Source organism: Ricinus communis, chromosome 5, assembly GCF_019578655.1.
Source record: "Ricinus communis isolate WT05 ecotype wild-type chromosome 5, ASM1957865v1, whole genome shotgun sequence".
Taxonomy (NCBI): Eukaryota; Viridiplantae; Streptophyta; class Magnoliopsida; order Malpighiales; family Euphorbiaceae; genus Ricinus; species Ricinus communis.
The window spans coordinates 18,772,028-18,916,206 of NC_063260.1; the positions used below are offsets into that span (position 1 = coordinate 18,772,028).

General features: G+C 31.9%; 9 protein-coding genes, 2 long non-coding RNA genes and 1 pseudogene across 21 annotated transcripts in view; 5 read left to right on the forward strand and 7 right to left on the reverse strand.

Moving 5' to 3' along the window:
* Positions 1-47,142: 47,142 nt before the first annotated feature.
* LOC8263609 (transcription factor BEE 1) lies at positions 47,143-49,714 on the reverse strand. Of its 2 annotated transcripts, none has more exons than XM_025159913.2 (6): positions 49,227-49,714; positions 48,993-49,112; positions 48,804-48,869; positions 48,629-48,697; positions 48,434-48,511; positions 47,143-47,725 (listed from the first exon to the last, which is right to left on the reverse strand). In XM_025159913.2, exons 1-6 carry the CDS (start codon positions 49,656-49,658, stop codon positions 47,621-47,623), a joined length of 870 nt encoding a protein of 289 aa, XP_025015681.1. In that variant the 5' UTR covers positions 49,659-49,714; the 3' UTR covers positions 47,143-47,620. The 2 variants fall into 2 exon arrangements, with proteins under 2 accessions (XP_025015681.1, XP_002533944.2); XM_002533898.4 differs by having other exon boundaries at positions 47,144-47,716.
* Positions 49,715-53,858: 4,144 nt separating this feature from the next.
* Positions 53,859-67,200, forward strand: LOC8263602. Of its 7 annotated transcripts, none has more exons than XR_001536302.2 (8): positions 53,859-54,347; positions 55,351-55,395; positions 55,556-55,685; positions 56,088-56,157; positions 56,239-56,287; positions 56,612-56,709; positions 66,097-66,183; positions 66,806-66,853. XR_001536302.2 is itself a non-coding variant. In XM_015728232.2 (8 exons), exons 1-8 carry the CDS (start codon positions 53,997-53,999, stop codon positions 66,950-66,952), a joined length of 1,029 nt encoding a protein of 342 aa, XP_015583718.1. In that variant the 5' UTR covers positions 53,860-53,996; the 3' UTR covers positions 66,953-67,200. The 7 variants fall into 7 exon arrangements, 6 of the variants coding, with proteins under 6 accessions (XP_025015682.1, XP_015583720.1, XP_048230983.1 ...); XM_015728232.2 differs by having other exon boundaries at positions 53,860-54,347; positions 66,045-66,183; positions 66,806-67,200; XM_025159914.2 differs by lacking the exon at positions 66,097-66,183 and having other exon boundaries at positions 66,806-67,200.
* A 5,248-nt stretch (positions 67,201-72,448) lies between these two features.
* On the forward strand, positions 72,449-77,448 carry LOC125370138. Its single transcript, XR_007216025.1, has 3 exons — positions 72,449-72,859; positions 73,483-73,547; positions 77,166-77,448. It is a non-coding gene; the product is annotated as an uncharacterized LOC125370138 (long non-coding RNA).
* A 438-nt stretch (positions 77,449-77,886) lies between these two features.
* LOC8263600 (ascus wall endo-1,3(4)-beta-glucanase) lies at positions 77,887-80,685 on the reverse strand. Its single transcript, XM_025159912.2, is given in 2 exon segments — positions 77,887-80,240; positions 80,243-80,685. Coding segments are annotated over 2 exon segments (2,253 nt in total). The 5' UTR covers positions 80,321-80,685; the 3' UTR covers positions 77,887-78,065.
* A 300-nt stretch (positions 80,686-80,985) lies between these two features.
* On the forward strand, positions 80,986-83,965 carry LOC8263603. Its single transcript, XM_002533902.4, has 6 exons — positions 80,986-81,422; positions 82,083-82,205; positions 82,392-82,577; positions 82,661-82,742; positions 83,279-83,343; positions 83,459-83,965. The coding sequence occupies exons 1-6, from the start codon at positions 81,132-81,134 to the stop codon at positions 83,762-83,764; spliced, it is 1,053 nt and encodes a 350-aa protein (XP_002533948.2). The 5' UTR covers positions 80,986-81,131; the 3' UTR covers positions 83,765-83,965.
* Positions 83,966-84,723: 758 nt separating this feature from the next.
* Positions 84,724-87,424, reverse strand: LOC8263606 (probable endo-1,3(4)-beta-glucanase ARB_01444). Its single transcript, XM_015728235.3, is given in 6 exon segments — positions 84,724-85,080; positions 85,083-85,228; positions 85,231-85,559; positions 85,561-85,669; positions 85,672-86,703; positions 86,706-87,424. Coding segments are annotated over 6 exon segments (2,034 nt in total). The 5' UTR covers positions 86,767-87,424.
* A 186-nt stretch (positions 87,425-87,610) lies between these two features.
* Positions 87,611-89,187, reverse strand: LOC8263607 (protein trichome birefringence-like 19). The gene is made up of 2 exons (XM_002533906.4): positions 88,609-89,187; positions 87,611-88,535 (listed from the first exon to the last, which is right to left on the reverse strand). The coding sequence occupies exons 1-2, from the start codon at positions 89,158-89,160 to the stop codon at positions 87,726-87,728; spliced, it is 1,362 nt and encodes a 453-aa protein (XP_002533952.3). The 5' UTR covers positions 89,161-89,187; the 3' UTR covers positions 87,611-87,725.
* Positions 89,188-90,953: 1,766 nt separating this feature from the next.
* Positions 90,954-92,903, reverse strand: LOC8263608 (protein trichome birefringence-like 19). The gene is made up of 2 exons (XM_002533907.4): positions 92,116-92,903; positions 90,954-91,843 (listed from the first exon to the last, which is right to left on the reverse strand). Exons 1-2 carry the CDS (start codon positions 92,566-92,568, stop codon positions 91,070-91,072), a joined length of 1,227 nt encoding a protein of 408 aa, XP_002533953.1. The 5' UTR covers positions 92,569-92,903; the 3' UTR covers positions 90,954-91,069.
* A 3,805-nt stretch (positions 92,904-96,708) lies between these two features.
* On the reverse strand, positions 96,709-97,758 carry LOC125370158. The gene is made up of 2 exons (XR_007216056.1): positions 97,278-97,758; positions 96,709-96,973 (listed from the first exon to the last, which is right to left on the reverse strand). It is a non-coding gene; the product is annotated as an uncharacterized LOC125370158 (long non-coding RNA).
* Positions 97,759-114,512: 16,754 nt separating this feature from the next.
* On the reverse strand, positions 114,513-117,546 carry LOC112537952 (annotated as a pseudogene).
* Positions 117,547-130,751: 13,205 nt separating this feature from the next.
* The window catches only part of LOC8276143 (proline-rich receptor-like protein kinase PERK8), a 13,960-nt gene continuing 532 nt past the window's right edge, over positions 130,752-144,179 (forward strand). The window contains exons 1-8 of one of the 4 annotated variants that reach the window (XM_015728029.3): positions 130,801-131,317; positions 131,583-132,949; positions 133,665-134,141; positions 134,717-134,803; positions 135,297-135,367; positions 142,141-142,223; positions 142,517-142,664; positions 143,949-144,110. In XM_015728029.3, coding sequence (XP_015583515.1) covers positions 131,875-132,949; positions 133,665-134,141; positions 134,717-134,803; positions 135,297-135,367; positions 142,141-142,223; positions 142,517-142,664; positions 143,949-144,110 — 2,103 coding nt within the window. In that variant the 5' untranslated portion in view covers positions 130,801-131,317; positions 131,583-131,874. Of the gene's footprint in view, positions 132,950-133,664; positions 134,142-134,716; positions 134,804-135,296; positions 135,368-136,305; positions 136,478-142,140; positions 142,224-142,516; positions 142,665-143,948; positions 144,111-144,179 lie in introns of those variants that run through there. The other 3 variants (XM_015728030.3, XM_002533592.4, XM_048374001.1) reach the window with 3 other exon arrangements.
* LOC125370096 lies at positions 138,364-139,137 on the forward strand. Its single transcript, XM_048374002.1, has 2 exons — positions 138,364-138,808; positions 139,045-139,137. The coding sequence occupies exons 1-2, from the start codon at positions 138,364-138,366 to the stop codon at positions 139,077-139,079; spliced, it is 480 nt and encodes a 159-aa protein (XP_048229959.1). The 3' UTR covers positions 139,080-139,137.

Sequence of the window (144,179 nt, forward strand, 5' to 3'; positions counted from 1 at the left end):
AGTTTTCCTTAGGTTCTGATCTTGATCAACCATACCTTGCAATCTGATTTAAGCGGTTCTTGGGTTTTGAAACTCAATTTGTTCTTGGGTTTCTAAGATAGTAATTCACGGGTTCATAATCATTAGGGTTCGTGGTTCTAATCCATTGGAGGTTCTTAACATTTGGTATCAGAGCATTGGCTCTTAAATCAGGTTATTTATCCCTTTTCTTTAAGTTATTGTTTGTTTTCCTTGAGTTCTTGATATTGTTCTTGAAGTATTCTTGGTATTCTTGAGATCTACATTTTTAGTTCTTGATTCTTGTAGTTTTTGATTCTGATTCAAAAAAAAAAACGAAACAAGAAAAGAAAAATATCAGATCCGAATTAGCAAAAAAAAAAAAGGAATAGGTCTGATTGGTTTGATTGTCTTTGTTAGTGGAAAAAAAACGTATTTGGTGTTGAAATCATTGTTCTTGGGGTGATTACATAGATATTAGGGTTGTTAAAAGGTTTTGGTGGCTGTTTGGGAAGATTCAAAGGGACATTAAATTCCAATTACCTGAGCCCTATACATACCATCTTATTTGAATTAATTCAGCTCTAAATTCGTTTTTGTCCTTCATTTATTCTCCTCTCTGTGTGTCTTTTGAGTTTGGGCAGATTTGACACATTTAAAGCATAAAGAAAACCTTCTTTGTGATTTTTACTTCCTAAATCTGTTCCTTACATGTCTTATACATCAAATTGAAGTTTTAATTCGTTCTTGAGCTTGTTTCCAATGCTGTTAGAGATTTCCATTCGGGTTGAAACTTGATTTCTTGGTTCTTGAACTTAATTTCTTGTTTCTTTCACCTTATTTTCGTTCCTTTTACATGCCCATTAATTCTTTTTGAGTTCTTCATTGTTCTTGATTCATTAAACACTTGTTCTTGTTACTGTTCCTTCTTTTTTTTTTTCTTGACTTTGCGTTTTGCCTCAACTAAGCTTTTTAGATCATAATTGTTGGTGCATTGCAAGCATAGTGAAATAACTTGATGTGTGGTTATTGATTCACATAAGAATCCTTGAAAACAAGCTGAGTGGTGTGAGTTTTCAGCCTTGTGTGATCATTCTTGATTGTGCGAAACACGAGTGACCATCCCCATTAATTGAGAGTAAACACGTGAGGGAGTGTTGGTGAGGTCCTTAATTTCGTTCGATTTATTTTTTTTTTTTTATTATTGCATACTAGCTTTTATTGCAGCATGTCAAGTGGTTCTAGTGGAGGTAATAATGTGCCAACTACCGGCAATACCCGCGGCACAAATGCATGAAAATGAGAGAGTGCAAGGTGATCAACTTGATTCGAGGACGAATCATCATAAAGAAGGAGGGAATGATATGGACATGGCCAAGCTTAAAGATGGACTTGATGGAGAGGACAACAAGAAAACCAAAGATAAAGCTAAGGATCCATTGAGCATGCTACAAGGCCCAATTACAAGGTCAAGGTCCAAGAAGCTACAAGAAGCCTTAATTGGCTATATGCAAGATCGGGCTAGTCAAGGAAGCCCAATTGGTCATGCTAGGATAGGCCCAAGTAAAGACACATCTGAATGGGCTTTATTTAATGTTTTGCAAGTCCAAATACATGAAGACTAATGTGGGCTAATATTTGGGCTGAAATCTCTTCTTTAAGTTCAGAACAATGTTATTGCCTATTTTTCTTATGTGGCAGCTAGGATTAATAGTTTTACTAGGGTTTATTATGTTAGGTGGCTATAAAAACGCCCCTTAAGTTGTGTTTTGGGAATTCGAATTTTGATAAAGTTATAGTAGTTGTTTCCTTTGCATATTTGCTTGAATTCTTGTTGAATGCATAAACTACTTATCAAGGAATTAATCTATCCTTGTGGCGTGTTAAGGGTTAGGGTTTAAAGAACTTAGTTTTCTGATGTGGAAAAGGAATAGGATCGTTTTTGGAATGAGTTTGAGTACTTTGAATGGTAGGGAGCAAATAAAAGAACACGACACTAAGTAAAGCACTCTCAAACTTCTACTCTCAAACACTAAGTAGTAAGAGCAAAAGGGCGTGTAAACACAAAGTAAAACACTTAGAATAATTTCACAAAGAAATCAGATTTGTTTTCAACTCTCAATGCCTATAACACTTGGCCATGAGTTCTATTTATACTCAACCACTAGAAGAGTTACATGACATAGATAAACTCTTCAACTTCCTCCTAAAAACTGACCAGCTACAAGGATTCACATTCCCTTGTAACATCCCTAATTAAACAGCAAATAAAAGTGCTAAATAAAGAAAATCTTTGTAACAGCTATTAAAGGCTGATTACAAAGGTTTTATTACACATTTAAAACTGAAATTCTAACAGCAAATTAAACAAAGAATAACTCCAAAAACGTCCACCTTTATGAACAGCAAAAACTGAACATAATGAGCAGCAAATAGAGTAAGGAATAACTCCAAAAACGTCCACCTTTATGAACAACAAAAACTGAACATAATGAGCAGCAAATATTCCCCTTCTCAAGCTTTTATTCAACCATCCAATTAAGGCAAGTGATAAAGGTTTGTTTTGATGAGAATCCCATGAAATGTTCTGATCTTTGCTTAGCATTTTCATGCACTAGCAAGGCATGGACCGTAGCATCATTATCTTGCACTTGAGCTGTGTGATGGACCTCTTGTTGGACTGATTCCATATCATTCTCCCCCTCTTCGAAAAAGTTTGTCCTCAAACTTTCATTATCAAGGTATGGAGTTAAATCCCCCACATTGAAAGTTGCACTTACACCACCATACTCACTTGGAAGTTCAAGTTTGTAAGCACTTTCTCCAATCTTTTCTAACACACGAAATGGACCATCTGACCTAGGCATGAGTTTGTTTTTCCTAAGATTAGGAAAACGTTCCTTCCTCAAATGTAACCACACTAGATCACCCTTAGCAAAGGTAGGCTGTTTTCTTCTCTTGTTAGCTCTTGCCTTGTAAACTGCATTCATTGCTTCAATTTTCTCCTTAACTTGAGTACATGTTTTCTGAAATGCTTCCCATCTTTTATTTGAATCAACATGGACTAAGTCCTTTCTTGGCAATGGAACAAGTTCAACAGGAAGAAGAGGATTTACCCCATAGACCACCTCAAAAGGAGCACGACTTGTAGTTGAAGAAGGTGATCTATTATAGGCAAATTCAGCATGTGCCAACTTGATATCCCAATCTTTCTGCGTTTTACTCACAAGTCCACGCAACAAAGATCCAAGTGTTCTATTAGTCACTTCCGTTTGGCCATCAGTTTGAGGATGATGAGAAGTACTAAAAAGAAGCTTAGTACCTACCAACTTCCATAAAATTCTCCAAAAGTGACTTAGGAATTTAGAATCCCTATCTGAAACAATTGATCTTGGAACACCATGCAAACGAATGATCTCACGAAAATACAAGTCAGCAATTTTGGATGCATCATCCGTCTTATGGCACGCAATAAAGTGAGCCATCTTTGAAAATCGATCAACCACCACCATGATGCTATCCTTTCCCCTTTGAGTCTTTGGAAGCCCCACAATAAAGTCCATACTTACACTTTCCCAAGGGGCATCAGGGACGGGTAAGGGATGGTAGAGACCTTTATGGAAGGTACTCTTGGACTTTTGACAAGTAGAACATATAGGAGGAAGGGAGATGTCAAGATAAACTTACAAACCACAATTTTGATGATCTCAAATATACTTTTGTCAGCTCTCGGCGTCTTTTATCATGTGTGGCCAATAAAAGTGTTCATTGAGTATGTCCATGGTCTTATGAACACCAAAGTGACCAGCAATTCCACCTCCATGGACTTCCCTAATCAAAAGCTCACGAACACCACACTTAGGGATACAAAGTTTGTTCCCTTTAAATAAGAAACCATCTTGAACTATGAACTCCTGAGTAGGCTTTTGAAATATAGTAGCAAAGTGTTCATCATTCTCATATAAACCTTTTAAATGTTCAAAGCCTAGAACTTGAGTATGGACAGTAGCAAGTAGGTAACGTCTCCTTGAGAGAGCATCCGCAACAACATTGTTCCTTCCCTCCTTATACTTCGAATGGAAAGTGAAAGATTGCAGGAACTCTACCCACTTGGCATGTCGGTGATTCAGCTTTTGTTGGCCATGTATGTACTTCAAGGCCTCATGATCCGAATGAAAAACAAAAGGTTTTGGCCTTAGATAGTGAGACCAATGTTCTAAAGCTCTAACAATCGCATAGAACTCACGATCATAGTTGGAATAATTCAGCTTGGCTCCACTTAGTTTCTCACTAAAGTAGCAAACTGGACGCTTCTCTTGAATAAGGACAGCTCCAATACCCACGCCGCTTGCATCACATTCCACTTCAAAAAGCTTGTCAAAATCTGGAAGAGCAAGGATGGGTGCATTGCATAATTTTGTTTTGACTTCTTCAAAGGATTTTTGGGCCGCTTCACTCCATTTGAATTCTCCTTTCTTCATTAACTCCGTCATCGGGGCTGTAGTTGTTGAGAAGTTCTTGATGAAGATTCTATAGAAAGAAGCAAGGCCATGAAAGCTCCTAACTTCATGAACATCCCTTGGAACTAACCATGTGGAAATGGCCTTCACTTTCTCTGGATCAACCTGTATCCCTTCACTAGAAACAATGTATCCTAGGAAAGAAATACTATTACACATGAAAGTACATTTTTCCATTTTTCCATACAACTTGTGAGTTCTCAATTTTTCAAATAAATCTCTCAAATGCAACATATGCTCACTTTCAGATTTGCTATATACTAAAATATCATCTAAGTATACAACAATGAACTTATTGAGAAAAGGTCGAAGTACCTCATTCATAAGTCTCATGAACGAACTAGGGGCATTGCAAAGTCCAAATGGCATGACAAGCCACTCATACAACCCTTGTTTCGTTTTGAAAGCTGTCTTCCATTCATCACCTTCTCGAATTCTCATTTGATGGTAGCCACTCCTCAAATCAATCTTGCTGAAAATTCTGGCACCACTCAATTCATCAAACATATCTTGGAGCCTAGGCATAGGAAATCTATATTTGATAGTTATGTTATTGATTGCACGACTATCAATACACATTCTCCATGTTCCTTCTTTCTTAGGCACTAAAAGAGCCGGAACAGCACATGGACTAAGGCTCTCACGCACATAACCTTTCTCCATTAGTTCTTCCACTTGCCTTTGCAACTCTTTAGCTTGCTCGGGATTGCACCGATAGGCTGCTTTGTTAGGCAATGGGGCTCCCGGGATTAAGTCAATTGCATGCTCAATCCCACGAAAAGGTGGCAGTCCTTTCGGTAAATCACTAGGAAATACATCAGAAAATTCTTCAAGCAAATGACTCAAAAACAAAGAGTTAGTGGCATAGGAGACAACATTAGAAATGGGTTTAACAAGAAGTACAAACCCTCCTCCCTCCATTGCACACTCTTTTTCGAACTCTTTCCTCGAAATCAGAAAATTAGGTCTCCTTTCCACCATAGGTTCAACCTTAGGAGGCAAAGGCAACAATCTAATCTTTTTTCCACCCGTGGTAGTAACCGTATATATATTAGAAACACCATCATGTACAGCATTTCTATCAAATTGCCATGGTCTACCAAGCAAAATATGACATGCACTCATAGGCAATACATCACACCAACGTTCATCATGATAATTGCCAATTGTAAATGAAACTAAAGCTTGTTTCTTGACCTTCAAACCAGTTTCATTATTCAACCAATTCAATTTGTAAGGCTTAGCATGATTTCGAAGAGGAAGCTTAAGCTTACTGACAAGTTCTGTGGATGCCACATCCGTGCATGATCCTCCATCAACAATCACATCACATGTCTTATCAAGAACCTTGCACCTTGTATGGAAAAGGTTCTCTCGTTGCTGCATGTCTTTGAGAGGTTCGGAATGTAAGACTCTCCTAACAACTCCACAAAGAGGGTTGTCATTCTCCTCCGCATCATACTCCTCAACATCTTCATTGTTACTTTCAGATTCATAGCTGTAAGAATCCTCCTCACTCGGGTGAATTGTGAGAATATTCCTTTTTGGGCATTCACTAGCAATATGCCCACGTTCTTGGCGCTTGTAACAAGTCCTTTTGAATCCTTCTTGCTTAAAACTAGATTTTCCACTTTGAAACTTTGAAGGATTAGTAGAAGAAAGTTGTTTAGAAGAGCTAGAAGAAGACTCACTCTTCCTAAAAGGTATGTATGGTTTATATGGAGTCTTGACGCCACTTGTGTTCGCCTTAGGCTTCTCCTGTTTCACTTGTGCTTCCACCTTCCTAGCTACTGTCACAACTTCATCAAAAGTAGAAAAGCTCATAAGATCTACCTTGTGAGAGATGGGTTTGGACAGCCCTTTAGTGAAACGAGCAATCTTGAGCCTCTCAAATTCACGAACATACTCATCAACACTGAGATCGCCTTGAGTTAGTCGAGTTAGCTTGACATATTGATCTTGCTCATACTCACGTGGTACCCAACGCCTCTCCATTTTCTTCTTGAGTTTCTCCCATGACTCGATCTTTTCTTTCTCTTCTCTTCGTCTCTTGGCTTTTAGATTGTCATACCAAAGCCCAGCAAGCTTTGTTAATCTAAGGACAGCCATCTTACACCTCCTCCTATCATCAAAGTCTTTATAATCAAAGACACTTTCCATTCTTCGAACCCAATCTAAGAAGTTTTCCGGATCACTTGAGCCATCAAATTCAGGAAGTTCCAATTTGAAACTCCTATCTTCTTCTTGAAAATTTCGATAGGTAGGATTCCCACCGGAGCTTGCTGTGTTCTCCAAGTCTCCAACACGTTCTCCCATCTTTAAGGATAGTTCCGCGAATGGCATCCATCCTAGCTTCATGTTTCCTCAAGTCTCCTTGTAGCTCACGAAGTTGCTTCATGATAGCAGCCAACATTTCAGAATTAGACTGATTTGTTTCCATTACAATAGCGTGCAATTTTAATCAACCAAAAAAAATATCAAACGGACTTCAAAAATTTTGTAACTTTACAATCACAAAACTCTCAAAGAGAAAAACAATTTAAACTCAAGAAACACTCAAAAATCTTCAGGAACAAGGGAGATACGAATCAAAACCTTCAGACCTGTTTTCAGCAACGTAATCTGTTTTTTTTTTTGTACGAAACTCACACTCTCCAAAGCCTAAGCTCTGATACCAATTGATGTGGAAAAGGAATAGGATCGTTTTTGGAATGAGTTTGAGTACTTTGAATGGTAGGGAGCAAATAAAAGAACACGACACTAAGTAAAGCACTCTCAAACTTCTACTCTCAAACACTAAGTAGTAAGAGCAAAGGGCGTGTAAACACAAAGTAAAACACTTAGAATAATTTCACAAAGAAATCAGATTTGTTTTCAACTCTCAATGCCTATAACACTTGGCCATGAGTTCTATTTATACTCAACCACTAGAAGAGTTACATGACATAGATAAACTCTTCAACTTCCTCCTAAAAACTGACCAGCTACAAGGATTCACATTCCCTTGTAACATCCCTAATTAAACAGCAAATAAAAGTGCTAAATAAAGAAAATCTTTGTAACAGCTATTAAAGGCTGATTACAAAGGTTTTATTACACATTTAAAACTGAAATTCTAACAGCAAATTAAACAAAGAATAACTCCAAAAACGTCCACCTTTATGAACAGCAAAAACTGAACATAATGAGCAGCAAATAGAGTAAGGAATAACTCCAAAAACGTCCACCTTTATGAACAACAAAAACTGAACATAATGAGCAGCAAATATTCCCCTTCTCAAGCTTTTATTCAACCATCCAATTAAGGCAAGTGATAAAGGTTTGTTTTGATGAGAATCCCATGAAATGTTCTGATCTTTGCTTAGCATTTTCATGCACTAGCAAGGCATGGACCGTAGCATCATTATCTTGCACTTGAGCTGTGTGATGGACCTCTTGTTGGACTGATTCCATATCATTTTCCTTAGGTTCTGATCTTGATCAACCATACCTTGCAATCTGATTTAAGCGGTTCTTGGGTTTTGAAACTCAATTTGTTCTTGGGTTTCTAAGATAGTAATTCACGGGTTCATAATCATTAGGGTTCGTGGTTCTAATCCTTGGAGGTTCTTAACATTCTATCAAGCCTTGCTGAAGAAGTTCTTGGCCATGAGTTCTATTTATACTCAACCACTAGAAGAGTTACATGACATAGATAAACTCTTCAACTTCCTCCTAAAAACTGACCAGCTACAAGGATTCACATTCCCTTGTAACATCCCTAATTAAACAGCAAATAAAAGTGGTTGAGTATAATCCAGGATGACGCCGAGAGCTGTTCATGCTATAATCCTCATGCTGTAAACTCAAGGAGAATATCCTTACTCAAGGCAAGAGAGTTTCTTTAAGCTAAGACCAAAGAGGCACCTCACCATGGGGGTCTTCCTGCTTCTTTGAAACTCGGATAGCCGAGTTGGTCGAGTTAGCCCTTTTGGATTATAACAGAAACAGATCGTAGCAACAGCTAATTCATTGCCATAGGATAGGGAAGAAGAACAGAGAGAAATTAGAAAGCCATGAAAGATAAGAGAAATATAAGTGTTTATTCCTTGCACAACCTGAATTACAAGAGAGACGATCCTTCCTTTATATAGGAGGAAGGGAGATGTCAAGATAAACTTACAAACCACAATTTCTTGCCACCTGGCAAGAGTACTATGCTTAATGCATGCGTAAAAAGGAATATATTCCTTTTCATAAAGACGAAAACATGTGACATAAGAAGCCAAAAAACATGTGACATAAAAAGCCAAAATATCTACTTTAAGTACAATAATATAGAGCATCTTCTTAGTGGAGCATCTTGCTTTTTGTGAGTGCTTATCCGCTCTTCACCAAATACGCTTATTGGTGGGTCCATGTTCTGAGTAGTCTTCATCAGAGTCATCTAACTCACTTATGCCATAATTATGACGAATGCGTCGTGATGGGCCAGGTGTGTCAGATGAATGGCATCGAGGAGATTTTCGAGATATCTCTTGAGACAATAATTGAGAATCTGATGGAGGAGGTTCTTCTGGTTGCGACCATGGTTCTAGGAAAGCTGGGTTTAACTCCATTGATGATGTGGCTTCATTTGGATGACTGGATGAAGTTGAAAGTGTTGAAGAAGTAGGAGAAATCAGTCGTCTTTGATCTGAGGGTCTCCTATGCATGCTGATTACTGGAAATGCCTCATTAGTTGAGTGATTGAGTTCATTCCCCTTATGAAGTAGAGCATGTTTGATAGTGAAAGGCATTTCTTCAAAGCGGCCATGGAAGCTTTTCCAGGGAGTGATGGTTGTTGAGACAGTGTCTTCTTTATTGTGTTGTTGGTGAAGAAAGAGGATGGTGTGGTAGGTTAAAGCCTTTGCGTGATCTGTCATATTGAGGAGGCCTGCTTGATGAACTAATCTTCTGAGACGATGTTGCCATGCATAATGATTTTCAAATAATGTGAAAAACTGCCAGCAGTGGGATGTGACTTATTTTCTTCCCTATGCAAAAACCATAAGGTCTGTAGTAGTGGAAGCTCTATGGGAAGATGATATAGACATGTAAGATACCAAAGGTACCAGAATTGCTCAGATGTTGAGGGAAATGTCTCTGTTATGGTAGGAAAAAGTCTCCATGGAAATGAAGCAGAGAAGTCTTCTGGATGAGGAACCACATCTTTATAAAAGGCTAAGATGCGTCTGTAAACCCAAAGTTCGAATTCAGGAATAGACAGGTTGGCTGGTTGATCTGGGTGTGTGGTTCGATGGCTAAACTGAGCCATAAAGATAAAGAAAGAAGGACTAGGGGGATTTGTGAAGGGCTTGGAGAGGCGAGATAAGAAATCAGGAATGAGGTTCTTGTTGCCCTGGATGTGTTGAACTTCAAAATCATATAGAGAGAACCATTCTTTCAGGCGGAGAAGCTGTTTATCAGGAATTTGGCGACCTTTGAACTCCAGAATACGAGGAAAATTGGAGTTGTCCATTCTGACAATGAAATGTCTTGAAGCAAGGAAGAACTCACATTTTTGAATTGCATACTTAACCGCCAGAATTTCTTTTATGTTGGAATGATAGTGAAGCTCACTGTCTTTCCTTCTTGTTTTGTTCTTGCAGAAGGAGAGCACCCCAAGCAAGGTCACTAGCATCAGTTTGCAGAATCAACTGTGCATCATCAGCAGGGATAGAGAGTGGCGGAGTCTTTTGGGCCAATTGTTTTAGTAGTTTAACTGCTTCAGTATGGGCTTGGGCCCATGGGCTAGCATCCTTCTTCAGTTGAGCAGTTAGAACCTTTGTATGGGCTGCGGCCTTTGGAATAAAGTCTCGAATGTAGTTGATTATGCCCAGAAATTGTTGAACTTGCTTTTTTGATAAATTCTCGTCAGGAAAATGCCTCAGTTCTTGGGCCAAATGAGGGCCTGCTTCATATTGCCCATTTTTTAATTTCAGGCCAAGAAAATCCATTTCAGATTGCCCAATGTATGATTTCTTTTCTGAGAGCATTATACCATAGGAATGAACCAAGCTGTGAAAACGCTGAAGAAGTTCTTCATGTTCCTTGACAGATTTAGAAAAGAGGAGAATATCATCTATGTAGATGATACAAGTATCCAGAAGTGGCTCAAAGATCCGGATCATTGCCCTTTGAAAAATAGAAGGAGCCGTTTTAAGGCCAAAGGGCATGACGGTCCACTGATATTGTGCGTCTGGAATGCAGAATGCAGTCTTGTATCTGTCATTAGGGTGAATGCCTAACTGCCAGAACCCTGACTTTAAGTCAAACTTTGAGAAGAGAGTCGCTCCTTGAAGACGAACTAGTAGGGAAGAGATTTTCGGAATTGGAAACTTATCATCTGACAGAAAATGATTTAAAGGCTTATAGTCAATCACAAGCCTTTTCTTTCCCCTTAACTTTTCTGTTCGTTTTTCCACATAGAATGCTTGACATGCCCAAGGAGACTGGGTTGGTTCAATTAAACCTTGTTGAAGCAGTTCTTGACATTCTTGTCTTGCCAAAGCTAAGTCAGAAGGAGACATTCCAGGATGACTGGCTTTGGTTGGATTTATGTCTTCATTTAGCTTGAAAGGAAGGGTAATGAAGAAATTTGGATTTCTGTACAGAGGAGAGGGATGATGGAAACTCAAGTGGGAGTCAGAGCAGCATGGCACAAATAATTCTTTTAAATGTGCAAAATCAGATGGGACCTGATGCAATAAAGATAAGAATTACAAATGATCCTTTAAGCTTTCAAGGAGGTCCAATGACAAGATCCAAGTCCAAAAGTATGCGAGAAGTTTTGTTGGGCTTAATTAAAGACATTTGGAATGTTCAAACACAACAAGGCTCAGTCCAAGATTTAGGATTGCAAAAAGGATCCAAAATCATCAATTTAGTGCAATAAGTTTGGGCTGAACTCATAGGTCCAATAAGATTCATTTGAAGCCTTTTTTTTTTATTTTCATTTTATTAGGTTTTTTCTTAAGTTATGGTGTGATTAGTTGTCTTTTAGAGTTACAAAATAGATGCACATAATTAGTCATAATTTGGAGTTACAAAATGGATGCACATAATTAGTTGTCATTTGGGAGTTACAAAAATGAGTGACATCAATGTAAAAACAGCCACTTTTAATAAGTTTTAAGGGGAATTAAAGGGAGAAACGTGGGGAAGCTCAAAAAGACATCCATTTAGGTTTCTTTGTCTTGTTTTGGCTATAAATATCAAAGCCAAATCCATTTGTAAACATAGAATTTTGAATGATAATCTTTGTTTGCTCTTTGTGAGTGTTTTTGCTTAAGTTCTTGCATGAACTTTGAACTTATCAAACTAATTTTAGTTTGTGGCGTTCTCTAACCAAAATCTTGTGTTTGATTCATAACTTATCAAATCATACTTGGTTTGTGGCGTTTGGAGTTGAATTCAAGTGCTAGTTTCATTGTTGGAACTAGTTTTTCTAACTTCACTTGAGGAGATCCTTGGGTTTTGGAATCATCTTGATTGGAGGGTGTTTTCTTGCATTCCATATGTATCGTAACTCATTAGTTATTGGGGTGTATGGTTGCTAAGATGATGATTTCCTATCATTTGGTATCAGAGCTTGCTTCAAGTTGAGGTTTGCTTATCTTTGTGTTTTGTGTGTTATTAAAGTTTCTCATCTTCTTTATTTTTTTTGTGCCAAATTCTTCTTGTTTCAATATTTTCCTTCTAAGTACTCATTCTTTTCAAAGTTTACACCTTTGTGCGCATAAAGTAAAACTTCGTTGTCCCTTGCTAAAAGAAAATTGTGTTGTTCATAATTTCTTTTCACTTGTGTTATTATCATTAAAAAAAAAAAGAATCACCAGATCAAAAAAAAAAAAAAAAGAGAAAGTTTGGGCGGCATAGAAATCCTATTCTATTATTTTATTTTATTGCTTTCTTGTGTCTAGCTACTTTAAATTTGGCCTGACCTAACAAAATCTAGACCAACCTTTTTTTTTTCTTCTTTTCACTCCATTGAATTGCCATAATCTGATTTGGTTTGTTTAGGTGATTAGTTCATCTAAGAACCTAAAGCAAAAGCAAGAGAGGTAAAAGGCAATAGTGGTGAGACTAGCATCGAGAAAAGCCAAAACTTTGGAGTGAAACACGAGCGAGTGTTTTTGTGAGGCTATACTAACTTGTTTTTCAGGTTTTTCACGCAATGTCAAAAGAACAAGTTTCAAGTAGTGTTGGAGCATCCATTGAGCAAACTTTGCAAGCAATGCAAAAAGAGTTTGAAAGAATGTATAGGCGAATGGATGATGTTGTTGAAAGTGTGAGAAGGCAAGGTGAAACTATTACAAGAATTCAAAACGAGCCTAGAAGAGAAAGGCAACTAGCCTTTGAACAAGAGGATTATGATGCCGAAGATGATTTGGAGGATGACCAAGCAACCACTTTTGGTGGAGATGACCATCCTAGGAGACACAATAGGAGATCAAGGCAAGATGGTGTAGATCGCAACCTAGGCAGCATCAAAATGAAAATTCCTTCCTTTCAAGGAAAGAATGATCCTGATGTCTACTTGGAATGGGAGCAAAGGTGGAGATGATCTTCGAATGCCATAACTATTCGGAGGAGAAAAGGTAAAACTTGCTGCCGTTGAGTTTTGTGATTACGCTAGTGTTTGGTGGCATCAATTGTGTAGGAAAGGAGACGAAATGGAGAAAGACCCGTAGGGTCATGGATGGAGATGAAACGCATCATGAGGAAGAGGTTCATTCCTAACTATTACTATAGAGATTTGCATCAACGATTGCAAACTCTAAGGCAAGGAACCATGAGTGTGGAGGAGTACCACAAAGAAATGGAAATGGCAATGATTAAAGCAAATATGGAGGAGGATAGAGAGGCCACCATGGCAAGATTCTTGAATGGTCTAAACAAGAATATTGCTGATCTTGTGGAGTTGCAACATTACGTGGAGCTTGAGGACATGGTGAATGTGGCCATGAAAATTGAAAGGCAACTCAAGCGAAAGGTGCAAGTAAGTTTGATTCTAAACTTAATTCGAGTTCTAGTTCTTCTAATTGGAAATCGAATTGGTGTAAAAGGATGATAAATTTGCTAAGCCTAAAGTGGATGAGAATAAGAATAAAAATGAAATAGGCAGCAAAAACAAAGTTGAGAATCAGGCTAATCAATCTAGAAGCTTGAAGTGTTTTAAGTGTCTTGGACATGGTCATTATGCACGTGATTGCCCTAATAAGAGGACCATGATTGTTAGAGATGGAATTGTTGAATCTGAAAGTGAAAATGAAAATGATGATGAGAATGATGACATGCCAACTTTAGAGGATGTTAGTGATGTTGAGTATGCTAAAGGGGATGTGTTAGTAGTACAACGCACACTTAGTTTGCAATGTAAACACGATGAACATCGAGAGCAGCGTGAGAATTTGTTTCATACTCATTGTTTAGTTGCTAATAAGTTGTGTAACATGATTGTTGATAGTGGAAGTTGTACTAATGTTGCTAGTACTTTGCTTGTGGAGAAATTGAAATTACCAACTACCAAACACCCAAGGCCTTACAAGTTGCAATGGTTGAATGATAGTGGTGTTGTGAAGGTAAATAAGCAAGTGCTAATTTCTTTTTCCATTGGGAGATATAAGGATGAGGTGCTTTGTGATGTGGTTCCCATGTATGCCGGACATGTTTTATTGGGAAGACCTTGGCAATATGATAGGCGTGTGATTTATGATGGGTTCAAGAATCGATATTCCTTGATTATTGATGGACAAAAGTTCAATCTTGGACCATTACCTCCCAAGGCCATTTTTGATGATCAAGTGAGAATTAAACAACAATATGAAGAGCTTGAATCTTCATATGGGGAATATCAGGGGAGGGAGCAAGAAATAGTGAAAAAAGAAAAAGGTGAGGTAAGTGGTAAAAGTGAGTGTAATGGGAAACACAAGGTGAGAGAAAACAAGGGAGATGAGAGTGAAAGAAAGATGAATGTGTATGCAAAGCCAAGTGATGTGAGGAGAACACTAACCTTGAGGCAGCCCTTACTTGTACTCATGTACAAGGAAGTTTTGATGATTTCTAATGATCTTAATAAGGATTTGCCTTGTGTTGTTCTTGAGCTTTTGCAGGAATATGAAGAGCTTTTTCCCGAAGATGTGCCTAAAGGATTACCACCAATTCGAGGAATTGAACATCAAATTGATTTCATTCCGGGTGCAAGCATACCTAATAGGCCAGCATATAGATGCAACCCCGAGGAGACAAAAGAAATCCAAAGGCAAGTGAGTGAGCTTATGGATAAGGGGTACGTAAGAGAAAGCATGAGTCCTTGTGCGGTTCCTGTAATTTTAGTGCCTAAGAAAGATGGTTCATGGAGGATGTGTGTTGATTGTCGTGCCGTCAACAAAATAACGGTAAAGTATCGCCATCCTATACCTAGGCTAGATGACATGTTGGATGAATTGCACGGTGCTTGTGTGTTTTCTAAAGTGGATTTAAAATCTGGATATCATCAAATAAGAATGCGTGAGGGTGATGAATGGAAAACCGCTTTCAAAACAAAACATGGATTATATGAGTGGTTAGTCATGCCGTTTGGTTTAACTAATGCTCCAAGTACTTTTATGCGATTGATGAATCATGTTTTGGCGCTTTCATTGGAAAGTTTGTAGTGGTTTATTTTGATGATATTCTTGTGTATAGCAAATCTTTAGATGAGCATGTAATACACTTAAAGCTGGTTTTTGATGTGTTAAGGCAAGAGACATTATATGCTAATCTTAAGAAATGCACTTTTGCACTAATGAAATTACTTTTCTTGGATATATTGTTAATGACAAGGGAATTCATGTTGATCAAGAAAAAGTAAAAGTAATTAGAGAGTGGACAAAACCTACTAGTGTGCATGATGTTAGGAGTTTTCATGGTCTTGCTAGCTTTTATAGGAGATTCATTAAGGATTTCTCTACAATTACTGCACCTTTAACTGAATGCATTAAAAAGAATGTGGGTTTCAAGTGGGGAAAAGAACAAGATGATGCTTTTAACTTGCTAAAAGAAAAACTTAGTTCAGCACCTTTACTTGCTTTGCCTGACTTTGCTAAAACCTTTGAGGTTGAGTGTGATGCAAGTGGAATAGGTATTGGTGGAGTCTTGATGCAAGAAGGAAGACCAATTGCGTTCTTTAGTGAGAAGCTAAGTGGAGCAAGTCTAAACTACCCAACTTATGACAAAGAGTTTTATGCTTTGGTCAGAGTTTTAGAGACATGGCAGCACTATCTTTGGTATAAGGAATTCATTATACACACCGACCATGAATCTTTGAAATATCTCAAAGGACAAGGGAAGCTAAGCCGTAGGCATGCTAAATGGGTGGAATTTATTGAATCCTTTCCATACATCATCAAGTACAAACAAGGTAAAGAGAATGTTGTTGCCGATGCTCTATCTAGAAGGTATGCTCTAATTTCTACACTTGATGCAAAATTATTGGGTTTTGAGTTCATTAAGGAATTATATAATTCAGACCATGATTTTGCTAATGTATATGGGGCATGTGAGAGAGGGGGTTTGACAAGTTCTATAGACATGATGGTTTTCTTTTAAAGAAAATAAGTTATGCGTGCCTCAATCTTCTTTAAGAGAGTTGCTTGTGAGGGAGGCACATGGTGGGGGTTTGATGGGGCACTTTGGTGTGAGAAAAACTTTAGATGTTTTAGAAAATCATTTCTTTTGGCCACAAATGAAAAGAGATGTTCAAAAAATATGTGAGAGATGCATCACTTGTAAACAAGCTAAATCTAAAGTGATGCCTCATGGGTTGTATACTCCACTTCCCATACCTAATGAACCTTGGGTAGACATTTCTATGGACTTTGTTCTAGGATTACCTAGGTCAAGGGGAGGGAAAGATTCTATTTTTGTTGTTGTTGACAGGTTTAGCAAAATGGCACATTTCATTCCATGCCACAAGACAGATGATGCAACTCATATTGCGGGGTTGTTCTTCAAAGAAATTGTAAGATTGCATGGGGTTCCAAGGACAATTGTCAGTGATAGAGATGTCAAGTTCCTTAGCCACTTTTGGAAGACACTTTGGAGCAAGATGGGAACAAAGCTTCTATTCTCAACAACTTGTCATCCACAAACGGATGGACAAACGGAGGTGGTTAATAGGACTCTCTCACAACTATTGAGGGCAATAATTCAAAGAAATTTGAAGAATTGGGAAGAATGTTTGCCACATGTTGAGTTTGCATACAATAGGAGTATTCATGGTACAACAAATTGTTCACCTTTTGAGATTGTATATGGGTTCAATCCATTAACTCCAATGGATTTATTGCCATTACCCATTGATAAGGCTAATTTTGAAGGCAAGCAAAAAGCTGAATTTGTTAAAAGCTTACATGAGAATGTGCGTACTCAAATAGAAAAAAGAAATCAACAATATCAAAAGCAACACAACAAGGGGAGAAAGAAAGTTGTATTTGAACCGGGTGACTGGGTTTGGATACATTTGAGAAAGGAAAGATTTCCAAGCCAAAGGAAGTCTAAATTAATGCCAAGAGGGGATGGGCCATTCCAAGTTCTTGAAAGAATTAATGACAATGCCTATAAGATAGATTTGCCAAGTGAGTATGGCAATGTGAGTGCTTCTTTTAATGTTGCTGATCTTTCTTTATTTGATGTAGGTGATGAAGTAGACAATGAGGCTGATTCGAGGACGAATCCTTACGAGGAGAGAGGGAATGATGCAATAAAGATAAGAATTACAAATGATCCTTTAAGCTTTCAAGGAGGTCCAATGACAAGATCCAAGTCCAAAAGTATGCGAGAAGTTTTGTTGGGCTTAATTAAAGACATTTGGAATGTTCAAACACAACAAGGCTCAGTCCAAGATTTAGGATTGCAAAAAGGATCCAAAATCATCAATTTAGTGCAATAAGTTTGGGCTGAACTCATAGGTCCAATAAGATTCATTTGAAGCCTTTTTTTTTTATTTTCATTTTATTAGGTTTTTTCTTAAGTTATGGTGTGATTAGTTGTCTTTTAGAGTTACAAAATAGATGCACATAATTAGTCATAATTTGGAGTTACAAAATGGATGCACATAATTAGTTGTCATTTGGGAGTTACAAAATGAGTGACATCAATGTAAAAACAACCACTTTTAATAAGTTTTAAGGGGAATTAAAGGGAGAAACGTGGGAAGCTCAAAAAGACATCCATTTAGGTTTCTTTGTCTTGTTTTGGCTATAAATATCAAAGCCAAATCCATTTGTAAACATAGAATTTTGAATGATAATCTTTGTTTGCTCTTTGTGAGTGTTTTTGCTTAAGTTCTTGCATGAACTTTGAACTTATCAAACTAATTTTAGTTTGTGGCGTTCTCTAACCAAAATCTTGTGTTTGATTCATAACTTATCAAATCATACTTGGTTTGTGGCGTTTGGAGTTGAATTCAAGTGCTAGTTTCATTGTTGGAACTAGTTTTTTCTAACTTCACTTGAGGAGATCCTTGGGTTTTGGAATCATCTTGATTGGAGGGTGTTTTCTTGCATTCCATATGTATCGTAACTCATTAGTTATTGGGGTGTATGGTTGCTAAGATGATGATTTCCTATCAGGACCTCTGTTATGGAGAATTGATTGGGACTTTGAGTATAAGGTTGAAACTGACGCTTATACTTAAGTCCTGTTGGCAAAATTTGAAGTTTCTCCGCAGCATGATAGGTGTCGAATCCGACAAGAAGATCTCTACCAAATAAGTAAGATCCAATGACATAGATCCATACGATGCAGTCTGGGAAGAACTGTATTTTGATACTCAGATAAATGGGAGAACCATTCTCGTAAAGTGCCAGTAAATCTTGATGTGAATTCAGTTAGGACTGCTTGGAGATTAGACTGAGGATTTATCATCTGGAGATCAAGCCAAGCATTGAATTCTAAGATTTTATTCCTCCATTGAGATGGTGGCACTGTATCTAGAGAAAACCAAGGACCAGAGGCTGGTTTTGGAGGGAGAGAAGTTTCTGGAGCGAGGGATTCTCGATCTTCCGTCTCTTCTGCAAAGTCTGGCTCTTCTGTAAGGTCTGGTTCTTGTTGTGTGTTCATTAACACATGAGAACCTAGTACCTGGGATTCAGCTGTGGAAACAGAGGATCTAGTTTCTTGGTCAGAAGAATAAGAACTAGATCGTTGAAGTTCGAACTGAGACAGATCTGAATCTGAAACATACGACTCTGATGAGGCAGTTGAGGTAGGAGTTGTATGCTGTATGGCAAACTGTGGCTTTGCAGGTCCTTTGTCTTTTGTAGGTTGTGAGAAAGAAGATGAAGTTTTAGAAGATACCCTTTTTGCTGGCTTGGATGCTCTGGGCACCAGATCTGAAACTGTGGCATATTGTTTTAAGGGTATAACCGAAGACATAAAAGGATGGGGTGTAGAAATAGGAAAATTAAGTGGAGAGGAGACAGGATGTTTGGTAGGATAAAGGTCTCTCTCTATTTCTCTGAGCTGCTCCTTAAGCCTTAAGATTTCTCTATCCTTTTGCAAGAATAGAGGTGATGTAGGCTGAGATGCTAGTATCTGATGCATTTCTTGCTCAAGTTTAGACAGCCTGGATGAAAGCTTTGTATGAACTTGTTTTTTCATAGACTTGTGAAAGTCTATTATCAATCTTCTTCAGATACTGATTCTGAGCAACAGCGTTATTGGTTTGCCAATTTAAGACTTCTTCTGCAGCTGAGAGAGGAGCTAAAGTACCTGCAGTTGTACCGTATCTTTGCAATAAAAGGACGTGCAGGTATCTTTGATTGCTCATTTTCCTTTCTTTCCAAAGATGGAAAATCTTCGGAATTCATCATGAAGCAAGGAACCGCGGCTACCTCTGGAATTTTTACTGGTTCAAAGGAGCAAGAACAAACGACTGGTGGAGGAGGACAGGTCAAGAGTCCTTCTTCCTTCAAGATCTGGAAGCATCTTTGTAAATAATCATCTTCAGTCATGGGTTTGTTCTTTTCCGGAGGGAGTCCGATCCAAGGACTAGCTTTCTTGGGTTGAGAAGGAGCATGGAAGGGATCAGGCTGGTCATCATCCTTATCATGCTGACGGGGTCCAGTACAAGCATGTTTCCTTCTCCAAGTTTTGTTTCTTTTGGGTCTGGTTTCAAGATCATCAAGATCTTCTTGACAAGCACATCCGGGATCACACTTTGAAGGATCACAATCCCAGATAAAGTGTCCATTGATCTTAGAGACATAGACTTCCCACCCATCTGATCTGAAACTATGAATGGGAATCTTTTTCTCGTAAGTCCTCCTCACTGGTTGGATCATGGAAATAGAATGAGGAGTTGAAGAGGATGTCGCTCTGGAGGACAAATAGGAGACTTTAACAGTCTTGTCAAGTTGCTTGATAAAAATAGGATCCTGTTTTTGTACAGGCTGAGAACTTTGGTGCAGCTTTTCATAGTTTGTAATCCACACAGAAGGGATTAACTTTTCCAACTCTTCACGGGGTAGTTGTCCGGGAGTCCGAACTATTGTAGGAGTGAGACCACTATCAGCAAAGATGAAAACTGCATCATAGAGAGGCCGGAGTCCGTAGGTTAATGGCATGGTCTTGTAACTGTAGACTAGCTGGTGATGAAGAGTAGGCCGAGATTGTGTCAAGAACTTGATCTGCTACCGTGATTTGTACCTGTACTTTCGGGGCTTGACCGAGATGAGGATCTTCTAGAGACATATTAAAATTAGGAAAAACGTAAGTACTACGCTTCCTGCATTAAGAGTAGTGACAATAGAGCCAATCACAGCATGTTCATAGTTTAGATAACGAGTATCTAACAAAGAAAGTCTGGCAGTGACTGGAAGTCCTTGTCTTCCATGATAGGAAAGTACAAGTCTGATGGCACCAAAATGGAGATGGGTATATTTTGTTGCTTCCATTGTTGAATGAAGTGAGATGGAATTTCTAAAGTCACGCATCGCCTGGTTACAGAAGAAAGAACACACTGAGAAAGAGAAGATGACTGTACATATTCATTGACATCTCCCTTCCTCCTATATAAAGAAAGGATCGTCTCTCTTGTAATTCAAGTTGTGTAAGAAATATAAGTGTTTATTCCTTACACAACTTGAATTACAAGAGAGACGATCCTTCCTTTATATAGGAGGAAGGGAGATGTCAAGATAAACTTACAAACCACAATTTCTTGCCACCTGGCAAGAGTACTATGCTTAATGCATGCGTAAAAAGGAATATATTCCTTTTCATAAAGACGAAAACATGTGACATAAGAAGCCAAAAAACATGTGACATAAAAAGCCAAAATATCTACTTTAAGTACAATAATATAGAGCATCTTCTTAGTGGAGCATCTTGCTTATTGTGAGTGCTTATCCGCTCTTCACCAAATACGCTTATTGGTGGGTCCATGTTCTGAGTAGTCTTCATCAGAGTCATCTGACTCACTTATGCCATAATTATGACGAATGCGCCGTGATGGGCCAGTGTGTCGGGATGAATGGCATCGAGGAGATTTTCGAGATATCTCTTGAGACAATAATTGAGAATCTGATGGAGGAGGTTCTTCTGGTTGCGACCATGGTTCTAAGAAAGCTGGGTTTAACTCCATTGATGATGTGGCTTCATTTGGATGACTGGATGAAGTTGAAGGTGTTGAAGAAGTAGGAGAAATCAGTCGTCTTTGATCTGAGGGTCTCCTATGCATGCTGATTACTGGAAATGCCTCATTAGTTGAGTGATTGAGTTCATTCCCCTTATGAATTAGAGCATGTTTGATAGTGAAAGGCATTTCTTCAAAGCGGCCATGGAAGGTTTTCCAGGGAGTGATGGTTGTTGAGACAGTGTCTTCTTTATTGTGTTGTTGGTGAAGAAAGAGGATGGTGTGGTAGGTTAAAGCCTTTGCGTGATCTGTCATATTGAGGAGGCCTGCTTGATGAACTAATCTTCTGAGACGATGTTGCCATGCATAATGATTTTCAAATAACGGAAAAAGCGCAGGCAGGATGTGACTTATTTTCTTCCCTATGCAAAAACCATAAGGTCTGTAGTAGTGGAAGCTCTATGGGAAGATGATATAGACATGTAAGATACCAAAGGTACCAGAATTGCTCAGATGTTGAGGGAAATGTCTCTGTTAGGGTAGGAAAAAGTCTCCATGGAAATGAAGCAGAGAAGTCTTCCGGATGAGGAACCACATCTTTATAAAAGGCTAAGATGCGTCAGCAAACCCAAAGTTCGAATTCAGGAATAGACAGGTTGGCTGGTTGATCCGGGTGTGTGGTTCGATGGCTAAACTGAGCCATAAAGATAAAGAAAGAAGGACTAGGGGGATTTGTGAAGGACTTGGAGAGGCGAGATAAGAAATCAGGAATGAGGTTCTTGTTGCCTGGATGTGTTGAACTTCAAAATCATATAGAGAGAACCATTCTTTCAAAGTGGAGAAGCTGTTTATCAGGAATTTGGCGACCTTTGAACTCCAGAATACGAGGAAAATTGGAGTTGTCCATTCCGACAATGAAATGTCTTGAAGCAAGGAAGAACTCACATTTTGAATTGCATACTTAACCGCCAGAATTTCTTTTATGTTGGAATGATAGTGAAGCTCACTGTCTTTAAACTGTCCTGATACATACTTGCATAATGATTCCTTCTTGTTTTGTTCTTGCAGAAGGAGAGCACCCCAAGCAAGGTCACTAGCATCAGTTTGCAGAATCAATCGCATGCATCATCGGCAGGGATAGAGAGTGGCGGAGTCTTTTGGGCCAATTGTTTTAGTAGTTTAACGCTTCAAGATGGGCTTGGGCCCATGGGCTAGCATCCTTCTTCAATTGAGCAGTTAGAACCTTTGTATGGGCTGCGGCCTTTGGAATAAAGTCTCGAATGTAGTTGATTATGCCCAGAAATTGTTGAACTTGCTTTTTTGATAAATTCTCGTCAGGAAAATGCCTCAGTTCTTGGGCCAAATGAGGGCCTGCTTCATATTGCCCATTCTTTAATTTCAGGCCAAGAAAATCCATTTTAGATTGCCCAATGTATGATTTCCTTTCTGAGAGCATTATACCATAGGAATGAACCAAGCTGTGAAAACGCTGAAGAAGCTCTTCATGTTCCTTGACAGGATTTAGAAAGAGGAGAATATCATCTATGTAGATGATACAAGTATCCGAAGTGGCTCAAAATCCGGATCATTGCCCTTTGAAAATAGAAGGAGCCATTTTAAGGCCAAAGGGCATGACGGTCCACTGATATTGTGCGTCCTGGAATGCGGAAAGCAGTCTTGTATCCGCTCATTAGGGTGAATGCCTAACGCGAACCCTGACTTTAAGTCAAACTTTGAGAAGAGAGTCGCTCCTTGAAGACGAACTAGTAGGGAAGAGATTTTCGGAATTGGAAACTTATCATCTGAAAGAAAATGATTTAAAGGCTTATAGTCAATCACAAGCCTTTTCTTTCCCCTTAACTTTTCTGTTCGTTTTTCCACATAGAATGCTTGACATGCCCAAGGAGACTGGGTTGGTTCAATTAAACCTTGTTGAAGCAGTTCTTGACATTCTTGTCTTGCCAAAGCTAAGTCAGAAGGAGACATTCCAGGATGACTGGCTTTGGTTGGATTAATGTCTTCATTTAGCTTGAAAGGAAGGGTAATGAAGAAATTTGGATTTCTGTCACAGGAGGAGAGGGATGATGGAAACTCAAGTGGGAGTCAGAGCAGCATGGCACAAATAATTCTTTTAAATGTGCAAAATCAGATGGGACCTCTGTTATGGAGAATTGATTGGGACTTTGAGTATAAGGTTGAAACTGACGCTTATACTTAAGTCCTGTTGGCAAAATTTGAAGTTTCTCCAAGAAGCATGATAGGTGTCGAATCCGACAAGAAGATCTCTACCAAATAAGTAAGATCCAATGACATAGATCCATACGATTCGGGAAGAACTGTTTTCCAACTTTATTTTTGAGACCATCGTAGTTTGGAATCTTTCGTCACCGTGAAATGATAAATTTTCTTTCTCCAAGCTGAAGGCGGAGAATCTGGATTCAACATGGTACAATGAGAACCAGTGTCCAATAGTGCAGTAACAGGAACAGGCCTGTCATATTTGCCAGGAAGGATGTGAATAGAAACCAGGGGTGTAGGATGAACTGGTTGTGCTGTGGTGATTTCTGGAGATTCTGGAGAAGATGGACTTCCTATGTTTTCTGGAAAACTAGGAATAGATAGTGTTGAGGAAGAAGAGTTGGAGCATCGTGTAGGTATTATGTAGGGATGTGGTTCATCAGGAATGCAGTAGGCTATATCTGCAAGGATGGTTTCTGGTGATGGTAAAGGAGATAGCCAATGAAAGTTTTTAGGAGTCTGAGTCTGTGGACTGTCTGGAGGTTCAATTTTGACTTGAAGTGTAGGTCCTATGGTTAAGATTGAAGTTTCTTCATCAGAAGAGTCTTCATCTGTACTGGAATTTGAGCAAGGAAAGGCAAAGAGTGTTTGGGAAGAAGCCATTTCTTCTTCTGAAAAAAGTGATTCAAGATCATGGTCCGATAGATCTTCTGGACATGAATCTTTTAATTGATGAAGAAGGGCAACAGTTTGTTTCGGCTTGTTAGGACATTTCTTTGCATAGTGTCCTCTTTGGCTACAGATGTAGCACCGATCTGATTTACGCTTGTTTGTTGACTTCTTTCTAAACCAGCGTATCTTTCTTCCCTTTTTCTGCTTGTAATGAAATGATTCCTTGGAATAAGAAGAAAAATGTCTTTTCTTTTTTGATCTGCAGTCACAGTGTTTCTCTTTGCATTTGATTTGAAGATAGTCCCTGTTGCATAAGTTCTTTAGCAACGCTTCTCCTTTTGCAATTTTTTTGAATAGTTTCTGCTGTTCACACATCTTGTCCAGAGTGGCTAGAGTGAATTGCCAGATTTCCCCGAGAGAAATATGAGTGATATCTCGTGAGTCTCATCGCCATCATGCGTTGAATTTCAGGCTGCATTTCTTCAGCAGAGCTCGACAAAAGTATATTTGAGATCATCACTGTTGGGCCCAGCGAGTTCATAATAGAGTTTGGACATATGAACATAGTGGGTTTCTAGATCTTTTCTCTTCATGGAACAGCATTTACGATCAAAATATTCTTGTTTCCGTTGTCCTGAAGATTAAATTGTAATCACCCAAAATTGTTGGTGAATATGCTTGGTAGCTTGAGCAACAGAACCAAGTTGAACAAATTGTATCCTTTGATACTCGGGATAAATGGGAGAACCATTCTCGTAAAGTGCCGGTGAAATCTTGATGTGAATTCGGTTAGGACTGCTTGGAGATTAGGTGAGGATTTATCATCCCGGAGATCAAGCCAAGCATTGAATTCTAAGATTTTATTCCTCCATTGAGATGGTGGCATCGTATCTAGAGAAAACCAAGGACCAGAGGCTGGTTTTGGAGGGAGAGAAGTTTCGGAGTGAGGGATTCTCGATCTTCCGTCTCTTCCGCAAAGTCCGGCTCTTCCGTAAGGTCCGGTTCTTGTTGTGTGTTCATTAACACATGAGAACCTAGTACCTGGGATTCAGCTATGGAAACAGAGGATCTAGTTTCTTGGTCGGGAAGAATAAGAACTAGATCGTTGAAGTTCAATCGAGACAGATCTGAATCAAACATACGACTCGATGAGGCAGTTGAGGTAGGAGTTGTATCTTTGTATGGCAAACTGTGGCTTTGCAGTCCTTTGTCTTTTGTAGGTTGTGAGAAAGAAGATGAAGTTTTAGAAGATACCCTTTTGCTGGCTTGGATGCTCCGGGCACCAGATCTGAAACTGTGGCATATTGTTTAAAGGGTATAACCGAAGACATAAAACGATGGGGTGTAGAAATAGGAAAATTAAGTGGAGAGGAGACAGGATGTTTGGTAGGATAAAGGTCTCTCTCTATTTCTCTGAGCTGCTCCTTAAGCCTTAAGATTTCTCTATCCTTTGCAAGAATAGAGGTGATGTAGGGCTGAGATGCTAGTATCTGTTGCATTTCTTGCTCAAGTTTAGACGACTGGATGAAAGCTTTGTATGTAGTTGCAAGGCTTCTTGTCTGAAAGAAGTAACATGAGCTTCAATAGAACTTGTTTTTTCATAGACTTGTGAAAGTCTATTATCAATCTTCTTTAGATACTGATTCTGAGCAACAGCGTTATTGGTTTGCCAATTTAAGACTTCTTCAGAGAGGAGCTAAAGTACCTGCAGTTGTCTGTATCTTTTGCAATAAAAGGACGTGCAGGTATCTTTGATTGCTCATTTTCCTTTCTTTCCAAAGATGGAAAATCTTCGGAATTCATCATGAAGCAAGGAACCGCGGCTACCTCTGGAACTTTTACTGGTTCAAAGGAGCAAGAACAAATGACTGGTGGAGGAGGACAGTCAAGAGTCCTTCTTCCTTCAAGATCTGGAAGCATCTTTGTAAATAATCATCTTCGATCATGGGTTTGTTCTTTTCCGGGAGGGAGTCCGATCCAAGGACTAGCTTTCTTGGGTTGAGAAGGAGCATGGAAGGGATCAGTCGGTCATCATCCTTATCATGTCGACGCGGTCCAAGACAAGCATGTTTCCTTCTCCAAGTTTTGTTTCTTTTGGGTCTGGTTTCAAGATCATCAAGATCTTCTTGACAAGCACATCCGGGATCACACTTTGAAGGATCACAATCCCGGATAAAGTGTCCATTGATCTTAGAGACATAGACTTCCCACCCATCCCGATCCGGGAAACTATGAATGGGAATCTTTTTCTCGTAAGTCCTCCTCACTGGTTGGATCATGGAAATAGAATGAGGAGTTGAAGAGGATGTCATTGTGGAGGACAAATAGGAGACTTTACTTGAGTCTTGTCAAGTTGCTTGATAAAAATAGGATCCTGTTTTTGCAGTCACGAGAACTTTGGTGCAGTTTTCATCTTTGCTGATAGTGGTCTCACTCCTACAATAGTTCAGACTCCCAGACAACTGCCATCGAGCTTTACTCTCTGGGCGCCGGCTTATTTGAAAATTTAAGTGACCAGACAAGAGGTAAGGTCCCTGATCGAGCTTGCTCTTTGGGCGCCAGTCTTATTGGATAAGAGAACCAAAAGGCTAAGGCTGAGAGTTAAGTGACCAGACTGGAGGTAAGGTCTCTGATCGAGCTTTGCTCTTTGAGCACCAGTCCTGTTGGAATGAGAGAGTTGAGATATAAGTGACCAGGCTGGAGGTAAGGTCCCTGATCGAGCTTCGCTCTCTGGGCGCCAGTCCTGTTGGAATGAGAGAGTTGAGATATAAGTGACCAGGCTGGAGGTAAGGTCCCTGATCGAGCTTTGCTCTCTGGGCGCCAGTCCTGTTGGAATGAGAGAGTTGAGATATTAGAGTTGAGCTTGGTCGAGACGTGAGTTTTGAAATTGATCGAGATGTTGAGTTGGGATTAGGGTTCTACTGAAGTACTCCGTCCTGTTGCATGTGGAATAATTTTTGTTTAAGCATGGCATGACACATATGTTTTAACATGACACGTATGGTTCGCGTGATTTATTAATTATTTTAAAATTAAATGAATATGATATTGAGATATTTGAAACTGTTTTAGATATATGATTTTAGCTCACTCTAGACCCATACTCATTTATTTTTCAGATTCGTGACTGTTAGTCTTCCCGCGACTCTTACTCAGTAACCCGACTTCTTCATCATTGGGTGGTGTTTGATTTGGTATGTCAAATTGTAAAAATCTTAGATTCTCTGCAGTAGTAATAGTAGGGATATCAGTGGTAATTTTCTGTAGTTTCGGGTCTCGCCTAATTCTTCGGACAAACCGATTTAATTGTGTAAAATTTAATGTTACTGTAAATTGTGGTATTAATGATAGTAAAATTTGAGTTGAGGTTGGTTTGAGTTAGTGAGTGTCAGGCTTACTACGGGAATCGGTGGCCTTACAGCTACCCATTTCCTAGTGTCGGTCACAGGCCCACAGGTGGGGTCGTGACAAATGTGCTTAATGGAAGAAAAATATACCTAAGCTTTAAAAATACACTCCGTAAGAACTAAATCAAGGAAATAAAGTTATTGAAATACTTATTTTCTATCCTAAAAACAGAAAAACCTATAAGTCCTTTTGTCTTTTTATAATTTAATGGATGAAAGAAGGTTTTATTCGTATTTGGAGTAGAAGTCAAGGTGTCTAGGTCCGAGTGTCTCTAAAAGTCAGCTTTTTAGGAAAGAATATGATGAATATATAGAGTTACTAAAAATGGGTGGCTTATATCATTTTTTTTTAATATTTTTATATGCTAAGATCTTTGCCACATCAAGCAATGAGGAGGCACTCAACCTACTCTAAGGCCACGCAGGCTTAAGTAAACTCGCACGAGGTTAGGCTTAAACCTAGTGTGATTTCAGCCTGCTAGATAGGGCAGACTTTGGTCCTTAACTCCAGACTTTGTTACTGGCACTCCGTAGGGTATTTCTTAGACTATCATGTATATTTTTCCTTAAAGCACTCACCAGCTAAATTTTCTCATTATTGGGCTTATAAAAATTCCAATTAAAAAATCAGTGTTGATAGTTTGCCACAGCTTTAGAAGATGAACTTTTGACAGAATTATTTTTAGAATAAAATTCTTGATTTTATAAAGAAAACAATTTTAGAAAAGTGAGTTTGATCAAAGCATAAGAGAATTCTTGAGTAAGATGTTATACCTTAATTTGAGCATTTGTGATGTATTGCATCTTTCATAACAGTGTAATCTCGATGTCTTTTAGATAAGATCTTTTCTATATCTTGTGCGTGGAGAACCTTCCATTACTTGTGGATACTAAAGGGTTATGTCTTTTGAGTCAATGAGATCTCGACATCTTTTACATAGGATTTTTCCTACCTCTTTTATATTGTGTCTGTATTGTCTATTTTGCATTGATAAACTCTAATGTCTTTTAGATGATTCTTCCTACGTCTTTTTCGTAATGTCTAAAAAATCTAATGATCCCATAGATCACGTCTTATGCGTCTCTAGTGTTGAGATGTCTTGTTGCATGAATGTTTTCATGTCTTATGAGTAATTTAGCATTTGATCCAGAATTGATTCTCAGTTATCTTGCGTCTTTTATGTAGGATTTTTTCTACATCTTTTATATTGTGCATTTTTGTTATTGATACATCTTATTGAATAAATGTTTTCATGTCTTGTTTTGCATAGAAGTCCTTCTCCGTCTTTGGCATTATACATTTTTGTTCTTAAGACGTCTTGTTATATGAGTTTTTTCATGTCTTATTTTGTGTAGGATTCTTTCTGTGTTTTTGGTGTTGTGCATCTGTGTTGCTGAGACGTCTTATGAAAATTTTCTATGTCTTGCCCTTTTGCTTTGGGAGGATGAGATAAAATTTGGGTGAATTAAAGTGGAAAATTGATCAAGTCTGACAACGAGAAATAGTCGAGTTGTGTGTTATTCTTGAGAAAAGCAAATTGTGTTTCTTGGGCTAAGAGTTAGCATTCATAACTGTTTTATCAAATGAAACTAAAAGAATTTGGCCCAAATTGCAACGAGAGAGCTGAGATGGACCTTGTTCCACTTGTGCTGAGGCTTGACCTTGAGTCATGGCGATTATTGAGCATTTATGAGTTTCGTTTCTTCTATACCCTGCATTGATATATTATTCATGTATGTATGATATTATTCTAAATATGCATGATATATTTATAATGTGTTTGATAGAGAGGCGCCATCATGTAGAGGCTGAGGAGTCTTGGAGAGAACACATGGCGTGTTGCTCTTTTGATCCTAATGATTTTCCTTTTGGTGATTATGATGCTGCTCCATCAGATGCTTAATGAGCTAGCCTATTTTCTTCAACGCAACCCAATGTGTTTGGATGTTATTATTTTGGTGGTAAGATTTATGATTTTCAGTGATGTATGTCCGATGAGTTGCAGTTGGACCATTCTTTTCGCGCTTGAGCTAGCCTATTTTCTTCAACTCAGCCCCACTTTAAAAAATTGTTTCGATGCTTTCAATTGATCTTGATGATCTTGAAACCAGACCCAAAAAAAACAAGTTCTATTGAAGCTCATGATGTATGTCTGATGAGGTGCAGTTGGACCCTTCTTTTCACACTTAGTCTGCAGTCTACTAGTATTGCTTGGTTGCTTAGTTTATTTTTATTTTTTTATGAGGATCAAGGTTTTGTTTCCCCATATGCCTAGGCCTTCCACTATTGTTCCTTTAACTCTTGCTGAGACTCTAACTGGTCTTGAAAGGTTGTAAATGCCTTAACAAGAACTTGATTGTCCACTGCGTGTAAATTATGTCCTCCTCTTTTTCAAATGATTGAAACGAAATAAAATTAAAGTGTAAAATTTAGTAACTATTTAAATCGTTATCCCCAAATTACTACCAAACTAAATTAAACTTATTTGAATAGATTTAATTCAAATCAGTTTGGTTTAAATTTTGATTTGGGCATTACTAATTTAGGTTAGATCGTTAACATTTTTATATTATTTAAAAAAATTATTTCATTAGTCTACTCTTATATTTACATGCATGACAATATAATTACTTATCTTTCTTCAAAACTTATTATATTAAATTAATCTTCTTTAAAAACTAAATTTCATAATAAATTAAAAATATTTTATTAGTGTTTTCAGTTTGGTTTGGATTTAATTGAATTTCTCTTTTTACTCAAACAAACTGAATCCATAATATTTTAGTCCTTGAGATTTTAAACCAATCGGAGGTACTAAAATAATTAAACTGGACCCATCAATTTAGCTCGATTTCATTTTCAATTCAGTTTTGCTTGCCTTTACTTGAAAGTATCTAATACATGCACATTATTTATGAATATTAAAGCTAGAGGCATTCAACTTATGAGCCATAAGCCAAGGGTGCATAACTACGTGATGCATTGCCAAAATGTAGGAGAAACGAACGTGGGACAGAAAGACAAAGAGACATACAGACAATACAATGTGGATCCATGTGTATAGATTTGCACACGCATATAAGCATAAATATCTCTTGATTAGTCCCTTCAAACTTACCTTTTCTTTTTAATACTGATATAATTTCTTTCATTAATATTTTGATTTTTTGAACGATTTAAAGCCAATCGAATTGTCTATTTTTACACGTCAAAGAAAATTAAAATTATGTATAAAAATAAAGATGTTGGAATTACATTAAAAATATAATAAAAATAAAGAATATGATATCAGGGTTTCTAACACAACGTGCAAAGATTTGATACTTAATCAAAAAAAGAAAAAATTAGGAAATTTCTTTTCTAATTTAAGCGTATTGTCCCACATATAAATCAAACCGATAAATAAAGAATATATATTCATCAGTATTAGATAATTAAATGTGTGCCAATTAAAATATAAAACACTCGTATATATATATATTATTCTCTTATTTATTACGATGTATATTCCTGATAGAGATAATAGTTAACCATACGATTATCCATCATATCGAGCTCAAAGAGTTGCTTAATGCTAAAACTCACAAGCACTTCACCATATACGTGATCCCGTGCATGGGCTGTCAATCGACATAGAAATTTGTTATTCATCAAGTATCAACATTCCATGTGACACATACAAGGTTTGGTGGATTCCAGTAAGCGATAGTGAAAGTCCTGCTATTCTTGTTTCCCAAAGTTTCTTTTGCACCAGTATAGAGGACTGAATCAACTGTGAAACTTGATAAGGAAAAGCTAGCCTGCTTCAGCAGCGTTAATCCAAGAGACCAAGCGCAAGATAACTACGTAAGGCAACATCCCAAATTAGGTGAAAACTGTTGTTGCATATGATGTTTTTGCTTTCAGACCACAAACTCTAGGAGGAGCAGGAGAAGACAAAGAGATAACACAATTACTCAAGTGAAAGAAGCACATATATCATATGTTCCTACAATTCTGGCTTTGCTTCTCAATTATTGTTGAGCTTTGTAATAAAATGATACAAAAAATTTTATTTGTAATTAAATAGTTATTTAATTTTAATTTTAATAATATTAATAAATTTTTCCGATATATTTAGAAGATAAATTACATGAATTATCACTAATTTTACACTTTGTAACAAAAGACAGCATCCATGTAATTTTTAAAATCTAAATTTTTATATCTTTTTATTATAAAAGATAAAATTTGATAAGCGCTATACAATTTATTTTTATACATACTAAAATAATTTTTTGGTATTATTAAAATTAAAATCTAGTAGGTATTTAGTTATAAATTAAAAAATTGATATTCTTTTATTATAAAATATATAATTTGATAACCATCAATTTCTTTGTTCCATTTATTTACGCAACCAATTACGTAATTTTTTTGTTTCATAGATCCGTCGCTAAATTGTGAGCCCTTAACTCGCAGCTTATCCTCTTCTCAGGTATCATATTATTTTTGGGATAAGTACATAAAAGTACCTTGTAGTTTTATCATTTTACTACTTTCAGTGTGTATTTTTTTTTTAAAACAAAAAGAGGCATGTGGTTACAAATCATGAAAAAAAAAAGGTATTTCACCATTAAAATGTCAATTTGCAATAATTTAGCCATTTTTACTCCGATCAGTTATCATTATCATATTTCTTGTGTTTGATAATATGGATTTAAAGCTTAATAACTTAAAATGTCATTCTTTTTACTATTAAATCAATATCATCAGATTAATTACTTATGAGATCGCGATTTAACGGTTAAATATTGAAATTATGACTTATTAAGTTCCAAATTCGCATTATCAAATACAGACAACATGATAATGATGGTCGATCGGCGTAAAAATTATTAAATCCTTACAAATCGAGATTTTTTAACGGTGATATTTTTTTTTTTTTGTCACGATTTATAACTACATGTCTCTTTTTATTTGAAAAAAAATTATATATTAAAAATTGTAAAATGATAAAATTACATGGTACTTTTATATACTTATCCCTTATTTCTTTTTAGTGATGGCGAATCCGTAGATTAGTTCGTTACCCCAGAATGCAAGATTTCTGCAATTTGTGTTATATATAGCAAACTAAGTTCGTCCATAGGACGAAATATTATATAATAAGTTATATAAACTGATTAATGTATTCTTTGTAAAAAAAAAAAAAAAAAGAAAGAAAAAGAAACCATCTCCAATTAATAATTCTTTTTATTAAAATATATTTCAAAATAAAATGAATGTCAGGTCGTCATAAATTGTACATGTTAACAGCACTGCTGACAAAGGTACTAAAATTTCAAGAGAAAAATTGCAACCTCATTCTGTCACACAAGAACATTTCTTCTTCTTTCCTTTTCAATTTAATGTGTTATTGTAATTAAAGATAATTTCCAATTAAGAGAATAAAAAGAATAGTAGAATAAAGAATTAAAAAATGGGAAGGTCACAAAATATACAAAATGGCCGTTATTTACTATATTTTGGTACATATGAACTATTATTAATTTTATAAAAAAATTAAATTTAAAATAATATAAGAGATAAAATATCAGTCTTAAAATAACACTAATAAAAATAAAATATCAATCTTAAAATAATTAAATATTTAATAATGAGATTATTAAACTATACAACTAACTAATTTCCATAATACATAAAAGATATTCACATCAATATATGAATTTATAAATAAAAAATTGAAATTTTAATATAGCTAAGCAAAAATAACAAGAAATTAACTTAAATAGTATGTGATCATAAAACTTCTTAAGAATTCAAATAATTTTTTGGACTATTCTTTTTTAGAGTTTTTAAAAATAAAGTTACAAGTTATTGTAATATTATATCAAAAGCTATATTTCTTACATTCTCCTCCATCACTTACTCTTTAAATTTTATTTGAATATGGAGATAAAAATAAAATTAAAAATGAAGATAGGGATGAAAAATATTGAATATATAATGACAGAATGGTAATCTGTATTAGAATTGTTGTGGTGATAAATAATGACTTTTCAATTATCAAAAAGTGATAAGACATATAATCAGCCCAAGAAAGATAATGAGATACAAAATTAGCACAATATGAAAATTAAGGATTGTTAATAACATGTATAATTAATAAAAGAGATGAATATAGTTATATTAATATTAATTAACAATTAATATGATCTTAAAGATGACAAAAAAATAAGAATTACTCTTTCATAAAAATTAAAATAAAAACTCACTATAATCTAAAAAAATGCCTTAAAAATTATTTAAAAAAATTCAAGTGAGGAGAGAGAAAACAGAGGATAAGACCTTGCTTCCATATATATATATATATATATATTGCATTCGCCTCCGTCACTTACTTTTTAATTTTATTTGAGGATTGAGATAAAGATGAAATTGGAAATGAAGATGGAAATGGAAAATACATAATATATAAATGATAAAATAGGGATTTATATTAGAATGATTGTGGTGATAAATAATTATTTTTCAATTATCAAAAGAGTGATTATGAGACACAAAATTAGTACAAGAAAGGTTATGAGATACAAAATTAACATAATATGAAAATTAAGGATTGTCAATAACATATATTAATAGAGGAGATGCACATAGTTATATTAATATTAATTAGTAATTAATATGGTTTTAAAGATGAAAGAAAAAATAAAAATTATTCTTTCATAAAAATAAAAACTAAAAATTCAATACAAGAAATACTTAAAAATCATTAAGAAATTCAAATGAGGAGAGAAAAAGCAAGAGATAAGATTTTACTTTCATATATACATAAGTATAAAAAAAATTAAGAATATTGAGAATGAAACAAAATGATTGCCTTTTTTGCAAAAGAAAATTAGGACCTGTATTCTACCTCCATGCAACATTGCTTTATTTAGAATAATAAAAGATTGCAATATTATCACATAGCAATAACTGAAAGATAGAAGATCAAAATTTAATATAAAAAATATAATTTTTTTGAACTAACCTTTACAACTGCTTATTATACCAGTAACTGGATTTATTTAAGTTGGATTTATTTAAATTGTTTATCGAATAACTTTATTTTCAAAGTGCGAATAGATAGTTCTTTACTAATAACTTTTAAAAAAAAAACAATCAAGACAGAATGAGAAAAGTAGTATAAAATATGTAAAGATTTAAAAAGAAAGAATAATTACATGAAAATTTTTCAAAAGAAAAAAACCTCATTTAGAAAAAAATTATTTGCTGTAGACAAGATATTATTTTCTTACCAAAAATCATGACACATTATGGTATTAACAAAAAGTCATAGTATCATAATAAATTAATGATTTTAAGTGAATCTTAAGAAAGAGCTAAAATCTATACTAACTAGCAATTTATTTATGGTAATGCACAATTTTTAATATATTATTTAAATTTATATAATCACTAATTTTTTAATTATATTTAGCTATCATTTTATTTTAATAAATACTTAATTATTTTATTTTATTAGTATTTAATATTAGAATGCATTTAATATTATCATTTTATTTGATTATATGACAGCCTGGCCTAGAAAAGCGGTCCGACGAGGGCGGGAAGTGGACGTCAGGGCAAAGATTGATAAAATCAAGGCTGATCCTTCATCACCAAGCAAGCTACGAATGGATCCATTGAAGTATGAGGGTCCAATCACACGAGCTAGAAGCAAGAGATTCAAGGCTGCCTTGTGTTCTTTCATAGTCCACGTGATAGACAAGATGCACTCAAGAAGCAAGGTTAGTGAGTTGGACTTAGAAGATCAAGATTCAACTTTGATTAACTGTATTTCATTCATGGATTAAAGCCCAACGTGAAGATATGAAGATCAGATCTTATTTATGTTGAATTCAAGCCCAAACGTAAAGCCCAAGTCCAAGGTTGAATATTCAAAGTCAAAATCCAAATCAAAATAGGAGTCTTCTTTTAACAAGTCCAAGTCAAAATAGGAGTTTGCTACTCTTTTACTTCAAGTTTTGTTTATTTAAGAGTCTTGGCCGCATATCCTAGTCATTATAGGATTAGGATTATTTAAACTCTATAAATAGAGCTATGTAATTCTGCAAAAAGCATATATCTTTGATTGAATAGAAAATCTTGTTTTTGCTTAAAGAGTTTCTTTAAGTGTTGTTGAGATTAAAGTTTATTGTTTAGGCTTTGATTTCACTTCTACCTTAATTTAATTCTATTAACTTGTTAGTTTCTAGGATTAATTAAGTTCATCTTATTATAGCTATTGATCTTATTTCTTTATAAATAAAGATGATAGTTCCGCAAACAACTTTTGGCAAACCGTATAAGTATTGATCTTGGCGTGTAATTTTCTCTTCCATAGAAGGTTTACATCAAAGATAAGATGCCTGGACAATGAGCGGCTTCTGGCAGGCTTCTAGGATGACAACAATCTAAGGTGCGATAGAACATGAATGAATGGAATTGCACATCGAAATGGGGCGGGGAATGGTTGATAACATATATGTAAAGAGTTGAAATTAATCATATGAGGCGCCTTTTGGTTGTTTGGCTGTGGAGTTGTAGGAACTCCGAAGTTAAACGTGCTTAGTTCAAAGAAATTCCAGGATTGGGGACCTCTTGGAAAGTTCTCGAACCCACCAAAGGGACAAAACCGTGAGGCCAGTGGAGGCCAAAGCGGACAATATCTAATGTGATCTGGTTCCGGGACGTTATATATTGTACCACTCAATCTCTACTCTTTGGCACTTATAGAGGCTAAAATAATCAAATACCTAACAATCAAAGTTATAACGACTCAATAACCAACGAATCAAATTTAGAACATACAAGAACACAAACTAGGTAAACGAAACTAGACTTAATGACCAAGATTAACTCTAAACACAATAAAACACACAAGAATAAGATGAATTAATGACGAACTAATTTTGATAAATAAATTAAACGAAAAGGACAGATTTGATTTACGTAGAATAAAGAAGGTATTTAACACTTAAGAAGCAAAAGGAACAAATGAATTGGACAACTAGACTTAATGACCAAGATTAACTCTAAACACAATAAAACACACAAGAATAAGATGAATTAATGACAAACTAATTTTGATAAATAAATTAAACAAAAAGGACAGATTTGATTTACGTAGAATAAAGAATGTATTTAACACTTAAGAAGCAAAAGGAATGAATGAATTGGACTCTAAGAATAGCAAAGAAGACGAATTGAATAAAAGAAAATACTCTAGACAAGAAAACGAATCACAAAGAAGAAGAAACTAATGGATTGATATTTTTTTTTCTTGTAACTAAATAAGAACAAAAAACATAGAGCTTAATTTGATTGAAACGTCTCGAAGACTTTGATCAAGCAAACTAAAGGAAACGAAATAACAAAATAAAGATATCACAGACCAATTTATCTAGAACGTCTCGAAGACTTTAACCAAACAAATTGACGAAGAGAATAAGATGAAAATAAATCTAAAAACAAAAGAGTATGTGAGTAGAAGAACAACGAAGATAACAAATAGGATACGCAACCAAACCTTGTAAGCTAGTTCTAATACCAAATGTTGTAAACCTTCCATGGAAGAAAAGATTACACGCTAAGATCAATACTTATAAAGTTTGCCAAAAGTTATTTGCGAAACTATCACCCTTATTTATAAAGAAATAAGATCAATAGCTATAATGAGATGAATTTAATTAATCCTAAAAACTAACAAGTTAATAGAATTAAATTAAGGTAGAAGTGAAATCAAAACCTAAACAATAAGCTTTAATCTCAAGAACACTCAAAGAAACTCTTTAAGCAAAAATAAGGTTTCCTATTCAATTAAAGATATATATTTGCCGAATTACATAGCTCTATTTATAGAGTTTAAAACAAAATAATCCTAATCCTAGAATGACTAGGATATGCGGCCAAGATTCCTAAATCAACAAGGAAACAAATAACTCCTTAAAGAGAGGGAATAAGATATGGTCAAGATTCCTAAATAAACAAGGAAACAAATAACTCCTAAATAGATGTCATCAGGACTCCTTGCTAGATTAGGATCTTTAGTGGAATTAGAATTCTTTGTTGAAGTAGGATTCCTTGTGCTACATGGATTCTCATCATCAGGACTCCTTGCTGGATTAAGATCTTTAGTGGAATTAGGATTCTTTGTTGAAGTAGGATTCCTTGTGCTACATGGATTCTCATCATCAGGACTCCTTGCTGGATTAAGATCTTTAGTGGAATTAGGATTCTTTGTTGAAGTAGGATTCCTTGTGCTACATGATTCTCATCATTAAATATTTAATGTTATAATAAATTTTTATATAACCACATCAAAGCCATTTTTTTTATTGAAACTCTACGTAACGTGGCTTTATAAAATATTGTCAAATGAAATTTTATGGGAAAACTTGGCCTACTTAATATATACTTGTACTAATGCACAATTACTGATAAGTTTATAATATAAATTTTTAATTTGAAATATCTTGTTTCAATAAAAATAATATTATATTATAAAAATAATCTCATTTTATTATTATTATATTTTAATAGCACTTAATATTATCATTTTACTTATATAATTTTAAAATTTAATGCGTACAAAAAAATAATTAGAAAATTAATAATAGGTATATAATAAATTAGTATCATTATATAATCACTAATTCGTTATTATATTTAACTACTATTTTATTTTAATAAACATTTAGTAATATCATTTAATTTACTTGTGCTAATGCACAATTATTAATAATCTTATACTTTAGATTTTTAGTTTAAATATTTTATTATAATTATAAATATATTATATTATAAAAAAATAATTGTATGTAGCTATATTTTACTTTAATAAATATTTAATATTATCATTTTGTTTTAATAAGTTTAAATTTAATAGAAATATAATATATATATATATAGTAAATTAGAGGCGTTGTATAATCGCTACTATTTAATTATATTTAGTATCATTTTATTGTAATAAGAACTTAAGTATATCATTTTATTTGATTAGTATTTAATATTGTAGTGCATTTAATATTACCATTTTATTTTATTAGTATTTAATATTAATAAATTATTATATAACCACATTGAAGCCACATTTATTTTTTATTGAAACTCTATATGATGTAACTTTATAAAATATTGTCAAGTAGAGTCTCATGGAAAACTTGGTCTTCTTTATAAATATATATATATATATATATATATATATATATATATATATATATATATTGTAGACTCTTTATATCAAGTGGCATATATATACTAAATAAGACATCTACAACAATGAAGGTAATACAATACTCTTTTAAATATAAATAAATATACTATTTAAGAATTAAAAATATATATTTAAAAATTATATAACTTGTTATGTAAAACATAGAAAGTAATGTTGCTTATGAGAATCAATGGTAAAAAATCAACTTGATTTGATTTTAATAGCTTCAATTTTTATAATAAATAAGAAGTTGTACTTTAAATGTAATTTAGTAATTTAATAAACTGATTAATGCTTGTAATGCTTTTTATATTCTAAAACAACTAAAATTCTTATAATTTAAAGAATTAATGTTAAAATTCATATAAGTTACCAAATAAGAAAAAAGAAAGTTGATGCAAAATATTACTTTCATATATATATAATTTTTATTTTGACATGTATTTATTTTTAACATGAAACTCAAATTTATATGTAATTTTATTAAATTACTAATTAAACAATAATAATGATATTAAAAAATAGTATTTTAATTATATTTTAAATATTATATTAACTAATAATTATCTTTCTATTAAACAATAGCTCTAATCCAATAAAGTAATATTTTTAATTATATTTTTAATATTTTATTAATTAATATCTTAATTTTCTAATTATACAATAATTTACAACCCTAAATATAGTAATATCAATTATATTCATATTAATTTATATAATATTAGAAATCAATTAATAATTATTCTTAAAATGATGTTTATATTATAGCATTAATAAAATATTAAAAATATAAAAATATATTTAATTTATTATTATTTTTTCAAATATTATAATTAATTAAAAATGCAAAAACTTCCATTAAAATTTATTTATAAATTTGATTGCAATTATTATTTATAAAATAATTACAATAACTGAGCAACACAGGAATAAATTATTAATATATATTAAAATTGAAATAAAAATAATGAGTTAACATAGTTTACCACGTATGATTACTAAAAATTGACATTTTTCACTTCTTAAAAATACTAATTTATAAAAAGTAATATTTTATTTTTTAATTTATGATTGTAATAATAACTTTTTATATTTTAATTTTTAGATGCAGTATTTTTATTATAATTATAATTTATTTATTTTCATGTAGCATTTCTTGTCATATTAGAAAATCTTACTTTAAATTTAATTATTCATATTTTTTTATTATTATTTTATTTACTAATTTAAATTTATTAATAAATTTTATATTCTTTTTTTTTTTCTATAGTTTAACTATTTTTTCCATTTTTACTCAGTTTAATCTAAAATATATCCATCTATAGCTTTTATTTTTTTCAGTAATTTATTATTTTTATTTATTAATTGTATTTAAGAGTATAAAAATTTTATAATTTTATATACTTTTATAATTTCTACCTACATTTATTCTTAGGTCCCAGTTATATGATGAGGACGCTAAGGATAAATTAACCTAGTTAGGGTGTTCTAGTGGGTTCACTGGTTCATAATTTTTACCTACAAACAACCTTAAACGAAAATATTAAAATAATTATTTTAATAACAAAAACTGGAGCCATCTTAATTTTTTATATTATTTATATTCATTTCGATATTTAAATTAAAAATTTATAAGTTAGGTAAATAAAACTGAACTGGTCAAAATGGACCGAAACTAGCCCGAAACCAGGAGAACCGATATCGATTTTTTTAGTTGGAACCAAAACTATCGGTTTTCAGTTCCAACTCGTAAGAAAATAATTTATTTTAATTAATTTTTATTTTTTAAAAATTAATTAGAACTGTCTGGAACCGAGACTGTGAATCAAAATCGGACAACTTTATTGCCATAATGTCTACGTTTATATATACTAGAATAGTGATTATATTTAAATTTGATTTATACACTAAAATCAATAAAAAATATTTAACATATATACTTTAATAATTATATAGTTTATATTAGAAATTAATATAATTTTTAAATAAGAATTTATTAATAAAATTATTATATAAGATATATTAAATTTATAAGATATGAATATAATATAATTCATAATTATAATTTATTAACAATATATTTAGTCAAGTCCAGCGCAAAAAGTAGACATTAAACTAGTTAAGTATGTTTAAAGGCAGAATAGAATGAAATAAAATAATTAGTTTTTGTAGGTACGAGGAAAAGAAAAGGAAGGCAAAAGATTACATGGATTAACACTCTATTTGGCAAAAAGAAAAGGGATAAAATAAGGTAATATTTTATAAAATAAATGAAAATAAAGGTAAAAGTTATAATTTTACTTCATTTAAAAAAAATGGATAGTAATTGAAAGTTTTAGAAGATAGTATGAAATTTTTTAATTATAACTTTATCTATCTACAAATTCAGTGGGTTTAAATTTGAAAAATCTTATTTTGGGAGTTTTAAAAACTTATTAAATTCTAAATTTTACTTTTTAATAATTTCATCTAATTATTTTAAAATTTTAAGATAAATACCTATATTTTTTATTTATCTTTAAAATATTTTAACTATTTCTTTATCGAATATTATATGAATTTTATTTTAAGTACTTTCTCATTGATTTTTTTCTTACTATATTGTAGATGAAAATTTATATAAAATAACAATAACTTTTGTTTATGCTAATAGAAAGGTTTAATCTACTAGAGTTTTAATATTTAATTTTTTATTGTGGTTCAACCATAATAACAATTTAAAAATAAGATGATATAAAAAAATTCCTAACCTAATAGAATTTTTAATATCTTAAAATACTGTAATTATTATTGAAATTAAATTATCTTACATATACGACACATTAATCATTTATCCGTATGTTGCACGACCATTATTGTTATTTTAATTATAAAACTAAATTGATAAATACAATTTAATAAAATTTTAATATGTAATATTAATTTATAAATTTATAAATTTTAAAAAATAATAGCAAACTAACTATTTTTAAATATCTTTAATTTTTTAAAGTTTTAAAATTCTATTAGTGTAATAATATAAAATTTATTTTAGAAATATTTATTAATTAATTTTAGTATTATATAACTTAATACTATAATTGTTATTTCTATTTTTAAGATTAAAATTTTATTATGTAATTAAGAAATTAATTTATTATTAAATATAATATTAGAAATATAATTTAAGATGCTATTTTCTAGAATTAGAATTATTATCTAACTAAAAAATTAATTTATTAGTTAGTATATTATTAAAACATAATTAATATGCTATTTTTATGATAGAATTAGTACCATTATCTGATTAGAAAACTATTTATTAGTTAATATAATATTAAAATATAATTAATATGCTATTTTTTAGGATAGAATTAATATCATTATCTGATTTGAAAATTATTTATTAGTTAATATAATATTAAAATATAATTTTTAGGATTAGAGTTAGTATTTAATTAGAAATATAACTTATTAATCGATAAATTAATAGAAAAAACTATAAAATTACACATAAAATTAAATTCTATATGTCAAAAATAATATACATGTCAAAATAAAAATTTTACATGTTAAAAATTAAATACACATATCAAAAGAAATTTAAATCTCAGAAATTAATATACATATGAATATAGACTGTAAAATTGCCAAACATCAATAACAAAGGAAACACATATCAAGATGTCGATTAAACACTTCTTTCGGGCTATAGAAGTTTCAAAAATCTCATAAATATAACGTTGACAGATACATTCTCAATTAAATATAATATTATTAATTATTATAAAATTTATATGAAAAACCAACAAAGAAATAAATATATTTTCTAAATATTATATATGCAGGACGACTATTATATAATACAATGACTTTTAGAAAAAAATTCAACAACTTAGATAATTATTTTTTATCTTTTCCTTTTATTCTACTCAAATTATATATCATAATTTGAATCAATTTTAAGTAATAAATGTTTATTGTAATACTATTTTATATAATTTAATTTTTTTAAATTTTTTTTAGAGACATAATTTCCCATCTTGATATTATATTTTAATATAAATATAAATAAATTAAACTAATATATAATGAATAAGTTACTATTATCATACGATGAGCTTCTTTTCGTTTTCCTTTTTTAGTTTCCAGAATTTTAGATAATATAGCGTACTCAATTTATATATTACAATTAAAATCTTTTAATTTTATATATTCACATTGTATCCTAAAAACTAATATATTTAAATAATTTGATCTTTTATAGTTATTGTAAAATTACCTTTAAATGATAGTAATAGTTTATTTTCTAATGAATCAATAATTTTTTTATCATAGAAAATAGTATATTAATTAAAATTTTTAATTTTAATTTCAAAGTTAATTAATTACTAAAATACCCTATCTTATAAGAATAACTTAACATTGGCTTCTGTAAGTATATATCTATTGTAAACTACAGAGAGTAAGATAGATATAGGGGTCGGAACATTAGCCTCCAATTGCAATGCCTAGCAGTATATGATTATGAGAGAGGAATGAGCATAACAAAAATTGTTTGAAATGACTCAATAAATTCTTGGTGGCAATTAAATTAAAAAGTTAGTTAGTGATTTATCCGTCCGTTATTATTATTTTAATTATAAAATTAAGTTGATAGATACAATTTAATAAAATATTTAATATTTAATATTAACTTATAATATTTTAAAAGAAAATAGCAAACTAACTATTTTTAAATATTTTTAATTTTTATAAATTTAAAATTTTATTAGTATGATAATATAAAATTATTTTAAATATATTTATTAATTAATTTTAGTATCATGTAACTTAATATTATAATTGATGTTACAATTTTTAAGATGAAAATTTTATTATATAATTAAAAATTAATTATTATTAAATATAATATTAGACATATAATTTAAGATGTTATTTTTTAAAATTAGAATTATTGTCTAATAAAAATTAATTTATTAGTTAATGTAATATTAAATATTATTAATATTTTTATTTTTTTAAATATAATTGATATTATTATCTGATTAGAAAATTTTTATTAGTTAACATAATATTAAAATATAATTAATATACTATTTTTCAGGATAGAATTAGTATTATTATCTAATCTGAAAACTATTTATTAGTTAATATAATATTAAAATATAATAATTATTTTATTTCTTAAGATGAAAGTCAGTATTTAATTAGAAATAAAATTTATTAATTAATAAATTAATAGAAAAATTTATAAAATTATACATAAATTTGAATTCTATGTATAAAAAATAATACATATGTCAAAATAAAAATTTTACATATAAAAAATTAAATATACGTGTTAAGAAAATTTTAAATTTTAAAAATTAATAAATAGAGTTGAAAAATTAATATAAACTTTGCTTTTAGCTTGACTAAAAAAATAGCAGTGTAGCATTGAGTTGATGTGTTTGATAATGGTAATGTCTCCAAAAATCAAAGAGTCCATAAGCTAACTGTCATAATATGTATACAACTTCCCTTAAATCAAATCATCTCAGTTCCCCTCAAAGCTAAATCAGACATGTGTGCATCTAAATGCAATAATTTTCTTTTTCATATCTAAATATAATAAATTTTTTATTGATTCACTAAATTTTTATGCTAGTAAGCTGAATTGACTTGCTACATGATATTTTTTTCACTGTAAAATTTTAAGAATTATTATTAAAAAGCGTTTTAAAAATAAATTGAAAGCATAGATATTTATTTTAAAATTTTAAAATAATTAGATAAAATTATTAAAAAGTATAAAGTTTAGAATTTAAAGAGTTTTTAAAACTCCTAAAATAAGATTTTTTAAATTTAAACACACTGAATCTGTAAATAGATAAGGTTTTAATTTAAAATTTTTATATAAATGTAATAAAATTTTCATTGATTTGCTAACTTTTATATTCGTAAACAGAATTGACTTGCCATATGACTTTTCTCACTGTAAATTTTTAATAATTGTTATCAAAAAATTTACATAATATACATATAAACAACTAGTTTTAAGATTAACATAATAAAATGAGAGACATGTTGGTTATTTCACACTCTCCACAAAAAACAACACACTAAACTCTCAAGAGAGGACATTAACAACTACCCAACTTATACAAATTTAGAGAGATCCCACCTGAAATAGAGTATTTTATAATGGGAATGGTGTTAGCAAAAGCCATTAATTGTCTGTTTCATAGTGCATGAACCAACAAAAACCCTAGTGAAAAAGATTGTCAAAGAGGGGGTCAAAGCAATAGAGATGAATAGTGTAGTAATAGATATTAGAGATTCTTAACGGTTCCTAAAAGTCCTTTTCATTTGAGAAATCTGAGAACCCATATTGTCCATCCTCTTGTGAGCATGATATGGCCCATTATCAAGCTGTCTTCTAACTTATATCTTTGGATGCATTGCATCTGTAATTTTTTTTTTCTTTTTCTCTTTTTTTTTTTCCATAAAAAAATAAATTTCCCTTAAAATTATTCTACTACATTTATTCATTACAATCATTCAGCTATATGAATTGGCAACATCCATGAGATTCTGTTCATGTATATGTTTGTAGGACCTGTGTTTTTGGATGATCCTTTGTTTTCTGTCCATTTTTATCCTTGTTGTTGGATGTCACTAATTTAATCCTCTGTTGTATGGTCCTATTTTGAAGTCTGCATGTCCCTCTATTCCACATTTCAATTTGACAGAAACTCATCAGTAATCTCCCCACAGAGAAAAAAAAGGAAAAAAAAAAAAAGAAAAAGGAAAAAGGAAAAACAACGATTAAATCATGAGATTATCAGCGGGACCGACCGATGTTTTCAGGGTTTTATTTGTAACCTTAAATCTCGATGCTTGAGGCTATGAAAAATTCACACAATTTCAAGGTTTTTGAGCCTTTGACGTGAAGCAATTGATCAAAATTGTGATGCTCTCTCTATTCCATCGATTGACTTTCTATAGCAATTGTTGACATCAATGTGGCCATATGGAAATATATGGCTTCCACTAGGGTTTTGATCATATAAGTATTTTATTTTGATGGGTGTGATTGAAACTTATCACCTAAAAAGGAATAACAGACACCAGAAAGCAATTAAAAGAAAGTGGCACTGCTTGTTAAGTCTATTCCTTTTGGACTGGTGTTCTAAAATCTATGCAGGCACAGTTGGTCCAGCTGTTCACTAGACATTTATGTTCTCTATATTTCAATTCTAATTTTTTTTTTTTTTTTTTGCCGTAGCATTCTTAATGTCAACATTGATGGCCAACATTTTACAGGCATAATTGTTTTAAGGAAAGGATCATTGAGGAGATACCGATTTGTTTTCTTACGGTCCAATTCACTCCAAAACCAATTTCTTAGTATAATTCATCCGTACATTTTCTATTAATAATTGATTAGCCTCAATCTGATCTCAAATGATTTCAGATCGGGAGGAAATTTTACTAGCATGAAGCCCACAAAATGCGAATTCATTCATCTTTATATTTCAATCATTTAAAAATTACCAGAACCGATTAAAATAATTTAGAAAGAATAATTATTTTTGAAATCTTTTCTTTTAAGATCCCGGCTACGAACAAAGCTAAAAGATAATACTCCTAACCTTAAAAAGACCTGAGTCCCGACAAATCGTTTGGGAACAGAGCTGACTATTATCATCACTCAAGTAGGAAGAAATGACTTGCTGATAGGATTATAGAGCTAATCAGCTATTAGAAGGGTAAATTGATTTTAGGTGGAAAATAATTTAAGAGCCAGAGCCTTAAGCCCAAAACAGGCACATGCATCTAAAAGGTTTCAATCCTAGAATGGGACTAGCTAGGCAGAAATTTCATCTGTTAGCTTGTATAAGTTGTCTTATTTTGGTTTCTACCAAACTGTGCTGCTGAGTTTTCTCTTCAATATATACATACACACTTATTGATGATACTATTTAAGGATAATACTATAAAAGAAAATGGCCTATTGTTTATTCATTCACATTTTACTCAGCAAGTACAAGTGCCCCCCTTCCCCCTCAGTCTTCATTAGTTACAGATTCTGTCACTAGTTTAAAACTCTCTGCTGTTTCTCTCTGGCTTCTATACTAAAAGGCCAAAAAAAAAAAAGTAAAAAAGGAATCACATGTGCCGGTGTCTGCAGAAATTAATCACCCATAAATAATATGTCTAATTATCAAATAAATTCTCAATTTCATATTTTTTAATAATTTTTTATTTAATTATTTTAAAATTTTAAATTTAATACTGATATTTTTAATTTGTTTTCAAATACATTTGATGATAATTTTTAAAGTTTTATAATACAAAAAGGCTATACCTTTAAAGAAATAATATAATAAATTAAAAGGTTGAAGATTTATTTTAAAATCTTAAAACAATTACATAAAATTTTAAAAATTTAATTAATAATTAGAATTAAATTATAAATGGGGTCACAAATTCATCCAATTTTATACCCTGAAAATATATGAAAGCATACATGAGTAGTCAAGAGCTATCCAAGCCCAATTCTCTGCTTTACTTTTCTTCTTCATTTTCTTTTTCAAGTGGTAGCCCTTGCCGACAGGTCAGCATCAAATCACATGTACAAGACACTGGAAGCCACAAAGTACTCCAGTCAAATTGGAATAAGCTACAAGGTTTTCTTTCTTTCTTTTTTTGTTTTCCAAAAAATTATAGCTCTTAAAATTGGACAAATAAACAGAAATATTTATATGTATAATTTTTTCCTTTCTTGTACTTTGTTTCTGAACCTTTTTGTGAAGTAATCGAAATATCATTAGGCAAAGAAGAAAAACAAAAAAAGAAAGAAAGAAAGTAAAGAGATGGGAAGCATAATCATGTGCTTTTGTAGGAACAAAAGAGTAATGGCCAAAAATGGAGTCAAATGGACCATGTGGATTGGTAGCAGCAGCCTAGGTCTCCATATCGTTCTCTCAACCATTTTTGTGTCTCCTGTGTCCCGGCTGAACTCGTTACCTGCAAAATCTATTAATTTAACACTTGCCAATCAATAATTTATGTTTTCTTTAGTAGAAAATTGAAGTAAAAAGTTGAAGATCGAATATCAGACAATCCATTAAGATATCTCAACTAGATTGACATATCTGTGACGTTTATATTATTTATGTGGAATTCAAATAAAAAGAAAAGAGATGATGTGTATCTGGTTGTTTCTACTCATTCACTCAGAAATATATAATTGGTTCTTTAATTGTAATATATGGTTATAGGATTGGGACTTTATTTAACAAAGGTATTTATACATAAATGCATTAGTTAGAGCTGAGATACAATGCATTTATACATGAAATGGCATGTCCATCACATATTGAACTTATCTTTGTGTTTTGGTTGCGAAAGGGTTGCTTGTTATAAGTGCTGTGTTTTTCTTTTCTTATATATATTAATTTTTATATTATTTGATTTGATTTCTTTTTATTTTTTTATGCTAATGATATGATATGTTCAAAAAAAGAAAAGAAAAAAGAAATCTGTTGACCATATCTTGTAATAGCTTAGGCAAACAAAATAAGGCAGCCTAGTAAGGACTCAAGATTTTACAAGTGTTTTTTTTTTTTTTTTAATATTATTATTTATGTTCTTTTTTCTTTTCTTTTCTTTTTTCCAATTTCTTTCTTTTCTTTTTGAAGGGAGAATAAAAAAAATAGTTTGAGAAATATATTGGAAAAGCACCTGAGCCTTTTTAGAAGATTCTGTTTCCAAGTTCAGGTCATAAGAACAACTGGCTGCAGCAAGCTCCATGGACAGGAACTGTGATTTCAAAAATTAACTTCAGTTATTCCAAATCATGTTAGTGGGTAAACCTCTAATAAAAAAGCAAATATTTCTATCAAAATGTCATGTAGCAGATTAATTCTCAGACTTTACCTCAACCTGATTCTGCAATGAATGAACATAATTGATTATCTCCTCTAGCATAACTGCCATTCCCATCGACTGCAAATTCATAAACCCCTATCAACATTTGTTTAAATTTTTCCATAAACAAAATATCAGTACAAAACATGCAGATTTTGTCTGTAAAACTTATGTTTCTCTCTACCTTGTGGCATCCTGGAACAAGGTCTTGCAAGCATCTCAACTTGTTATTAATTTTCTCTCTTCTGACCTGTTGAACCATTAAAAGCATTAGTTACAGTAAAATTGGTCTCTCCATTACTATAACCATGTCACTACAACACAAAGCTAATAAACTAATTAGTCCAAAACCAATAGATAATGCAACACTTACCCTTTCTGCTATACTATGACTATCAGTAGCTTGGCCTCTCTTTGCTCTAACATGAATAACTTCTTCTGCCTTTTCCACTTCTTTCTCTTTGTTCTTCCCTTTCTTATCTCTGCCTAAGTTCTGTGCACATAACAAGATCAAGAATTAATCACATAAAAGTTAAAATAAAGATTGGAAGTTCAAATCAGAAATTTCAAGAAAAAAAAAATTCAAGAAACAGACAGATTCACTTACATTCTTTTGCTTTGTATTAGTAGTAGTAGAGGTTGTAGGAGAAACATTCTTGGAACTGCTAGTTGATTGTGCCTCTACTTTTCTCTTCTTGCTGTCACGGAAGATAACATATTGACTCGAGTCGACAGTATGAACAATTGGTGGTGCTGCTGATGAATTCAACATGTCAGGATGGAAAGTACTGCTTGAAAGATTATTGATAGTGCTATTATTCTGACCATAGTTTGAAACTGGAAATTCAGGTTGTTGTTGGTGGGCCAAGAATGAGTCTACAGAGAAGTCAGCAACACCAAAAGTATCTAGGCTTGAGCTTGGATTTAGTTCTGGAAGATGCTGAGGCTGCTTCAACATATGCATGTTCATATTCATTCCCATTTCTGTAAAAGATCGAGAAGGTCTAAGCCTCTGCAAATATTCTGTAAACTCAGCCATGAAAATATATTTGAAGGTAGACTGCTTCTTGGAGACCCTTAGTGTTGGTTTACAAGAAAAGAGAAATTAAGAATAGAATTTATAAGGTAACAAAAAATGTTATTATTAAAACAATTTAATAATTTTATTAATTAACAAACTAATAATAACTTGGGTATTTTGGCTTACATTAATGTCATTTAATTTTTTTTACAGTTAAGGAAAAAACAAAGGAAAAAAATTGAAAGCATGAGATTTCCAGGTGGGAATTTCATTTTCTGAAGCTGAATTTCTTTGGTAGGTCCATGTAAAGGATATACATATATCCAGTAGTGTGGGACCCTTGTAATTTTAGAGCAAATAAAGTATATAATATACATCTTTTTTACTTTGCTAAAAACAAAGAAAGGAGGAGATAGTAAAGCTAAGGACTGTAAAGTGGAAGATAAGATAAAAGAAATTCCAAGTTCAAGTCATCTGTTTTTTTCTCTTTTTCGTTTTTTTGGCTGCTCATTACAAACGATAAAAAGTTTCAAGAGAAGTTCGATAGCAGATTAGTAGCAGAATCTTTTTTTTCACAAAAGGAACAAAACTTCTTCACATGATTTGCCCATAATTTGGCACCAAAATTCCTACATAATTGACTTGTTTTAGTGACCCTTAATCCGTTATTCGCCCAAGTACGATGCATCTCTTGCTAGAGTTAATCATACCAGAAAGGGGTCCTAAGTCCTAGCTCCTAAAAAAATGATTTATAATTAGTAAGTGGAAATTGTTATGATCCCTCAAGAGATTCTTGTTGTGCTTGGTGCATACAAGCATGCCAATGCATTTTATTTTACAGAAAGCTAGCAATAGTTCAGTAAACTGCAGAAAGAGATGGGCATTTATAATTTTATATAACAACTGTGAGTTACATATATGGATGAAAAGAGGTCACGTATCAGCAATAGAAAGATTTGTGCCAAAGAAACGGACAGGCTGATAACAACAAGCGCTAAGGAGACATCCAGATAATACACAGAATTTTGAAGTAGAAGTATCTAGCAACACTTCTTTTCTACAGTGGAAACACTGTATGTACTGCAGAACTGAACCAATAATTCTGTTAAATGGTGCTATTGTCGTAGGAAGTGAAAGAAAGCCAAAAAAAAGTTGTGTCTGAACCACTCTGCAGAATCCGAACCACATAAAACAGAAGATATACTTCTCAGTTATTCGGCTGGCATTTTTTCGTGCTTGGAATTAAGTTCTCATCAAAAGAAACACACCCTTTTACATGCTGTTGCGGTAATTTCAAACTGTTCTTTCCATTCTTCTAAAGCATTTTGGAATTTTTATGACAAACTCCTGGAAAATAGTGATTACAATAATATGGAGTTGTTACATTGTTTTCGCACTCATAAAAGGCCCTGAGAACCTTACCTCAATAATAAAATGCTGAAATGTTGATAAAAAATGGAGCAGACCTAATTTGAGTTGGTGACAGTAATGGTTCCCGAGTTTCTATAGAATTTTGAGGCCAGGCCAGCACCTTCTCACTTATATAATCACTCTTTTGCGCCTAGGTTGGGAGTTTGGAAGACCCCACAGGATGGGCAGAGAGACATTGTACCTGACCTTAGAAAGAATTCAAGAAAAATCAAACCCTTCATTTTAAGAAATAGCACAATCCATTTTGTCCAGCTTGAGAATCCTACTGGCCACTACTAGACTGAAATGTCACTGTTCTCAACTCTTATGTTTCCTTTTCCTATTGTCGACAGAATTAAAAACTTAAAGAGCTGAACTGGGTGAAAGTCCTGTCCATCTCTTATGTACTAAATATGGATGTTACCCATATATATGCTTTCCTTTTCTTTCTTTCTATTATTTTGATGCAACTGGTGTCTTATCGGAAAAGAACATATTTAAATAGTCCTCTGGGGCTCCGGTGGCAACTACATCAATACGCTATTGCTTCAAGAGAAGCTCCCTTTAAAGTTCACTATGAGTCTTTGGATACCTATTATGAGATTTATGAACACTATCTAATAGTAAGAAATATTAGAAAAAAATATAAATTTTTTGTATATATGTTTGAAGTTGAACTACTGTTGGTCATGTTTCTCTTTATCGAGGAGTTGAAGACGCTATATAAGGACTCGGTTCAGCTAGGACCCTAGTTCCTGAATTTCATTTCTATGCAAATTAAGATCAAGAAAAGGAAGTTGCCATCTGCTAAATACGGATGTTATCTGTAAAAGTGCTGTTTAGCATTGAATGATGTATGCTCCTCTTAGTGGATTCTTTTACAACGAGGCTTGCCATAGTTCTTTTTGCTTCAGAACAAAACCGGCATTACTAAACTAAGCCTTGGAAAATTCTATCCTGATTAAGAGTGGTTGAAAGTCTGAGCAATGCTGCAGATATGGTTCTTAGCAGCCAGCAGTTTACTGATAGGTTAGAGTACCAGAATAAACCAGGATCCTGCTCCCCAAAAAATTGATTTCTGATCCAGAAAGACAAGATGGACTCCCATATAATCATGTCACCAGACAGAAGAATCAACAGTATATGGTATCAGAAATTCATTTAAGCACTATCACTTTTAAAGCTAAGTATATACTAGAATTACTGAATTATTAGCGAAAGTGCTGTTTGAACGTCTGCTAACTTGTAACTACGAGTTAGGTTTGATTCTCAATTTTTATCAGTATAATTTAAGCATCTTCAACTACCACTATTGACGATCGGTGACCAAATCTTGGTAACCGGCCATTAAATTTCGATCAGGATATTGATGACTGATTTTCAACGATCACAGCCGAATCCAGAAACCGGTGATATTTTAAAAATTAATTATAATATTATTTTTACATAATTTATTTTAATATTTTATTTCTTTATCAACTATTATAAATAAATTAAATTTTAAAATAAAAACTATAATTTTTATATTATAATTAAGTATAGTAAGAGCATTTTTTATTTAATAAAAAATATATTTCTTTGTAAAAATTAGAAATTCCTTTTTAGTCAATGCTCTCTTTATTTTTATTTTTATTTTACTTTATCCAATAAATTTTAATTTTTTAATTTTTTTTACTAAAAACGAAAAAAATATTTTTTAAAGAAAAAATATTTAGAAATACTGAATATCAATTAATAAAATATATAAGAACTATAATCTTTTAATTATAATAAAAATAAAGAATAAATTTGACTTTTCAAATATAAAGAACTAAATTTAATTTTTATTTTATATTTAAAAAATAAAAGATTCGTTGGGATTTTATTTTATTAAATAGTTTTTTATAATAAAAAATTTAATTTATATAAAAATTATTTAAAAATATTCTAACAGGACGATGAATGTATTATATTTTTTTTTAATTTTTTTAATTATATTATTTAATTAATTAGATAATGTTCCATTTCTTTATACCGAATATAGCCGCAGAAATTATGATTTTTATGCGGAGACAATTCCTTCCCATGCAAATAACGGAACAAGCATTAGCTATTACAAACGACAAATCATTTGCTAGTGCTATTATAACCTAAAAGTGCCTTCAATCTCTTTCAATTTATAAGGCTTCAAACTTGAAATGTATGATGATTAATTAAAGTAAACAAACAATTAAATAAAAATATGATAGAAAAAGGCATAAGAAAGTTCTTCAATTATTTGGAGAAAGCCAATCAAATATCTACTCCTTGCGTCTCTAAAAGATAATCCATTTTTCATTTATATGTAGATTAAAAGAAATATAAATTTAATCAATTAATATCATTTATTAATTTTATTTTACTTTTAAAAAAAATCTAAAAATTGGTTTTGCAAAAGTACGTAATGTTGGACTTTGAATTTGACGGAGGTGACAATGGCGATAGATTCTAGGTTCGATAGGTGGCGATGGAGGCTAAGCGATGGTGCGATGACGGTGACGGAGAAGCAATGGTAAGTCATGATGATGGTATATATTATTAGGTGTAAACTTTTTTATTAAAAGTAATACTTGGGAATTTAATTTACTTTTATTTATACTTGTAATTAGGAAAAGTATATCCATACTTCCTCATGTATTGGATTCAAATTTAATTGCCCACATTTGACGAAGAAGTTAACGGTGATAGCAATTTGGGTTCAATTGAACTTTTTTGGAAAGATTTAGGGTGTAATTGAGATGAAAAGAATATAGATGTTTAATTAGCTTTACCCAGATATTTGAAGAGGCTTTTACACTTTTGCCTGATTACGACATTTCTAAGCTTTCACTGTTTCTATGTAAAAAGCTTTTAGAGAAGTAAAAAGTTGGAAAAAATCAAGGTAATTATCTGAGTGAGACTGGGTAAGGTAGCTGATTTTGACACTTGATGGCAATGGCAGCTTCTTCTCTTCTTTCCCTCTTCAAGCCAAACCTCTCAGCCTCTAAAAGGACCATTAAGCCCCTTGCTGTTCTCAACAACTCCCCGAAAATGCGGGTTCCTTACGAGTTAAAACATGGGCAAACCCGTCTTTTCCACCAGCTGCCTTCTGGACTGAACATGGAGGTGATTGAGCAGAAGTGTAATAAAGATCCAGATAAGAGAAGCAGTGAAAGTGAAAACCCACCTCTTGTTTTTGTTCATGGAAGCTATCATGCAGCTTGGTGCTGGGCTGAGCATTGGTTGCCTTTCTTTTCAAGCTTTGGCTATGATTGCTATGCTCTTAGCTTGTTGGGTCAGGTCAGGTCATTTCTCTTTGTATGTACTAGGTTTCATTTGCACATTGCATTGCACTTGATGTTAATTTGCTCCAGTTTTTATAATTTAATTGATACTATTAATTAGTAAGTTGGTCTAGTTCAATCTTTCAACAGAAATTTTCTTGTTCTCAATTTATTGGTAAAATCTCATTTCTTGTTGTTTTCAGTGTATGAAAGAACAAAGTAAATCAGGCTGTATAGACTTCGAGATAAGTTTCTGCTGAGTATAAACCTGAACCTTATAAACGATTAGGATCGAGAAGTAAATTATTATTCTTTTCGCACTTGTTTAATAGGTAAAAAAAGGGTCAACTTTCTTCTGAAGGCTTTGGAAATGTGCTATCCTAATTATTGATTATGCGTCTGTAGTCATTAATATCTAGTTTTATCTATCAGCTAGTGCACATTAAGGCTTTCTTCTTTACTCATGTAAAATGAAATTATGGATACAAGGTATAGCTTGTTTTTTCCCCAGTTGTTAGAAGATCAATTTTTTTTTTTTAATAGTTTTCTACTGAAAAATGCATAATCAATTTGATATAAAATCACTAATCTTTAACCATTATTTTTAATTTCATCTACTGCTTAGAAGAAAGTTTTTGCTAGGTTTGGAAGAGAGGCAATCCTTCCAAATAAGGTTGCAATAACTTCCAACCAAACAAAGGAAGTGTCTTCATTTCCCTACTTCACTTTAATTTAGAACAATAAGTTTGTTTTGGCATACTTCAATTGTGCCCATTTTCCTTAATAAAGTCTTGTTCTTTTGTCAAAATAGAAATAAATTTTACATTTATTCTTTTGCCATTTTTTTTTTACTTTTTCTTCTTTTCCTTGGAGACATGAATTCATACCATTTGTTGCTTTAAAAACATTGCATGTCATCATTGACATTTCAAGATTATGTTGTGGAACCAAGATGGAGTAGAGTACTAAATTATTTAAGTTGCCAATGTCACTGATATAATGTACTTGCTTTTTTACAGGGTGAGAGTGATGGTCCTACTGGTTCTGTTGCTGGGACTCTACAGGTATTCTTAGCTCTCCACTAGATGATAAACCCTTTTGAGGCTCATTTTAGTAGTTCTTTCCTACTTCAACTATATCTCTTAAGCATTTCTCTCCTTTTACTTAGATATAAAAATGCTCAAATTAGTCTTATATCCTGTTCACTTTCAAATTCTGCAGTAGACACATGCAGGTGATATTGCTGACTTCATCCAAAAAAACCTCGAGTTACCACCAGTGTTGCTTGGACATTCATTTGGAGGCCTGATTATTCAATATTACATTGCAAATATTAGAAATGAAAAATTTATAGGTAATCTCCGCCCTCCTATTTTGAGGTAACTGTCATATACTAGTTATCTTCACTACAAATCTTATATCCTTCACATCAAAAGGATGGATCTATTATTAGCTTAAATGTATGGAAATGCTTCTATAATTTGTTTTCAGTTGAGAACCAACATAATGTTAGTCATGTTTCATTTTTTCATTTCTTTGGAAAAAGACAAACCTGGAGGTGTCAGCTGTGAGATGCAAATCTCTTTCTTATAGATATAGACCAATTTTTGGACCCCCAGCTACAAAGCTTTAGCTTTTAGGTTGAATTATTCTGTAATACTTATCAATGTAATCTTGGATTGATTTTGTTTTATTTGAAAATGTACTTCTTCAACTTGATTGACTTTGTGATTATTCTCATTCAACTCAATTCTAGAAATGAAGAAGTTGTACCCTGATCTTACCGGAGCTGTCCTGGTCTGTTCTGTACCTCCTTCAGGCAATAGGTAACTCCAAGAATAGCTATGGATATATTGTTCCTTGGGATTGAAACTAGCCATAGGTGAAATTTTGTTTTCTCTATGCAGTGGGTTAGTGTGGCGCTATCTCTTTTCCAAGCCTATTGCTGCTTTTAAGGTATGCGCATTAGGTTCTGAGTGAAAAACTCAAAAACTGGCTTTGTGAATTTTTGAGTCTCTTCAGAATGGATTTTATGTTTCAAAAGAAACTTCTTGATGCCTTTCTCTCATCTGTAGTAAGTTGCAGAATTTGCAAGCTTTGTGTGCTATTGGGGTAATTTTTGTCATTTTGAAATTGATATCCTTAACTATCTTCCTTCACTTCATTTCTAATGTTCTCCTCTTCATCTTGTTTGAAGTGTTAAGCTTGAAGAAAAAGCCTTCCTTTCCTTGCTTTGGATTTACTTATGCCTGAAGGATGATTCATTTGAAATATGAGCAGGTCACACTCAGCTTGGCAGCCAAGGCTTTTCAAACTGATCTTTCTCTTTGTAAGGAAACCTTTTTCACATCAGCAATGGAGGACCATCTGGTGATGCGGTTAGTTTAATGTGCGCTTTAACTATGGTCACAGGCATTCGAATTCCTTCTTTTGTTTCAGATAAGAAATGAAAATGGAAAAAAATATTAATGCGGCTAAGATTGTTCATGGGCTAATAATGTGCTCTTTCATAAGAAAATTGAGCGATACAGCGTCGCAAGTTGGCATTCATTACAAAACCCAAACTCATGCTATCAGATCTAAAATGAAGCTCAACATATAAATTTGAAATTAAAATTCATAGTTTGGACTTTAGACATGACTTAGTTAGATCATGGCACTTTCTAGAATCACTTTAATCTTGATCTGGTATGTACTCATATATAAAGAAGTTGAAGAAGGTGAATTCTGAAGTTATAATTTTATAACGAATCTCTATTTTGCTTTCACTGAATTACTGTTTCGAAAAGTTGCAGCTTTTTAGCTAATGATGCATGTATATTGAAACTGCTGATGAACACATGCTGATATCAGATATGCAATGATAGTACACCATTAGCTAGTTGCTTGTAGCTTAGTTATTAGTATCTTATAGGTGATATTTTCACTTTTTATAACACCAACCAATCTTTTCTTCTCTGTTTCATCACATCATGTCATAGAACTAGCTATGTAGTGTGGCAAACTAGAAAATCATCCATATTGTTCTTTAGTACACAAACAGGATAAATCATGATTGAACTTAGGGCTTGTCTGGTTCGGCTGATCAATGCAGCTGGTAGCTGATGGCTGATGGCTGATAAATTATACCTTTAGTAAAATTTTATTAGTTATTGTTGTTAGTATGTGATCTAAGTCAAATACACCTCACAACAGAAAACTTGTAAAGGTATTTAGACTAGATTGAAAAGGATGGAGAACTTCGTTCATCAATCTCATAAAAGAGCTTGGGGCGTTGCAAAGCCCGAATGGCATCACTAACCACTCGTATAACCCTTGTTTTGTTTTGAAGGTCGTCTTCCACTCATCTTCTTCCCTAATTCTCATTTGGTGGTATCCACTCCTTAAATCTATTTTGGAAAAGATAAGGCACCACTCAACTCATCTAGCATGTCTTGCAATCTAGGCATAGGGAATCTATATTTGATTGTGATATTGTTTATGGAATGGCTATCAACACACATTCTCCAAGTACCATCTTTTTTTGGTACTAAGAGAGCGAGAACGGCAAATGGACTCATGCTCTCTCTCACATAGCCCCTTTGAATTAATTCATCGATTTGCCTTTGAAGTTCCTTACTTTCTTCCGGATTGCATCTATGGGCTGCCTTGTTGGGTAAGGATGCCCTCGGAATCAAATCGATGGCATGCTCAATGCCTCTAACTGGTGGAAGGCCTTTTGGTAAGTCATTCGGAAAAACATTTTTGTACTCTTCTAATAACTCATTAAGGGATGATGAGTTATCATAATAAGTACCCTTTTCTTCTTTGGCCCTTACAACCAAAGCATACCCACCCCCATTTTCTTCCATTAAATTTTCAAATTCATTACAAGTTACAAGGAAGTTGCTTTTCTTTTTTTTCTTTCTTAGCAACTTTGGGAGGTAAAGGCAACAATCTAACTTTTCTGCCTTCTTTGGTAGTTACAACATATACATTTGATTTACCTTTGTGCTCCGTATCATGGTCAAACTGCCAAGGTCTCCCAAGAAGTAAGTGACATGCATCCATTGGAAGAATATCACACCATCTTTCATCTTCAGACCCACCTATGGAGTAGGCAACCAAGGCTTGCTTCTTGACTCGAACCCCAGTTTCATCATTCAACCAATTCAGCTTATAAGGCTCATTATGATCCCTGGTTTGAAGCTTCAACTTACTCACAGCTTCGGATGAGATCACATCTGTTTGGGCACCACCTGATGTGGAAAAGGAATAGGATCGTTTTTGGAATGAGTTTGAGTACTTTGAATGGTAGGGAACAAATAAAAGAACAAGACACTAAGTAGTAAGAGCAAAAGGGCGTGTAAACACAAAGTAAAACACTTAGAATAATTTCACAAAAAAATCAGATTTGTTTTCAACTCTCAATGCCTATAATACTTGGCCATGAGTTCTATTTAAACTCAACCACTAGAAGAGTTACATGTCATAGATAAATTCTTCAACTTCCTCCTAAAAACTCATCAGCCACAAGGATTAACATTCCCTTATAACATCCCTAATTAAACAGCAAATAAAAGTGCTAAATAAAGAAAATCTTTGTAACAGCTATTAAAGGCTGATTACAAAGGTTTTATTACACACTTAAAACTGAAATTCCAACAATAAATTAAACAAGGACTAACTCCAAAAACGTCCACCTTTATGAATAGCAAAAACTGAACATAATGAGCAGCAAATATTCCCCTTTTCAAGCCTTTATTCAACCATCCAATTAAGGCAAGTGATAAAGGTTTGTTTTGATGAGAATCCCATGAAATATTCTGATCTTTGCTTAGCATTTTCATGCACTATCAAGGCATGGACCGTAGATACCTTTCATTATCAAGGTATGGAGTTAAATCCTCCACATTGAAAGTTGCACTTACACCACCATACTCATTTGGAAGTTCAAGTTTGTAAGCACTTTCTCCAATCTTTTCTAACACACGAAATAGACCATCTGACCTAGACATGAGTTTGTTTTTCCTAAGATTAGGAAAACGTTCCTTCCTCAAATGTAACCACACTAGATCACCCTTAGCAAAGGTAGGCTGTTTTCTTCTCTTGTTAGCTCTTGCCTTGTAAACTGCATTCGTTGCTTCAATTTTCTCCTTAACTTGAGTACATGTTTTCTGAAATGCTTCCCATCTTTTCTTTGAATCAACATGGACTAAGTCCTTTCTTGGCAATGGAACAAGTTCAACAGGAAGAAGAGGATTAACCTCATAGACCACCTCAAAAGGAGCACGACTTGTAGTTGAAGAAGGTGATCTATTATAGGCAAATTCAGCATGTGCCAACTTGATATCCTAATCTTTTTATGTTTTACTCACTAGTCCACGCAACAAAGATCCAAGTGTTCTATTAGTCACTTCTGTTTGGCCATCAGTTTGAGGATGATGAGAAGTACTAAAAAGAAGTTTAGTACCTACCAACTTCCATAAAATTCTCCAAAAGTCACTTAGGAATTTAGAATCCCTATCTGAAACAATTGATCTTGGAACACCATGCAAATGAATGATCTCACGAAAATACAAGTCAGCAATTTTGGATGCATCATCTGTCTTATGGCACGCAACAAAGTGAGCCATCTTTGAAAATCGATCAACCACCACCATGATGCTACCCTTTCCCCTTTGAGTCTTTGGAAGCCCCACAATAAGTCCATACTTACACTTTCCTAAGGGGCATCAAGGACGGGTAAGGGATGGTAGAGACCTTTATGGAAGGTACTCTTGGACTTTTGACAAGTAGAATATCTCTCCACCACATGAGTCACGTCTTTTATCATGTGTGGCCAATAAAAGTGTTCATTGAGTATGTCCATGGTCTTGTGAACACCAAAGTGACCAGCAATTCCACCTCTATGAACTCCTGAGTAGGCTTTTGAAATACAATAGCAAAGTGTTCATCATTCTCATATAAACCTTTTAAATGTTCAAAGCTTAGAACTTGAGTATGGACAGTAGCAAGTAGGTAACGTCTCATTGAGAGAGCATCCGCAACAACATTGTTCCTTCCCTCCTTATACTTCGAATGGAAAGTGAAAGATTGTAGGAACTCTACCCACTTGGCATGTCGATGATTCAGCTTTTGTTGGCCATGTATGTACTTCAAGGCCTCATGATCCGAATGAAGAACAAAAGGTTTTGGCCTTAGATAGTGAGACCAATGTTCTAAAGCTCTAACAATCGCATAGAACTCACGACCATAGTTAGAATAATTCAGCTTGGATCCACTTTGTTTCTCACTAAAGTAGCAAACTGGACGCTTCTCTTGAATAAGGACAGCTTCAATACCCACACCGCTTGCATCATATTCCACTTCAAAAAGCTTGTCAAAATCTGGAAGAGCAAGGATGGGTGCATTGCATAATTTTGTTTTGACTTCTTCAAAGGATTTTTGGGCCGCTTCACTCCATTTGAACTCTCCTTTCTTCATTAACTCCGTCATCGGGGCTGTAATTGTTGGGAAGTTCTTGATGAAGATTCTATAGAAAGAAGCAAGACCATAAAAGCTCCTAACTTCATGAACATCCCTTTGAACTAATCATGTGGAAATGGCCTTCATTTTCTCCGGATCAACCTGTATCCCTTCATTAGAAACAATGTATCCTAGGAAAGAAATACTATTACACATGAAAGTACATTTTTCCATTTTTCCATACAACTTGTGAGTTCTCAATTTTTCAAATAAATCTCTCAAATGCAACATATGCTCACTTTTAGATTTGCTATATACTAAAATATCATCTAAGTATACAACAATGAACTTATTGAGAAAATGTTGAAGTACCTCATTCATAAGTCTCATGAACGAACTAGGGGCATTGCAAAGTCCAAATGGCATGACAAGCCACTCATACAACCCTTGTTTTGTTTTGAAAGCTGTCTTCCATTCATCACCTTCTCAAATTCTCATTTGATGGTAGCCACTCTTCAAATCAATCTTGCTGAAAATTTTGGCACCACTCAATTCATCAAACATATCTTGGAGCCTAGGCATAGGAAATCGATATTTGATAGTTATGTTATTGATTGCACGACTATCAATACACATTCTCCATGTTCCTTCTTTCTTAGGCACTAAGAGAGCCGGAACAGCACATGGACTAAGGCTCTCACGCACATAACCTTTCTCCATTAGTTCTTCCACTTGCCTTTGCAACTCTTTAGCTTGCTCGGGATTGCACCTATAGGCTGCTTTGTTAGGCAATGGGGCTCCCGGGATTAAGTCAATTGCATGCTCAATCACTAGGAAATACATCAGAAAATTCTTCAAGCAAATGACTCAAAGACAAAGAGTTAGTGGCATAGGAAACAACATTAGAAATGGGTTTAACAAGAAGTACAAACCCTCCTCCCTCCATTGCACACTTTTTTCCGAACTATTTCCTCGAAATCAGAAAATTAGGCCTCCTTTCCACCATAGGTTCAACCTTAGGAGGCAAAGGTAACAATCTAATCTTTTTTCCACCCGTGGTAGTAACCGTATATATATTAGAAACACCATCATGTACAGCATTTCTATCAAATTGCCATGGTCTACCAAGCAAAATATGACATGCACTCATAGGCAAGACATCACACCAACGTTCATCATGATAATTGCCAATTGCAAATGAAACTAAAGCTTGTTTCTTGACCTTCAAACCAGTTTCATTATTCAACCAATTCAATTTGTAAGGCTTAGCATGATTTCGAAGAGGAAGCTTAAGCTTTCTTACAAGTTCTATGGATGCCACATCCGTGCATGATCCTCCATCAACAATCATATCATATGTCTTATCAAGAACCTTGCACCTTGTATGGAAAAGGTTCTCTCGTTGCTGCATGTCTTTGAGAGGTTCGGAATGTAAGACTCTCCTAACAACTCCACAAAGAGGGTTGTCATTTTCCTCCGCATCATACTCCTCAACATCTTCATCGTTACTTTCATATTCATAGTCGTAAGAATCCTCCTCACTCTAGTGAATTGTGAGAATATTCCATTTTGGGCATTCACTAGCAATATGCCCACGTTCTTGGCACTTGTAACAAGTCCTCTTGAATCCTTCTTGCTTAAAACTAGATTTTCCACTTTGAAACTTTGAAGGATTAGTAGAAGAAAGTTGTTTAGAAGAGCTAGAAGAAGACTCACTCTTCCCAAAAGGTATTAAAGGCTGATTACAAAGGTTTTATTACACACTTAAAACTGAAATTCCAACAGCAAATTAAACAAGGAATAACTCTAAAAACGTCCACCTTTATGAATAGCAAAAGCTGAACATAATGAGCAGCAAATATTTCCCTTTTCAAGCCTTTATTCAACCATCCAATTAAGGCAAGTGATAAAAGTTTGTTTTGATGAGAATTCCATGAAATATTCTGATCTTTGGTTAGCATTTTCATGCACTAGCAAGGCATGGACCGTAGCATTATTATCTTGCACTTGAGCTGTGTGATGGACCTCTTGTTGAACTGATTCCATATCACCACCATCAACTATAACATTACAAGTCTTCTTTCCAACCTTGCATCTAGTATGAAACAGATTGTTTCTTTGCCTTAAGTCACTCTTAGGCTCACTATACAAGATTCTCCTCACAACTCCAATCATGTTGCTCTCACTTTTTGGTGGTATATCCTCATCATACTCATCGTCGAAGTTATCACATTCATCCTCGTCCACAATGAAGTGATAGAGTTTCTCTTCCTCATCCATTAAATCACATTGAGTTGCGATCAGAACATTTTTGCTAGGACATTCGGATGCAATATGCCCCCTTCCATGACATCTAAAACACTTTCTTCTTGTAGCATATTCATTTTGAGAAACTACAACCTTTTTCTTTCCCCTTGTCAAACTTACTTGGATTAGAGGATGATGGTTTGTGTTGAAAAGTACTCCCCTTAGTGTAAGAAGAGTTAAATCTCGAAGGATTCTTGAAGCCAAAGGATGGCTTAGGCTTTTCTTCCTTCAATTGCATCTCATATTTCATGGCCAATTTGCAAACATCATTGAAAGTAGAGTAGTGAGTAACCTCCACCTTCTTGCCAATTCCCTTAGAAAGTCCCTTTATAAATCTTGCGATTTTAAAGGTTTCTTTCTCATGCAAATCACAAATCAAACACAATTTCTCAAATTCTTTCACATACTCCTCTACACTCATGTTGTCTTATGAAAGATGGGTTAGCTTAAGGTACTGCTCTTGTTCATATTCTTTACTCACCCATTTGTCTTTCATTTTTTTCTTTCGTCTCTCCCACGAATCAAGTTTCTTTTTCCCTTCCCTTCTTCTTTGTGACTTAAGATTTTCATACCATAGGGCAGCAAGACTTTTAAGTTTTAAAATGGCCAGTTTAAACCTCCTCCTATCATTATAGCCTTTATACTCAAATACGGTTTCAATTTGCCTTACCCAATCAAGGAAAGACTCACTATCATGACCACCATCAAAATCTGGTAGATCAATCTTAAGGCCTCTATCATCATCATTCTGCCTAGGGCCAGAAGTTTCAGTATTATCATCATTTTCAAGGAAACTCAGTTTTCTAGTTGCTTGTAAAGCCATATCAGCTATGGCATTCATCCTCACTTCCTGCCTTTTTTTATACTCCTCATTCTCCTCTTGAAATTTCTCCATATTCTCAAGTTTTTGTGTGATGATCTGTAACATTCTAGCAAGTTCCTTCCCAGCCATGATTTCACTATTTTACTAGTTAATTATAACTACAAGAGATGATTCTGCCGAATCTTTAAGCAACCAATAAAAAAACAGAAATTGACCTCGAGACTCAAGGCTTACAAATTCAAACAATTTCATAAGAAAAGAAACTGTTTGAAGAAAGAAAACTCCTCAAAAGCTTTTCGGACGAGGGAGTAATCTTCAGTTCAAATCTGCCCCTCCAATTTAATCCGTTTTTCGTTTTGTCACGAAAATTCTCCTCTCCTAAGCTCTGATACCAGATGATCTAAGTCAAATACACCTCACAACAAAAAACTTGTAAAGGTATTTAGACTAGATTGAAAAGGACCCCTTAATTTCACTCAAGAATTCACAAACTAAAATTTTGCACCAACAATCCAAGACTAACTCAAGACTATTGGAATTCTAGGTAAGAACATAAGACTCACTCAATGTTCCACCACAAATTTTATCACTTAAGACAAACTCAAAGTAACAAGAAAGACTCTTTGATTAAGACAAACTCAAAAAAATAGAGAGTACACGTTTTCTTTGATAATCAACTGTCCCCTTTTCTCATTCCATAACTTATATATATAAGAAACTTACAAATAAGAAAAGAATATAAAAAGTTGGCTTTAAACAGCCTTAAAACAACATTGAAAACGTTTGCACACCATAACCCCCACTATGTGAAAGTTTCCTTAATTAGATCAGCCCTTTTAATTCTTTCATTCAAGGCTGAACGTTTTAGGAACTTCTCACCTATTCACACACCTCACTCTTAATACTTTTATTTATAAGTTACGAACAAACTAAAACAAAAGTATTAAAATGCACACTAAAACAAAAGCATAAAATTCAAACTAAAACAAAGCATAATAAAACAGCATAATAAAACTTGGCCTTAATGTGTCTCCTCCTTTCTTGCTGCATACCACATGCTTCATGGGCTTAGGTAAACTCCCAAGTAAGACAAATAACAAATTCGGGCTTATGAGTAAATGGAGAAAATCCAAGAGTTTCTAAGACTAGAGCAGCTGGCTCATGAGTAGTGTTGCTTGACTTTAGATCGATATGTTAAATGACTATTAAGAAAATAATTTATCATTAAATATATTATATTATATTATATTCAATGATACAAATTAATAAAAATAACTTATAATAATTTAAAATATTATAGTTAATTTTTTTTAGCTCAATTGTATTTGTTATTAAAAATATTTACAAAATTTATTTTAAAAGTAGAAATTTAAATTTAAAATTCTACTAATAAAAGTTTCTAATTTCAAATATCATAATTATAAATATTATAATTAATTAATTATTAATAATAATTTTAAAATAATAATATTTATTATAAAATGTAAAAATTTAATTATTCGAGATCAACTTAAAGTAAATTATTATTAATAAATTTTAATAAAGATAATGATGTTCAAATAAATAAAAAATATCAAATCAATTATCGGCTGATAAGAAAAAACTCTACTAAATCAATTATCAGTTGTTGCTTTTTAAGTGTTTATCAAACGCTTTAATATAGCTATTTAGTAAAAAGAACAGCTATTAGTGGCATCAAACCTTTGAACCAAATACCCTCTTAGCAAACATTTTATACTTGTTGAGGAGGGCATATTATGGTTGGATATTTTAGGTGCAATTTTCTAGCTTGTCCATGCATTGCCCACGCCTTGCTGTAAACTATGCTACCCGCCTATGGAATTTTATGTTTGTTGATTTCAAAAGTTTAATTTGACTAATATCATTCAAGTATTGCTTGTGAAAAGTAACTAGTAATCACCTTAGGTACAACAAGATAGTAGAATTAAGTCATGCTGACTTCTATACAGCCAGCTAGTTGGTTTATTCAATTTTGTGTTACCATGTTTAGCTCAAGAAACTTGTGTCCTTGCATATGTTTCAAAACTTTAGCTGGCATTCTTAATTGCCTAAAGGTTTATTAAAGGCTTGTTTTCCTTTCCATGTCAAAACTTGGCTGGTCGTGGTTTCTTTCAGTTACCAAGAGCTAATGAAAGAAAGTTCAAGAATGCCATTGTTTGATCTGCAGAAGTTAAATGCATCACTTCCAGTTCCTTCAGTGCCAAAATCTTCCATTGAAGCCCTTGTGATTGGTGCAAGGGACGACTTCATAGTGGTAATCTTAATTTCTAGAACCTTTTCTTTTTCTTTCTATATTGTTGGCAGTTTACATTTCATCCTTACTTTATTTTTCTTGGCAAGAAAGTTTAAACTTTTTTAAAGATATTCGTTAGGTACTGAATTTGAAAATATGCAACCTTTTTAAAAAAGTAATCTTCAAATGAAAGCCTAGAATTAAAAAAAAAAAGTTCAAAAGGAAACCAGTCTGCTAGTCAATCTACGGTCCTCCATTCGTTCTACTTTCTTCCAACTTTCCTTCCTCCTGTTACAGTCTAGATAAATCAATCATTCTCCTATGTGATAAGATTCCAACAATTAATGGATTTTAAACTCACATACTCCTCCTTTACCCTACTGTTGATTGTGGCTGAACAAATGTCAGTACACATCCAAGCACAGGAGAATATGTCCCTCTTGCTGTCATTTTATCTGCATGTAGTTGGTAAATAGTGGCACAAGAGCCATTAGAGAAGTAACCAAAAGGTTAACCTCCAGCCACAGAATGAGAAAATTGTCAATCCCATTTTCGGTAGAGCATTGTAATTTTCATAAATTTGGACATATTTCTCAATATTGTTTTCTTTTTACTAAGTTGCTTCTTGATTGGCTTATTTTAGGATGCAGAAGGACTTGCAGAAACTGGAAGATTATATGGCGTGTCACCGATCTGTGTTGAAGGTGTTGCCCACGACATGATGCTAGATTGTTCATGGGAAAAAGGTGCAGAACATATCCTATTGTGGTTAAATGGATTGAGCAGATAGGATCGAACCTCACTGGAAAGGTCTTCCAGGTTTATAACGTTAGTTTTCTGCAGATTTGTCCATCTGGCAAAAAGAACAAGAGAAAACTGGGACTGAACTGTAGTATAATCTGATTTGCATTGCAATTTTGGAGTTTTTAATGGTCTCTACTCGATTCGAAAATAGTCTGCATTGGAAATGGTTTACAAAAGACAACCAATTGTAGTTTTTGAGAGAGTGAAAACTAAGATTAGCCCTCTTGTTGAATCTCCTCGGTCTAGGATAAACGAGGCATGATGGATAAATCAGCATCACTTAAGGACTCATTTTCTTTTTTCTTTTTAAAGAAGGTAAACTTCTATGGCAATGAAAAAATTGGCAAATTTACAAAGAAATTATTAAATTTTTTCATAATTATAAAATTTATTATTAAAGGTTTAATAACATTAAAAAATCTAAATATTTATCTCTTTTTGCAAATACGACAAATTCTTTATTTACTTAAATGCTTTGATTGGTCAAATTTCGGTCAAAATTAAATATTATCCTTTTAACCTTGATATTGACCTATTTTCATTTTACCAATGTCCTTGGCTTTTTAAAAAATTGTATAAAATCACAACGAGAATGAGAGAAGAAATGACCTCATTTTACATTCTTCTTCTTGATTCATGAATTTTTTATCATTCACTTGTTTATTTCTAATATGATATTGGTAACTCGTATGTGATGTACAAATATATGTGGCAGTGATAAGTAAGCTGTTGATAATAAATAATGACACGTCATTTGTTATGTCATTCTATTTTGACTGAAATTTTAATTTGGTTCTAATTGTAATCAATTAATCAAATCGGACCATTTAAGTAAAAATTAAAAAGATAGACCAAATTTATAATTTGACGTAAATGTTTGGATTTTTAGTCTCTTTAGGCTATTATTAAATTACAAAAAATGATAATCTTCTTTATATCTTTTTACAAATTATACTAATTTTTCATAAATTTTAAAATTGTATAGATTTTCAAAACTATTTTATATTACTTTATCAAGCTTCATTATAATTGATAACTTTTAATTACAGCTAACTAAAGTTAGAAATTTTCTAATTATATAATATATGTTTGGTTCGGCTGATCAATACAGCTGTGAGCTAGTCGCTGATAACTAGTAGTTGATGGCTGACAAATTAAACCGTTCGGTAAAAAAATTTTAATGGTTGCTTAGTATGTTAAATGATTATTGATGGTATAATTTATTGTTAAATATATTTTATTATATTATATTATATTCAATGATACATTTTAATAAAAATAACTTATAATAATTAAAAATGTTATAGTTAATTTTTTTAGTTCAATTGTATTTATTATTAAGAATATTTATAAAAGTTATTTTAAAGTAGAAATTTAAATTTAAATTCTATTAATAAAAATTTCTAATTTGAAATACCATAATTATAAATTAGCTATCAACTGCTGTTTTCTAAGTCTTTACCAAACGCTTTAATATAGTTGTTCAGTAAAAAACAATTATCAACTATATCAAACATCTGAACCAAACATCCTCGTAAAATAAATTACTTATCATGATTTTATTAAATGTTTAAAATAAAATGTGGTTAAAGGTAATTATAGGATTTTTCTTTAAAAAAAATACACAATTAGCAATAGTTTACTTCTGCATGTATACGGGAAAACGACGACAAAATTATTTCTTTTTATGGTCAAATTTTTTTATTACGGTAATTTTCAAAAAATTGTTTTACAATTTTTTTTTTCAGAAAATTTTATCTATACAGTTTCTTTTAACTACATTATAATATTCTTTTGATATTTTATTAGTATTTTTTTATTATATTTTCGTTACCATTAAATGATTTTTTAGTTTTATTTTAATTATATCTTAATATATTTTAAATTGTATTTGGTATATTTTTGGTATATTTTGATATATTTTTTGAAACAAATATATTCATATCATCAAAATACACTAGTTGCTATAAAAATATGTAAAATTATTCAATTCATTGATACCAAAGATAAAAAATAAAAGATAAAAAAAATAAATTTACCCCATTTAGCTGATTTCACAATAATATAAATTAAAATAAAATAAAGTAAGTATTTTATAGATACACTTTTAATATCTTTTCATATGAAATTTTGGAAAAAGAATTCATAATAATGCAAGTTAAAATAATAAATCTGCAATATCTTTTAAGTATTTTTTTAATAATTTTTTCTGACAAAATTTTAAAAAAGAAAAAAAGATATAAAATATAAATTGAATTTATAATAATATAAAATATAAATTAAAAATATTATCCTTTGAGTATCTTTTAGGTATATTTTTAATTTATTCTTTTGGACGAAATTCTGAAAAGAAAATTCATAATAATACAAGTTAAAATAAATAAACTTTGATATTTTTTAGGTATACTTTTAGTATCCTTTTTTTTATGAAATACTATATATATATATATATAATAAAATTGACTTCATAATAATACAAATTAAAATAATATTTTTTCAATATTTTTTAAAAATATTATTGGTATCTCTTTTATAATGAAAATACTAAAAAAATATTGTATAAATAAATTTTAAAGAAAAATTGTAAAAAGAATTTTTTTGACCATAAAAATAAAATTTCCTCAAAGAAAATAGTGTCTCGTAAAATCTGTTCTAAGCAAAATCCACCCTGAATCCAAAAAAGCTGGTGGTTGTGTTGTATTTTAGAAACAAAAATGAAAAGTTAGTACTTTTTATAAAAATAACTTGATAGAATTAGTTCAATTACTAAAATGTCCAAAATTAAAGAATGTTTAGGTAATTAGGCCTTATTATTATGAAAAAAAATATTTTAAAAATATTTTTAATAGATTGATTTTGTGAAACTTATGAAATATTCAAAACAACCAAATAATGATTATATATATATATATATATATATAGGAGGGTTCTTCAGTAACATTTTCTGATCTTGAATCATTAAATTCACTGCTTTGAGTTTACTCTATAACACTAATATTTCTACTGGATTGAGGAGTATCTGGTACTACGTTCTTTGAAAACTCAAAAGTGGCTAACTTGATAAGCTATTCTCTGATTGCTTTAGCAAACTCAATTTGCTTTTGAAATTGGTCTTGACTAGACTTTGAAAACTGATAGTGTTTGAAGACAGAGTTTTTAAGTTTCTCTATTTGACTCTTTTCCTCTGGATGACGCGTAGAGTTTTAATAGATTGATTTTGACATATAGCATATTTATTTTGATATGTGTACTATTTTTGATACATAGGATTCAAGTTTATATGTAATTTTATAATTTTTTTATTAATTTATTGATTAATAAGTTACATTCCTAATTAAACACTCATTCTAATATTAAGAAATAACATATTACTAATAAATTAGTTTTCTTATTAGATAATGATTATTCTAAAAGATAGCATATTAATTATATTTTAATATTATATTAATTAATAAATTATTATTTTTAATTAGATAATAATTTTAATTATAAAAATAATATTTTCAGATATTATATTCACTAATAAATTAATTTTTAATTATATAATAATTTTTAATTTTAAGAAAATAGTAATATTAATTATATTGATAGTATTAATTTATATAATATTAGAGTTAATAAATAAATATATTAAAAATAATTTATTGATAGTATTAATTTAAAATTAATATTAATAAATTAATACTTTATTAATACAATAATATAAATTAAATTTTAAGAAATCAAAAACATTTAAAAATAGTTAGTTTACTATTATTTTTAAAATTATTATAAATCAATATCAAATATTAAAAAATTGATTAAATTGTATCTATAAACCTAATTTTATAATCGAAATGATAATAACAGTCGTATAATGCACGAGTAAATGATTAGCTAATTTAATAAATTTTAGCAAAATCTTATGCATAAACTTTTATAAGAATTCTCGATCCAACTCTTAGACAATTTATTTCCTTTCAGAACTTGATGTATAATAACTTAGGATAAGTTGGCTATCTTAGGGAAATTAATACTAATGGTTACTTAACTTTGAATTTTTTTTCATTTTGGTCATTAATTTTTTTTGTTTTATTTCGATCACTTAATTTTTAATTTCATAACAGATTGATCACCGACCACCACTTACTAATCAGATGATTTTACTAATCAGATTGCTTATGTGTCTTAAACAGCCTATGAGTAAATAACACGTGTTAATTTCTCTTTCCTAGTCATAATCTCAGGAATCTATACATTTAACCCTCTTTTAACTCAAATAAACTAACCTAACTGTTACTCTAACTCAAATCTAACCTAACTGGCAGACGGCCAAAACGGTGACGACGGCTCTTCTTCCTTTGGCGACGTCGCTGCGGAGGGGAAGAAGGAGAGGGAGGACGGCGGCAGCAAAAGGAAGGGAGAGGCGCTGCTGGCGATGGCGGCAGGGGAAGCAGCAGTCAGCGGGGAGAAAAGGGGAGGGAGAGAGAGGAAAGGGAAGGAAGGTAAAAAAGGAAAGGAGAGAGGGGCGGGAGGAAGGAAAAAAAAGGAAACGAAAAAAAAAAAATAATAAAAAAAAATATATATATATATATATTATTTATATATTTTATCTTATTTTTATTTTTTAGTATTATATTTTAAAAAAATATTTCGGATATTACAGCTTTAGTCTATAAAACATATATGGACACCATAATATGCATAATATACATAGATTAGCCGATTCGTATACTTGACTGAATAAAAGAATAATTTAAATACTGAAATAGAAAATAATTAAAAAGATAAAATATTGAATTTGTAACTTTTTTGCAATTTTTTTTCTTTTTCAAGCAAAAGTGGAAAAATTAATAATTAATAATGAGTTTCTTATCTGTATAAATTGGTATTCATATATAATTTAATATGACTCATATAAATAATGGTTATTTTTCATTAACAATTTACAACTCATTTAGCTTTTATATATTACCCATTTATTATTTGTATCCATATAATAAGGGTGAGTTAGAATGCATGAATGAGTAAGAGTGAAGTTTGCCACCTCTAGTGAAGCTGATGCTTCCTAAGAGTTGGTAAAAAGCACTTAGATAACAAGTAATATAATGACTGTAATTTTGAATTTTAATTTTATTTATTTTTAATATTTTGATAAATAAATATTATCGATATTAAATTAAATATTTAATAAAATATTTTAATAATCGATAGCTATAAGTAACATTTAAATTAGTATTATCATAAATAATTATATTATAATTATTTTTGGTAAATTTAAAATATAATTTTATGAATTTAAATGAATTAAGTTATATTTAAATTAGTTTTAATATGTGCGTATATTTTTTTTCTTAAATAAAATGGAAGATTTAAATTATATTAAAAATTATCTATTTTTATATTATTTTAATAATCTAAAACTAATATTAATTTATTTTATTATAATTAAATATTATGTTAAGTATGTATATATACGTAAATGGATATAAATTTTAGGAGGGGGTGCCTAAACACATATTTTCCACTTTGCAAAATTGCCAACAGACCCTACCTCTTCCCCTTCTTCTCCTCCCCGTATATCACCTCCCTCTTCCGTACACCTTCCATTTCCAGCCACCACCCTTCATCCCTCGCCTGCTGTGAGCTGTCCTTGACGTCCCCAACTCGTTTCCAACATCCTTTCTGCCTGCAGCAGACGAGGAAGAGGCACTTGAGAGGAGGAAAGCTTCCCTCCTCGCTGTCACCTTCGGATCAGCCTCCTACTGCCGCCCTTTGCTCCACCTGACATCGGAAATAGCACCCTCACCCTCCAAAGCCTTCGAACCAAGCCTCCCCGCCTCTATCGTCATATGTAGCTTCCGTATAGCCTTGTTGGAGCATAATTATTTTCTCTTCAATCTAGTGTTTTCTGGTAAGAGTTAGGCTGTAAATTTTGATATTTTTGGACTCGGTGCGTCTCAAGCTTGGTGTAGTCACCTCCAAATTTGAATTTCGACACCGTTAGTTAGTGATATCGGCTTTCAGATTTTGGTGTTTTTCGAACATTTAAAACTTTAGACTTTTAACTCGGTAAAAATTTATTTGGACTCAATAAATTATTTAAAAATTTAAAATATATTAACACCATTATTTACTAACTATAAATAATTAGTTAATTAATTAGTGTAATTAATAATTTGTTTGGTTTTATAATAATTATGACTATAAATAATTAAATTTATGAGTTGGATTGAGAAATAAATATAAATGTCAATCTATTTATTATTAATTATGAATTATATTATGTTGCAGAGTTAGAAAAATAATACAACTATGGGTGACTTGACTCCTATTAAATATTTGATGAATATTAGAAGTGCTTTTAGCAGGTTTTGGACCCATTATACGGGGGATAAATGTATATTTTTTACGGAAGGTTTTTGCCGAATTTTTGATAGAATTTCAAGTGGAAATTCTTATTCAGTCAAATCTTAGGATTATAGGACTAGGTTAATTATGAAATATTTTTATTGATTGAATTATTTCCATGAATAGATAATCCGACGATTCAGCCCATTCCATCCGAGGCGTAGGAGCAACTTTAGGGAGTCGTTAGAACTGTGAGTTAAAGTTATTTAGTCACAACACAAGTATCATATCTAATTTAAATGCAACATTATTTAATAAATAATTATTATGATTATTACTAGCATTATTATTACTAATTTTATTTTCTTTGTTATCAATATCATTGTTATTATTATTACTTTTACCATTATATTCATTATTATTATTATTCTATATAATTTTTGTAACACCCGGAATTTTTTTTATATATTTAATAATGAGTTTTTATTTAAGTTAATTTTAGCTTCATTATTATTGGGTTTAATTTGAAATGATTTAATGAAAAATTTAATATTAATCAAGTAAATAAGTTATTTTCTATACCCAATTAGTTTGAAATTTTAAGAAATTATTCAAGTAAATTATTTGAGAAATGATATTATATTTTGGTTATTCAAATTTTCCCAAGAGCATATTTATATAAGTAAAATTATATATCGGAAAGTTTTGGAAGAAATTATAAAGGATGTGTTTATAAAAGAATTTTGAGAAAATTGGTATTATAATTGATTAGTAGTATTAAATTTTGAGTTGGAAATTGATTATTTAATTTATTTTGGAATAAGGATTGAAAGTATAATTTTATTTTTATGGGGTTTTAATGGAAATTTGTGAGTTTGGTATTTTCGTAAATAAATATGTCGGTCAGGGGTATTTTTGTAATTGTGTATTTTCAGTAATTCGGATTTGGCCCAAATTAAATAGTTAAGGGCTTAATTGAAAGGCTAAAAAGAAGTTTGGGGGTCAAATTGGAATTCTGCAGGATGAAATTGTAAGTAATTAAAAAAGTTGAGGGACCAAATTGCAATAAGGAAAAGTTCAGGGGTCAAATGTCGATATTGAAGGGAAAGAAATCGGGGAAAAGAGAGGGAAGAGAGAGAGAAAGTGAGAAGAAGGAGGGTCGCTTTGTCGTCGAGCAGACAAAGCAGCAGCGTGAGGCAGAATCGCAGGAGAGAAAGAGGCGTCGTTCGGCTTCCGGCTTCGGCGATCTTGGTGGCGATCGGCTCTCTCATGAAAGTGCTTTCTTTTGGCGCGTGGTGGCCGGGAGACGGAAGATCCGGTGGAGAGAGATAATGGCGGCCGGCGTTTTGGGCTTTTCCGGCCGAGCTCCGTGAGGATGGACGATCGGAGGACGTATCCCGACTCTCCTCAGCTCAAGCTTTGCGATGGCACTGGTTTCGTGGCGATCGGGCTTCGTTTGCGAATCGACGGTCGAGATCGTCCGCAAATCTCTCCGGATGATCGGGTGTCAGATCGGAAAATCGGAAGCAGGGATCGTCATCAGCGCGTCGTTGTGAGTTCGTTGGTGTGTTCGGATCGTCGATCGGACTCCGGCGGCCGGAGGCGAGTCGACCGAGTGTCTCGGTAATTTTCTCTGGCCGTTGATCTTAGAAATCCTTGATTTTAAATTTGTGTCTATTGGATTATATTGAGTATTTGATGATTTTTGTGAGTCAAAAATAATTGTCTGTCAGTTTGCCTGCCTCGTATTTTGTGCTGTGTGGCGGGGTCGGGAAATAGTGAAGTTTGGGGACTCGACTCCCGTTGTTTAAATTGTTGGATATTTGGAGTGTTTTTCTGGCAGGTCCTGGACCCGTTTTTACGGGGGGTAATGTTCGTGTTGTAGGGGAGGTTCACGGATTTTCGGTAGAATTCTCCGAGTCGAGATTCTTAGACAGTCCTAGGAGTCTAGACCTAGGATTAATGATCGATTGTCTCAGCGTATTGATAAATTGTTTTCCGTGATTAGATGATCTGTCTGTTCGGCTCGCTCCTACCAAGGCACCGGAGCAGAGCTAGGAGGTCGCCCAATCCTGTGAGTTAAAGTCATTTAATCATTGCACTATTGCTAAGTCTGATTTAATATGGTTATTAGTATCGCAACGTAAATGATTTCACTGGACTATTAATTATTGAAAATAATATAAATATTATTATTAGTAACGTTATAATAATACAGATATTATTATTCTGTCGACACGAATTGCACGTTGCCTTATCCTAAACTTTTAATCTTTATTTTGATATGTGTTGAATGATTTCATTAGACAATGATATTTATTAAATGTGGTGATTGCGATTTGGGAAATGTGGCTTGTAGAACATGCCTTTGATGGGTTACATCGGGCGTCTGCGGTAATAATCATGGATATGTAATAAGATATTTATGGGTTTGCCTCGGTCGAGCATGACTCTCCGGGCTGATTTGTGTAAATTGCCTAAGTAAGGTTCTGGTCGAGCATTGCTCTCGGCCGGCTTATTTGGATACTTAAGTGACCGGAGGTAAGGTCCCTGGTCGAGCATTGCTCTCGGGGCGCCAGTCTTATTGGATTAAGAGAGCCGAATGGCTACTAGATTTTGGGGTTTAGGGTTCTACCGAGCCACTCGTCCCGTAAAAAGTAAAAATATATTTTTATTTATTCATTTATTTATTTATTATGGTATGATTATAATATGGATTGTATTTACGTGCATGGTTGATATTTTGATTCGAATGATTAATATTTTATGTGAAGGATATAGTAGGGTATGATTATAGTATGGTTTGATATACTGATTTGAATAATCTATGTTTTCTGAGAAGAATGCAATAGTCCCTAGATTATTTGATTTTAACTCACTCTAGACCGGTCTCCATTTATGTTTTTTTTCGGATTCATGACCTTAGTTCTCCATGACTCTTATTCAAGAACTCCTTCATCATCGGGTGATGTATTTGATTTGGTATGTAAATTGGTAAATCTTAGATTCTCCGTGAGTAGTAATAGTAAATGTATAAGTTGTAAATTTTCGAGCTTGAGTCTCGCCTAGTTTTTTCCGCGCATCAAGTATTTATGTAGAATGCAGCTATTAAGATGATTTGTGGTTTTAATAATATTAATTTGAGATGAGATTTGTTTAAATCAGTGAGTGTCAGGCTTACTACGGGTTTCGGTGGCCTTAAGCCTACCCATTCCCTAGTGCCGGTCACGGGCCCACGGGTGGGGTCGTGACAATTTTCATGTCCACTATACTAAGATTATTTAATTTTAGTATTTAATATATTATTGAATAATATCATGATTGCTAGTGATTTATGTCATTGTTAAATATTATAGACATTATGATTGTAACCTCGAGATAAGACGGCAATAGAACATACCACCTGATGGGTTGCATCAGGACCGCGTGCATACTGGTATAAATTAGAGGCTGATAATAGAAATATATTTATATAATGTGCCTCTTTGGGCTTATGAAAATTTTGATTGCTAGAAGAAAGATCCCAGATTGAGCAATGCTTCCTAAGCATCGACTATATTGGAAATTAAGTGACCACACTATATTTAAGGATTCTGGTTGAGTTTTGCACTCTGGACGCTAGTATTATTTGAATAAGAGAGTCGAATAACTGATAGAATTGGAGTTTAGGATTCTGTTGAGGTACTACTCATCCCGTAAATGTTTAAATTGTACTTTACCAAATTATGACATATGACATGTGTTTTATTGTTATATACTATTTTATACTACTTAAATAAGTATTTTATTTAGATAACTATATTTATTGTTAGATTGTATGCTTTTAATTCACTCTCGAAACTTACAATCTCAATTTAATTTTTTTCAAGTGTCAACTAGGTCTTCCGCAGTTCTTCTCCTTTGACAGCCCGACTTCCTTCTTCTTCGGGCTTAATGTGATTGATTTTATTTGTATATCTGATTATTAAGAATATAGATTTTCTCTGATAGTGATTCTAAAACTTATTATTTTATTTTAGCTTATTAAACCAATTGGATAAATATTATCTAATTGTGCTGACGAACTAAGTTAAATATATATTATTTATGTGATTGAATATTAGTAATGAAATATTGATGTAATGGGTAAGATTTTATTTTAATTGAGTTATTAATTAGTCAGGCTTACTACGGATTTTGGTGGCTTACGCCTATCTATTTCCTAGCGCTGGTCACGGGTCCACAGATCGGATCGTGACAAGTAATAAAATGCCATGAGATTGCACTAGTTTTATAGTGTACGATGCAAAAAGAAACTAGATTACATAGTTACATTTAACTTCAAACCTTTCTACGCTAAAACAAAAAAGTGCTAATTAGAATATAAATGACAGTATCAACAAAACCACATTTTTGTATGATTCTAGTCACTTTAGCAATAGAATATTTATTTCATTTTTTTTGGATAATCTCATTTGGCTTTCTAATAAAACATAAAATTCATTCAAAAAATAAAAATTGTATGTAGCATGGTTCTTCTCTTAATATTTAGCAAATCAACTATTTTAATAATTTAGTAATCAAATATCTAATAATTTTGAACTCATAATATATCAGAAGACTATTAAGATCTGTTTATATACATTCCACTTTCTTTTCATATATGTTTACAATCAAATTATACAACAATCACAAAAGAAAATAATAATATATATGCCCAAATTACACTCATAAATTGACTTCATCTTTTTTGTCAATCCTGACTTTTTAAGTATAATAAGGAAACAAATTCAATGACAATAGTGACTAAACCAACAAAGCTTCCCTCCTCCTTTACACAACTCTTCTTCTTCGTAGCCTCTGCCGTGAATCCACCATAACAGATTAGTAAGTGAATTACAATCATGGTGGACATTCAAGTTTCTTATCTTCTCCAGAGCACTTTCTTTGTCATAAATCCCTTCTATTGCGTGCACAAACCCTTTCCACTCTTCACCAACGCCTTCCCTTCCTAAAGCAGGCAATGTCCATTTCACAAGCTCCTTTGCGAAGTTCACATCAGAGAAGAGAACCTCAGTTATAGGCGATAATGGCAATAGCTGAATTCCAAGCCTACATTCTCTCCAGTTTGAAGGTGCAAACCACAACCCACTGTCCCTCTTGTTGGCCCATGTGATACCCACTATCCTATTTTCTTTAGTGAATTCTTCTTCATACAAATTATCGTTCTCTCTTACATGACACCAAGTTTGTGCTGCATATATCTCCATTGCAGCTAGCATTGATCCAGTGGCAACAAGTTGAGTGTCTCCATATGCTAATCCCATCAAAGCAGCTGAGTAGTAAGCATTCACAGCCTCACTTGTGCTGTCTTGACATCGCCCGTCAGCGAATTCAGTTAGCCCTCCAGCCCAAGAGTGCAGTTTATACAAATCAAAGCACCTTAATCGTGGATAATTTGAATTTGATTGCCTGCCCAAGTTCATCAAATGGGCCATAAGTGAATAAGCTTGTAGCTTATATTTCCTTCCCCACGATAGATCAAGTTTTACTAGAACTGCAATAGCATATAGAAAGAAACCAATTTGATGATAATGACCATTATAAATTCCAAATCCAAAATCTTCACCAGAATCATTCAACCCTCTTTTGGTGATAATTCCACCCCATTTAACATCATGCAAAAAACCATTCCCACTAAAAGTACCCTCTAACCATGGCTCAATTTTCTCCTTCAAGAACTTACTTATGGCTGGAATCACATCAACAAAACCAACCTCCTCAGCTATCAAAGCCAACCTTGCTGCTCTCGCAATCATTTTACCATAAAGATAGCATGAGGTTGGTGTAACATCTGATGACGAATTTAAGCCTTGAACATCCTTTTGAAGGGCAGCCACAATTTCAGCACATGAATCCTCTTTGATGCCCTTGATTGAATGCCAAGTTATGGCAATGGGGTCTGAATTTAATACCCATGAATCTCCAACAACACCAACAAGATCACCATCAATGCTCTTATACTTAAGATCATTTAAGACAATGACATTTTCACCAGATAAAAGTTTAATATGCAAAGGATGTGCAAGAATAAGCAAGTCACCAGAACCTTTCTTTTCCCATTTGTATTCTATACAAAATGGTTTAGTGAAAGCTGCATCCCCTGATGTTGCATAGCAAGAACTGAATCGATCAAGAATTGCTTCACATTTCGAGTTAGTATCCGGTAAAATTGCAATCCGTATCACACCAGAAAATCCATCAGAAGTAATCATTGAAAGGCTGTGGCTCAAACTTATTTGAGAAGAAGAATATATAAGCCATGTTTGGCCGTTATTAAGCTTAACGGTATACTTGGTGTGTGAGTTATTTGAAGAGAGTGAAAGAATGGAATGAATTGTTGACACAAGAACTGAAGTATTGCCAGTCACTAAACATGTCAAGAAAGGACTTCCTCGAGCAAGAAAGAACCGAAAGTTTGAAGATGGTATATCCAAAGTAACAGTAAGATCACTAAAAGAAGAAATAATGTGGCTTTTTAATGTATCTGGGTTGGTTTTGTTTGACGCAGTGATGGTTAGATCAGGGCTAAAAATTTGTTGTTTGGAAGAAGAAGTGGAAAGCTGAGATGGGTAAGAGATTGAAAGAGAAGAATCAGAGGATTTGATGAGATATGGATGAATGTATTCAGGTTGGTCACCATTTCTAAGGGTGAAATTCTGAAAGAAAGAATGTGTAGGTAAAGGAGAGGACAAGAGGGAAGGTGAAAAGAAAAGGGATGGGTCAGGAAGGATAGTGGATTGAGCTTTAGGGAAGAGAAAAGGAAATGTCGGCTGTGGCTTTTCTTCAGGTTCTTCAGGCGTGGTTGGAGCTTGAGGAGGAGGGCTAGGTGGGGGTGGCGGAGGTGGCGGAGGTGGCGGGGGTGGAGGCGGCGGAGGCGGAGGTGGGGGCGGTGGAGGTGGGGGGGAGGAAGATATTGACGATGACGTTTCTTGAAAGGCCGGGTGATTTCTCTTTCAATCTTTCTACTTAGTTTTTTCAACATATTTGAAATTTGGAAAAGGTTAGACAAAGAGAGGGAAAACTTAAAAAATTAGTTGGAAGTTTGGAAAGGGAAGATGGAGAAAATGGAGGAAATTGGTTCGTTTGTTACTTTATCGTTTAGTTTTGAGTTTTGTAACCCAAATTTGAGGCAGAGAAAATAAGTGTGTTGGATATGGACTTGGCTCTGTGGAATTTGTTGAAGGAATGGGGATGAGAGGGAGGGGAAGAAGAAATAATAAGGCCGTGGCTGGAAGTAAGAATTTATAGAAATGTGAGGATGATTATAAGAGCATGTTTGGATGGTGGGATTTGGAAAGGTAAAGTTATGAGCGAATAAGGAAAGGACAAGAATGTGTGAACAAAAGAGCAAGAATATGCAAGCTTAAGGAGAAAGAAAGAAAATTCTAAATTTCAAGCTTTTAAAATTCTGAGTTCTAAGTTTTTTACGCAAGCTTTCCATGAATTTATTCATGATTTGGACCCAAAAAGAATACTTAGATCTCTGCTATTTTATAATTATTTTTTTAATATCACAAGTTTTTTACAATTCATGCCTAAAGTATTTGTTTGGGAAAGAAACAATTAATAAAGCTTTATACGAAATAAAGGAATTACAATATAGTTGGTGCATTTTCTAATCTTTCAAACTTAAACTGAAAAAGAAAGAATAAGAAAGTCCGGTTCTTCCAACCAACCGGTCCGAAGTCCAAACAAAAGAAACCCGGTCCAGTCCAGGTTCAACTCTGTTCAATATTTGCAAGATTCAGAAAGTTAGATACGACCATCGCATCAGATTTGAATAGAGAGATATCATGGCAGGATTACTGCAATGGGCAGCAGATGTTGTAGGAGGTCATGGTGGTGGCAATAGCAATGAACTGGACGATGATGCTATCCCATTAATTTTCACTGAAGACCAACACAAGTATGTTCAAGAATTAGATCAAAAGGCATCATCTTTAAGCCGTTCGATTCAAGATCTACGCCTCAGATTGCCTCCACCTGACATCTCCCAACGTCTCCCTCATCTCCTTGCCCATTCTTTAGCTTCCAATGCTGCTCTTGCTTTGCAATTGAATGCTCACTCAGCTACTAAGGAGCAAGTAATATATACATTTCTTTGCTTTTTTTTTTTTTTTTGGTTATAATTGTGTTTGGTTAGAACTTGGTTCTTTTTACTCTGTTTCATGAGTATGTTGATTTCTATGATCTGGGTAATTTCTTGGTTTCGTTTATAATTATTGTCTTGTAAGAATTTATGTGTTGCAGAGTTCTTAGAATAAAATATGGGTTTTGAAAGGGGAATGTTACAATAAACATACACTGTTTCTATTACATGTTTTTTCTTTTCATATTTGCTTCAGAATTTTTAAATTACACGTAAATTCTCCAATAATGAAATATAGCAATATGGATGTTTGATGTTCTACTGATAATTGGCCAATCAAGAACTTAAGAACTTTTTGTTGAACTTCTTGCAACTAGAAAATCAAACTTCAATAAATCTGCTTGTTGTTTATAAATCTATGTAGAAACTAATTTACTTAGTGTTATGAGAAAGTGCAATCCGTAGAATATGAATTTCCGTCCTCAGGAGAAGAAGTCTGGCTTGAAATCTTCAAATTGTGGAAAATACTGAGTAACAATCTATGATGTGTTTAAAAATGTGGATCAATTTTGAATCCTGATCAAATCCCTATCTCAATCTTTGAAATTTTTTTTATTTCACTTGTTAATTGTTTCTGCCGATTGTTTTATCCCAGGCTCAACTGAGAGAGGTAACTTTGCTGGAAGAAAATGTTGCATATGAAAAGGCCATATCAAATTGTGAGAACAATTTACAGGAGAAAATGCAGGAAGCAGATTTACTTCAGAAGAAGTTACAGGTCCAGGCTCAACTTTGGGGCATGTCTTTTTTGGTTTTCTGATAACTTCTCTACATGCATCCCATGTTGGCATATTTCTATTGAAAGGATTCTCTCGGAGTGAATATTGTACTGTGTTTACAAGGTAACTTTGTTGTCCTTTAATTTATCAGCGGCTTTGGTGTTTATTACTGTTATTGACTCCAGGAAATGGATCACTATGAAAAACAATTGAGGCAGGAGCTCGAAAACACAGAAAGTACATTGGACACCAATCAGTCTAGAAGACCGGGTGAATCAATAGTGTCTGAAACAGAAGATGAAGCTGGATCAAATACAAAATTTGAAAATTCCACTTTATTGGAGAAGTTGGAGAACAAGAAAACGGAAATGGTATATTATTTATTTTCATCTGACAAATGTTCTCCCCACTATGTTTCTGTTGTTAGTGCTGAAAATATGCTTGAACCTGTCAGAGTTCAATGGAAGATATTGTTCAAAATTTAGAGAAAAAATGGGCACACGTTCAGCATAGTACACTCAAGCAGCCTACACCAGGTATTCTTTCATACGCCATCTTGCTACTTCATGTGCAATTCTTTTGGAATTTTGTGGGACGTGTATGCATACGCAATCACTTGAATGAATATAGTGACAGTGACACATGTAAGGGTCCAGGATTAGGCTTCCAACTCATATTCTTCCCACTTATAGTAGAAGGTTAAAAGGAGAAAGTTTAGTTTGATTTCAGAACATTGAGCTTTTAATCAAAGAAAAAGGAAGAGAATAGTCTCCTCAAATGGAAAAGTTTGTCATTTATCTTCCAATATCTTTCTCAAAAGTCCCTTTTGGGGATATGATCACACAAGAAAGAGTCTACTCCAAGGCTTCAGGCTCTGCAGGTAGGGCTTCATATTTGGAGTTCTATGATTTTCTCGTGCTTGGACATTGAATGGTCATTCCTGCAGTGTCTATCCTAGCTGCTTCCTTAATTAATGTTCAGTGATTAAATGTATGGTGAGAAATTGATTGGAAAGCATTTTATACGTGAACTCATGTTAGTGAATTTGCCCAATGCGACTTTTATTTTGTAGTTCAAAGAGAGAAGATATTGGACAAACAACTACATAGCTTAATTGAGCAACTAGCTGCAAAACAGGTTAGTTTACAATACAATGTGGATTTTCAATTTTTTTTCCTATCTCTTATTCTGTGGAGCAGATCTCTTTTGAAGTAAAACACAATATTGACAAATGTAGCCTCCTTGCTTTCAGGCACAGGCTGAGGGACTGGTCAATGAAATCCATTTGAAAGAGATAGAGCTAGAAAGATTAAACGGATTGTGGAGGCGGCTTGAAAGCAGCAATTTAGAGATTAATACTGCCAGGAATAGGTTTGGAAGAAGCAACTCGGACAAGGGATCATCATCTTCCTCTTCTTTGGAGTATATAGCTGACAAGCTTCCTTATTCTACTAGTGGTCGAACAGAACAGCAGCAGAGGCTTATGCTACTGAGGTCTGCTTTTGTGCTCTACATCTTGTTGTTGCATGTCTTGGTCTTTATCAAGATCTCATTTTGACTAGCATGGACGCGCTCTTTCTTGTCTTAGAATATATTTACTTTCATTAATGATATCTTTTGTTGCTTGCTGAACCTGATGTAGTATCTCTATTGTATGGAATGTAATTTCACATTCTTGTACATAGAATAATACATTCCTTTTCTTGTGTAAGGTTGTCATGCATGTGGAATAAAATGCCATTTTTCCTTGTCCTCTCTACATTATGATTCTTCAAAATGTAAAATGCAGTTGTTTTAGCAGCATATTGTAAGAAGGATGGAACACAACACCTAAGTAGAGGAAAAGATAATAAGTACACAAATCAGATTGAGCTGTTTAAAGTGTGCTGTCATTGTACTTTCACTATACTGATATGGTGGTAAAAGAAATGCTGCAACTAATATGTTATGCTCTGGTTGATATAACCTAGAAGAATCTACTTTCTTATTGTAAAAGTCATTTTGTTAGGGTTTCCTGTGCTTCTTTCCCATGGTTTGCTTGGGAATTTTATCATCTCTACAACTGGGCATCATTTACCCAGTGTCAATTCAAGCCTAATATAGTAATATCTCGTCTTTACCAAAAAGGATGTGAAGCAAGAATGATTAATTTATGTGTCAGTTTCTGTAAACCACATATTTGATCATGTCAACACTCGATACTAGGTTTATGATGTTTATCAATATTGGCTTTTCATCCAAATTTTGCTGAAAGCAAGCCTTGTAGCTGTCAAGTTAGACAACTGAAAGTTCCCTCGTCCTTCCCTTGGATTTAAGAAATTTTAACAAATTTAAGAACCACTATAACACAAACATAATAACATTGTACTTTTAAATGTCTAATTTGTTTGCACAGCGCCTTTTCAATTTGATAATACAGCAAAACAAAACAAAAAAAAAGAATACAAAAAGAAAAAAAGAGATCAGAAAGTATAACTTTCCACCTTGAATACTCAAAAAATCTCTAAGCAGATAAGATCAATCACTGTATTGGCAAAGCCAGCAGAAATTCCCACTTCTCTCACATTCCTCTTTCACCCAAACATCTTCTTCCCTATCATCACCTCTACTGTGAATCCACCATAAAAGATTGGTTAGTGAATTGCCTTGACAATGGCTTTTCAACTTTCTTATCTTCTTCAGCCCGCTTTCCTGGTCATAAATCCCTTCCAGGGCATACACAAAGTCTCTCCAATTTTCTTGTTCTCCTTCAGCCAATGTCCACTTCGCAAGTTCTTTCACAAACGCAACATCAGAGAATAAAACGTCAGTAATCGGAACCAAGGGCAGCAATTGAATTCCCAGCCTACCTTCTTTCCACTCTGGAGTCCAAATCATGGCTTGCTGTCCCTCATGTTAGACCACAGAACGCCCATTATCCTGTTCTTTCTATTGAAATCTTTTCCATACTAGTAATCACCATCTTTCACGTGCCACCATGTTTCTGCTGCTCTTATCTCCATTGCAGCTAGTGTTGATCCATGTCCTGGTAGGCTAACCCCATCAAAGCAGCTGAATAGAATGCATTGTCTGCCTCACCTGTGTTTTCATGGTGCCTCCCGTTAGCATATTCTGTTAGCCCTCCTGACCAAGAATGCAATTTAAAAAGATCAAAAGATCTCAAACGAGGATATTTTGCTTTTGAACCTCTGTCCAGGTTCATAAAACTAGCCATCAATGAAAAAGCTTGTGGCCTATATTTCTTCCCCCATTCCGGGTCATCTTTTGCCACTACAGCAATGGCATAAAGAAAGTAACCCAGATAATAGTGATGACTGATGTAAACTCCATATCCAAAGTCTACACTAGAGTCTTGTGACTATTCCGCCCCATTCATCCTCGTACACAAAACCGTTCCCATCTAAAGTCCCTTATAACCATGGCTGGATTTTATCCTTCAAGAACTTGGTAACAGTAGGTATCCTTTAAGAGAATGCACTTCCTCAGCAATCACAGCTAACCTTGCCGCTCTTGCAATCATTCTACCATAATGACATGGTGAATAATCCTCTATGGCTACTGATTCTAAACCCTCTACATCTCTGCAAAGTGCAGTTACTATTTCAGCTACTGAATCCTCTTGGACGCCTTTAACTGAATGCCATGTTACTGGGATAGGGTCTGGTTTCAAGACCCATGCATCTCCAACAACGCCAACAAGGTCACCATCAATACTTCTATATATGAAATCATCTAAAATAGTGATATCACAATCATCTCTAGATAGAAGTTTAACATGCAAAGGATGTGCAAGCATCAACAATTGACCACACCCTTCCTTTTCCCATTTACACAACAAACAAAATGGTTTAGTAAGAACTGCATCTCCTGATACCGCATAAGCAGACTGAAACCGATCAAGAATTGCTTCATATTTTGCTGAGTAAAAATCTGGCGAAATTGCTATCCGAACTTTACCTGAAAAGTCACCTAAGATGAGAAGATTTCCTTTGTTCCTTAAATCCATAGGCAAAGAAGAATATATAAACCAAAACTGATTGTTGGTTAACTTGATGGTGTGCTTCGTAAGTGAAGTATTTGAAGAGAATGATTGAAAAGCATGGTTTTTTGATATGCTTATTGGAGTTTTCACAGGTATACGACATGTCAAAAAGGGGCTTCCTCGAACAAGATAGAAGCGCAAGTTAGAAGAGGGTATATCCAGAGTAATACTTAGACCCGTAAAAGAAAAAATGACATGGCCTTTTCCTGTGGTGCCTTTATTTGATGTAGAGATGGTAAGATCAGGGACGAATTCTTGGTAAGTGCAAGAAGATTTGTAGACGAGAGATGGGTAGCAAACAGACAGGGAAGATTGTGAAGATTTTATGAGATATGGGTGTACATATTCAGGAGTATCACCATTCCTGAGAGTGAAATTTTGAAAGAAACAGTTGGTGGGTAATGGAGAAGAGAGGAGAGAAGGAGCAAAGAAGCGAGAAGGCTCAGGAAGGACTTTGATTGAGCTTTAGGGAAGAGAAACGGAACACTTGGTTCCTTCTTCTGGGAATGGTGGCTCATGGTTGATGCTTGCGGAAAAACTGAAAGAGGGTGTTAAACGGTGGCGATGGGATAGAATTGTTTGAGTTCAATGTTCTTTAAAAGGCTTGATGAATGATGACTAAATGTACAATAGGTTTGATTGTTCGTTTCTTTGAACATGTTTATAGTAGGTTTTAGGTGTAATTATTAGGGTTAGGGCTGCTAAGGGCTGGTTGGTAGAATGAGAGGCTCGAGGGATATAAATCTACGACTCTCTATATTCTATGCTGCTTTGAGAAGAGAGGAAGTCAGGAATTGGAAAGTTTATAGTTATTATGAGGATGTTTCTGAAAGAAACGATGGATCAACAATACAACTAGCTAGTGAATACTGAACAATTATGTTCTATAAAATATAAAGATAACATATATTTGATTATCTTCTCTTCAATTTTCACGTTTGGACACTTTGAAGGAATGAAAATGAAGAAAATTCCATCACCAGTCCACTAATTAGTAAGTTAGTTCAGGAACATATATATTACAATTTTGGAAATGGGAATTGTTAATTAAGAATGCAGGAGGGAAAAAAATGTAGAGATTGAATGGAAAAGGTTACATTACATGTAGAGAGCAAATGAAACATAAGCTGCTCTGTTATGCCTTGTCATCACTACATATATAAGGAGTTGAGTGTATGCAGCTTGTACGCTTTCCCATTTTCCTTTATTTCTTTCATGTAATCCTAATTTCACAAGCAAGCAGGCATAGGAATAGCTTACATGCATTGGCCAAGAGTCTAAAACTGACAAAAAGCAATTGACAAAGCAAACATATATTGATGATCAAGAAAGTCACTTGCTAATTGAGAGAGAGAGACAGGGTTCTCAGAACCTCTCAGCTTTTAATTACGTATAAATAACAAATCGTTACAGTACAAAAATACTCAATATCGTTCACAACAAATAATAAATAACAATGTATGTATTTATATAAACGTTAAGCATTTCTCTGCAGCTTTGAAAGAAAAGATCTCTGAGCTTCCCTCTTCATCATATAAAGCAGAAACTCGTTCCATGTGTCAATGGGGCCTGGCAAGCACCAATGAACACAGTCAGCAATGGTCATATTCCGATGTGGAGAATGCCCATAATAGTTTGGATGCCCATCTGGCCTTAGCACCATTGCTTCAGTAGTAGCTAGCAGCCTAAATTTTGGACCTCTCTTTTTACCTTCTCTCTCTGCTTTCCTTAGTTCCTCAACTTGTGTCAAGTAGAATTCTAAGGTGTATCCATCCAATTTCATTTCTTCACTGGTGAAAGGCCTTGTTCTTGCACAATGCCCTCCTGCATTCCACTCCCCATTCTCAAAATGTGATGGAGAAAATGTCCTTAGAAATGTAATTCCTTTGTACCCTTTTAAGCTTTGAAGTGTTTTAAAAGCAGTCCTGAAAGCCATCCTGAACCCGTAGTACTTAGTCACAGAAGTAATGTTTTCGTTGTAGCAGTTGTGACAACCCACAATCTGACCATTCATGTAGTATATCAGAGGGCGGAAGAACCACTGCCCAGCTGAGATGATCACATAATCGAAATTTTCAACCTGATTTGCCCATGCTTCATCAGCTTGGTCTAAGTAAAGATTCATCAGGCTGTTGAGGGAATGACCATTCGGGTCTGCATCGCAGGATTTAACCAAGAAAGGTGACCACAGAGTCGCTAAGGTAAACTTGTAATCAGAGTAGAACCAGTATCTGAAATATGTTGTGTCTGTTGCATATATGTGAGAAACATCCTCAGGATGGGCCACCTAAAAGAAAAGCAATTAAAAGTAAGTTCAATCAAATAAAACCGACACGTTTAGTATTAGTTAAGGGCCTTACACTGGCTAAAAGACACAATAATGATTGCATTTGGTTCCTTCCCACAGAATCACCAACGAAAGCCATTGATTTCCCTCTAACAAGCTCCAAGAACTGCCCTGCATTAAAGAAAGGTAGCTCGCATTCCTCTGGTCTCCATCTCCATTTCATGAAGTCTGTATCAGGTCTCCCAAACTTCATGCAGTTCTGCTGGTCAATGATCAAATTGCAAGTCGAACTAGTGTAGTAAGCAGGCCCTCTGGGATAAGACACCCACTTCCCAGCAAAAATATCACATTCCTTCACTCTTTCTCTGCTTATCAAATCACTGATATCAACAGTCGGAGATGCTACTAGAGGCGGCCGCCGCAGATTCTTCAACAGAAAGAGAGGGATTATGGTGAGAAAAATCAGAGAAAGGGACAGCAGGAGTAGCTTTCTGTTGGTGCTCTTTCCAGTGGAAAACTCAGTGGAAGGGAACTTCATGGTGAAGAGTGATTGAAGCAGATTTGTATTTGTTGTCATTTTATATAGGTGAAGATCATGATGCTGTCCATTCATGTATTTGCACATGGGAATGACATAATTGTATATCCTAATAATAATTAGTTTGAAAGGGTCTGTTAGTGGTGACATTTGAGTGTATAAACCAATGATAGAATCTTAATAATTAGTTTGAAAGAGCTCTTAGTGGTCAAGTTTTGAGTGCATAATAAAGAACCCAAATCATACACTTTTTTTTTGGCAAGGCATCATGGTCCCCAATTAACTTAGGAACAGCTTCCTTTTCTTTCATATTAACTTTGCTATTATGCTTTTTGTACAGATTAGGGTATTCAGTAGAATATATACAATCCCTATATGGGAACTTGTATATCATTGCCTGTTCAGTCTTAATTACTGTTTGATACTGACATGGAAACTACTTTTTCAAGGAGAAGGAAAAAAGATAAAAGCAAAAGATAAACAATTTTATGATTCTATAACCAATATATTCAATCGGATAATTGCTCGAGAAGTACTGTAGCAGTAATGTCGAACACACCCTTAATTTTCAGTTTGCTTAACCATTAACAAATCCATTTGAATACATTGTTCATGGAAGTTGGAAATAATTGTATCAGTAGAAAATAGAAGCATTGCAATTGCTTGACTTCCACGTGGAAATAGAAACTCTGCAAAAAGAGTTGTTCTAACTTGAAATCTGAAATTAGAAGCCTTTTTGAGAAGCCAGCAATATGCAGCAATCATATAAAGTTGATGAATAGTTCGAGACAAGTGATAGTGGTTAGGGTTGAAGTGACTTGAGATGTAAGTAGAAGATATATATATATATATATATATATATATATATATTTGGTTAGTGCTTGGCGTGGCTTAGGAGGAAAGTCATTCTTCTTCCTAAAAATTCTACATGTGTAAAGAGTGTAATGTTTCTTTTCTTCTATAACTGTCTTTTCTCTTTGCTTTGATAGATTCATCATTTCTTTCATTTATTAATTTCTTACTCAACTCCACCATATTGGGTTTAGTTCAAAAGAGTAAAAGACTTGTAAAAGAATGCTAGTGTATTTCTCTAACCATATTGAGTTTAATTCAAGTGAAAATAGTAAGACTTGTAAAGTGCATGCTAGTGTAATTTTCTTACCAAATTGAGTATAATGAAGTGGAATAAGACTAGAAGATAACTCTCTCTCTCTCTCTGGCAATTAGTGAACCTAAAAAGGACATCCACTTTGTTTTCCTGAAAGTTTTGATTTTTGGCCATGCATTCTAAAAGACATTTGAGCCATACGAGTGAAAATGGTTCCTTTAAGCACACTTGGGAAAAACCATAAGTTTAGTACTTAGTGTTAGAAATTGAGATTTCGAATTTTATTTCTTAATTAAATTAAAACATAGATAAACATCTATTTAGGTGCTAGGAATTCTTGTTAATACAGGTAAGAGAACTCTAATGCTATCATGTATTCTTTTTAGGCCCTCACAGTTTTAAGCAATAAATGTAATCATATCATTTTTGATTATTAACAAACTTAAATCCATAACTTTCTCAAATTTTACTTTTAACTCCATATACTAAAAGAAGAAAAATGGGTCCCCCAAGCGGTGTTAAGTTCTACATCCCCCCTTCTTAGGAATTGAAAAGGACCAGAAATTGAAGAATCGCCATTCTTTGCTAGCTACTTGCATTTGAACATGACATCCCATGCATCCTATTTCAATAAAAGAAAATCTTTGCTGACTAAATGGTATTTGTCATTTTGTCACAAAAATTAAGCAATTTCTCATGTTTTTGTGCCTGTTAGTTGTTGGATGAGAGAAACGGCTGGCATGTTAATGAGAATGACTGTTTCTCAACAATGGAAATCTAACTCTGAAATGCTATATATTCAGATAATTATGTTACAATTTGCAAGGAGAAAAAAAAAAAAAAAAGAAATCCTACAATTTTACATTGGCAGTAAAGCTGAAAATAAAATTATTCTTTCTGAATTTCCATCTTCAACATCTGAAGCAAGAAGTGATTCCAAGTATCAACAGGACCTGGCAGGCACCAATGGACACAATCAGAAATACTCACATTCTCATGTGGCCAATGCCCATAATGATTTGGATGTCCATCAGGTCTAACAATCATTGCTTCATTTACATCTATTAATCTAAACTTCAAACCCCTTTTCTTCCCTTCTCTTTCTGCTCTCTTCAACTCCTCCACTTCAGTTAAGTACATTTTTAACTCATCTCCATCCAGTTTCATTTCTCCTCTTAAGACTGGCCTTGTCCTGTTACAATTCCCTCCTTTATTCCACTCTCCATTCTCAAAATGTGCTGGTGACAAGGTCCTCAAGAATGTCACCCCATTATAATTCTTGAGTCCTATAAGGGTCTTGAAAGCAGTCCTGAACACCCTTTTGTATCCATAGAACATGGTGAGGTTCTTGATGTTGTTTCTGAAGCATAAATGGCAGCCCACAACCTTGCCATTTTCAATGAATACTTGCGGTCCGTAGAACCATCTTCCAGCTGAGATGATCACATAGTCAAAGGACTCAATTTGGGTCGACCAGACATCATTGGCCTCATCTAAGTGGAGGTTCATCAGACGGTTGTAGGTCGGGCCATTAGGCTCTGTGTCAATGGCTTTAACTAAATGAGGTGACCAAAATGAAGCTAGTGTGAAATTGTAGCTGACATAGAACCACTTTTTGAATCTTGAATCTGTTGTATATGAAACATCTACAGGATAGACCACCTGTGATGAAGAGAGACACAGAATTTCTTACAAGCCATAAATTTAGAAGAAAAAAAAGGGGTGTTGGCGCAACCATAAGATTGCTTTTTCAGAAGGTGAAAGGTTGGAAAAATAGACTATCTTTTCAATTACCTCAAAGCAGAGAGTCTCATGCATAAAAAAAGAAAAATCGGATAAACAAAATGAATTAACTATGCTTTCTGTATAATTAACCCCAGAATCTAGCATTAGGCTTGCAACATGTTAGTTCTTATAAAAATTGAAATACGCACACTGGCTAGGAGGCAGAGCAATGACTGCATTTGATTTCTCCCCACAGAGTCCCCAACAAATGCCAATGACTTCCCTCTCACAAGCTCCAAGAATTTCCTTGCATCAAACAGAGGGAGCTCGCATCTGTCTGGTTTCCATCTCCATTTCAAGAAATCAGTGTCAATCCTGCCAAACTTGATGCAGTTTTGCTGATCAAAGATTTCGCGACATGTTGCATTAGTATAGTAAGAGTTGTCGGGGTACCAAATCCACTTCCCGCGGAATATATCACATTTCTTCCAAGAGTTTATGCTCTTAATACTCTCAAGTGATGGCCATGGTGAAGAGGGGTTGAAGATATAGAGAGGGGTGATGGTAAAAAGAACAAGTATCAGGCCTGTCAATAGAAGTTTGATCACGGCGTTTTTTGTTACATTTCTGCAAATGTGAAGCACAGCGAGAGGAACCATCATTGGAGGGAAATCTGCATTGTGAGAGAGAGAAGATGGGTGGAGTGAGTGATTATGTTATGGCATGCACTCAGCTCTGTTATTATGCAAATGCTAAAGCAGGAACCAAAGAATATGAGAAGGATGAAAGGGGAGAAGAAATAAGTTGAATGAGTAGGACCCTAGAGTGAGTTGAGTGCCAAGTAAACTATGATCTGTAACCCTATTATTATGTACCCACTAATCTTCAACATTTAGTGGCAACTTTCCAACCCCTTGCACCTTGTTGTAAACCACCAATAATTTTCATTTAGGCTCCTTGTTTATCCGGTGTGAAATAACTAGTTTTTGAAAAGTATCCTTCGGTAAAATAACTTTTCTTTTCGTTCCATTTGTATATGAAGATTTGTAGCTCTTTTTTAGTGTTTAACTAATTACAAAACAATTAATCATTTTCTCTTATTACTTTAATTATAATATCAACTTAAAATATTTCTTAAAGTTTCTTCTTCAACATAAATTTTAGAATTTTATAATAAAATAGAGATTATTTAAAATATTTATTTATTATTATATAAAATTATAATATACTACCATAGTATGCTATTTTTCAATATCAGGAAATATTATATAAATTAAATTAAATTTTATATCAATGTACTATTTATTATTAAAGTAAATTAAGTATTAAAAAGTTATATATTACAAATAAATATACATATTAAAAAATTTATATTTTAATTTTAAAATATATATTGTTTATGAAGTAAAAAATATTCTATAACTAGAAAATTAATTAATTAATTAATACCTATCATATTCAAAAGATAGTTTAATATTATTTTTAAAATAAATAATTAATAAATTAATAAAAAATTAAAGATCTCCTATTAATTTAAACTCTATATATAAAAAATAACTATATGTATAAAAAAATTTATATATCAAAACTATAAAGCATGTCAAAATTCATTAGATTTCAAAATTTATATAATATATAAGGCAAAGATATAGGCGAGCGAGAAAGTGCATAGCAGCACAAAAAAACAAAGACCTTCACGCGACGACCATATATATAAATATTATTTTTCATTTTGCGGGAAAGACTATTAAAATATTCAGAAATTATTAGATTTTATATTTTAATTTATAAGAAATTATACTTTATAAAAAGGTTTGAGAATTCTTTAATTTACACTGTCTGGGGACCGGGGCGGCCGCCGGCCACTTGCCACCAATAGTAATCAAAAGGCAGAAAAAATAATTGAGTGGATATTTAGTTAACTTTTGTATAATATCTTTTCAATTTCAGAGCGACACATCTCTTTATTTTTCTTCTTTTCAAGCCTTCTTATTTCATTTCCGCCTTCTTAATTATAAATTGTATTTTTAAATTTTAAGAATATTTATATTGTCATTAACATAATGTAAGAAAAGCATAAAAATATACATCTGATTAGACAATTTTTATATTTAAAAAACTGTAATTTTTTATGACAAAAAAATCCCATATCATTTAGTTTTTTTTTACTATTTTATAAATTAATATCTTTAGCTTTTTTATGGTTTAATATTAATATAATTTAATAATAAAAATTAACAATTACCATCAAATCAATTATGAGAATACTTTTAAAATATTATAATTTTATTTTAATATTATATTTTTTATACTTTTAAAAAAGTATAAAAACATACACATCTGATGATTAGATATTTTTATATTTAAAGAAATGTGATACTGTATCATTTAGTTTTTTTAAAATATTTTTACTATTTTATAAATTAATTTTTTTAAAATTTTTATGATTTAATATTTAATATAATTCAATAATAAAAATTAACAATTAACATCAAATCAATTATGAGGATACTTTTAAAGATATTATAATTTTTTTAACAATTATTTTATTTTATTTCTAATAAAATTAAAAATATATATTATTTTTATTTATCATGAATTTAATGTAGTTAGTTATATATTAAATAAATTAATAATAAATTTGTTATTAATAATGTGTATTACACTAATATTAAATCATAAAAATTTAAAAATATTAATTTATAAGATAATAAAAATATAAGAAAACTAACACACAGTACTTTTTTTATCACAGAAAAATTATAATCCCTTAAGTGCAAAAGAACCAAACTTCAAGACACCTTTTTATACTTTTTCCTATAATATAATTATTTCTCAATCAAAACTTTTAATTTCTATTTTCAATTTAATTTTTTGTATCAAAAATATATTAACTTCATTAATATTCAATTAGAATCTAAAAAAAATTATAGAAATGTAATTTAAGGATTCACAATTAGTTGCAGATATATAAGTAAAAAACGTGCAATTAAATAGTTTAGTTATTATAATATGTGCACGCTCAGCAAAATTAATAGCAAGACAACTATTCTTTCTGTCTCATTTTGATAGCTCACTTGTACTTTAACATATTTTGATAACTAATTATTTTTAGTTAGTGTGGTTAAATTTTGACTTTTTTTTTATAATATCCTTATTAATATTTTTAATACAATGCACAGTAATCTAAATAATAGACTTGCCAACTCATTCATTATTTCATTTTACTTATAGTTAAATTTGAATATCTCCCCATTTAATTCATCTATTAATTATAGAAGATGATGCATATGTTAATTGATAAAGGATATATTTGACAATTACTCATTAAACTAACAATTAAAAAAATAAATAGCCTATATTTTGAGATGGATAAAAAAAATTATTTTCTTTATTTTATATTAACTGTATTTTTTTCAAATTAAAAAAATTTCAATTATCTATCACTTTTATATATTTAATGTAATATTAGTTTTTTTCTATTTTACTTTTGTGTTGGAATAAGTGTAATAAATTTTATAATATTTATATAAACATAATCTAGTCTAATTATTTTTCTTTATAATTAAACCTATTAATTACTTTCTTAATCTAACTCAACTACAAAAAAATTGATAATTAATATGAAATGAAAGAGTATCAAAGTGGAACAGAAGAAGTAATTCTTGTCTTATAATTGTAAGATCTTTTGTAGAATAATTTTATATGTTATAAATTTTAGACTACATACCTTAAGTACACTTCAATCTTTTGCAGATGTTAATAATTACAAATCACTAGATGATTAAGTTATACCTTTCTCATGCATGTCTAATTGCACGCTTCGAGCTCGTACTAAAATGATGCTACATAGCTAATCAATGATCTCCATAGATTAAAAATTGTAATGCAGTATAAAAATATTGTGTTTAGTGACGACTTGTTAAGGAATTACATCGGTGAAAATATATAACGACGGATTAGTGACAGACAGACAACTGCATTATTAAATTGCTTATCGTAATAATTCTAACGATGTTTAGTTTTATCCTAGGAAGATTCACTTTCAGAAGTCATACCAATAAAAATAGATAAAAAAATAATAGATATTCTATATTGATTCAAAAATAAAAATATTAAAATATAAGCACAAACCAATGGACAATTTCTCCCAATCCTCTTATCTCGAAAACTGTTTTGATACAACTTTTCTAAGTAGAGATTCTGATTCTCTTTCTTTTTCTTTTTCTTTTTTGCAATTTCTAAAACTTGATTTTAAAAAACTTTTAAAAAATAAAAATAAAGTCATAAGAAAATTAAAAGAAAAATCAGACGATGGATTGAGAAAATATATATTGCAACCACTTCACCGGTGCTATCTGATCAGTATAAAAAATATATGCTGCAATTGTAGTATAAAATGATGGTTAGCCTCTAAATGCAGAGTCAAAAGGATGATCAAGTGCTGTAAGAAATTTCCCTTTCTTTCTCCTGGTAAACAAAAAATTATAATTCAGCACACTAAACCCAAATGCAGCCAGGGGCAAAGTGATTAGAAAGAAGCATGCTCATCCAAAAACCAAAGAAACAAAAGCAACTCAAACCATTAATGATACAAACAATTTATATTAAATGTTGACCGATACAAAACCCACTTAGTTCTTCCAACTCTGAAACTCAACACCAACCTTACTGGTATGAACTATCCAAAATTCAGTTTGAGGTTCCATGAACTATTCAAGCTAACAATTCAAGATTGAAAGACTTTCCTTGCATATTCACAATAATTAATAACTAGTAAACATTGAGACTTCACCCATCCATTATATCAAACTCGGAAAAGAAATAATAAGGAAAAATTGCAGTAGAGGTAATTACAAGTAAATGCACATGTATCAACAATTTCTGGTGCAATGGTTGAACCAGATAAGAAACAATATAGCTACAACAGGGGCAAGAATATCCATAAAAAGTTATATTGAGCTAAAGAATAAATAACTTAACTTTTCAAGTATCACCTTCTAACTAATCATCAGTTCTTCAACTTAACTTGTGCCGACGCAAACCTTATGTTCTTCGAGCTCCAACCTTCAAGCGCATGCCATTTTTAACAAATTAGACTTTATAAATTTTCTATTTCTAATTAACAATCATCAGACTATATTGCAAACAATTTAATTTAAAAATCAAACAAAAGAAGTAAAATAACCCAACATGACTTTTGAAGGAACTCCACCATGCAACATAATAAAATTAAAAATTAGCTACTAACCCTATCGTGGAATTATTTAAAGACGAGGTAGAGGTACTAACCTTAGAAATAGAAATTGAAATAGTAAACAAAATAAGAAAATTAAAAAGTCATATTTAGCTAAAGAATAAAGAACTTAACCTTTAAAATGAGCTTCTAACCGATCATAAGTTTTTCAACTTAACTTGTGCCGATGCAAACCTTATGTTCTTTAAGCTCCAAGCTTCAAGCACATAACATTTTAACAAATTAGAGTTTATAAATTTTCTATTTCTAATTAACAATCATCACACTATATTACAAACAATTCAATTCAAACATCAAACAAAAGAAGTCATTCAAACAAAAATATTAAAAAAACCCAACATGACTTTTGGAGTGACTCCACCATGCAACTTAATAAAATTAAAGATTAGCTACTAACCCTATCATGAAGTTATGTAGAGATGAGGTAGAGGTACTAACCTTAGTAATATAAATTGAGATAGTGAACATAATAAGGAAATTAAAAAGTCATATTTAGATAAAGAATAAATAACTTAACTTTTCAAGTATTAGCTTCTAACTAATCATCAGTTCTTCAACTTAACTTGTGCCGACGCAAACCTTATGTTCTTCGAGCTCCAACCTTCAAGCACATAAAATTTTAACAAATTAGAGTTTATAAATTTTCTATTTCTAATTAACAATCATCACACTATATTACAAACAATTCAATTCAAACATAAAACAATTCAAACAAAAATATTAAAAAAACCAAACATGACTTTTGGAGTGACTCCACCATGCAACTTAATAAAATTAAAGATTAACTACTAATCCTATAATGAAATTATTTAGAAATGAGATAGAGGTACTAACCTTAGAAATAAAAATTGAGCTAGTGAACATAATAAGAAAATTAAAAAGTTATATTTAGCTAAAGAATAAACAACTTAACTTTTCAAGTATCACCTTCTAACTAATCATCAGTTCTTCAACTTAACTTGTGCCGACGCAAACCTTATTTTTTCGAGCTCCGACCTTCAAGCGCATGCCATTTTTAACAAATTAGAGTTTATAAATTTTTTATTTATAATTAACAATCATCAGACTATATTGCAAACAATTCAATTTAAAAATCAAACAAAAGAAGTAAAATAACCCAACATGACTTTTGAACGAACTCCACCATGCAACTTAATAAAATTAAAAATTAGCTACTAACCCTATCGTGGAATTATTTAAAGACGAGGTAGAGGTACTAACCTTAGAAATAGAAATTGAAATAGTAAATAAAATAAGAAAATTAAGAAGTCATATTTCGCTAAAGAATAAAGAACTTAACCTTTAAAGTGAGCTTCTAACTGATCATAAGTTTTTCAACTTAACTTGTGCCGATGCAAACCTTATGTTCTTCAAGCTCCAAGCTTCAAGCACATAACATATTAACAAATTAGAGTTTATAAATTTTCTATTTCTAATTAACAATCACTACACTATATTAAAAACAATTCAATTCAAACATCAAACAAAAAAAGTCATTCAAACAAAAATATTAAAAAAACCCAACATGACTTTTGGAGTGACTCAACCATGCAACTTAATAAAATTAAAGATTAGCTACTAACCCTATCGTGAAATTATTTAGAGATGAAGTAAAGCTACTAACCTTAGAAATAGAAATTGAGACAGTGAACAAATTAAGAAAATTAAAAAAGTTATATTTAGCTCAAGAATAAACGACTTAGCTTTTCAAGTATCAGCTTCTAACCCATCATCAGTTCTTCAACTTAACTTGTGCCGAGGCAAACCTTATGTTCTTCGAGCTCCAATCTTCAAGCACAAACCATTTTTAACAAATTAGATTTTATAAATTTTCTATTTATAATTAACAATCATCACACTATATTACAAACAATTCAATTCAAACATAAAACAATTCAAACAAAAATATTAAAAGAACCCAACATGACTTTTGGAGTGACTCCACCATGCAACTTAATAAAATTAAAGATTAGCTACTAACCCTATAATGAAATTACTTAGAAATGAGGTAGAGGTACTAACCTTAGAAATATAAATTGAGATAGTGAACATAATAAGAAAATTGAAAAGCTATATTTAGCTAAAGAATAAATAACTTAACTTTTCAAGTATCACCTTCTAACTAATCATCAGTTCTTCAACTTAACTTGTGCCGACGCAAACCTTATGTTCTTCGAGCTCCAACCTTCAAGCGCATGCCATTTTTAACAAATTAGAGTTTATAAATTTTCTATTTCTAATTAACAACATCGGACTATATTGCAAACAAGTCAATTCAAAAATCAAACAAAAAAAAGTAATATAACCCAACATGACTTTTGAAGGAACTCCACCGTGCAACTTAATAAAATTAAAAATTAGCTACTAACCCTATCATGGAATTACTTAAACACGAGGTAGATGTGCTAACCTCAGAAATAGAAGTTGAGATAGTAAAAAAATAAGAAAATTAAAAAGTTATACTTAGCTCAAGAATAAAGAACTTAACCTTTCAAGTATCGGCCTTCTAACCGATCATCAATTTTTCAACTTAACTTGTGCCGACGCAAACCTTATCTTCTTGAGCTCCAACCTTCAAGCACAAACCATTTTTAATAAATTAGAGTTTATAAATTTTCTATTTAAAATTAACAACCATCAAACTATATTACAAACAATTCAATCCAAACATCAAATAAAAAAAGTCATTCAAACAAAAAATTAAAACAACCCAACAAGAATATTGAAGTAACTCCGCCATCCATCTAAACGCGTGCATATTGCAAAGGAGAGAGGAGAAAAAGCATATACATACATATATGTATAATATACTACTCACAAGAAACGCTTCAAAACTAACCTCCATCCGTCGCACTTAATGACTCCGGGTTATCTAGTCACAAATATACAAATTAGAGTTTATAAATTTTCTATTTCTAATTAACAATCATCAAACTATGTTTTGTTCACCGTCTCAATTTCTATTTTCTAGGTCCGTACTTCTACCTCAACTCTGAATAATTTCATGACAGGGTTAGTAGCTAATCTTTAATTTTATTAAGTTGCATGGTGGAGTTACTTCAAAAGTAATGTTTGGCAGAGATGAGGTAGAAGTACTCACATAGAAATAGAAATTGAGATAGTTAACAAAATAAGAAAATAAAAAAAAAAAGTTAAATTTAGCTCAAGAATAGACAACTTAGCTTTTCAAGTATCAGCTTCTAACTGATGATCAGTTCTTCAACATAACATGTGCCGAGGCAAACCTCATGTTCTTCGAGCTCCAATCTTCAAGCACATACCATTTTTAACAAATTAGAGTTTATAAATTTTGTATTTCTAATTAACAATCATCAAACTATATTTTTGTTCACTGTCTCAATCTCTATTTCCTAGGTTCGTACCTCTACCTCGTCTCTAAATAATTTCATGATAGGGTTAGTAGCTAATCTTTAATTTTATTAAGTTGCATGGTGGAGTTACTTCAAAAGTAATGTTTGGTAGAGATGAGGTAGAAGTACTGATATAGAAATAGAAATTGAGACGTTGAACAAATTAAGAAAATTAAAAAAGTTATATTTAGCTCAAGAATAAACGACTTAGCTTTTCAAGTACTCGACTTCTAACCCATCATCAGCTCTTCAACTTAACTTGTGCCGAGGCAAACCTTATGTTCTTCGAGCTCCAATCTTCAAGCACAAACCATTTTTAACAAATTAGATTTTATAAATTTTCTATTTATAATTAACAATCATCACACTATATTACAAACAATTCAATTCAAACATAAAACAATTCAAACAAAAATATTAAAAGAACCCAACATGACTTTTGGAGTGACTCCACCATGCAACTTAATAAAATTAAAGATTAGCTACTAACCCTATAATGAAATTACTTAGAAATGAGGTGGAGGTACTAACCTTAGAAATATAAATTGAGATAGTGAACATAATAAGAAAATTGAAAAGCTATATTTAGCTAAAGAATAAATAACTTAACTTTTCAAGTATCACCTTCTAACTAATCATCAGTTCTTCAACTTAACTTGTGCCGACGCAAACCTTATGTTCTTCGAGCTCCAACCTTCAAGCGCATGCCATTTTTAACAAATTAGAGTTTATAAATTTTCTATTTCTAATTAACAGTCGGACTATATTGCAAACAAGTCAATTCAAAAATCAAACAAAAAAAGTAATATAACCCAACATGACTTTTGAAGGAACTCCACCGTGCAACTTAATAAAATTAAAAATTAGCTACTAACCCTATCATGGAATTACTTAAACACGAGGTAGATGTGCTAACCTCAGAAATAGAAGTTGAGATAGTAAAAAAAATAAGAAAATTAAAAAGTTATACTTAGCTCAAGAATAAAGAACTTAACCTTTCAAGTATCAGCTTCTAACTGATCATCAATTTTTCAACTTAACTTGTGCCGACGCAAACCTTATCTTCTTCGAGCTCCAACCTTCAAGCACAAACCATTTTTAATAAATTAGAGTTTATAAATTTTCTATTTAAAATTAACAACCATCAAACTATATTACAAACAATTCAATCCAAACATCAAATAAAAAAAGTCATTCAAACAAAAAAATTAAAACAACCCAACAAGAATATTGAAGTAACTCCGCCATCCATCTAAACGCGTGCATATTGCAAAGGAGAGAGGAGAAAAAGCATATACATACATATATGTATAATATACTACTCACAGTAAAACGCTTCAAAACTAACCTCCATCCGTCGCACTTAATGACTCCGGGTTATCTAGTCACAAATATACAAATTAGAGTTTATAAATTTTCTATTTCTAATTAACAATCATCAAACTATGTTTTGTTCACCGTCTCAATTTCTATTTTCTAGGTCCGTACTTCTACCTCAACTCTGAATAATTTCATGACAGGGTTAGTAGCTAATCTTTAATTTTATTAAGTTGCATGGTGGAGTTACTTCAAAAGTAATGTTTGGCAGAGATGAGGTAGAAGTACTCACATAGAAATAGAAATTGAGATAGTTAACAAAATAAGAAAATAAAAAAAAAAAAGTTAAATTTAGCTCAAGAATAGACAACTTAGCTTTTCAAGTATCGACTTCTAACCGATGATCGGTTCTTCAACATAACATGTGCCGAGGCAAACCTCATGTTCTTCGAGCTCCAATCTTCAAGCACATACCATTTTTAACAAATTAGAGTTTATAAATTTTGTATTTCTAATTAACAATCATCAAACTATATTTTTGTTCACTGTCTCAATCTCTATTTCCTAGGTTCGTACCTCTACCTCGTCTCTAAATAATTTCATGATAGGGTTAGTAGCTAATCTTTAATTTTATTAAGTTGCATGGTGGAGTTACTTCAAAAGTAATGTTTGGTAGAGATGAGGTAGAAGTACTGATATAGAAATAGAAATTGAGACGGTGAACAAATTAAGAAAATTAAAAAAGTTATATTTAGCTCAAGAATAAACGACTTAGCTTTTCAAGTATCGACTTCTAACCCATCATCGGTTCTTCAACTTAACTTGTGCCGAGGCAAACCTTATGTTCTTCGAGCTCCAATCTTCAAGCACAAACCATTTTTAACAAATTAGATTTTATAAATTTTCTATTTATAATTAACAATCATCACACTATATTACAAACAATTCAATTCAAACATAAAACAATTCAAACAAAAATATTAAAAGAACCCAACATGACTTTTGGAGTGACTCCACCATGCAACTTAATAAAATTAAAGATTAGCTACTAACCCTATAATGAAATTACTTAGAAATGAGGTGGAGGTACTAACCTTAGAAATATAAATTGAGATAGTGAACATAATAAGAAAATTGAAAAGCTATATTTAGCTAAAGAATAAATAACTTAACTTTTCAAGTATCACCTTCTAACTAATCATCAGTTCTTCAACTTAACTTGTGCCGACGCAAACCTTATGTTCTTCGAGCTCCAACCTTCAAGCGCATGCCATTTTTAACAAATTAGAGTTTATAAATTTTCTATTTCTAATTAACAGTCATCAGACTATATTGCAAACAAGTCAATTCAAAAATCAAACAAAAAAAAGTAATATAACCCAACATGACTTTTGAAGGAACTCCACCGTGCAACTTAATAAAATTAAAACTTAGCTACTAACCCTATCATGGAATTACTTAAACACGAGGTAGATGTGCTAACCTCAGAAATAGAAGTTGAGATAGTAAAAAAAATAAGAAAATTAAAAAGTTATACTTAGCTCAAGAATAAAGAACTTAACCTTTCAAGTATCAGCTTCTAACTGATCATCAATTTTTCAACTTAACTTGTGCCGACGCAAACCTTATCTTCTTCGAGCTCCAACCTTCAAGCACAAACCATTTTTAATAAATTAGAGTTTATAAATTTTCTATTTAAAATTAACAACCATCAAACTATATTACAAACAATTCAATCCAAACATCAAATAAAAAAAGTCATTCAAACAAAAAAATTAAAACAACCCAACAAGAATATTGAAGTAACTCCGCCATCCATCTAAACGCGTGCATATTGCAAAGGAGAGAGGAGAAAAAGCATATACATACATATATGTATAATATACTACTCACAGTAAAACGCTTCAAAACTAACCTCCATCCGTCGCACTTAATGACTCCGGGTTATCTAGTCACAAATATACAAATTAGAGTTTATAAATTTTCTATTTCTAATTAACAATCATCAAACTATGTTTTGTTCACCGTCTCAATTTCTATTTTCTAGGTCCGTACTTCTACCTCAACTCTGAATAATTTCATGACAGGGTTAGTAGCTAATCTTTAATTTTATTAAGTTGCATGGTGGAGTTACTTCAAAAGTAATGTTTGGCAGAGATGAGGTAGAAGTACTCACATAGAAATAGAAATTGAGATAGTTAACAAAATAAGAAAATAAAAAAAAAAAGTTAAATTTAGCTCAAGAATAGACAACTTAGCTTTTCAAGTATCAGCTTCTAACTGATGATCAGTTCTTCAACATAACATGTGCCGAGGCAAACCTCATGTTCTTCGAGCTCCAATCTTCAAGCACATACCATTTTTAACAAATTAGAGTTTATAAATTTTGTATTTCTAATTAACAATCATCAAACTATATTTTTGTTCACTGTCTCAATCTCTATTTCCTAGGTTCGTACCTCTACCTCGTCTCTAAATAATTTCATGATAGGGTTAGTAGCTAATCTTTAATTTTATTAAGTTGCATGGTGGAGTTACTTCAAAAGTAATGTTTGGTAGAGATGAGGTAGAAGTACTGATATAGAAATAGAAATTGAGACAGTGAACAAATTAAGAAAATTAAAAAAGTTATATTTAGCTCAAGAATAAACGACTTAGCTTTTCAAGTATCAGCTTCTAACCCATCATCAGTTCTTCAACTTAACTTGTGCCGAGGCAAACCTTATGTTCTTCGAGCTCCAATCTTCAAGCACAAACCATTTTTAACAAATTAGATTTTATAAATTTTCTATTTATAATTAACAATCATCACACTATATTACAAACAACTCAATTCAAACATAAAACAATTCAAACAAAAATATTAAAAGAACCCAACATGACTTTTGGAGTGACTCCACCATGCAACTTAATAAAATTAAAGATTAGCTACTAACCCTATAATGAAATTACTTAGAAATGAGGTGGAGGTACTAACCTTAGAAATATAAATTGAGATAGTGAACATAATAAGAAAATTGAAAAGCTATATTTAGCTAAAGAATAAATAACTTAACTTTTCAAGTATCACCTTCTAACTAATCATCGGTTCTTCAACTTAACTTGTACGACGCAAACCTTATGTTCTTCGAGCTCCAACCTTCAAGCGCATGCCATTTTTAACAAATTAGAGTTTATAAATTTTCTATTTCTAATTAACAGTCATCAGACTATATTGCAAACAAGTCAATTCAAAAATCAAACAAAAAAAAGTAATATAACCCAACATGACTTTTGAAGGAACTCCACCGTGCAACTTAATAAAATTAAAAATTAGCTACTAACCCTATCATGGAATTACTTAAACACGAGGTAGATGTGCTAACCTCAGAAATAGAAGTTGAGATAGTAAAAAAAATAAGAAAATTAAAAAGTTATACTTAGCTCAAGAATAAAGAACTTAACCTTTCAAGTATCGACTTCTAACCGATCATCAATTTTCAACTTAACTTGTGCCGACGCAAACCTTATCTTCTTGAGCTCCAACCTTCAAGCACAAACCATTTTTAATAAATTAGAGTTTATAAATTTTCTATTTAAAATTAACAACCATCAAACTATATTACAAACAATTCAATCCAAACATCAAATAAAAAAAGTCATTCAAACAAAAAATTAAAACAACCCAACAAGAATATTGAAGTAACTCCGCCATCCATCTAAACGCGTGCATATTGCAAAGGAGAGAGGAGAAAAAGCATATACATACATATATGTATAATATACTACTCACAAGAAACGCTTCAAAACTAACCTCCATCCGTCGCACTTAATGACTCCGGGTTATCTAGTCACAAATATACAAATTAGAGTTTATAAATTTTCTATTTCTAATTAACAATCATCAAACTATGTTTTGTTCACCGTCTCAATTTCTATTTTCTAGGTCCGTACTTCTACCTCAACTCCTGAATAATTTCATGACAGGGTTAGTAGCTAATCTTTAATTTTATTAAGTTGCATGGTGGAGTTACTTCAAAAGTAATGTTTGGCAGAGATGAGGTAGAAGTACTCACATAGAAATAGAAATTGAGATAGTTAACAAAATAAGAAAATAAAAAAAAAAAGTTAAATTTAGCTCAAGAATAGACAACTTAGCTTTTCAAGTATCGACTTCTAACCGATGATCGGTTCTTCAACATAACATGTGCCGAGGCAAACCTCATGTTCTTCGAGCTCCAATCTTCAAGCACATACCATTTTTAACAAATTAGAGTTTATAAATTTTGTATTTCTAATTAACAATCATCAAACTATATTTTTGTTCACTGTCTCAATCTCTATTTCCTAGGTTCGTACCTCTACCTCGTCTCTAAATAATTTCATGATAGGGTTAGTAGCTAATCTTTAATTTTATTAAGTTGCATGGTGGAGTTACTTCAAAAGTAATGTTTGGTAGAGATGAGGTAGAAATCGCGATATAGAAATAGAAATTGAGACAGTGAACAAATTAAGAAAATTAAAAAGTTATATTTAGCTCAAGAATAAACGACTTAGCTTTTCAAGTATCGACTTCTAACCCATCATCGGTTCTTCAACTTAACTTGTGCCGAGGCAAACCTTATGTTCTTCGAGCTCCAATCTTCAAGCACAAACCATTTTTAACAAATTAGATTTTATAAATTTTCTATTTATAATTAACAATCATCACACTATATTACAAACAACTCAATTCAAACATAAAACAATTCAAACAAAAATATTAAAAGAACCCAACATGACTTTTGGAGTGACTCCACCATGCAACTTAATAAAATTAAAGATTAGCTACTAACCCTATAATGAAATTACTTAGAAATGAGGTGGAGGTACTAACCTTAGAAATATAAATTGAGATAGTGAACATAATAAGAAAATTGAAAAGCTATATTTAGCTAAAGAATAAATAACTTAACTTTTCAAGTATCACCTTCTAACTAATCATCAGTTCTTCAACTTAACTTGTGCCGACGCAAACCTTATGTTCTTCGAGCTCCAACCTTCAAGCGCATGCCATTTTTAACAAATTAGAGTTTATAAATTTTCTATTTCTAATTACTTGATCATCGGACTATATTGCAAACAAGTCAATTCAAAAATCAAACAAAAAAAAGTAATATAACCCAACATGACTTTTGAAGGAACTCCACCGTGCAACTTAATAAAATTAAAAATTAGCTACTAACCCTATCATGGAATTACTTAAACACGAGGTAGATGTGCTAACCTCAGAAATAGAAGTTGAGATAGTAAACAAAATAAGAAAATTAAAAAGTTATACTTAGCTTAAGAATAAAGAACTTAACCTTTCAAGTATCAGCTTCTAACTGATCATCAATTTTTCAACTTAACTTGTGCCGACGCAAACCTTATCTTCTTCGAGCTCCAACCTTCAAGCACATACCATTTTTAACAAATTAGAATTTATAAATTTTATATTTCTAATTAACAATCATCAAATTATATTTTGTTCACTATCTCAATTTCTATTTCCTAGGTTCGCACCTCTACCTCGTCTCTAAATAATTTCATGATAGGGTTAGTAGCTAATCTTTTATTTTATTAAGTTGCATGGTGGAGTTACTTCAAAAGTTATGTTTGGTAGAGATGAGGTAGAAGTACTGACATAGAAATAGAAATTGAGACAGTGAACAAATTAAGAAAATTAAAAAAGTTATATTTAGCTCAACAATAAACGACTTTGCTTTTCAAGTATCAGCTTCTCACGCATCATCAGTTCTTCAACTTAACTTGTGCCGAGGCAAGCCTTATATTCTTCGAGCTCCAATCTTCAAGCACATACCATTTTTAACAAATTAGATTTTATAAATTTTCTATTTATAATTAACAATCATCAGAGTATATTAGAAACAATGGAATTCAAACATCAAACAAAAGAAGTAATTCAAACAAAAAAACAAAAATAACCCAACAAGAACTTTGAAGTAACTCCGCCATGCAACTTAACAAAATTAAGTATTAGCTACTAACCCAATCAGTCTATTTGGATAGTGGCGGCATTTCTTTCTGACGGCTGATTCAGATCATAATAAAGATGCAAACACAGACAATCACATCAACATCAATAAACACCTAGCAATACTGATCAAAATAATAATATCAAAGCACTAGTAGCCTAATATTACTTGTCAAGCATATGCGCCTATGTCCGATGATTATCCCATCGTCTAGGAGGTTCTAACTCAATCTAGTTATGCAGTTAAAATCTACTTTTTCACATAATGCATCGCATATCATCTTAATCACTAAGTTTGGTCATTCTCATTCGCATTAAACGCATGCTTATTGCAAAGGGGAGAGGAGAAAAAGCATATACACACATATATGTATAATATAATACTCACAGTGAGACGCTCCAAAACTAACCTCCATCCGTCGCACTTAATGACTCCGGGTTATCTAGTCACAAATATACAAATTAGAGTTTATAAATTTTTTATTTCTAATTAACAATCATCAAACTATATTTTGTTCACTGTCTCAATTTCTATTTCCTAGGTCCGTACTTCTACCTCAACTCTAAATAATTTCATGATAGGGTTAGTAGCTAATCTTTAATTTTATTAAGTTGCATGGTGGAGTTACTTTAAAAGTAATGTTTGGTAGAGATGAGGTAGAAGTACTCACATAGAAATAGAAATTGAGATAGTTAACAAAATAAGAAAATAAAAAAAGTTAAATTTAGCTCAAGAATAGACAACTTAGCTTTTCAAGTATCAGCTTATAACTGATAATCAGTTCTTCAACTTAACATGTGCGGAGGCAAACCTTATGTTCTTCAAGCTCCAATTTTCAAGCACATACCATTTTTAACAAATTAGAGTTTATAAATTTTATATTTCTAATTAACAATCATCAAACTATATTTTGTTCACTGTCTCAATTTTTATTTCCTAGGTTCGTACCTCTACCTCATCTCTAAATAATTTCATGATAGGGTTAGTAGCTAATCTTTAATTTTATTAAGTTGCATGGTGGAGTTACTTCAAAAGTAATGTTTGGTAGAGATGAGGTAGAAGTACTGATATAGAAATAGAAATTGAGACAGTGAACAAATTAAGAAAATTAAAAAAGTTATATTTAGCTCAAGAATAAACGACTTAGCTTTTCAAGTATCAGCTTCTAACCCATCATCAGTTCTTCAACTTAACTTGTGCCGAGGCAAACCTTATGTTCTTCGAGCTCCAATCTTCAAGCACAAACCATTTTTAACAAATTAGATTTTATAAATTTTCTATTTATAATTAACAATCATCAGAGTATATTACAAACAATGTAATTCAAACATCAAACAAAAGAAGTAATTCAAACAAAAAACAAAAATAACCCAACAAGAACTTTGAAGTAACTCCGCCATGCAACTTAACAAAATTAAGTATTAGCTACTAACCCAATCAGTCTATTTGGATAGTGGCGGCGTTTCTTTTTGACGGCTGATTAAGATCATAATAAAGATGCAAACACAGACAATCACATCAACATCAATAAACACCTAGCAATACTGATCAAAATAATAATATCAAAGCACTTGTAGCCTAATATTACTTGTCAAGCATATGCGCCTATGTCCGATGATTACCCCATCGTCTAGGAGGTTCTAACTCAATCTAGTTATGCAGTTAAAATCTACTTTTTCACATAATGCATCGCATATCATCTTAATCACTAAGTTTGGTCATTCTCATTCCACAAGTCCTTAGTAGCAGCATGACCTATTCCAAAGCTTTAGCAATTAATGCACGTTGAGATAGTTGCTGCTCATAAATCTCCCGGAATACTCAGTATTTGGCATCACAATACTGCTTCACCTTTTGGGTCTTTTAATGGATGAATGACCTGAAAAAATTCATGTTAATTACACTGAATCAAATGGATATTAATAAAAAAAAATATGACGATAGAGCAGAACAATTTGCACAAGAATTAATCCCAGGTTAGCAGCTCCTTATATTTTAGAATATTGGTTTAATATTTAATCAAGTGAAATAAGCTGCATATACCACCCCCATGATCCTCTCAGTTTACAAACTATTTTATATAATAACATACAACTCCCTATTGATTTTGAAATTAACGGGAGCCAATCCATGTACCGTTGACAACAATATAGCAAGTTGTTACTATTTCAGAACATACTGACTAGTAAAGGCAGTTCTAAGTAAAAGAACAAATTAATATAGTTTAAGACTATGCAGAGGTGGTTTATAAATGTAATCAAAACTTCAACCAAATGACTAGACCCTGGCAGTGCTAAAGTATGGCATAAGAAACAAAATGCAAGGTAAAATTCATTTAGGCAATTTCTGCAACTTCTTCTCCATAATAATACACAAAAACACCAAAACTTTGAAGGAGCAATGAGGTAAAGTCTGCCATGTGTTGCCGAATTCTACCATCAACTTCAAGCCCCAATCTTAAGCAAGGGCCTTTAGATTTATTTATTCACAACTAATCTATAAAATTCCTTAGCATAATTGCTTTGCAGGTCAACGTTATTGAAGTAATACTTCTTTCAAATTCCTTGTCTGTTTTTCTCTTTTTTTTTTCTTAGAGAGATGGAGGGAGGTGGGAGTAATGGGATGAACCAAGAGAAAACAATTACTAATAGGAATTTCAACAAAAATATAATGCACAAAAGAGAAGCTGCATTATGTTTTGCACTCACTTAAAACCTCTTCTCTAATCATTTATTGTTTTGTACCTAGTTATATGTCATAAAAGTTATGAATTGAACTGAAAATTCAGAAGCAAGCACTCATGCATACCTAACCTGCTGCATTCAGGGCCCTCATGGCCTCACTGAGACTGGCATATTTTCTTTTGCGGCAACAGCAAACCTAATAGCACAGATTCACTTTCTCGTGGTAGTGCAATAGGGCAGCCTGCACCAATCATGAACAAATAAGCATTAAGTTTGTTAACATGCACACAACACTGGAAAAGAAAACTATTATTCTCAAAAGTAGTCAGAACAACCTATCATAGACTTACAGTACTGGATTTAGTGCATATTTCTTTAATTTTTATACATGTTGTAAAATAAAAATTTGTCTGCATACCGAACCTGCTTAGTTCTTCCAACCCTGAACACCAACCTTACTGGTATGAACTATCCAAAATTCAATTTGAGGTTCCATGAACTATTCAAGCTAACAATTCAAGATTGAAAGACTTTCCTGGCATATTCACAATAATTAATAACTAGTGAACATTAAGACTTCACCCGTATATTATATCAGACTGGGGAAAGAAATAATGAGGGAAAATTGCAGTAGAGGTAAATACTAGTAAATGCACATGTATCAACAATTTTTGGTCCAATGGTTGAACCAGATAAGCAACAATGTAGCTACATCAGGGGCAAGAATATCCACTGTTAACCAATTCCTAATCTTTTTCTTCATCCAAATGTTGGATCAGCACATAAACCAACGGTCTTATTCATCCAGGGAAAGCTACACTTCGTCTGTATAAATTATATGATGTCAGGTTACAAGAAGAAGAGTAAGATATTGGTAAATGCAAAACTAAAATGATATGTTAAAAAAGAACCAAATCATGCTTTGCTTTTTTACAGTTGATTGCTATGTTTCAAATTGTAAAACAAATGAACTTGATCAATGTGCATCATAAAAGAAGAAAGTGTTATAATCAGATAAATCATGGAGGGAGGTGTACTCTATTGCTATGTTCATTGAACCATAAGAATCTATAAGTGACACAACCTGGAAATCAGTCTTAACATAAGAGGTTCTGAAAAATATTTTCCTCTGCATTGACGGCAGGTTTTAAACAAAGTATCATGAAATTGATATCAAAATCAGTGCAATAATAAAAGATATACTCACATTATGCTAGCCTGATCAGTCACCACTTTCAACTTAAACTAAAGGCTTAAATCCCATAATTTCTTGTATCGAAAGCCTGTCATATATTTCATTGAATTAAGGGGTAATTACAATTTGCCAAACTAGAAAGCAATTCAAAGAAACAAGGAAGATCCCTAATTCTATTTTAGAAAATTCTCTATGGGCAGTCCCTAGAACAATGGCCATAACTCAAGATCCGACTGTTGAATCAAAGTGCCATTTTATACACAAATTACATAAACGAGGAAACAACATACCCAAAAACCAACCATTCATGTGTCATAGAGATTCAGTATATGAGTTTTCAAAATTGACTGTCAAGACAAAATTTGGAAGGAAATTCAGGACCTAGCAAACAAATATTAAAATCAGCCTATCATTTTATTCAAATACGATGGCCAATAGTACTTATCATTTTAAATATATATATATATATATACACTATATTCAAACATAATGGCTAATAAAAATCAGTTAAAGATTAAATAAACAAATAAAAACTCAACCTAAACTTTGTCTTCTATTTAATTAAATAATAATAATAGCGACCCTCCCTCTAGAAAAGAAGCTAAAAGCTAAACGATATAAAATTAAAATTAAAATAAAGTCAAACAAATTATAATGCAATTGAATTTGGTATCACCTTAGGCATTGAATAAACAATTAGCATAAAGATGCATAAGCTTCATGCGTTAGCAATAAAATAAGAGCAACGCTTCCTCTAGAAAAGAATCTGAAATCTGAGAAATTAAAATAAAATCAACGAATTTTAATGCAACTAAACTGACAAAGTAATAATAAAGGATAATTTTGGTATCACCTTATGCATGACTTATGTGATTAAATTGCATTTAATTGAATAAATCATGAAGGAATGGTGTATTTAATTGCTATTGTTCATTGAATCATAAGAATCTATAAGTGAGACAACTTGGAAAACGATTTTAACATATAAGGATATGGAAAATACACTCTATATATTGATGGCAATGTTTTAGATAACAATTTCATGAATAATATTGATATCAAAAGCAAACAATCGTATCAGACCTAATCACATTGTATCGGACCGAATCGGCCACAGCTCTTATGTTTTAAAATAATTCTCATTTGAATCTGTAAATTTAGGTGTATATTACCTAAGGATTCTTGAGTGAATAGTTTCTTTAGATTCGCAAAGTTGAGAAAACAATGGAGTTAGAAAAATTAAATAGAGTTTGAAAAAAAATACTGAGTTGTTTCCAAATTCCCAATAAAATACACGTAATATATCGTTAGTTAATAAAAACCATGAATTGATAATGCAGTTCAATGATGGCCATCATACATAGAAGTAGTTAATTTTTGGTTCAACGCAGCGGTAGGGTTAATAGCAAAGATGGTATTGATAACAATAGTCACGCAGCTAGTTTACTGGTGGCTATAAAATGTGGTAGTATTAAAAACAGTTATAATAATAGTAGCAGGTGGGATTATTGCTTAGCAGCCTTGGCACTGGTTGCAGTACAAATCACGAGCTGTAGTAATTCTCTAGTGATGACAACAACAATACACAGAAATGTAACCCACTTTTTCCATACTCTACCCATCCATTTGAAAATCCCTATTGTCCACCAAAAAATGAACTAAAATTTCAACTTAACTTAGGAACAACAGACATTCATTGAATTAATTAAAGGAACAACAGACATTCTTTAAAGTCTCAAGCTATTAAAATCCATTTCACAGTTCCCGGTATAAGAATAGGCCTTATAAAAATTAGATGCACACTAAAGCTTTGACAAGAATACTGAGTTTCTAGAACTTAAGCATAGTATCATGGCAAATTAGATATTCAACTGACAGGTATAACAAACTTAATAAGTCCACAGGCACCTATACATTCCCCGTATTTTAAGTTTAAATTTTGGTTATCACAAGTCCAGCATCACATGGAAGACAGTATGTCAATGATAAACTATCATAAAAATAAAATGCACAGAACTCCTTTTCATATAAGCATACCAATCTTAGCATGATGATCATCTATAAGATCACCCAAGCCAATCTCTTCCCAAAAGTCATCATCCTATCCACAAGCTTCCATATCTCGAGAATCTTTTTCATTCATTTGCTGCATATGTGCATGCCCAAGATATGTCCATTTGCATACTGTGGTACATAGACTACGAGTATCATCTCCCGTTGCTCTAAATATCAAGAAAAAACAATGAGATCAGCACAGTAGCATCAAATATGCAAGTATTTGACTAGTCTAGGAGAATCATGTACGAGTATAAACATTGAGCATGTTTGGAAACAAAATAATTACCTGTATGACAACCAATCACTCAAATCCATCCATCTAAACACCATGGACCGTGACTTTTGCAAATTTTCTTTCACCCATAGAAGCTGCAATATTTTCAATACTAACACAAATAAATACAGCACCAAAAAGAAAGGCAGAAGAAGAACCTATTTTCTCATCAATCTCAATATTTGAAACTCAGAATCAATCAAATCACTGATCATTCTTAAAATTTTGAAATAAATGCATTGTAGATTAGGTCTGATATAGGGATAGGAAGGCCATCTTAGAACAAAACATTATCATTGTTCATAATAAATCATTTGCAAGAATTCAATTGAATTACATTCTTAGAAAATCACGTCACTTATAGTATTATGATTTCATTTCTCTTTCAAAATGCCATGTTCTTTTTAAGTTGAAAGAATCAAATTCTAGCAACTATGATCTTTCCAAATAAAAATTGACTAAAATTGAGAACTCAGTAACATTGAATTCTTGCAATTTCGAGAGTTTACAAACACAACATGAATAAGTACATTTGGAGGCTGCATTTCAGGAGAAAGGACGTCACCACAGTACTGTAATACTGGGGAATTAAAAGAATTAATCTTCTCAGCTTGTTTAATAGCTCTATGATCCATCCAAACTATAATATTTCTTCTTGAATCCCCACTCCACGAATATAGTTTTCTATGATGTAATCTAATAATGCCCCAGTAGCACTCTGTCCACCATCTGTAAGCTAGTACTCAGGGATCATTGCTGCAGGAATTGAAAAAAAAAATGCCTTGAGATTAAGTCCAGCAATATATTGCTGTGGACAGATAAATGCTGAATTTTGATTAAGTTTGATAATATGTATGCATGTCTGCACATCCATGTGTTAAAAATCATTTCATTATAACATTCACAATACTCCAAAATGATAGCCTGCCGCAGCACTGTAATAAATTTCAGGGAGACAGACATTGATATTAGAAATTGTAGATGTTACCTGACCAAAAAGGTCCCCAAACCCCAGGAATGAAGAGCTTGCTCTGTGATACAGCCATATGACAAGTAGAAGTACCACAGACTAAAGCCATACGATGACATATGACAGATAAACGCCGACTTTTGATTAAAGTATGATAAAATGTATGCATGTCTACACATCCATGTCTTAAAAATCATTTCATTATAATATTCACAATACTCCAAAATGATAGCCTGCCGCAGCACTGTAATAAATTTCAAGGAGACAGACATTGATATTAGAAATTGTAGATGTTACCTGACCAAAAAGGTCCCCAAACCCCAGGAATGAAGAGCTTGCTCTGTGATACAGCCATATGACAAGTAGAAGTACCACAGACTAAAGCCATATGATGACATATTGCTTCCTTATCGTGCTCTGTAAAGTCAAAGTTTATAAGAAAGTGAGGAAGTATCTTTTTGCTGTCACAGGACTTAACAGACAATAAAGGAAACAGATCTATCTTTCATTCCAAATGACATAATACCTTTAACATCATAATTTGTGTCAGGAAGAGGAACACTCTCCATGATCCCCACGCCACCAGCATGAGCATCAATCAGTGAAGTCCCCACAGGAGTTCCAACTTCAAGACCTAGTTCCTAAACATATAGGCAAATACTTAGAGGATGTAACAGAGGTTTATGGTTGATAATAAATATAAGAATGTTTGGAGATAAAATAATTACATGTATGACAACCAATCACTCAAATCCATCCATCTAAACACCATGGACCATGACTCTTGCAAATTTTCTTTCACCCATAGAAGCTGCAATATTTTCAATACTAACACAAACAAATACAGCACCAACAAGAAAGGCAGAAGAAGAACCTATTTTCTCATCAATCTCAATATTGGAAACTCAGAATCAATCAAAGCACTTATTATTCTTAAAATTTTGAAATAAATGCACTGTAGATTAGGTCTGATATAGGGATAGGAAGGCAATCTTAGAACAACACATTATCATTGTTCAAAATAAATCATTTGCAAGAATTCAATTGAACTACATTCGTAGAAAATCATGTCACTTGTAGTATTATGATTTCATTTCTTTCAAAATGTCATATTCTTTTTAAGTTGAAAGAATCAAATTCTAGCAACTATGATCTTTCCAAATAAAAACTGACAAAACTCGAAAACTCAGTAATATTGAATTCTTGCAATTTCGAGAGTTTACAAACACAATATGAATAAGTACCTTTGGAGGCTGCATTCAGGAGAAAAGGTGCCACCACAATACTGTAATACTGGTAAATTAGAAGAATTAATTTTCTCAGCTTGTTTAACAGCTCTATGATCCATCCAAACTATAATATTTCTTTTTGAATCTCCACTCCACGAAACTGATACCGGTGCTCCATCAGCATCAACAGCCACTAAAAAGTTTTTTTTTTTAAAAGTAACATTGTTTAAAATAAAATAAAAATTGAATATACAAAAGGCAGTATAGCCACAATTTCTACCAAAAAGGCAATTCAGAAATTTAATGTAGAACAAACGAGATCAATCCTTGCACAATCATGTCACTTTTGGCATGATTTCGTTACTTCCAAAATACCTTGTTTTTATTTTATTAAATTGACAGAATTGAATTCTATCAACTATGAGGTTACCAAACATGAAAATATCACTGAAACAGAATAACTCTACCCAAACAATGTAAAATAAATATGACAAACCAATAGAACAAATAGCAGCAAAACCAATGCAAGTAACTTCTTGACCAGAAACATTTGCAAGTGAACATGCTGATTTCATAGCTGCACATATTGCATGCCATATATATGTTGACGATTGCTGCCATAATTTAAAAAACAAAATCAAACTATAATTTTTTATCAAATGAAGCTAAATATAATTTATTTTATATGAATAATTAAATAAAAAATATAAATCGATAACCTCAACACAGTCACTTCTTTCCGAATTTGAATTGGACTACTAGACGTCCCTAAGCGTTTCCCGTTCTCATCGAATAAACCAGCGCGAGCGCTTCTTGTACCACCGTCGACTCCGAGAAAAACGGATCGACGTCGACTCTGAGAAAAACGGACTGACAAGGAACGGCTGTGACGGTGGCAGTGGACGTCTCGACGGAGAAAGGAGAGGAGGGATCGGGAGAACGGTAGAATAACGTTTGGGATGGTAGAGAGGAAAAGGATTGGGGGAAAATAACGTTTGGGATGGTAGAGAGAAAAAGAATTGGGGGAAAATAAAGTTTGGGATGGTAAAGAGGAAAAGAATTGGGGGAAAATAACGTTTGGGATGCTGTTATGGGAATGGACTCTTGATATTCCTCATCAACGTTTAAAAGACTTCCTAATTAGCTAGAATGGACTCTTGATATTTCTCATCAACGGTAAAAAGACTTCAGGCAGTGGACGTTTCAACGGAGAAAGGAGAGGAGGGATCGGGAGAATGGTAGAATAACGTTTGGGATGGTAGAGAGGAAAAGAATTGGGGGATGCTGTATTACATTTTCTATTTCTTTTATTACATTTCTATTTTATAAGTAATTTTAAAATTTTAATTTAAAGTGAAAGACTTTTAGCTTAGCATTTCTATATTATTTAATAAAAAAATTGATTTCCCCCAATTTATTGGCAAAAAATATACAATTTTAATAAGATTGTAAATGAAAATAAAATTAAAAATTAGATAGTGTTATTGTTACATTCTAACTAGAAAATTTATGTTTAACATAAAAAAATATTTTATATGGTATTTTATTGATTTTATATAACTTGATAACTTTTTATTATGACTAAAATAGTATTTTAACTCTAAATGTTTTTATTTTTATCCTGTCTTAACAAAAAATATTTTATATGGTAATGTATTTCATTGATTTTGTATAACTTGACAACTTTTTATTATGAGTAAAATAGTATTTTAAATCTAAATATCTTTATTTTTATTTTGCCTTAACAAAATAGAGTGTGCAATGACACCACCAATTGCAACTATTGTAAAAGTTGTCGGATAGGCTTCTTGTAATTAATATTATTTTTTTACTTTTTACTGGTTTTTCTTCGTCTCTTTTTGGTACACATTTTAGAACTCTATGATCATTAATCGTCCATAATTGAAAATAAATAATTTTTTAGTAGTATATATATCGGTCCTCTTACAACATGTTACTTATTATTTTTATGATTTTTTTCACCATTTACATTTTTCATATGTTTTCAAAGTTTTATTATATGTCCAATGAATATGACTATGTGCACGAGTTTACAATTAATTATTTTATTCGAACATTATCTATTTTTAATAAAAGAATTATTAGTTGAGCTATACTTTCTTTACCTGAAGTTCAATTTTTAATCATTTCTTTTTCAATTTATATATGAGTTATCTTTTTGCTCAAAATTATAATTGCCTTTTAGCAACCCAAACAATAGTTTTCCTTTTTTAATTTGAAAAATTATGTGAAAATTGACTTATGTAACATAATTTTGGTGTGTATAACACAATAATAGCAAGAGGAATTAATTTAAGGTCTGATGTGAATAATAGATAGACAGAGTAATTTTAAATCTAACTAGAGAGCAAAAGGGAAAGAAAAATTAAGGATGATTTGTTAATGTAAGAGCTTCACCATAAATCATGTAGTCATTGTTTTTAAATGCTCATCCAGAGGATATAATTTGGTACAACTTTTTAGAATTAGATGCGATTTATCTTTTTAAAAACTACATTCGTTTTAAATGATATTTGAAATTGATTATTTTGATTATATTAATATTTTGATAGCATTAATTTGAAAATTGAATAAATGTTCTCTTAGATTTAATTTTATATAATATTAAATTCTCTTCATTAGATTTTTCTATCAGCCAATCTAGTCAAAAGACAAAATTTATAAATAAAAAAAAAATATATTATCACTAGAAAATAACTAATAATTTTTTAGAAAAGCAATCCACAACTACAGCTTTAATTTACAACAACTCAAATTTGAAACTTTTCATCAACTCTTAATTTTAAAATGAATAGATTAAATTAACTTTTTATTACTTAATCTTATTTACTATTCTTTTAATTTTAATTTAAAATAATTTAATTTAAATCTCTTTTACAAATAAATAAATAACAGCCTAAAGTATTTCTTAAATCCCTTAAAAATATTAATTTAATATTAAAATAAATAAATTTTTTTTAGAAGAATAAGTAATGCTGCATTTTAATAAAAAGAGAAAAAATAATTAAATTAATGTCTACATCATTAAAAATATAAACGACAATAACTATAGATAATTTTGTCAAATACAATTATGGACGACAACTTAGCCAAACATATCCTAATCACTGAACAAGCAGCAGCAAAACCAATGCCAGTAACTTTTTTACCAGAACATTTGCAAGTGAACATGCTGACTTCACAGCTGCACATATTGCATGCCATATATCTGTTGACGATTGCTGCCATAATTTAAAAAACAAAATCAAACTATAATTTTTTATCAATTGAAGCTAAATTTAATTTATTTTATATGAATAATTAAATAAAAAACATAAATCGATAACCTCAACACAGTCACTTCTTTTCGAATTTGAATTGGACTACTAGACGTCCCTAAGAGTTTCCCGTTCTCATCGAATAAACCAGCGCGTGCGCTTCCTGTACCGACGTCGACTTCGAGAAAAATAGACCGACGAGGAACGGCTGAGATGGTGGCAGGGGACATCTCGACGGAGAAAGGAGAGGAGGGATCGGGAGAATGGTAGAGAGGAGAAGAATTGGGCTTTTGTTTGTTGTGGTCTAAGTAACGATATCGTATCGGACCACGAAGTTTTTTCTGCTTCCACTGCCAGACATTTTCCTTTTTTCTTTTTTAGAGATTTTGTGATTATTTTATTTGAATTCTTTTCTTTTTCCTAAAAAAGAAAAAAAAAGATATTCAGATGATTTCATCATATTTATGATAAAAAATGGACATAGGAAAGGTTGCCGGTTCTTTTCAGATCAAAATAAATTGCCGTTCATCTTTTGTCATGCCTTTTGTTTTGTAATATTTACACAGAAAAAGAAATTACAATGACACGGTGGAGGCGATGCTTTATTAAATCGGACAAGTAGTCATTTTGCCCAAAAAGCTTAATTGAGTCTATACAAATTTATATCATTTTAATGAGAATGGCCCCATTTGGTACTTTATTTAATTAATTATTTAATTATCCAGAAATATATTAACTCATTACTTAGCTTTTATTTTAGCCATTAATCATCACTTGAATCAAGTCCGGTGTTAAAAAAAAAATTTCTCTATATAGTAATATTTATATATATATTTTAAATATATTGAACCGATTCGGCTGTATATGGAATCGATCGACTGTACGTATAACCAAATCGGTTCTACATAGCGATAAACTTATCATCTATTTTTAAAAAAAAAAAATTTAAAGTTTTTAAAAAAGTCATTCCAGTTTCTTTTTAAATAAGAAATTATTTCTTTGTATTTTGATATTTTTGTTATATTTTTTGCTTTTTTATGCTTTCTATTTGTATCCGGCGTTTAGTGCAAAGTAAAAACATCTATCACTCAAAGTAAACGAGCCACTTTAGTTTCTTTTTTTAAGTCCGAATTAGGTTTAAATCAACACATGCATTAACTTTTAATATAAAATAAAATAATTATCTTAAAAAACGTCGTTTTAGTTCTTTTTTTTAAATCAGAAATTATTTCTTTACATTTTGATATTTTTGTTATATTTTTTCCTTTTTAATGCTTTCTATTTATGTCTAGCATTTAATATAAAGTAAAAAATCAATTTTTTAAAGTAAAACAACCATTTAAGTTTCTTTTTTTTTAAATCATACCTTAGACTTAGATGAATATATGTATTAGCTTTTAATGTAAAATAAAACACCATCTTAAAAGAGTTCTTTCAATTCCTTTTTTTTAAATCAGAAATTATTTTTTTGTATTTTGGTATTTTTGTTATATTTTTTCTTTTTTAATACTTTTTATTTGTATATAGCATTTAATGTAAAGTAAGACATCCATCTTTCAAAGTAAAAGAGCCCCTTCAGTTTTTTTTTCTAAAATCATATATTAGGCTTACATCAACACATGCATTAGTTCTTAATTCAAAGTAAAACAACCATCTTAAAAAAGTTCTTCCAGTTTTCTTTTCTTTTAAATCAGAAATTAGACTTAGATCAACATATACATCACCATACAATTATTTGAAAAAAGAAAAAAAATTAATACTAAACAAATAAATCAAAAGAGTTGAAGCGTCTTTGATGAAACTTGGAGAGAAAATTCTCTTTATCGCTTGTGCTCTTCCATTATTCCTTTCTTTTTTATTCTCTTTATATTACTGATTGAAGAAGAAAAAGAAGTGACAAGCATAAAACAAAATTTCTATTTTCTTTGTTCTTTGATGCAATGTTTGATAATTCAAAGAGAGGCTTCGTGAAGACGAATTTGTATTGGATATTTCATTTCCTTCTCATTTTCTTTCAGAGTTCTAATCCATACATTTGTTATTTTATGCTTTTCTGTTTCTTTTCTTCTATTTTTGGGTTTCATTTGTTTATTAACCTTATATTTGATCTGAAATTATATTTCTTAACAAGTGAAAGAACACATTCATCTATATATGAAAATAATTTCCTAACATATTTTTTTTTTCTTATTTGGCATGTCATATGATATTTGACACTATTCTCTACATTGTTAGAGTTCAACTTTCTATACCACTAAATTGTTGTTTTAAGAATTTGATAATAACTGTTAATTTTTTTTTCTCCATAAATCACTAACGTTACTCTCTTTCTTTTTCTTGTCAAATCTTCACTCTCACTATATTTTTTGTTTTCTTTATTTCTTTGTTCTTCTATTTGTATTTTATTAATATGGATTTAGTTGTTGATATTATTAATTTCTTTTTTTTTATTCCACTCTTATTCTTCTTTCTTCTTAGCCCAATATACTAAAATTTATGAAATTTTGTATGAAAATATTATTTGTTGAAATATCTTTTTCCATGAACTTTATAAGAATGTATCTATCTTTATTTCATATTATATTTTAGAAGAAATAATAAAGGTATGCTTTATTCAACTTACACCAATATAAGCTCATTGGTAAATAATGGCCGCGACTTTATTGATTGCTCAAACATGACGAGCAATAACTCTAGCTTACTTATTGCCTGCAATTGATCACGTCAATGCTCAACTAATTTTAGATAACTGTGTAATTTAACAACTTTAAACTTCTTCCTACTATTTTATATATAGTACATGTACTTGATTGTTGGTGGAGTACAACTTGTGCTTTTATACATATATACATACATACATATACATATATATATACATATATAAATGTAATATTATTTTTTTCTACAAAATATATTATATGACTTCTAAGCTATTTCTTTTTTTATAATTTTTAGATAGTTAATCTATTTTAATATTTTTTTACTATTTTATAAAGTATTATATTATAACTTTAACACTTTAATTTATGATATTTAATTATTTCATATTCCTCTACTTTTTTAAATTCTTTTTTATAACTTCCATATTAGATAATTTTTTAAGTATTGGATTACAACATAAATGCAGGAAATGTATTATATACAATTATTCCGTCAACACAATTAACGAAGATTAGAGAAAAAGTTAATCTTTACAACAATTTTAGTATATATTTTTTAAATATAGTCATGTTTACTTATCTATTACAAGTTATACTTATATTATATTTAATGAAAGACTCCTTTTATTTAAAAAAAAAACTTTTAAAGCAATATTTACTTACTATGAAGAGAATAGAAGAGAATTGTTTATTAATCTTTAGCTCACAAGTGAAAAGAAAAGAAATGCAAATCCTTGCCTTCTTATTATCTTATGTTTAACAATTGATCCACCAAACTGAAGATCTCAATCATGTGGCAAATCAAGAATTATTATGATCAATCTGCATTTAAGTTATAAATATAAAATATATATATTATATTTTAAGAACTTTAAATATGTAATTAAAAAGAAAAACTTTAAATCATGCAAGAAGGTAATGGTAATGTGAGGAAAGAAAAGAATGTCTACTAGCTGTTGGTAATTTTAACATGGCTATTATTATTATTTTAATTATAAAATTAAATTTATGAATAAAATTTTAACAAAATTTTTAATATTTAATATTTATTTATAATATTTTAAAAATAACAAGAAATTAAATATTTTTAAATAACCTTTCTAATTTTTTATATTTTAAGATTTTATTAATACAATAAAAAATAATTTTAAAATATTTATTAATTGATTTTAGTATTATATAAATCAATATTATTAATATAATCGATATTACTATCATTTATGATTATAAATTATTATATAATTATATTTTACTAGCCAATGTAATTTAAAAATATATTTAAAATGTTATTTTCTAGAGTTAAAAATTATTCTCTAATTATGAAATTCACTTATTAGTTAAGATAATATTAAAACATAATTAATATATTACTTTTGGGATAGAAGTATGATCCTCATATAATTATAATAGTAATTTATTAGTTAATATAATTTTAAAATATAATTAATGTTATTTTTTAGAATTAGAATAATTATTTTATTAAAAATGTAACTTACTAATTAATATATTAATAAAAAATTATAAAATTATATATAAATTTAAATTTCATGTGTTACAAATTAAAATACATATAAGGAGAGAGGGAGATTTTAGAAAATAGCATCTTAAAAATTGCACAAAGTCAAAAAAAGAAGAACAAAAACAGGTTTTCAATTCCAATTAAATTATGCCTCAAAAGAAAAAAAGAAATGCGACAGCAGCTTCCTTGGCTTGAAACTACAAGCAAAAAGAAATCAATACTTTTCATCATTAGCTCAACAAACCATTTAACCTTTTTCTTCTGAACTTTACTCACGTAAACAAATACCTTAATTTATGGGATGCCATGAGTAAGATACCGATTCCCTGTTACCAAACTATTATTTTTTTTGAAATAAAAATTACCCATTTTTTGATATAGGATTAATTTAATTTTGTCTTATTGGCATTTTATGAATTAGAAAAGAAAAATAAATAAACGATGAAAAAATAAAAGAACTATTTGATGTTTAAAATACTATTCGATTCAGATTTAAATAATATTATAATTTTTTTAATATTAATAATGAAAAAATCGAATTTAAAACTTAATATATATGTATATATATATATATATATATATATATATCACCACATTCTAATAATTGAAAGAAAATTTTTGTTTATTTAATATGATAAAGAGAAAGAAGCACATTCAAACAAGTTGGCAGTTGAAGACTATGTCAGTGAGAATAAGATCTGTCAATTTTAACTTTAAAAAAAGAAATGAGAAACTTCCTTTGCATATTGAGAGCTGACTTAGTTGGAAATTGAAATACAAATTTGATCAATACAAACGCGGTCTCTACTTATGTTACATTGACTTGAAATCTTATTTGTATTTGTATTCACGGTATTGGTATGCACATGCAGGAATATGTTAAGATGCTAAGGCTAAATACATAACTGTCCCCTTAATTCAACATGTTTTTGCAATTGGCTTTTTCAATTTTACTTTGATCAATTCATCCTTTCAATCTCACACCCTTTCACAGACGGGAGTTACCCGCATACACTAGACCACTATTTCATCATCTAATCCATGTTATTTCACTGATTTGATGTTGGAATTGGAATCTTCAGCTGAGGCGAAGTTGTTTTTAGTGATGAATGGAGGAAAAATATCTTTTCTAATGCCCAGCCAAAAATCACTTGATACATTAATTTTTAATGACATTCGGGCAACATGATATATGTTTTTGGATTCCTTATCTAACGACACTTTCATTTTGTATTTTCGTTGCCATTAAGATTTTTTAGCAACCAGATTTTAGAGACCCTAAATAGATGTATTATAATAGATTATATATTGGACTTGTTAAACTAAGTCATTGTATGTAAATTGTGTTTCTAAATTAATGAAGTTTAGTTAATTAATTAATTTAATGAATCGCTGTGTTATGGCCACAATTAATTATAGTGAAAATAGGATATATGGATAGATGTAATCGGTATTGATATAGAAAAATATTTTAATATATTGATGGATAAATTATTGATTGATAAATTAAATTATACTGAAATTTTTTTAAAATTATAATTAAATTTATACTGATAAATTATAGTTAAAATTATTAATTTAAGTTTTGTTATATTCTAAAAATAAAATAAACTTTACGAAATAGCAATACAATTTTAATTTTAGATAAATTTGATGCATTATTAATAAGTCTAAAAATTAAATTAAAATTTTTTATTAATTAAGTCCTTTGACCTGATCGCCTAACAGATAAAGAAAATAGACAAAAAAAAAAAAGCAACGGTTAACAGAAATCAGCATAAAAAGAATATTAATTTACTTTTGGAAATGCATAATTTGAAATGTAAATTTTGATAAATTAGAGGGAGGTGATAGTAATTTTCCATATGAACGTGTGTATATATATATGAGTGTGAACATGCACACGAGAGGAGGATCAATTATTAGGACATGTAGCATTCGTGTGTTACATGTGCAAAGTCTTCCCTTATTTGCCTTTCATCTTCTCTATCCATCAGCCTACTTTCCTTCACAATAATCGAGGAGGATAACAAGTTATTCCCGGGACCCATAATATCAAAATTACTTTCAACTTTGTCAAGACGGACAAATGATAATTTATACATAAAATTAAATAAAATTAAATATATAAAATTTAGATTTACAATGGATTATTAAATCAAAGCATAAAAAATATTTTAAAATATTTGATGATTTCACTTAAAATTTGTTTGAGGTCAAATTAAAACTTGTAAAGTATATAATAAATATTAACAAAGTAATTATAAAAAAGTTACATGTGTTTAATGAATATTATATTATATGTTAACTTATCAAATACTTTTATATTATAATTTTTATAAAAATAATTTACATACATAACAAAGAGGAAGAATTTTTAAACTGAACTAAAATATTTTTAGAGTTAATAAATAATTATTAATAGTATTTTAATTCTATATATAATTAAGCTAATTTATTATATTCCTAATTTTAATAGAATTAATTATTGATGGATCTGATTCAATCCCATCCTATCATTTTTTTATATATTTATATTCTGTAAGAAATTGACGAATTATTATATCATATTATATATATTTATAATAAAGACTAAATATGTCAATACAAATTTTTATAAAAATTAAAGATAAGAATTTAGAAAAAAATGTAAAATACTTTTAATTATTTTATTGATATATTTATACTTAAATGCAAAGAATTTGTTTTTAATTTATTGTTAGTTAATTTAATGTAAGATCATTATTTAATATTCTTTTATCATAAAAATTTAAAATTTATTTTTTTATATTTTTTCTTACTATTTTTTTAAATAAAAATTTTATTTCATTTTGTTATAAATAATATTACTATTAAAATAATTATATAAAAATCATTAAAACTAAAATTTTAATTTTATTTTATATTCTTTTCTTTATAACCCTCCTCATTTTCTTTATATTCTCTTTGTTGGCTTTCTTTGGATGGCGACCACGAGTCCAACTTTGATTAGAAACGGGAATGAGATGAGAAAATAACCAAAAATCAAATGAAAAAATAAAAAAGAAAACATAAAATTATAAAGAAAAAGGCACAAATATGTATTTTTAGTGTCTTAACTAAAAATTATAATTTGAAAACTTAAAGTAATAATTTATTTTATTTTACATATCAAATAACATAAATATCCTTATTTATTCTTATGTACAATTTCTTCTATTTCTTCTTTCTTTTTTTAATTTTTTTATCTTTTTTCTATCTATAGATTCTTTTTTTATCCTATTGAATTAAATTTTCTAATTTTTATTCATTTTTAAAAAAAATTTACTCATTATCTTTTAATTTTTAAAAATTATCTTTTCAGTATACTTAATACTTTTCTCTTTTTCTTTAAGGTGAAAAAATATATTTTATTATTATTTTGAGATGAATGCACAAAAAAAAAAGTAAATGACAATTCTTATCTGAATCAATAAAAAAAAAATTTACATTTTTTTCTTTTAATCTTTTCAGAAACAAATGAATATAAAAAAAATAGTGTTGAAAATGGATAAAAAATAAAATAAAAAAGATATTATTTTAAAGAAAAATATTTAAGTTAATTTATTATTTAAAATAAGTCAAATAAACACTTTAACCTATAAAACTGGCTAGAGATACTATATTGAATATTTTTACCAGATTCAAATGTTTAATTGAATAAAAAATAGTTTAAACATTAAAATAATTTTATAAGTAATTAATGAACTATTATATCATTATATATATATGTATATATTTTTTTTGAATTTTAGATAGCTCAATATATTAAGAGAAAAAAGATAAAATATTTTTATTTTTATTTTTATTAATAATATTAATTCATATACTAATTATTATAATATTTTATTAATAAAATTATTATTAGTGAATTATTTTCTATTAAAGTGCCTATATAAATATGAAGATTGAGTTTTATTGTTATATCTTTTAAGTTTTATATTATATAGATAAAAGTTTTAAAATATTTTGAATTCAAGAAATTCATTCTTACTTTATTAATAAATTCAAAATAACATATCAAGCAACATAGAAAACAATATTATATAAAATTTCAATATTTATTTGCTATTTAATATTTTATATTAATATTTTATTCCTTTTATCATGCAAATTTACAAATCATCTCTTGTTTTCCTTAATAAATTTTAAAAATAAAATTTCTGATTTTATAAAATTATAATTATATTACTATTATAAAAATATTATATTATAACATAAAAATGTTAAGACAATTATTAAAATTTAAACATTAAACTGTTTAAATTTTATCATATTTATTTATTTTTATGAAAATTCTAATTCAATATTTTTGAAATAAATGTAAAACAAAATAAATAAAAATAAATTTTCAGCCGAAATAAAATATTTTAAAAAATAATATAGAATTTTAATAAAAAATATTAAATAAAATTAAATATATAAAATTTAGATTGACAATGGATTATTAAATCAAAGCATAAAAAATATTTTAAAATATTTGATGATTTCACTTAAAATTTGTTTGAGGTCAAATTAAAACTTGTAAAGTATATAATAAATATTAACAAAGTAATTATAAAAAAGTTACATGTGTTTAATGAATATTATATTATATGTTAACTTATCAAATACTTTTATATTATAATTTTTATAAAAATAATTTACATACATAACAAAGAGGAAGAATTTTTAAACTGAACTAAAATATTTTTAGAGTTAATAAATAATTATTAATAGTATTTTAATTCTATATATAATTAAGCTAATTTATTATATTCCTAATTTTAATAGAATTAATTATTGATGGATATGATTCAATCCCATAATATCATTTTTTATATATTTATATTCAGCAAGAAATTGACGAATTATTATATCATATTATATATATTTATAATAAAGACTAAATATGTCAATACAAATTTTTATAAAAATTAAAGATAAGAATTTAGAAAAAATGTAAAATACTTTTAATTATTTTATTGATATATTTATACTTAAATGCAAAGAATTTATTTTTAATTTATTGTTAGTTAATCTAATGTAAGATCATTATTTAATATTTTTTATCATAAAAATTTAAAATTTATTTTTTATATTTTTCTTACTATTTTTTAAATAAAAATTTTATTTCATTTTGTTATAAATAATATTACTATTAAAATAATTATATAAAAATCATTAAAACTAAAATTTTAATTTTATTTTATATTCTTTTCTTTATAACATGAAGATTTTACTTTAATATCTTCTTTTATCTTTTCATCATGGAAGTTTAAAATTTATCTCTTCTTATATTCTTTTCACTTTTTTTGGAAAAATAAAAACATATTTTTTAATTATAATAATATTACTATTAAAAGTATTATATTATTAAATTATTTTCTTAAAAAATTATTAAAACTAAAGTATTAAACTTTTTCATATTTCTTTCTCTATCAATATAAAAATTTTATTTTCATATCTTTTATTTAAAAATATCAAGATAATAAAACTAAATTATTTTAAGAAATTAATTATTATATAAAATTATTTAAAGTCAAATAATTCATTAGATTTGTAGATATAAAGAATAACATATGAGTTTTTACTGTACGATAAAAAAAATTATAAAATAGTTAAATATAGTTAATAAATATTATATATTAATTTATTAAATATTTTTATATTTTAATTTATATAATAATAATTTATACATATAACATACATAACGAGGAAATTTAATTAAATAAAATACATTAAAAATGAATAAGTTATAAGTTTTCTAAATCAAATAAATATCTTATATGCTTATTCTAATAGAAATAAAATAATAAATTACTTTAACTAATAATAATATTTATTTTAAAAGTATTAACTATTTAAAATCTTACACAAAATAGATTTGATATATATATTATATTATAATTTTATATTATTTAAATAACTAACTATATATTAACGATATACAAAAATTCTATATTATATTTTATATATTTCTATTATAACTGTAATATCTATAAAATTATAACATATAGTTATAATTGTTCTATATAAATAGATTTCGTCAATTCACATAATAAAAAAGACTTGGCCAATAAATTTTAAATTAATTCTTTTTTTTAATAATGAATATAATAGAATTAGTTGAAATCTGAAATATAAAAATTATAGATTAATCAATTAGTTCTAACATCTTTTAAATAGTTTTAATACAAATTCCATAGATTAAATTGGGCTAAAATAATATATAGTACTTTTGAATTTGTATCTATATAATTTATGAAATATGAACTTTTAACATATATTTATTTTTGATACATAAAATTTAAATTTATATATAATTTTATATATTTTATTAATTTATTGATTAATAAATTATATTCCTAATTAAATATTAATTTTAACTTTAAAAATAATATATCAATCAATATTTTAATATAATATTAATTAATAAATTAATTTTATGAATAGATAATAATGCCAATTATATAGTAAGCAATAGTATATTAGTTATATTTTAATATTATTTTAATTAATAAATTAATTTTTAAAATTAGATTTTAGTTTTAATTCTAAAAGAATAATATTCTAAATAATAATTTTAATATTATATTTATTAATAGATTAATTTTTAATTATATAATAATTTATAAAAATAACAATATCAATTATATTGATAATAATAATTTATATAATATTAAAGTTAATAAATAAATATCCTAATATAAATTATATTAATAAAATTACAAAATATTAAAAATTTAAAAAATTTAAAAATATTAAAATTTATCATTATTTTTAAAAACATTTTAAATAATATTAAATATTAGACATTTGTTAAATTTTATTTATAAATTTAATTTTATAGTATAAATTTAATTTTATAATTAAAATAATAATATATGCGCCTCGCTACTGATCCACCTGAAACTATAACATGCAATTTAACTTACTTCTTACATCTTTATACTTATGCCACTAGGATTATTCGATCCTCAGCTTTAAGACATAAAAAGCATTTTTTGTGTACAGAACTATCATAAAATGATCAAATAAAATCTTACAGCTGTTTATCTGCTTTTCGTTTTTTAATTTTCAATTTTTTTTTTTTTTTTGCTTAGATTATTGTCTACAAACCAATATATAAAAGAATAAGAACTATCATATATTATAGAACTGAAATTTACCCGTACGTGTCTTGTTGTTCTTGAATTATGATTTAAGAAATTTTCCTTCATGTTTTTGCATCTCTTGATTTAGCTGTATATGGTTCGTTATATTTGGATTATGTTGTGAACAGCTAAGACAGTGATGATACTGATATTACAGAACATGCTGTGAATAAATATTGTATGAAAAGCAAAAGATTTCCACTTTCTCTCTCTTCTATCTATCTAACTATCTATCAACTGTCCATGTGAAGTAAAGTTTACTCTCTCTCTCAAAGTTGCCCCCACGTTTTCCTTGGCATATTTTGTGGGCTCAATTCCTCTCTGCATTTTCCTTTTTCTTTTGAAAAAGAAAAAGAAAAAGAAAGAATGCTTTCTTGGGAAATACCCACTTGAATTTCCACCATTTCGTTCTGTGGAGAATAAAAAGATCTTCAATTTAAGAGCTAAAGGTGAGACATTGTTGAACTTTTAGCTTCTGGGTTTCCTTTGTTTATCATTTTGGTCATCTGGGTAATGCTACATTTATGTATTGGTAGTTTAGATTATACTTTCCTTTTTGTAAATTTTGAATTTTGGCGAGAAGAAGCTAGTTTAGAAGTCAAACTGGTTTAGTTGATCTAATTGTTGCTTGAGAGTTTGAAGTTTTTCTTATCTGGGATTTAGGTTACTGAGGAGCTTTTGTACTGAATTTTGGTTACTTTTGTGAATTTGTAGAGCTCTGGAAGTGTTTAGAGGATTTTAGGTGTTTTGAACAGAGTAGGAGCTGAAGGAGATTGGTCTTCTTCAGTTTTGAATTGGGCTGTATATTGTGTTCAAGAATTTGGAGATCTGTAGTAATAGAGTGGACATGCCTGAGATTTGCACATGGTCTGGATTGATGATGTAAAGCTGCATGCTTGTGCAATGCACAATTTTAGATTTGGTGTCAATCATTGTTTCTAAACTTGATATGGAAGTGGAAGTGTAGTTTCTGGAGCTTCTTTTTCTATTGTTTTTGGATACAAACATGACCTCAATAACATCACCTTCACCAAACGCTTCCCCAACTGATATTCTTCCAACAACACCTTTGTCTGCCTCACCACCATCACCTTCTTTGCCATCAGAGATTATACCCGCTTCACCATCTCCTGAAACAACTCTTCCTGATCAAACCATTGATCCTCCACTCCCTTCAAGTCCGTCTAACTCTTCAACTCCACCTCCTCAAACCCCTCCACTGGCTACCCCAGCTGCCCCACCTCCATCCCCACCATTATCACCACCACCACCACCATCTCCAACAACACCACCACCATCTGACCCACCTCCATCACCCCCAGCATCCCCACCTCCTGCCCCTCCAGTATCACCACCTCCATCACCACTTATTGCCCCTCCCCCAGCTGTCATAACTTCACCACCCCCTCCAGATGTGTCCCCTACACCACCAGCAAATAGCTCCCCCTCTCCGCAGTTCTCCCCAACAACTCCTGTGACATCAGCACCTCCCCCTCAAGCTGTCTCCCCTTCACCTCCTCCTCCTATTAATGTGCCTACACCTCCTTCCTCGGATTCACATCCTCCGCCAGTGGCAAAAGCCCCAGAAAGTTCCACTTCACCTCCAAAAGTTAAACCTCCACCATCTAGTTCTCAGTCTGGTGGTCCTCCACCTGTAACAAACTCTCCTTCTCCTCCTGCACCTACATTGCCATCACCGCCTCCTTCGATCCCATCAAGCTTGCCACCACTCCCTCCTTCAGTCCCATCAGCCTCTTCACCACCTATAATATCTCCTCCTGCTCCTCCAGATAATTCGTCAACAACAGGAAATTCTCCTTTGTCGCCCTTACCCTCTATCCCTACAGAAAAGCCAACTGCAAGAGCAACTAATGGCACTGACGTCTCCGTTAATACAGCCTCAGCAGGTGCAGGGGGTTTAAACACTGGAAGTGCGGTGGCAATAGGCATTGTGGTTGGGTTTGCAGTACTGAGTCTTCTTGTGATGGCAGTGTGGTTTGTAAAAAAACGAAAAAGAAGGCATGACATATCAAATATTGGGTACACTATGCCTTCCCCATTTGCCTCCTCCCAGAATTCAGGTAAAGCATTCATAATGCTATATTTTAGTCGGTTATATAGCTAACATTAGTGATTACTAGTTAAAAGTTCTATTTATTCATAATTGTTTGATGAATAAGAATAGGAATCATAATACTGGATGCAGAATCTGAACCTTCAACTTTATCTGCCAGTCAGTTTGCCTTTCTTTACCTTCCCTTTGCGTTATCAAATATCTGATGTTATAACATTTACATTTAGGTATATAGCAAGAAGCTCCTTAGTGGATGACTTATTGAGTAGTTCTACTGATTTAGTCTATCACTGAGATTTAGCTGTTTAGCAACTTGAATAAACTGCCTATGAAAATTAATTGATTTCTATGTGAAAATCAGTCTGAGCTTATGGATGGCTTAAATAAATCCTGTTTTCGCACTCCATTCTATTTAGTGGTATATTTTAATTTTGAGTTATAGCCACCTTAAAATCTGTTTTTCATGACTTGGCTTCTTGTCCACATGAAGCAGCTCATTCTGGTGGCTCCATTTCTGGCTATATGCTTGTGAGAATTTAGTTTGTCATTGTGAACATAAATTTAGTGTGAAGTATCTTCTTACATTCTCCTTTTATAGGTAAATAGGTTCTGCCAAATAGTATTTTCAGGTTGTTTCTACACTGACTTAAGAGTTAGTTGGCAATATATTTAGTCTGTTTGTAAATATGTTCATAAATAAATCTTATTGTTGTTGATGACAGCCTATGCCAATGAGTTAGCTGGCACTGATGCAGCAAAAACTAATGAAACTTGCATTTACTATGTAGAAGCACTATTTATAAGGCCCCAATCTCAAGGTCCATTGGGAGGAAGCCCTTCTGGCAGTGATTTCATCTATTCATCATCAGAGCCAGGAGGAGTAAACAATTCAAAGTCATGGTTTACATTTGGGGAACTAGTCCAAGCCACAAATGGGTTTTCAAAAGAAAATCTTTTGGGTGAAGGTGGATTTGGTTGTGTGTACAAAGGTCTCCTTGTGGATGGTAGAGAAGTAGCTGTAAAACAATTAAAGATAGGTGGTTCTCAAGGGGAGCGTGAGTTTAAAGCAGAGGTTGAGATTATTAGCCGAATACATCATCGCCATTTAGTTTCATTGGTGGGTTACTGCATATCTGAGAATCAAAGGTTGCTTGTCTATGACTATGTCCCAAATGATACTCTTCACTACCATCTCCATGGTAAGATATCTTTCTAAATTTAAAGTAGAAGAAATTCTTCAGTCTGAATAGTCTTTTTTGCTCTGCAACTACAATAAAATGCTTCTGTATACTACTTGCTCATAAATTGTTTTCTACAGTTACCATACGAGATACAGAAATTATTGTAGAACTGAATTAAATTTTTTATCATGAATCATCCATCCTTTTACCCAGGAACTTACTATTTCCCACTAAGCTGGTTGGTGAATCAATGTGACGTAGGCAAATATATTAGAAGAATAATGGGCCAATTAGCTAAAATATGAGAGTTTGGAATCTTTCTGACAAGAGACCGTTATCCTTTCCATGTTTTCTTACCTTTAAACAGTTTTTTCTTATAAAGTTCTGGTTATTTTAAAAAGATAATTTGGAGAAAGACCATTTCATAAGATTTTTGAGATTAATTAGGGTTGAGCATATTTACTATCTGAACAAAGGTTGTTTCATTTTTGTTATCACTTTTATTTTTTTCCTTTCTATCTACTTGCTACATAGGAATGAAACTTTACTGCAAGTAGCTCTGTTGTGATCTCATAACATCTTGACCCTTGCAGCTTATGGCATGCCAGTTATGGATTGGGCGATTCGGGTGAAAATTGCTGTTGGAGCAGCTCGTGGCATAGCTTACCTACATGAAGACTGTAATTTTCCTACTTTTATTCCTGGAATAATTTTGAAATTTTGCTCTGATTATTTCCACTTTTGTTGCATTGATGTTTGGTTAATAGCATGAGTCCTGAAACACTGACCCCTTTTCTGTCTCTCTCTCCTTCTCTCACTCTTTCCAATTAAAATCTAAACTTTTAGTTTTTCTGGTACCAATTAAATGTAAATCAACAAAATGCTTTACAAGAAGATTGACATATGTTTAGAACCTTTTTAAATTATTGGAATAAGGGAAACATTAATATCCTAAAGGGTTCTTTATTTTTAGCAAATTTAACAACTGATAACATTCAAGGTTTAAAAGGCAACTCCTTGAGGATGTAATGTACCCATGAGACAAGTTGATTATCATCTCTCTAGTTTACATAAATTAAAAACTGCTTTATTGAAATTCACCTTTATTAGACGCACTCCTATCAGCAATATCCATCGACACATTTCTCTCTAATTTCTTTTTTTATGTATCAGGTCATCCCCGCATTATCCATAGGGATATCAAGTCATCAAACATCCTCCTTGATCACAATTTTGAAGCTCGGGTATGCCTTTTGCAAATAAATAGAAAAGATAGGTTGTATTGCCGCTTAATTTACATGTATTACATTGTACATATATATAGGTACAAACATCACCTAAATAAAGAAAGAACATAATCACAGCAATTTACAGCTATATAAGAAATCTGTCTAATGATTTGCTAATCTCCTTTAATGTAGCCTAGAATTCCTATATTTACAGCTAGGTCAATATTTCCTATTCCAACACTCCCCCTCAAGCTGGCTGAAAAATATCTCCCATTGACAGCTTGCTTACTAGAAAATCAAATTGTCTTTTCAGTAGTCCTTTGGTAAAAATATCAGCTATTTGTTGAGATGTAGGAATATAAGGAATCCAAATCAATCCACTTTCAATCTTCTCTTTGATAAAGTGCTTGTCAACTTCAACATGCTTAGTCCGATCATGATAAATTGGATTATGTGCAATGGAACAAGTAGCTTTGTTGTTACAATAGACTTTCATAGGGAGGGAAATAGGTAGTTCCAAATCTTCTAGTAACCTTTTAATCCACATTGCTTCACAAATTCCATGTGCAAGAGATCTGAATTCAGCTTCAGCACTACTACGTGCTACGACATTTTGTTTTTTGCTCCTCCAGGAAACAAGATTTCCTCCAATAAAAGTGCAGTACCTTGATGTTGACCTTCTATTCGCAATGCTACCTGCCCAATCAGCATCGGTATAGACTTCCACTTGCAAATGACCAGATTTTTTAAACATCAGTCCTTTTCTAGGTGTTCCCTTTAGATATCTAAGTATCCTATAGGTAGCTTCAAAGTGTTCTTGGCCTGGTGAGTGCATAAATTGACTAATCATGCTTATTGCAAATGTTATATCAGGACGAGTATGTGACAGATATATAAGTCTGCCACTAAACTCTGAAACCTCTCCTTCTCAATTATGTCCTCTGGTTTTGCAGGATTTAATTTGTGATTCACCTCCTTTGGAGTTTCAGCTGCTTTGCAACCTAGAAGACCTGTTTCATTTAGTAGATCAAGGATATATTTCCTTTGATTCACAAAAATTCCTTCTCGTGATCTTGCAAACTCCATGCCTAGAAAATACTTTAATGCCCCTAGGTCTTTGATCTCAAAATCCTGACTTAGCTTTTTCCTTAAACTAGCTAATTCATCCTCATCATCACCAGTTAAAATCATATCATCAACATACACAACTAACACTGCTGTTTTACCTTCCTTAAAACGTTTATAAGACATGGTGTGGTCTGCTTGACTTTGATTGTATCCATATTTTTTCATTGTTTTCCCGAATCGTTCAAACCATGCTCTTGGGGATTGCTTGAGGCCATATAAAGATTTCTTAAGTTTGCAAACTTTGTTTTTGCCAACAAATTTTTCAAATCCAGGAGGTGGACTCATGAACACTTCCTCTTCTAAATCACCATTGAGAAAGGCATTTTTCACATCTAGTTGGTGTAGTGGCCAACTGAAATTAACTGCAAGAGACAATAAACCACGTATAGAATTAATTCTGGCTAATGGAGCAAAGGTTTCTTGGTAATCGATACCATAAGTTTGAGTAAACCCCTTAGCCACCAGCCTAGCCTTGTATCTCTCCACATTGCCATCTGCTTTACATTTTATAGTAAAAACCTATTTGCAACCAACAATTTTTTGATCTTTGGGGAGTTCTACCACTTCCCATGTCCCATTCTTTTTCAACGCACCCATTTCTTCCATTACTGCCATCCTCCAATTTGGATCATCAAATGCTTCCTGAATATTTCTTGGAATAAACAGATTTGAGATTTTTGACACAAATGCCATATGACTCTTGGAGAGTTTATTATAAGATAAATAATTTGCAATTGGATGATTAGTACAAGAACGGGTTCCTTTTCTAAGTGCAATAGGGACATCAAGATCACAATATTCATGTGATTTTTGAGGATTATCAAAAGAATCATTATTTTGAGGAGAATCTTGAGTACCTGAATTCGGAGTGGATTGTGTTAGATTATGTAAATATTCCTTATCTTATCTTCTATATTTAGCATATATCTTCTGTCATTTATATCCTAAGGTAGTTACCTTATTTGTAGCCTATATTATAGCCTTATGATTAGCATTAAACACTTGTATATTATGATACAAAATCAATGAGAAAGACACGGATGATTTCTTTCATGGTATCAGAGCCTAAAACCCTAGCTGTGCCTCTGCTGTAAAATAATCTCTGCCTCTTTCCCACTTTCTTCTCTCCTTTTTTATTTTCTTCCTCACTATCAATACCAATGACAGAAACTAAATTTCATCCTGCTCTTGCCGTTAACAACGTCAAGAACTTCATTTCTATCACTCTCGAGATGGAAAAGGGCCAATACTCTTCCTGGGCAGAGTTATTTAAAATTCATTGCCGAGCATACCAAGTCATCGACCACATCATCCATCCTACTCAACGGACTTCTGAGGCAGCCAAGGAAAAGACAGTCGCACGTGATGAAGAACTTTGGTCACGCCTGGATGCTATAGTCCTTCAATGGATTTACGGCACGATCTCAAATAATCTCTTGCACACCATCTTAGAACCGGATTCTACTGCTCAACAAGCATGGGAGCGATTGCAAAATATTTTTCAAGACAATAAGAATTCTCGAGCTGTCTACTTGGAAAATCAATTCACTCATGTTCATCTGGATGATTTTCAAACTGTTTCTGCCTATTGTCAAGAACTCAAAATGCTTGCCGATCAACTATCAAATGTTGGTGCACCAGTATCGAATCAACGGTTAGTTCTCCAATTAATTACGGGTTTAAATGAAAATTATGATGGTGTTGCTACATCCATTCAACAAAGCAATCCTTTGCCTCCTTTCTAAGAGGCTCATTCGAGATTGATTCTCGAAGAAACCCGTAAGGCCAAGCAAACTGCAGCCTCTGCCAGCCTGCAGGTACAGCCCTTTTCACTGCCAATAATTCTGCTGATGAATCCAAGGGTTCATATTCTGGGTTAGGCAATGCACCAAACCGTCATAATACTACTCCGAAACGTGGACAGAATCGCAATAACAATCGGGGCAAAAATAATGGCAATAGAGGGCGTGGTCGTAGTGGCAATAACCATGCTAATGGTGGCAGCAACCACACACAACAGTCGCAACAGCGAACATGGCAACAACAGCCACAACAATGGGGACAGTATCCACCATGGGGTTGGGCCGCAGCCTTGGGCAGCCCCTCGATGTCAGTACCCTACCTCTTCTTGGACTCGGCCACCACCAGCTCGTCAGCCTGGTATCCTTGGCAATCGTCAACAACAAGCTTATGCAGCTTCTGTACCAACTTCTTCAAGTTATGATCCAACTGAAATTGAACAAGCAATGCATACTATGACTCTTAATACTCCTGATACGAATTGGTACATGGACACCGATGCAACCTCACACATGACGGCCTCTCCAGGTAATCTTTCATCTTATTTTAATATGAGCAATTCCAAAAATATTATTGTTGGTAGTGGCCAGGAAATTCCAATTCGTGGTTATGGAAAAACTAACCTACCTCCTCCTCACCCCCCTTTACATTTAAACAATGTCATTCATGCGCCTAAACTCATTAAAAACTTAATATCTGTTCGTCGTTTCACAATCGACAATAATGTATCTATTGCTTTTGATCCTTTTGGGTTTTCTGTGAAGGATTTTCAGACGGGGATGCCAATAATGACATGTAATAGCACTGGGGATCTCTATCCTATCACCACAACCCCAACCTATCGTGCCACTTCCCCATCCACCTTTGCCGTTTTTTCTCCGGTTCTATGGCATAATCGCTTAGGACACCCAGGACCACATGTTTTACGCTCTCTTCGGAATAATCAGTTTATTAATTATAAGCATTTTTCTTGCACCTCAGTTTGTTAGTCTTGTATTTTTGGGAAACAAGTCAGTTACCTTTTTATGACTCATCTTCTTGCACTACAATGCCTTTTGATATTTTGCATAGTTATTTATGGACATCTCCTATTTTAAGTTCGGCAAGTCATAAGTATTGCATTCTATTTTAGATGATTACTCCAATTTTCTATGGACTTTTCCAATTGGCAAGAAATCACAAGTCTATTCCATTTTCTTGTCCTTTAGTGCTTTTATCCGTACACAATTTGAGCGTAAAATAGAATGTTTTTAATGCGATAATGGTAGGGAATACGATAATAACCAATTTAAGTCTTTTTGTCATAACAATGGGATGGTTTTCCGTTTTTCTTGCCTTCATACTTCTCCTCAAAATGGAAAAACAGAACGTAAAATTCGAGTTATCAACAATTTAATTCGAACTCTTCTTGCTCACTCCTCTCTGCCACCATCATTTTGGCATCATGCTCTTCATTGAAATACTCTGTACCATTATCAGTATTTAGGGTACTGATTTTAGTTTGAAATTGATTTTCAATTATAGTGTAAAAATTTTGAAAGATCGTCTTAACATCAGACTTTTAGCCATTAAAAAAACCCAACACAATCGAGTATGATCATCGATATATGTGACAAACCATTTTTTTTCCGAATAAGTTTGGATCCGTGAGGGACTCCACACATTATCATTGTGAATTAAATAAAAAGGCCTTGAGGGTTGATAAGGCTTTGAATGATAAATGTGCTTATGACTTTTTGATAAAATGCAATGTTCACAATGAAAACAAGAACAATCTATTCCTTTAAATAAAGTAGGAAACAACCTTTTAAGGTAGAAAAAACTAGGATGCCATAATCTATAATACCAAAGCATGATTTCATCTTTCACAGAGATAGAACTAACACTACTTAGTCCATGAGGTTTTTCATCTTTGGAGCGTTCACCTTTAAAATGGTAGAGCACATCTAGCATCCTAGCACTGCCAATCTTCCTCCCCGAATTCTGGTCCTGAAACACAATAGGAGTCACAAAAAATGACACGGCAATTGGAATCTTTAGACAGTTTACTGACAGATAATAGATTACATGCAAGTTTAGGTACATGGAGGATAGATTTAAGAGTCAAGGTTTTTGACAAACTGATTGTACCTTTACCAGTAATTGGTGTGTAAGAACCATCTGCTATACGAATTTTTTCATGACCAGAACAAGGAACATAAGTATGAAATAAACTTGAGACACTTGTCATATGGTCAGATGCTCCAGAATCTATGATCCATGGAGCAGTTAGACTCACACAGGATAAGGCATTTTAATTTCTACCTGTTTGTGCCAAGGAAGCATTAGGAGTACCAGATGATGCAGAATTAGATTTCAGCAGCTTTAGTATTTGATCAACTTGTTGTGGAGTGAAGGGGACAGCTTCAGCTTCATTTGCAGAGGGAGTCTGATTGAACTTGCCTTCATGTTTTCCCTTCCAGTTAGCTGGTTTTCCATGAAGTTTCCAGCAGTTTTCACGTGTATGCTTTGGTTTGTTGCAGTGGTCACACCAAACACGGGGCTTTTCATCAAATTTCTTCACTTTTCTTGCATAGGATTCAGCTGCTGCTAATGCAGAATTTTCAGTGCTGCTGTTTGAGCCTTTTTTCCCCAACATAACCAGCCTGCGACTTTCCTCACGTCGAACCTCAGCAAATACCTCGCCAATAGATGAAAGGGGCTGTCTCCCAATGATTCGCCCTATCACTTCATCAAACTCCACATTAAGTCCCATGAGAAATTTGAAAATGCGATCATCTTCTACCTTTTTTTTTGTAATGATTGCAATCATCAGTGGATTTCCATTCATAATAGTTAAACAAGTCCAAGTCTTGCCATAGACGTTTCAGAGAATTAAAATATTTGGTGACACTATCCTCACCTTGATGGATTTCCCCTAGTTTAAGCATGATTTCATATATCCTCGACTGATTTCCTAGATCTGAATACATTAAATTGACATTATCCTAAAGTTCCTTTGCTGTTTGATAACACATGTAATTGGAACTTATGTTTTCCTCCATGGAGTTGACTAGCCATGTCATAACCATGGAGTTTTCTGCATCCCAAGAAGAATAGGATGGGTCATTCATGTCTGGTTCCTTCTTCTCACCAGTTAAGTATCCACTCTTCCCTCTACCTCGAATATACATACGCACAGACTGAGACCAACATTGAAAATTCTCTCCATTCAACCTAATAGTAGTTATTTGGACTGAATGAGAATCAGATGTGGCTAAGATTTTTTGTTGATTGGATGAAGTAGGTATTTCAGAAGTAGGATTAGTGACTGATCCATCAGATGGAGTTGCAGGCATGGTGGAATTGCAGTGGCTAGATTTTACTTTGAGGAGGCTAAATTTTTTTTTTTTTTCGGATGGCTCTAATACCATGCAAATAAATAGAAAAGATAGGTTGTATTGCTGCTTAATTTACATGTATTACATTGTACATATATATAGGTACAAACATCACCTAAATAAAGAAAGAACATAATTACAACAATTTACAGCTATATAAGAAATCTGCCTAATGATTTGCCTAATCTCCTTTAATGTAGCCTAGAATTCCTATATTTACAGCTAGGTCAATATTTCCTATTCCAACACCTTTTTATAAATCGAATGTTTAAATTGTTTCTAAGGATAATTTGTTGATGCTATTATCTAATAGGATTTTATTCATCCTTTGTCGTATAAACAGTCCTTTTACCAGTACTATATTTTGGAAAAGCCGATATGTTCTATTGTAGTGCACTTGTAATGAACATCTTTTTCCTGCTCTATTGTAATTTATTTAGCTAGCAATTTGGATTTTTTAAATTATGTGTCTTCTGGCAGGTTTCCGACTTTGGGCTTGCAAAATTAGCATTGGAACTAGATTCAAATACACATGTATCAACGCGTGTGATGGGGACCTTTGGGTAGGTGAACGATAAATGCTTATATCTTTAATAGATGCTATGTAAAAGGTGAAGTAGTGGTATATAGACATTGGTCTAGCAAAACATCGCATGAAAGCTATCATTACTTTTAAGTCTACATTGTAATTTTCTTTGACAAGTCTGATTTTTATTTTTTAAAAGTGATGTTTATAAAATTTTCATGAATCTAACATGACATGCATTGATTAAAGATATTTTATAGAAAAAACTGTTAGTATGCCAAGACCTTCTCTACTTGTATTTTTCTTAAGAATGGAACTTTGACTTTCCAGGTACATGGCTCCTGAGTATGCAACAAGTGGCAAATTGACTGAAAAATCCGATGTTTATTCCTTTGGGGTTGTCCTTTTGGAGGTAATTACAGGTCGTAAACCTGTGGATGCCTCTCAGCCACTGGGTGATGAAAGCCTAGTTGAATGGGTAGGTTCCCTAAACATTCTAACTTAATGTCTTTTAGATGTTAGCTATACTAGGGTCTATGCACATTTCATGGTTTGCAGATTTTCATCCTTGATCTAGTTAATGTCAATGAGCTTGCTACAGTTTTGGCAATAGCGTAAAAATCAAATTATAGCACTCATTTATGCATGTATTTTGCTTGTAAATTGAGCTTCCTGTAATATCTTTGTGCATAAGTAAATCTTTGCTACCATGAGTTGCAATTGGTCTCCAACGATTTCCTAGCTTTCCCTGCCTCAAAAAATTAAAATTCTTGTGCTGGTGGCCGTTCAGAATCCAGAGAATTTAACATTGTGAAAAAGTTCTCTTAAAATTGGAAATTCCAAGCATGTATGCTTATATTTTGGAACAGTCAACACATTAAGTCTTAGCTGGTCCTTGACCCCAGCTTAGCAAACTTTTTTTTATCACATATGAGTCATTCTAACTCTCTAGCTTCTTTGGGGGGCTTACTAAATATCTCTAGATGGACTCATAGCACATTGTTATAGCAGATGTCCATAGTGATGCATGACCTGATGCTACATAATAGCAATACAAATTTGCTGTTCATTTATTACAGTATTGATATGATATGTTATAGCAGAAAGCTAAAGTAGAGCAGCATTACCTATATGAAAATGGAAGAAAGCACTGACTTTTTGCATAGCTAAAGAATAGTGTTGAAGATAAAACAGAGGAGGATATGCAAGTTGGAGAAATGCATTAACTGCAACAGTTAATGTCAAACACAATTGCGTTAACGATTTTTCTTTGTCTGCTCATACTTCAGAATACTTGAAAGACTTCATCTGTTTTCTTGGTTTCCTTTCTTATTCTGATATCTCTTCCAGAACCCAATGTCCATAAATGTGCATTAATCCGCCTATCCATTAATTTAAGCCAAATCTAGCAAGTGTTAGCACAATCCTTATAGGGGAAACCCTTATGATTGCAACTGTGTAGGGTTAATGATTTAAGAAGCCAATTTACACGACAATATCTGACATGCCATAATTTGATCTGCCTTTTGTACCCTGTTTCCTTAAAACTACATTGAATTTGGAGCTGTTCTGGATACAGAATTCTTTCTGTTATTCTTTCTCAAATGGCTATATATGTTATCTTGTCCTTTTTCTTGCCTTTTCAATGAAGTTATTTGAAAGAAAAGTGAGTGAGAGAGTTAGGACATAGGAAGTCAGTTTAAAAAAGAATATCCGCCAAGTTATTGGATCATACAGTTTAATCCTCCTTAAATTTATTCAGGCTAGGCCATTACTTAATGAAGCACTTGACAGTGAAGACTTTGAAGCCCTGGCTGATCCAAGGCTGGAGAAGAAATATGTTGCAAGAGAAATGTTTCGGATGATCGAGGCAGCTGCTGCCTGTGTGCGTCATTCGGCTGTAAAACGGCCACGAATGAGTCAGGTAATTGGACATTACCAATATATATATATATAACTTTTTACCATATTTATTAGATAAACATAGTTATGG

Coding starts and splice junctions, on each gene's coding strand:
- LOC8263609 (XM_025159913.2), bottom strand. CDS start 49,658: ATGGCTGAGTTTACAGAATATTTGCAGAGGCTTAGACCTTCTCGATCT. Junction 48,698..48,803: donor TTGTTCCAGGATGCCACAAG/GTAGAGAGAAAC, acceptor ATGAATTTGCAG/TCGATGGGAATGGCAGTTAT. Junction 47,726..48,433: donor AATCTTCTAAAAAGGCTCAG/GTGCTTTTCCAA, acceptor TTAAATTAATAG/ATTTTGCAGGTAACGAGTTC.
- LOC125370096 (XM_048374002.1), top strand. CDS start 138,364: ATGCACCAAACCGTCATAATACTACTCCGAAACGTGGACAGAATCGCA. Junction 138,809..139,044: donor ACACATGACGGCCTCTCCAG/GTAATCTTTCAT, acceptor TTTTCTGTGAAG/GATTTTCAGACGGGGATGCC.
- LOC8263608 (XM_002533907.4), bottom strand. CDS start 92,568: ATGATGGTTCCTCTCGCTGTGCTTCACATTTGCAGAAATGTAACAAAA. Junction 91,844..92,115: donor TGCTCTGCCTCCTAGCCAGT/GTGCGTATTTCA, acceptor TCTTCATCACAG/GTGGTCTATCCTGTAGATGT.
- LOC8263603 (XM_002533902.4), top strand. CDS start 81,132: ATGGCAGGATTACTGCAATGGGCAGCAGATGTTGTAGGAGGTCATGGT. Junction 82,578..82,660: donor AGAACAAGAAAACGGAAATG/GTATATTATTTA, acceptor TGAACCTGTCAG/AGTTCAATGGAAGATATTGT. Junction 83,344..83,458: donor AGCAACTAGCTGCAAAACAG/GTTAGTTTACAA, acceptor CCTTGCTTTCAG/GCACAGGCTGAGGGACTGGT.
- LOC8263602 (XM_015728232.2), top strand. CDS start 53,997: ATGGCAATGGCAGCTTCTTCTCTTCTTTCCCTCTTCAAGCCAAACCTC. Junction 55,686..56,087: donor TAGAAATGAAAAATTTATAG/GTAATCTCCGCC, acceptor ACTCAATTCTAG/AAATGAAGAAGTTGTACCCT. Junction 56,710..66,044: donor GAGGACCATCTGGTGATGCG/GTTAGTTTAATG, acceptor GGTTTCTTTCAG/TTACCAAGAGCTAATGAAAG.
- LOC8263607 (XM_002533906.4), bottom strand. CDS start 89,160: ATGTGCAAATACATGAATGGACAGCATCATGATCTTCACCTATATAAA. Junction 88,536..88,608: donor TATTGTGTCTTTTAGCCAGT/GTAAGGCCCTTA, acceptor CTTTTCTTTTAG/GTGGCCCATCCTGAGGATGT.